Raw genomic sequence first — 140926 nt, forward strand, 5'->3', positions numbered from 1 at the left:
ACCACCCTCCAAAGCTTCCAGACCTATGGTGAAAGCTATAGTGAAAAGCACACATTGCCCATGCATGGTTTTTCCACATACATAGAGTGTACCTACTCAGAATATTGTGTCCAGAAAAGCATCCTTGGACTTAACAGTATCTTTGGTATATGGTTTGGTCTCTTGGTGGTGAATAGATGCCAAGACAGCACCATCAACCCCTGCTTAGTTGAATCTCATCCATATCAACATATAATAAAGAATTAATTCCCTGCTTAGTGTGTGTTTAATAGTATACTCCCAACCCAGAACATCCGTAGTTAGAGGCCTTTCTTGCAATCTCAGCACTGTGCTCTTAAGCATTTATTTTATTGGAAGAAGAGAGTAATTCTTGCCAAAGCTACAGCTGAATCACTAGTGAAGATAACATAAATCCTAAATTCAATCAGTTTTGTTTATCTTGCTATAGCTAAAAGAACTCAATATTTTACAGTGAGGAGAGGATGGTAGCCTAAAACAAAAGTAAAGAGAGAAATTATTTATTTAGAACACGTTAGGAACACTGTTCACAGTACATCATAACAGAGTGACTACATAATGTGGTGATCATAAAAGGGTGACTTAGAAAAGCAATGAAAAGACAAAGCGTAGTTGTGAAAACCTGTGGGTTTTTTCCTCCCATATGCAAAGCTGTAGAAATAGACACTGTCTCATACTATTTCTGCACAAGATGGATTTACTCAGTCTTACTTATTTTGTATAAACATACCAATACTTAGATTAACACTTCCATATAGTTTACAATGTTTAATTTAAGTACAGTATTATGTCTCATTGACTTGTTGATTTAAGGTGCAATTTATCAAAACCTACAGTAAATATTTTCTTATTTTCTTCATCAGTTCTCTTTGGCACGCTTCTGGTTTATTTAAATACAAAAGTGTAGGATTGAATTGGATATATAACACTGCAGGAACTTGAAGTTGTTTTTTTTTTTTTTTTGTTAGCATATGAGTGCAATTTTAGGTTTACCATGACCTTATTTACAAACAAATTTCAGTTTACATATAAAATGGCTAATGTGCAAGGCAAAAAAAATTGTTACAGCAACTTCTCCCTTGAGAGTGATTTCTGCACCATGGAAATCTTGTATAAAATGGTGATTTTTTATGAGGAAGTTCTTGGTGCTTCTTATCTTACAGCAAGCCACCTGAACGCATGACTTTCTGGGTCCAGAAATGCTTCTTAAGATACAGTTAACTGATATGTTGGCACTGTAGTAGTGTTGCAGCTACAAACTTGCATGTTCTACTGGCAAACTAAACGAAAGAGCAAAAAACGAACCAGTCTGTCTAAAACGCTTAGTGACAGTGGTTTCTTTCTAGAAAGAGGTATGCTTCCTGTATTCTTGATATTATATCTGGTTTTATTCCAAGGAGGAAAGGTTTAGAATTTGCACTATGCGTTGTTATATAGTCTATTTTCATCTTCATGACCTCTGCCTACTTTTGGGCTGATTAATATTTGGTTAGAGTCAGAGGTGAACAATGGTACTTATTTCTGTTTCTGATGGAAATGTACTAGAAGGCCATCAAAGTAAGTACCACTACAAAACCTCTTCAAATTCCAAAAGAGCAAACTCACAGCAATTTATTTCACATCTAAAGGCAAATCCCAGTGGCTGGCGTTCACATGAAAGGCATGGGAAAACCTAGCTACATGAACATTGGAAATTCTTCCATGCCCAATTATTTCACAATTAAAGAAAAATGAAACCCTGTTCACAGTAAAATACTTATTACAAGGCCTTTCTGGTCTGTTCCTTCCTCAATCACTCAAGTGGTATCCTCTCAGCTGCAGAAATGAGTATTTTGGCACGTGATCAAGTTACAGTAGGTGTCAAGTACAGTGCAATCTGTTTAGAAGGCAAGGATGTTAAAAGGGATTTCATACAGATGCTTTGTAATGTGGGTAAGAATGTGGAATGCTGTGCTACTCCTGAGTAAAACACGTTTGGCTGTCAAAGCTAAGATCCCCATTTATAAGCATGCTTATTCCAAAGAGGCATTTCACAGCCTCAGTAATAGTGTATATTCTTAAAAGAAAAAAAAGAAAGTATTTTACAACTGTCTTTTTCTTCAATCTATCCCCAAGGACTAAAAGTGGTGAATTCAAATTTTTGGGAGGTGATGAGAAGGGGGCAGAACTGGTAAGGAGAACCAGAGTCTGAGTAGTAAATCAAATGCATATGCGATGTAATTCATTTTTAATTATCCTTTAAGCTTTTTGAGATATTGCATATGGCCATGCCCTCTAGTGCTCCTGTTTCACCTGAAAACTACTGGCTTTAGAATTGAGATGTCTGCGTGAAGGATATGGTGTCAGACTTATCTACAGCAAAGCCTCCATTGACGTACGATTTCTTGGTCTCTGTTTCATCATTATCAAGAATTCTTGTTTCCAAGGCAAAAGGATTGACTATGCTGACTTCAGAGGAGACATCCATCTGCTCCAGCTCCTTTTTAGAGAGCTTCTCCACTATCCCTGTACCAAAGGCATCTCCCAAGACATTCACCATTGTTCTGAATCGATCCCTATGGAATAAAAATGTTGTCAGATAAATCATTCTGTAAGTTACTTAGAAAATCCTTATACTAAAATTAAGCTACTCCAGCAAATGTAGAGCTGTTTTTTTCCCAGTGTAGATTCTGGGTAATTCTGCAATTGAAAGAAAAAAAGCCTTGTAGAACAAGAAACTGAATTTTCCCCACATGCATTTCAAGAAACCTAGAGTCACCTTAATGACAAATTACTTTGTACAGAGTGTGTAAAACTGTAAGTCACATCAGTAGTCTGTTAGAGCAGTAATCACACTGCTGTGCACAGCCTTGCAAAAATGTTGTAGGGGTCGCTTCTCAGGCCCTTAAGGTCTGCCACACCACCGGTTCTCTTTGTGATGAGACTGCCTTTGTTGGGAGGAGAGACCGTGGGGTGCAGCAGAAGAGTCTGCACTGTGCCTTTTGTCCTTCTAACAGTCATTTCCTCAGCCAGAGGAGCACCTAGCCCAGTATCTTCAATATGCTGGCCCAAACCCTTAAAATGGGAAAGGCTATTTTCTGTTAGCTTCTGCTTGTTAAAGGGCTGAAGTACAAAGCTGTATTAAACAAGTCAAATGAATATGGTACTTCTGTACTGTTGATTTTTCTCCGAACAGAATTGTGACTTGCAGGCCTTAAAAATTTGCCACTACTCAGCAGAGGAGCAACAAAACCACGCAATATAGCGTAAAGTAGAAGGTACTTCTACTGGCGTACAAGTAAGGTAGGGACAGTGGAAGGTCATGCTTCCCTGTTCGTCTTTTCAGCTACCCAGCACCACAAGGGCTTTGTGGTAGAACAAGTTGCTCTGTCTGTGCAGAGATGATGAGGTGTATATATTCACAAATAGAAGGGACTGCAAAAACAATAGTGAAGTGAATTGATGTGTCTCATATACATATTTGTCTACTACAACTGCTAAACCCAGTGCTAAAAAATGTCCATGTGTTCACTATGTGGAAAGGAAACATATCGTAGGGACAGGAAGAGAGGGGTAAAGTAAAATTCTGCTAGGATCAGATTGGCAAACAAGGCAATCTACAACACTGGAAAATCGTCTTTCGTACTACTTCTATTATATTCTCAAAATTTTTCTATTCTTCATTAAAAACATGGCAGTACTCCTCAAGCCTATGTAATAAAATCTTGGTGAGTTCAGAATTAACTAGAGGACTGTTAATGAGCCACTACTATCAGGTTGCAAAATAATACATTTTAGGCAATAAGTACAAAAGGCGAAAGTGTTAATAATCTACGTGGCATCACGATGTGCATTCCATCTGCTGAGGTGCAAAATGCACTGGCAATGATCCCTAGTACATGAAATTAATCTTTAATTTGCTTCACAGAGCAAGACACCTTAATCTGAAAAATATCTCAATTAGAATCAGAAACAGCTTGAATTCTTTGTCTGTTTCATGGTGGAACAGGTAGCTTCCATGAATTCATATTGTGCCTAAGAATCACATAAATTGTGGACTTTCAAAGTGGAGACAAGGTCAGATCCATAAAACTATGATTACTACAAGAAATAGGAAATTACTATTCTCTTTCTCTCTCACTCCTATGAAAGAATTAGATGGCATTAAATAAAATGATTAGGATGCACACTAAAACAAACAAAATTAAGTATGTCTCTGTGCAACACACTGTTTGGTTGTGGAATTCTTCTCCAGAGGACTGGTGGAAATGCAGAAGTTTGTATGGGTCCCAAAAGCATTAAGGCATTCATAGAAGATGAAGAAATCTATTGAGAACTGTTAAAACAAAACCCACCTCTAGCTCAGGAACTCTGTAAGCTGCAATTTGCAGGAGGCTAGGAGAGTGCTTTGGGAAAAGAACCAATATACGTTTGTTCTGTTCTTACACCCTTCTTCAGATACCTGCTCTGAGCCAGTGGTTTGTACTGATCTTCACCATCCTTAACAAAACTAAATGTCCACTGGGAAAAGGGGAGAGCTGGAGAAAATTAAATGATTGCGGAGCACAGCAAACAAACCTATCAGACCCTGTTGCAGACAGTTGATGGGGAGAATGTACTTGTGGCTGGAGATGCTTTGTTTGGAGCAATTATACTTGTACAGAAATTGAATTGATTCTTGGATCCATTCAACAGCCGTAGTTTTCTGGAGACTGGCATTTCTCTCTACAGCTTGCAAAACTGAGTTATATAATCTAATAAATTATATATATATATATATATCTGTGAAATACACAGGTTGCTCTGCCAGAAGTCCTTCAAGAAAATGATTGAAAAGGGTGGGGGTGGAAGAGGAACGCATTTACCTGGAGTGTAAATACGAGCCCAAGAAGAAGACATGCAGAGATTATGAAATGATTAAGATCTCTGCATTGATAGCAATGACATATCATCCATGCTGAGTTACTGCAGGTGAAGAAGACCTTGGTCTGACCACTACAGCTTGCATGGTTTAGGAGGCAGAAAAGCTGTATTACAAACTAAAGTTATACTCCTTAACTTGTGAATCCTCTGTCCTAGTGAAAGATTTCTGCTTAAAATGTTTCTCTCCAGAAAGAGATGCTTAATGGGACTAAGGGGTTCTGATGTGCTCTGAGGTGAGCTGGGATCAGGCATAAGGAATACTTTCTGAGTTTGCATGTGCGTGCATGCAAAGCGGATGGGTCTTTAAAAAGCTCTCAGTGAAGAACAACCCTGTCAAAGTAATGCTGGCAGCACAGACCCACGTACAGCCCACCATGTGTGTGCATCTGGAGTCAAGGACCAGCTTTGGTTAGTTCATGTTGTGCCCCACTCCCTCTTCACCAGTATGGATTTTACGTGCTCTGTGGAAATCAACTGAGATGTTCTGCTTGTGGCTGCATTTGATTTTTATGAATGTTGTATGAATTTAGCATAATATGGTGCCAGCTGAGACACTCCAGAGGCACTCTTTGGTACTGTCAAATTTGTCTTTCCTGAGTATTATGCTAACGATTTATTAATGCTGTGGCCACTATTTTAAGGTTGCTAGAACCTCTGCACGGGAGGCTATTCGCTGCCATCCCATGCAGTAGGACTTCTCTCAGAATTAAGGACCCTACTGCATTCAATTCTATATTGAACGAGCCTGGCCACAAGAAGAATCTTAATCCAAGGGATTCTGTTGCTATCTTTGTCCGAGCCACGTGTTCCCACACAACCTATGTAAGCATTAAAAAAAATGGAGAAAGAATCAAATTTCGAGTGCCTTAAACTTACAGAAGCCAATCAACTGCGATGATCAGAGTAACATCTTCAGCGGGCAGGCCAACGGCGCTCAGTACAATCACCATGGTGACAAGTCCGGCTTGGGGAACACCTGCAGCCCCAATGCTGGCTGCTGTAGCTGTGACACTAAATCCCAAATAAAACCCAGAAAAGGCATTCAGAATACACGTTGCTCACAGAAACTCTACTTTCTGGCACAGATAGGCTTATTTCGCTGCAAGAAAGAAGCCCAAATGTTCCAGTTTTCCTCTTGAATAGTATCTACTCAAAGTCTGGTGACAAGTTCATGGGACAGGTCATGTATAGATACTGTTAGGGTTACACTTGCAGAATAACAGGCAATGCATGATGAACAAGCAAACTGAAAGGATTTGAGGAAGAGGCTGAGTTGGGTTTGCAAATGTTTGCAGTGGAAGAATAATCGCACTTTCCAGAACGATGCTGTATACCGCCTGCGTGTCCTGGCCCATCCCACCTCCTCATCAGGTTGCACAGGCAAGGCCTTGGACCAAGAAGTGAGAATGTTTCTGTTACTTCCTGTGCTCTGAATTATAGTTTCAACTTTCCCAAGGGGTACCCAAAGTTAATGTGCCGTTCAAAAAAACCCAAAACCCTCCAACAAAATGCATGTGATGTCTTTAGTCTTACCTAATGGTAACTATTTGGCCAATATCCAGTTCTAAGTCATTCAGTTGTGCAATAAATACAGCTGCTACTGCTTCGTAAAGAGCTGTGCCATCCATGTTGATGGTAGCTCCAACTGGAAGAACAAACCTGGTAATTCTTTTGTCGATGGAGTTTTTTTGTTCTGCACAGCGGAAGGTGACAGGCAAAGTTGCTGAACTGGGACATAGAGCACACAAAGTAAGTTCAGGCAACAGCATGCCATTTCCCTTATCTTTTCCTTAGAGCCTGATCTGCTCTAAGACTCACATGGAGATCTAAGGCAGGCAGGAAGGCTGCACCATGAGAGCTGGCTTTTAAAGCAAAGTAACTTCTGTTATCTATTCTAATTATGGGAAGAAATAACAAAGTCTTAGTTAGCCTCAAAATTACATGGTAAAATCATCATGATGTATGTAGTCACAGAAACAGTGCAACAGCTTAAACTCCAGCAAGTCTGTGACTAAAGAACTGAATGCAAAGAACTTGCTCCTCCTGGGAGGGGCGGACTCCCATTTGCTGTAAGGCCAGTGCAATGTATAGTGCTGCTTTGGGTACTACAGAAATAATGATGAAGGTAATATTGCAGCCTTCAGGGAACTTAGAATTGTCCAGGTGAAATCAGGGTATGTTAACAAAGTAGCAATAAAAATCAGAGCACAAACAACGCAATTACTACTAAGAACATTACAGAAAATAAATGTTTCTTTTGTTTACCTGGAAGAAATCATGAGGGCTGTCAGAAGTGCTTGAGCCATCCCCATGGCAAACCGAAAAGGATTTTTCCTCACTATTATTAAGTAGATCAGTGGCAGAATTACAGTGGAATGGATTGCAAGTCTGCAAAATAAAATGCACTACTTAAACAAATGGATACATCTCATTGCCTTGTTTTAATAACGTGGTGATAATAGGTATCTAGTTCTGTCCTTGGGTACCCTTATGAAACACTAAAGGTGACTTCAGTGACACCTATGTTCAAAATTTAGAGAGTGTACCATCTTAAAAAAATGCAAGCTAATAATCTTTTACACTTTCCTTCGGAAGGGAGATAGAGATTATTAATTGTTTCTTTTTCCAAAGTAGAACAAGGATTAACTAATATATTGGAAATAATTTTAAACCGATGAAGATGAGAAAACTAAGGTAATAAATAATATTTAAACTGATACACAGAGGGTGATTTGAAGTATGGTAAAACACTCCAGTCTCCTGCCAAATCCTTACTAGAGACAAATCAGAAAAACAAACTAAATTACTTTTCTAAGTTTATCTGCCTTTATTATAGAACACGTTTTGGAATTAAAGGTAAATATCGTTCCCAGTCAGGGACAGATGAAGTCCACAACCTTCTGCTGACTTCAAACATGATCCTATAAAAAAAAATCCATGCTTACTTTGTGGAAAACTGTGTAAGCTTAAATTAAATTGTAGTGAGGTATTTCAGACTGTACAAATGAGATTTACATAGTCTCACCACCTTTAATGTTGTAAGATGCGGAAATACTGTCTTTTGAAATTGCTGATTTTTAGAATTAAGTGTGTTGACATGCAGAAGACCAAATTGCTCTCTTGACTTTAGCTGCTCAGGTGTATTTGCCTGGGTATTTGGGTGGTTCTCAGGGACAAATTAATCCTTCAACTTGTGCATTAATTTTGAACATTGTGGATTAGTTCTGAAAGCATATGAGTGCAGAGCTTTGTGGGCATTATGATTACAGGTAAGCAGCCTGCTGTGAGTATATTTGAAATGAAATATGCCTGAAGGGTCTGGGAAATATCTCCTATGTTCCAAGGTTGCAAGCAATTATAGCAGCATCAGCTTCTTGTGAAAAGAAATTATCATAGCCTGGAAACATAAAGCCAAGAACTGTTGTCATGTATGACCTTGGGATTTTTATTCTGTCCTCACAAGATGTTCTTGCAAACATTACTGTGTTGTAATAATGCTTTATGATTTCAGAGCAGCTGATAAAGATAGTGATAAATCGTGGTACTATTTGTTCTGCCAAAAATAGGCAATTAAGAAAGCAGTAGCCACAGTACCGAAACCCACAACAGCACTAAAAATCACCCACAAAACCTATTTGTTTCCTTGGAAAAATTACCTTTTTAAAAGCAACAGCCATTAAAGTTTTCACTCTGTATGTGAACAGGTGATTTATTTAGTGGAATGTAAGTAGCAGCATACAACATGTACTGATAAAATTTTCTAAAGAACTCTAGAAAGACACCTAACAATTTATACAATGATGCTTGAGAACAAACTGAATTCTGCAGAACATATAGAAAAAAATATAAAGTGGTATGGGCATTGTTGGCTGTTTTAACAAAATGTTGATGAGAGTAAACATTTCCAGTATGCCTACGCTTAGAAGCATACTGACTTCCACATAATTACCTTGAAAAATTTAGATCTACACTTTTTTAGTGGCAGCATGAACATAGCATTATCCAAATAAAGTATTTGTGCACATCTGCTTTGCTACTACTGATTTTAATGAAACGAATTCGAAGTAATACTTACTTTCATGCATAAAATGCAACTGACAGCAAGTAGCAGAAATTATAACAAAAATCATAATCAGCAACTGAGAAAAGAAATTCTAATAGTGCTCAATTCTAAGATAAGAAGAATGTTGTCCCTCAGAATCCCAAACTGGCATTCCTTAGAACATCCAGAGATGCAGCTGCCTTGCCCCTTTCAGAAGAAACAAAGGTACAGGCAACAGAGAGTCTGCTCGCTGCAGCTTCCTTTTTTTTTTCCCACCTCAGCCTGTGAGTCCTCTGGCACTTGTACTGTGCCTCCTACTTTGATTTTCTTCCTCTGTGACTGCTAACTTGTCCTCATCCTGACTCTGACACCATGAAAAGTGAGAGGCTGAAGGTATTTTGGCCAATTGGAGCAGAGGCACTGGGGGAAGTCTGTTGCCTCATGGTGACCGGAACGAGACATAAAGACTGAGATGTGTTGTCAACAGCGGGTGAGAGCCGGTAGGGCTGAGAATGTGAAAGGTCATGAATAATCAAGCCGGGAAGAAGGTGAGACAAGATGAGCTGGAGAGGGAAGTTAAAGGAAAGGAAGAGGAGGATAGGACACACCATCCCTCATGCTCTTGCATGTTTTTCTTGACAGGGAATACAAGAAATATGTTTAAGATAACCTGTAATTCTCAGGATCAAGCTTAAAGGGAGCATGATAGACAGCTGCAGAAGACGCTGATGAACAGAACACACTGCAAACAGAAAAGGTCAAGCAAATAAGGATGAAAAACAAAAAAATCATGGGAACATCAGTGTTTAAAAAACCAAAACAAAGAAACAGTACAACTTCTATTTGCTGAGAGGTGGGGAAAAAGGGTAATCTTGCTGGCTGGAAAGGAACTGCAGAAAAAGCACCTCTTCCCTGCATCCTATAGTCTGTGTGTACATTGTCATCTTTGCTCCTGTGATCTGATGACGACATGCCCTCCCTGATGGTCAGTTTTGCAGAGAATGTGCTGCTGTCAGCCCTTCTCCACAACACCTTGAGCACCACCTGCTGTAGGCCATCCTGTAAGAGACATAAATGCTGCAGAGATCTACCTTAGCAGCCATCAGGGAAAGCTGTGGCATGTGTTCGGAGGAACAGAGATTTTTTGTCTCCAAGGATACAAACCCTTACTATGTACAATCTTTTTGATGGCACCTGAGAACCTGCTGAAAATTGTTGTGCCTCTCAAGTCCATGGTTACCAGCTAAATTGGAGACTACAAGTGGCGGTAGTTTACTTTGCAATCAAAGTACTCTGGAGAAGCACTCTGCCTTCACGCATATCTTAAGGAAGATACACCCTGTCACTGAACAAACAGTAACCATTAATAGGTAAACAATCATAAAACTTGCTATCAGATCTAAAACTGAAGTCAAAAGGCAGTAATAATTCATCCAACATATTCCTCCTCTGAGTTAATTGGAGTTAATAACATAGAAAACCTGCAGAAGTGATACAGTGTCATTCTATAAATGACTTTTACTTTACTTGTGCCCATGGTCTCATTTATAATTTATATAGAAAATAACAGCCTCTTGATTTACAGTCTCTTGGTAAAAATCAACTTTTGCATCCTCTGAAAACTTGATTTCTTTTCCAAGTCTAAATGGGAACTCACAAAAAATTGCATTATGCATTAGACAAACATAACTTGCACTCATCTCTGTAACATTTTGAAAAAGTCATGATTCAGTGCTATTTCTGGAGGTGCAGAAAGTCATTATATCTCAGATGATTTTTGAATACCTAGTCCAAACATAGTGGCTTATGCATAAAACAAAACAACTTTGAAATAAATATGATTATATAGCAGAGATTAATGCAAATAAAAAAGAGATCGTTCATCACTATTTATAGAGAAGTTTGCATTTAAGACTAATACATTACCCTTCTCTCTGCTTGGTTGTTAGAAAGCATGTGAACGACATTTGAAGAATAGCATGCATATGCATGAAGTGGGGGGAAGGAAGCTCTTGAACAACTTTGGATCTAGCCTCTAGACAAAACATGAATAAATCCTTAGTATACTGAAGGAATTATAGTAGTGGATGCTAAGGCAATGAACCAAGACAGCCTAGAAGTTATGCTTCACTGAATTGGAAATAGAAATTTAAATGCATTTAACTTACAGAGATTGTAATATCCATTTATCTATCAAAAGGGTTCTTTGTAGAATAGTCTTCAGAAATATATAATGATCTAGTATTATAACCTATATCACTTGGAGCAGTTAAGCTGCCCCTTCTAAGGCTCCACATCTGCAAGGCTTCACATCGTGCAGGTGTAACCTCCTCCACCCCAGACTGTTCTACACAGCCAGGGGTCTAGGAAAAGAATAAAAAAATGTTTTGATGCCTGGCTAAGCTATTCAGACAGCAACTGCTGCTTTTGCAGCTTCACCAGCTACCTTTGCCTTGAAGGAGTAACTAAAAAACTGTGCAATCCCCAGGGCTTCTCATGATGTCAGCTGCATGCTCTGCACTGAGGTGGGAAGGGATCAGTTTCTTCTTTGGCATCATTTATTGTGCACTGCACTTACTATGCATTTGTGTTGGGCAGTGGAGCTGTGCCTGTGCTGGCACCCCTTGGGCCCACGGGTCCCATTAAAGTTCCCAACTTAATCCAGATATTTGTGTATTTTCAATAGGCTGTCAACCCCCAATAAGCCATAATTCACAACCTCACTCTTTTCCAACTTCTTCTAGTACTGAACAGACACACTACTACTCTGAAAAAAACAGTGATACTATCTGTTTCGGCACCAAGCTGAGAAGATGAAACAATGAATACAAGAAGTGCCTTTGCTTTTTTTTTCAGAATGCGAGGCAGTGACTTTTTAAAACAAAACATGCATTCAGCAAAACATGCATTCAAAACATCCTCACATAATTTTCACTGACAAGAACTTTTGTCTCTGATCTAGAAGAGGCTGGGTGTTTTGGATAACTGAGTTGTAACCAACTGAGCTCTAAAAATTGCACACAATTTCATCTTTAAGAAATCACATACCCACTTAGTACTGTAGCCATATAGAGACCCAGTTTACGAAAGATTTCCCAGTCCTCAACTTCTACTATCTTCCCAGCAACTAAAAACACAATACCAACTGGCATATACCTAGAAAGCAAAAATAAAGCAATTAAAATGTATTCTCAGAAATATCGTGTGCTCACAACTGAATAATTTCTTGCACAGTACAACTTTTTACAACAGATAGAACTTTTTTCGTATTGTATTACACAACTGAAGATTTCATTTAATATTCTGTTATACAATCAACTTCATTCATTTGCAGCAAGACTACATTAAAGGTGATGAAAAAAAGATTAGAAAATCAGAATGAATGTAACCCTATGCATAGTCTAACAAGTACTGTATGACCTGCTGTCACAGAACACATAGAAGCTGGGAAGGGGTGTGGAATTTGCCCTACTGCAGCAACTGTTTATGCATAGCCATAAGCTTACTTAGAAGTGGAAGTTCGCAGGGTTGAGACCAGTACCTGTGCATTCTGCAATCATACACAGATGGGAAAGGTCCCCTGTGCATACACCAGCTGCCCTGCAGCAACGGGGCTATATGTGGGCCACCACACAGGGTAAGAGTGATTTCAGTGTGTTGGGGTAGTATAGTCATCGGTGTGTTGCTTGATGGAGGGGGCTCCAACCGCTAGTAAACTGAGAGAAGCCACGTCTTACAGACATGAATAGCTGCACAGGCTACTGCCTACAGAAAATCCAAGGCAAAAATCAGGACTTATGCTAGCACCAGCTCTACTGCATTCCTTTTGGTACCAGAGAGCAGGCTATCATAAAGACAAGTTCAAGTTCCTTCTGTTCCAATAGGACTGTTTCTTTAGTATATAGTAAGCAGACGACCTGTCTCCAATGTCCTCAAAAGGATCAAATTCTGCAGAAAGGAAACTTTTTACCAGCCTTTCTTATAAAGTTGTTTGCTGTAAAGTCCTATACAAAAGCAAACATGAAGTATGAGTCTGCTCCTACCTCTTCAATGGCAAAACACTCTTAAAGCAGTTGTTAGAAAACGCCAGTTTGTCCTTGGACTTACCACATAATTATCTGAACTATTCTCATCGTAGCTTCATTCAGTGCATTGAAAAAATCCACCAGCACTTGTCCTTTCTCTCCCATTTTCCCAATAACAATTCCAAAAACAAGACAAAAGACGATCAACCCCAGCACATTGATGCCGTTGGAATACATGCCCACGATTTTGTATTCTTGGGTTTTGTTCTATAGAGTAGATTCAAGAGAAAAAAGTTACTATCTGAAAACATAAAATTTACTTCGAAGAGTTCTAAAGTGAAAGCATACTTACTTCTTTCTTTGAAAAGACAGAGACCTCTTCCCCAGTCACTCTATTCACTTTCTGGCAGTGCCAAGTGGGTAAGTTCAGGAACTAAGGTAGAACTAAATTGTCTTTGAAAGCTTTGTATTTTAAAGCTGTGCAAGGACCTGACCAAACCCCACCAGGGTATAAAACACCCCTTATAGATTCTGACACAAAGTATGGCAAGTTCTAGGAATCTGCAGTCATGCCTTCAATATACTCAAGACTTACTCCCTGCTGTGAAGAACAAAACACAGCTGATGTAGAATCTTTGTGGTTATTTCTCAGCAACTTGAGGGTTTGTGTCTGCATTTAAGATAAATAGTCCATTGCATAAGAACTGAGACAATGGTGCCCAATTTTGCCCCAAGTTTAAAATCCATTGTTCATCTGAAATCAGTGAAATTGCATAATTTATAGCAGAATTAGATGCACATCACATATAAATCCTACTAAATAGGTAGATATTCGCACATTCCTCTGTGTTTGTGCAGTATGAACATATGAAGGAAAGGGTGCAATTCTTCACTACATTGTGCTTCAGGATTTAATTAATGTCTTTTCATATAGCTCCTGTTCCCATGCTCTCATTACTGTGAGATGAAATTTGGAAGGAGTATAATAAAATGTGTACTGATTTGGTACTGTTAATAATTCTGTTTTCATATTATTTTGAATTCATTTCTCCGTCTCCTCCAGTGTAATTCTGGGCTTTATAAACTCATAAGCTTTCCACACCTCTAATCAGAGGCTTGTTAAACTTCTCACTTTTGTGTCTTTGCATTCTTTTTTGTAGAGTAACAAACTATTAATTGATAAATGACTTCCATTGTTTTGTTTTCCATTAAGAAGATTTTATTATGATTTTCCATTACTTACTTTATGCAGTGCTTACAGTTATCTTATTGCTGCTCAAACATCTCCTGCTGATATACATCTAGCCTTTCCAAAGTGATTGCTTTCTTTAATTTCTCAGCAAACTGATGATTCATTAGCATATGCATTTAATGGAGTATATTAATGGATTATTTTCTCACATCACCTATTATCTTTGGACTGCTTAATTACCAGTGGAGTCCTCTGGTCTTCTTAAACCTGCTTGAAGATCCTCATAATCCCTTCTAGCATTTACTTACTAAGTTTTGTGCCCTTGCTAAAAATCTATCTATGTACCATTCCCTTCCTTTTCTCAATCACTAACCACATCAACTGAACTAAATTATTCTATGTTCTTTCTCCCCACTTCATATATTATGAAGCAATACAACAATAAAGGTCTCACCTCTGAAGCCTCTGCTGTCGTCGCAGCTGTAACAGGTTCTTGTGTAAATGTGGAGCTATTTTTATCCAAGCCAGTTGTAGCTTCAACTTTTTCACGTTTGGTTTTATACTGGAATTTTTTTTTTTAAAAAATAGGACAGCTTATTTAGAAACACAAGGAAACTGAAGAATGGACAAAGGCATAGCCTTTGCCCAGTAAAAATAAGGTAAAAATGAACCAATCAGTCTTGAAGGCAGAAAACATAGACAAACACCTTATTTCCCAATTCATGTAAACCATCATGGTTCTGTATTTCAGGTGCTGTAGATCAAACAAGTGATTCACAAGTAATATGCTATGAATTCCGCTTCCCAGGCTCTTGGGTACCCTGTGGATCTGCTGCAGTCTCGTGGGCGATGAGATACAGCTCCTGACAATGGCAAGGGGACCTTTTGCTGGGACAAGCAATCTGGAGAGAATTGCTGACAGCCACCCCAGGAGAGGTCTGTAGAGCAGATCCACCTGATACAATCAGACCCCTGGTAGTGTGGTTATCATAACTAATGACATTATATAAGGCAAATAATCATTCTTTTTGGCTGAGCTGTTCACCTTTCCCACCATTATCAGGCCCTGAAGGTCCTGTGCACCAAGCAGAGAAACCAAACAGATTTTTTTCTTCCTCTCCCTAACAGCCTCAAGATTGCTGGGTGCCGGGCTGACTACTCCGCTCCTTACCAGCTTTGAAGGTCCCAGGCACCCAGCCAACTTGGTGTTGTTGATGACCCTGACAAAGAACGGGGAAGCATAACAGACCCAGAGTGTCCAAAAAATAAAGCAGTTACAAGTGCTAAGGGGGAACTGGACCAGAACTGCCACTGGACAGTGAGACCGGCGGATAGGGATGCCTCAACTGTTGTCTGCTTCCTCCAGGGATTGAGTGACTTGTATTCCTTTATATGGTTTTTGAGTCTAGATTATGATTCTTTTGTTAAGATTTGACCCAACCTGCAGAGGGTCCAGGTGATTAGAAACTGTAAGCTAAGCAGTGCTATTATAAAATTGTACTACACTGATTCTGCTTATAAATTCTGTGCTATACTAATCACAATATCCTGTTAGAAAATAAAGCCTTAATTGTAACTACCTATTTAATGCTGTCATCATTCTGCCAAGGATCCCTAAAAGAACCTGTCTGTCCCCTTAGTGTCAGGTGATTGTAATTAACATAAGAGAAAAACTACATGAAGAAGTTTTATAAACTGGAAATATATTCAGTGCTGTGCACAGCAGGACGCTTAACATCATTTCCTGGGAAAGGTTAACTACCTCACTTACAAACCTCGGATAAACTGGTAGGCAGCTGCTGGGGAAGACAAAAAAGGGAAGCAGAGAGCATCACAAAAAATAGTTGATGTATTTACAGATTAAACTGAATCTGAAGTAAATCTGATATACAGACAACAGTTTCCTACCTCATCTTGCAAGTCTCTCTTTTTCTGAAAGATATCTCAAACAGACTCTACTGGCTGCCTTTTCCTTAAGATGGAAATGGGTCCGGCAATGGACATTAGATGTGAGATACCTTGAGGTGAGGGCTAAATTACACAGATTTCATCAGACACTGAGGGTTTTTAAGAATGAGGAAATAGATTTTCCTGACATGGTTCTTCTAACTGTCTGTCCCAGAAGGAAAAATCTTGTCTTATACACTGCTTGGTTTCTGCACCCAGCTCCTAAACTTTGTCTTTTTGCAAGGGATGATCAAGGACTTAATACCTGATAACAGGGTGTTTATCATAATCGAAATGAAACCAAGACGCCTTAAAAAAATTCTTTTTATGGGAGATTAAGATACTCTTGGACTTGTCAGAAATAAATATTACGTGACATAGTTTTTGGGGACATAAAAGAAGAATAATTTGTAGTTATCAATGAAAACTACAGTAGCAACAAGGAATGTTCAAACTTACCTGCTGAAAACAGGCCTGGACAAGGTTTTCTGGGAACATATTCCTGTTCAAAAAGTAGAGGCATTTTAACATTATAGTATACTAAGAACAAGTTGTTTATAAAAACAAAATGATAAAATATGCTGCTTGTGTTCCTTTATCCAGAAAGCAGTGTATTTAGCACCATCAGTCCAAAGAAATTAAGGGTTCACGACTCCCAGTGATCAGTTGACTGTTGAATTTTTGCGCTTATTTTTCACTATTTGACACGTCTGTTGGTAAGCTACTAAACCCAATGTTTTTTTCCACTGCTGCATCACCTCCATCATTTGCATAAGGAATACAGGATACACCATTTTTACAGGATTTGTCAAATATAGGCAGAAAAAAACACAAACCGTCTTACAAACACTGTGCTTGAAGAATCAGATATTTGGTGTACCCTACTGTAGTTTTCAATTCAGACATTAGTCATGGCTGATGGAAGATTCCTATGTGTTGTTCCAGGGTCAAGAACCATTTTCACACATGGAAAAATGGGAAATTAGATCAGAAGCAGTGCAGTCCAGTTGTGTGACTCCCTTCCAACCACCAGATTTCAAACAATTGCAGGAAAAAGCATTAACTAGGTATTTATTGAATACCCAAGCCAGTGGAGAAAAGGGCACTTATATATTGAAGTAGAAGTCTTTAACTCCCTTTAAGATCTTTCACAAACTCTTGCCTTTATTTTTTAAGTTTTTAAAGCAAAATTTCTTCAAAAAGAAGAGTAGTTTGTACAAGCCTAGGAATTTCCTTAATCTTCACCAGACTGTCTGGATTTGAATCTTAAATCTGATGAATACGAGTACGTAGGAAAAGTAATTATAATTCCTTTAAAAGATAATTTCAGATCTCAAACTTCTAATTTACATTCTTACATTTGTTTACAAGAAGTTGAGCTATAAACTGTAGCAAAAACCCAAACTACTCTGAATTACAATTCACACCACTTCTTACTACAGGAAGGCTTTTTTCTACATGGAACTATATTAGCCCTGTGATTACATGTGGAAATGTTCATGTGGAAATGTTCATGTGGAAGTTACTGGTAACAGACTGCATTAGGCTTTATAATGCAGCTGATTGCACAGTTCCCCTCATTGATTCCTGGGCAAGTGATCATGAGGAATGAGACGAGCCACCCAAGGAGCTGCCATTCTGGTCACACAGAGGCTGGGAAGAGCTGTGGACTGTTGCACACAGGGCTGTGGGGTTGAGGACTGTTAACTGTCTCACATACAAGCCTCAGAGAAATTGAGTTATTCTCGAAGAGGTCTACCTTGACCCATGCTGGGGCAGAGATGACAGCAGACATTTGTTATTAAATAGGACAGTGACTTTTGCAAGGCAGATGTACACATGTATGTACATATGCATGTGTATATTTTACAAAAGTAAATCTGGAGTTGCATCAGCAAATGCCAGTCACGTTTCCTGAAATGAAAAATGCTGAGAAAGCCAATTTTAGATATGTGGCAGTTGATTCTTACACGATAGATTAAGTATAAATTCTACAATAAGAAAATAGTGGGCAGGAATAGTGACACAGAACAGAGATTAATTGCAGCTAGAGAGAAAAAATAATCCACAGAAACATTTTTGGGAGAACTACTTAGCCACTATTGGAAATGCAGCCCTCTTTTGTGATTTTTTTCTAATTCCTTAAACATGTTAGCTCTGAAAACCTGCTCAAGTCTTCTGCAGACTTTTCTAGGGGTTTCCTTCTTCCAATCAGTTTAAGTATCTATCATTTTCCAGGATGCTGATGGGGAAGGACTCATTACAAGGTTGCCTTAGATACTGGTGATGGAGCAAACTTGTTGACCGTTCAAATCTAAGAAAGCATCCTGCCTCAAGGAGAGGAAGCACAACATTGCAATTTCAGGTGGTTGTCTATGCTGGATGACACAGAAGCTGACAATCAGTAATCTGCCAACCATTCAATCCTTTCTGGATATTTTCTTCTGTGAAGAAGGGATTTTTTGTTGTCATTGGTTTATTAACCAAAGTTTATGCTGTAAAGAGATATTTTTTTAACAAACCTCTTTGAATACACTCTAAAATGTCTAACCTGTTATTCTCTCCTTACTCATCCAAACAACATTATACAGCATTTTTACTGTATTACTCATTACAACTTTATTTGTATTTGTTTGGTCTTCTGCAACAAGGGTATGGAAACTAAAAAAGAAAGCCTCACCTGATGAGATCCAGCATGGCATCAACAGTACTGACTTCTGGGGTATTGCCCACTCTGTTGATCTCATTTGCTTTTTGAGTCACTCCGGGTTTGATGGTCACAACTAAGACAATCCCTGCAGAGGGAGAACCAGAAGAAAAGCTCACAGTGCAAGCAGAGGCATTGGTGCATCCTGCCTCGGTGTATCCCGTGTAGGTAAATTCTTAATCGGCTAAACTCACCAAATGCTTTCCCTGGGTGCTCATGCAGGGCTGTTCAGAAAAGGGAAATCCACAGGTGGTGTCCTTAAATGTGCGGGTTCCCCCAGCACAGGAGCTACTTGCAGCCTCGCTACTGGACTCGGGCACTGTAGCTTTGTTACCACATGTACGGTACTAAATCACTACTTCTCACCAAGAGGGTAAATTACTGCGGCTGGGCTTCAGCTCAAGTGTTCTGCAACTTTTGCATGGTGATATTTTGAATTTCTATCTACCTTTTCCCTTATACAGCTCTTCTTGTTACTAGCTTTCAGATATGAATACACGTGCATTGTCCTGTGACCCCAAAGAACAGGATGTTTTAGTAAAGCTAGTTAGCAATAAAGTTACATAAGAGAAGGGCTTCAGAAACAATTATGGGCAAGAAATACTATCTCTGAACTTGTGAATACTGAAATACATGACAAATTTTCCTAAATGGTGTAACGGCAATGATACATTATTCTCAATGGTACAACCTCTAGAAATTAATCTGGCTTTATAAGTCTGTATGTCCTCTCCTATAAAGACAGGCTGAGAGAGTTGGAGTTGTTCAGCCTGGAGCAGAGAAGGGTCCGGGGAGACCTTATAGCAGCCTTCCAGTACCTAAAGGGAGCCTACAGGAAGGATGTGGAGGGACTCTTTGTCAGGGAGTGCAGTGACAGGACGAGGGGTAACGGTTTTAAACTGAAAGGGGGTAGATTTAGATTAGATATTAGGAAGAAATTCTTTACTGTAAGGGTAGTGAGGCAGTGGTACAGGTTGCCCAGGGAAGCTGTGGATGCCCCATCCCTGGAAGTGTTCAAGGCCAGGCTGGATGGGGCTTTGAGCAGCCTGGTCTAGTGGTTGGTGTCCCTGCCCATGGCAGGGGGGTTGGAACTAGACTATCTTTAAGGTCTCTTCCAACCCGAACCATTCTGTGATTCTACGTGGTTCTTCTTCTATTGTTAAATACTGCTTTGCTTTACGAGTAGGCAACATCCGATGTACATTTTGTCCTTCAAATAAATACATGTTTCTTTTTAGTGGGTGATATCTAGGCACAGTATTCACTCAGGCTCAACAGAATACAAAGATAAGACACAAACTACATGACATCTGACAGAGGAGGGTTTAATTTTATTTCTTATTTAAGAAGGCAGGCTGAAGATGTTTGTTTATGCAAATATGGAAGGCTGTAGAGAATGAACTTCCTGAAAGAGGAGATGTGGACCTCAGAGAGGCAGGAGTAGAGCCTGGCAGTGACAGAGGGGACACAAACTTTTTAGGAAGGAAATGAGACAACAATGAAAGCAATATTTTTTGTCATTCTTTCAGGTGAGACACATTATACATTCTCGCATCTGAGAATGAGCGACAATCGATCATTTTGCTATTGAGGAAATTCACCTTGTAGTTAAGGCTGGCCTTTGGTGTTCATTCAGCTTTCCCACTGCTGGTCACTTTTACCTAAGCAGACAGCTCCTAGTCTTCCCTGAGCTGAAATGTATGGTGAAATTGCCTGTGGCTTCATATTGGATATGAGTACAGCCCAACTGTGAACAGTGGGACTAACTTCTCCCTGTGTCTGGCTACAAGTATGTCAAGATGTTTTGTATGACTCTTCCTTCCCATCCTGTCTTGGGAAATTAGTAATGTCACAGTGCTGTGTACTTGTAATTAGGTGATGCTGAAGATTTAAAAAGTTACAGTATCACAGAGTACCTAGTATTACAGCAATGACTGTAGTGCAGAAATAATATAAGACCGCTCGCAAACCAATCTTCCCAGAAACGCTGGAATCCAAGGCAGCAACACCTGTAAAAAGAACCACAAAAACAAAATGCTAAAAAACAGTCTTACAAGAAACTTGTTATTTTTGTAGAGACAATTATTTATTGTCTCTTATTTCTATGCAGCAAGTTTTTCCTTTTTCAAGATATTTCTGAATACCTAATTTACAGTTGCACTTCTAAAGAATATCTGTAGCAGACCAACATATTTGCTTTTGCTTCTTTGCACAAATCCATTTTCCCTGGATTTTTCTAGGAAAAAGAGGATTGAGCTCTTCTGATTCCCTGATGCCAGCAATGAATTAGACTTCTTTGGCTTATGAAGGTATGTTACAATTTATTTCCATATTCGTTTAAATAATAGCTTCACTTTCTTCATATCTGTAACATTTTGGCTTTAAAATGAAAAGCCATGGGAAAGGAGCTGCTCGGGGTTGTCTGTGCTCAAAAGCACAGACAGACAAGTAAGGCTCATTGGCGAAGGCTCATTGCCTTCATTAACAGGTTTATGTTGGTTTTTTTTTTTGACTAAAGCTTTTTTGAAGTCCGGGCTTTTCCCACTCCTCTGCCTGTATCTGTCACTGCCAAGAACTGAGGGCAGTTTTTGTTAATGGAGGTGGGGAAAGTGCTGAGGCAGGTGTTATACTGAGGTCAACTTAACTCCTGGCAACAATATTATATCAAACTGCTCATGAAGTATTTTTTAATTGTTTAAAAGATTTACTGTTATATCCGTACACATACAATTCAGTAACCAGGGTAAAATGAGCATGGTGACTGTAAAACTTGACTGTCTATAACCCTGCTAGTTAATAATTCACTGCTATCTCCTTATCGTACATTTCTGATCCATTTATATTTTTATGTTTATTCAGTCAGATTATCAAAGACTGGACAGATTCCCTTGTATAGGAAAGCAAAAATACCACGATGATATTTAACCTCAGAGAAGCATGATTTTGTAGAAAAAATGAAGTTCCAAAAACTAAGGAAGAAAAATCAAAAGATCTTTCTGAAACAAATGTAACTTATTGATCTTTGAGCTCAAAACAGATCTTAGCAAGCATACTTTAACCATGTGTTGATGTCTCTTTCCGAAGGTATATTAACAGCAGTAACAACTTGTGCCTAGAGCATTCATATAATGCCTTACTTGTTCTGTTAATTGTTATTCAAAATGCAAACAGTACTGGGAGGGGAGAATGAAGGTTATTTTATTTCATCATCTATTTCATTATTTTGGGGTCTTCCATGGGACAGCCTATCATCAGACTCACTACAGAAGAACTACACATACACGCAGAAATTATGATGTAAAGACTATGTCACTTGTACAGCAAATTGTGATAATAGAAGAACTATTCATATGGCAAGGAAATACAGACCAGTGCACAGAAAAAAGCAACACCACAGCTATTACAGGAGGCTGTCAGTACTAAGGATATTGTTCTAGGCACAAACAACAGAATGGACACAGAACCTAGGCCATAATTTTTATTTCTCACCTTGGGAACTGTGAAAAAACAGGTAGAAAGGAGGAATTCTGCATTGTTGTGGGCTCAGCTGTGGAAATTATGGCAGTAAGAATTCTAGAGAATGGATAGTAATAAATAATGGGTGCTGTGGACAATAGAAGAGCTGGTTTCAAAGGCTGTCAATGTTGAAACTTTCGCACCTGATGTATTAACTTGGAAGACTTTACATCATATTTTTAAAAGGGAGCAAACTGGTATTGCCGAAGGTCCATATCTTTTAATGAAAAGTTCATAAAAATCAGAAATCATGGAATTTTGTTCTCAAACCTGTTGTATCAACTGTCAATAGTGGTTAGATACACAGAGGAGATAAGATAATAATCTTTTCATGGGATGGAGTGTTTCAAAGCTTGGCTTAAGATTTTTTTGCCTGAGAGCCTTGCTGACTCAGCCAAGAGCCTAATAATCACGCAAGATTATTTCCCTGGTGTACTCGGTTACAAAGATTCTACAATTAGTATGACATGAAGTTCCCATGACAGCCATTCTGCTGGCTCCAAATGAAATCCCTTTGCAAACTGTTCTGTTCTCTGGAGTTACAAAGGTATAATTAAGAGCAAACTTTGCCCCTGCGTTTTTAAACTGTGTAATGATCTTGTTAGTGAGTGAGCTGTGCTAGAATCCAGCTTGGGCTTCCACTGCCATGTCGGTGCTGCTTTGCTAGTAGCTACCAGTACACAAAAATCAGTCAGGCAGACATGACTAAGTACAAGTATGCTCTGGGGATGACAGGTGTGGGGTTTTGTGTTTTTTTTTTTTTTTTGAAAACTGCTGTACTCTGAAACAAAACTGCATTCAGGATTATGCTTCCATTTAGAGAATGAAGTAGCGTTCACCACAAATGCCACAGACACAGGTTTGCACCAGGTGCTTTGTGCTGCTAAGCTGCCTGTTTTCATGTTAGCTAGTTAAAAATAGGAAAACACTATATACAAAACAGATTTCCCTCCAGATATATCCCAATGTCATTAGTGAGGAATTGATAATGTATTGTAATTGATAGCTACTGGCCACCTTTTCAAGGCAACTGAAAATTAAATTTCCTTTGGAATAACATCGTGGCTTTATAATTTCTTTGGACGTAACTGAAAGAGTTAATGGAAGATGTATTAAGCAAAGCATACAAATAAGGCTGATCTGAGTTCCTAAGAAAACTTATTTCCCAAACTAAGATGGCACACACGCTACTCGTAAGCCTGTAGTGTTGTAAATGAAGGTAAGATCACAAACCAAATGTAATTAAACTTGGGTATCTATTGTGAAACTTCTACAGCTATTGTATGTGCTCTTTCCCTCCCACAGCCTATCCCCAAGTTTTAAAATGTTTAAATGGGTTTGAGCAGATAAACTGTAAACGTAGTCTACTGTACAGAATTTAAACAGGCATCATGGATTCTCTTCCATCCCTGGGTATTTAAAAAGGGAAGTATTTCAGATTAGCTGCTTAAATTTTCCTACAAAAGATATTCTAATTCAGCTACAACCACTGAAGCACAGAGTACCATTCTGTGGCTGTGATGCACAAGACTTAAGGGAGATGATCACAAAAGACACCAACTGGTATTAATATCTGTTAATCTATCTATCTCTCTGCAGAACAGAGTTAAGGTTTTACCATTTGAAGCCAAATTTCATAATAAATTGCCTAGTATTCCGCAATTCAGCTTCCATGTTTTCAGTGTTACAGTCCCAAAGTCAAAGCTCTTTGTTCTGTTTTTCTCCTTTTGCACAATTTTCTCTAATTTGTAACACATACACTTGTAAAAGAATAAAAAAGGAAACAATCAGTGAAATAAACTACCTCACATCTTCTCTTTCTTGTCCCAGGACCTCAAAACCCTACCAAAGTTAAATGCTGTACTGTATATGAACCTTTTTTTTTTTTTGAGGAAAGGATGGAAGGATAAATATTAAGACTGATGTTAATTTTGTTTGACAGACTACTAGAAAGTATCAAAGCACAACAGGGATGAAGATACTACAGGACCCTCAACAGAAGAGGCACATACTTTTGGGTAAGATATGTAGACATCCCATTTTAAATACTGCGGAAAAAAGGAAAACTCTAATCCAGCTATTCCTCACATTGCAATAACTTTTTTATTCTGTATATGGTCTTTTTTTTTAACTTGAATCTTTTGGTTAGTATTTGCAGGAGCCTTATTTTTGCTATACGACTAGAGGATTCCCAGGACTTTCCTCTTTAAAAAATAACCAGACAGGAGGACAATATTGTGAAACTTGCAAAAAATCAGAAGTGGCAAAATGGAAAGATAACAACTGACCAGTTTAATCCTGTGTTGTGTTCAACTGCTGTTATTTACATGTGGAATATGTTGTGTTGCCAAAGTTAGAGAAAGACACATAGCTTCTACAATTCTTACTTTAGAACCTCTGTCTACCCGGTTAAGTGCATCAAACCAAGAGTCCTTTTAAGACTGGATGATAGCACCGTTAGTCATCTGCAACTTTTGAAGTTCCTGTTCAAATTTTTACCACAGATGGGAAGCATGAATCATTCCTTCAGTTTCTCACAGACTAAAAAAAAATGAAACTTTAGTATAACACAAGGTTGCAACTTCATTAAAGACCAATATTTACTTATCTCTTTTCTGTCTGATAAGAGTGATTTTTTTTTTTTCACCATTTTGGTGTCACAGGGAAACAGAGAATGTTCCTAAACAAAGTAAAATTGGTGTCACAGGGGAACAGAGAATGTTCCTAAACAAAGCTAAAATTTTGAACGTGCCAGAAAAGCTACGATCAAGTAATGAAAAATCACTGAAATATATGTTTCAATGGTACTGACACTGTTGAAGCTTGATGCGAATCCAGGAATTTGATTTTCTAAACTTTTTGTGATAAACACTTGTCTGTCTTTGACTTGCTGCTTAAAAAGGTTGTTTTGGAACATTCTGAACACAAACCAGTCCTCAGGTTTTCTGTCTTTGTCCTCTCTTCTGCCACTCAGGACAACCCCGCTCCCATTGAATACAGAGTCAACCTCTCTTCACTGCTTCCAGATTGGTCTACATCTTTCTTATTGTTTCCTAGTAAATACAGTAAGATTCTCAATGATTTCTGTACCCCCTTTAAGTTTTCAAAAACAGTTATTCAGATCTTTGGGAATACAAACAATGATGTATAATGTTTCAGGTAAAAGAAACCAAGTAGCTGATCAAGAAACACTCTGCAGCTATTGGAGTCCGGTAAAACATCCAGGCAAATTCATAGTCATCAACCAGCCTGATCTGACGCTCCCAAATGCCCCCTGAAATCTGAAATACTCACAGGTTTTTGTTGAGTAAAAATCCAGCTGAGATCTTTCAAATCCTGCACTAGTGGGCCAGTGAAACTGCTGTGGAACAGTGTAATTATATATCTCTGCATCAGATAAAGTACTGTAGATTTTGTAATATAACCTAGAGCAACATGGCTTCACATTCCCTATCTCTGAGGCACTTATTCAGAAAATAGGGAATTCCTATTCTCTTCCTCTCCTGACACAGGAGTAGTGGAAAGTGCTACCAACTAGCCACATTGCCATGTAGCAATTCCAAACTAGTTGTAAGGAAATATCTTCCATCGCCTGTGTAACCACATCACAGACTGTGCTGTCTTTTGAGTGTTGCTGAGGCCAAGAGCTAAGCAGGAGGCAGAGATATTGAACCTGTACAGAGGTCGTGGAAATATCCAAGATCACAGCAGTTAACACAATGTGCAAGATAAAGAGCGCAGTTTTTTCAGTTTATAGCAATATCAAGTTACTAGATTAGACAAACCTCTGCAATGTGAAATTATTCTGCCTCTGGAAATTATAAAGCTTTTTTGTTGTTCTCTGAAGCTGGCCATTAACACAGACTTCAGAGCTGATGGCAGCTCCTAAGGAGCAACCTACAAAGTCAGGCAAACAAAGCAAGTACTCGTTAATACTAATCTTTTCATTTCATTTAATGGAGTGCGGGAGAAGGATTCACAGTGCATTACTAAAACTTCCAAAGGTGTTGAAAGGTTATTATCCCATTAGCTCCTCCTCCTATTTTGGAATGACCTAAATTCCCCACATAAAATAGAAATTTCATGCTGGTATCAACATTTGGGAACTTCATCATAAAATCCATTATAGAACTACATTTTTATACAGCACGGAATGGACAACCAAGTCACTTATTAAAGTTGTTATCAACACAGAAAAATTACCAGCACTTGAGAGACCTACTGTCCGGGGTAGAACACTTGCTCTGTACCACAGGTACCAAAACAGGTCAAAAACTTAAACAGTGTGATCCATGAATAATAGATTTTTTCTTCCCTCTGAGAAGTGTACAGTTGGAATAAATATTTTAAACTGAAACAAGCAAATCAGTGCCTAACATGATCAAAAGTCAAGTAAAGAAAAAGCTCTCTGTACAAGATGATATAGCACTGTGTAGTGTGGTTTGTATCAGAGTTCACTTAGGAGGCCTGTACGAAGGCAGGTGTCCAATGGCTTTAGCACGAGGTATAACACTGTAATTCTAGAGTTGTTCACTGTGCTTCATTAATCTGCGGGTCCTGTGATATCTGGGATTGAAAAGGGTTGCATTAGGAACTGGAAACAATCACAGGGCTCCTCTGACTTCCAGTGATTATCATCCTACCGGTTCCCTATGGGGTTACAGCTACATCCTTGGAGTTGTCATATCATTCTACAGAGGTGTACCAACTGAGCACAAGGGTTTATGCTTCCAGGTGTTCTTTTTCAATACATATGAGAGACTACATCTACAATTTGGTGCTGTGATTGACATGGTGCAGCAACAACCATACCTAGACACCTTGGCATTTTTTTTTGCTGCTCTACAAATTTCAAAGTCATCATCAAGTGCATCTCCTGCAGTACTTCTTAGCTGTTTTCAAAGCTTCTGAAGATCAACAGAAGCTGGTGGGATCCATTTCTTCCACCATCTCAATTCATCTGCATGACAAATTGGTCATTAAGATTAATCAGCAAAAGGCTGGGCTGTTTACCTGCCTTTGCCAATGCTGCTACACTTGATGACCAAGATGTGAGTTTTCTCTGTACAAAGATCAATGCCACTTAGCCAGCTCCTAGCACTGGTGTCAGGCTCTTCTCCTTAAGTGTGACTCAGTGCCAGGGGGAAGAGTCTGGCTCAAGGGCCTTCCATGTCCACACAACTGCCAGCCACGTCATGGCTTTCTCCATTAGTTTTAGGAGCTAATCACATTTCTGAGAAGAAACAACTGAAGTATGCCACACCCCAACTGTACACAATTCTCTCAAGGTTCTGAAATTTAATTCACTATTAAAAAAAAAATAGCAATAAAAGTTCCTGAAGAGTAGAATGCTATGGCTTTTACACCTTCTTATCTATGACACGATGTTGATTCACGGACAAAATGCGGTTCTAAAACTGTTCCCAACCGCCATCAGCCTTATTGCGTTAAATGAGACATTTCTGCAGGTGCTACAGGAATCACTAAAGAATTCTCAGCTTCTGCCAAGCATACATGTTTTAATTCTTTCCTTCCATCTTGGCTCTTCTGGTGGCAATGTGCAGTCACGAAGTTATAGAAGTGATACGATGGACATACAGGATATTCTATCTGTGATAGAACAAGGGGTAATGTCTTTAAACTAAATTAGTGAAGATTTAGACTAGATATAAAGAAGAAATTTTTTACTATGAGGGTGGTGAAACACTGGAACAGGTTGCACAAAGAGGTGGTAGATGCCCCACCCCTGGAAATATTCAAGGTCAGGTGGGTCAGTGTTCTGAGGAACCTGATCTAGTTGTAGGTGTCTCTGCATATTGCGGGCTGGGGTTTGGACTAGATGACCTTTAAAGGTCACTTCCAACCCAAACTGTGCTATGATTCTATGATAGTCAGGTTCACATAAAAAATTTTTACAGAATGTTGCAACAGACATATGAAAATAGAAAAACATAGGAGAATATTAAAAAGCATATAGAGAATTTCAGTAAGCAATCCTTCTAAGGGGACCACAATGTTTTATACAAAAATAGCAGTGTTGCTGTATTGCTGGGGTGCCCTATGTTATGCGTTGTTGCAAAAATGTAAGATTTACTCTTTGAAAAATACTAGGGGTGAAAAAAAAATAATGAAGCAGTGCAGACACAGTGCCCTTGATAAATGGATAGCTGTCTGAAATGCATGAAGTTACTTGGCTTTAAAAGATGGAGCTGGGAGTGTTTCTAATTTAAGAAGTGAGCGATATCAAAATTTCAACTGCACCTGACTGTCATATGACCTCTCTGTTCTAATTTGTTTTTTTGAATGTCATTTACCTCTTACTGACCATTCTCATTTTATCCTCTGATCATCACAGAGCCATTGGTCAAGTCCCAGCAGCAATCTTTCTTAGAGGCAAGTCACCATTTCAAATTAAGTTGCCATACTTTTCTTCTACTTGCTATGGGAAACACTGCTAAAATTAAAACAGTATTTGGCCTATACCTTCAGAAGTGACACATGATTTTTGCTTGAGGAACTGAACACCAAATTCTAGCTAAAGTGTTTATTTATGTAGCAAGCTTATTGCTTATTTTCTTATTCCTCTATGTGTCTAAGAGAATCCAAATTTGCATTCTTGTTTCATGGGCAACTGCCAGCTCTAATCAGCTACTGCCAGGAAAGGAAGGAATCTCACACACATAAGATCAGATTTCATCCTACTTCCATGTAAATTTTGTCATTGTTTGACAGTTGGGTGATGGATACAAGTAGGAAAGTTTCTTTTTCACAACAGAATCACAGAATGGTAGGGGTTGAAAGGGACCTTTGGAGATGATCTAGTCCAACCCCCCGCCAAAGCAGGTTCACCTAGAGCAGGTTGCACAGCAATGCATACAAGTGGGTTTTGAATATCTCCAGAGAGGGAGACTCCACAGCCTCTCTGGGCAGGGAAAGGTATTCTCTGCTGTCCTATGAATTCGGGACAGTTCATAAACATGAAGAGATCTTTGGTTTGGAGAGATCTTTGTGCTCAAAATGCCTGGCATCGCCTATGCAGTCTCCCTTGTAACATCAGTCCACAGCAATTCTTCCTAAACAAGGACACAGGTTGGAGTCATGCTCCCTGAGACTCAGAAAGGGTATGAACAGACTAAATGTTAAATTCACCAACTAATCTGAACTTTTTTCACCCATCCAGTCTCTTGGTGATGTGGCTATATCCACTTTTGACACCTGCTTTTGCAAGGCAATCCCACCACTACCTCTTCATCTCTTGTGCAAAGAATGCTCTTCTCAGGGCTTCTGAAAAACAAGAAAGAGTACCAAAGCCATCTGTCCTCCGTCCTTTTGTCCTCAGCCCAGTATTTCATTTTGTCCTTGGCCAATGCTCACCTTTTGAAGGGAAAACCATGCTGTATTCACTTCAGACAGTAAGAGCTGCAGGGGGAATCATTGTAACAGGAGTGAATTCAGATCTTATACTTTATAGAAGACGTCTTTGACTCATCTGTGATTTTTCCCTCTTCCCATTCCAGACTCTGAGCCTTTTCTCTCCTATTCTGCCCTTTTAGTTGGAATGATCTTGTTGTACAGGTTTACCCTGACTTCGAGTAATCTCACTTTCTTCATATTCTCCCTGAAATCTAAGTTTACAAATAAGGTTCAACAAGCATTCCTGTTGTTTCATTCCAAGGAATCGTCTCCAATCAGTGAATCTTCTGCTCTTTTCTCTTTGCTCTGTGGAATTCTGTAGGGAATGCAATACTGCATCCCTTGCATATGCACAAGACTGTCAGGACCAAACAAGTAATTCACTACTGTCTACTGAAATACCACCCACATTCAGTCAGCACAATTCTATGTATGACTGCACCATTCAGCTGAGACACAGGACTCAGATGCTGCTATCTGTTATTACCTCTAGATCATTCTCAATCATCTTTCACTTGATAAGCATCTCATACAATTTTATTTTTTCCTCCTGTTTACTGTGTCATGGGGCTTTGAATTATCTTTTCTATCTAGTCTTCCACTAGCTAACTGAATGACATATATAGCTAATTTCATTAGAAGAACAGTTCTGAGTCAGATGTTGGCTGAGAAGATCAGATAATGAAGAAGCTATGACAAATGGAAGCTACAAAAACACTATGAATATGCAGTCTCTCAAATGAGATTTTTGGTGACCCACCACCTCTGTCTTAAGTTTTTGTGACCAGAATTCTTTCACTCCTATTCTGTCAGTCACCCTATAAGAGCAGTGATTTTTTCTTTCATTGTTACTGGAAAGGAAAAGAATTTCTATGATAGCTTGTAGCAATTACCTTTTCAGTAGACTTGATAGAAATTTAATTAATCCCTCTTCTTTGGAGCAAACAATTGTTATTCTACAAGTACTGTTGTGTAAATGCAACAGAAGAATGTCTTACAAATTAACTGAAAAAATTAGCAAATGGGGGAGAAGGCGGGAGACAGGAGATGCATGCAGGTAATGAATAAGCATCTCCTAGTGCTATTTAAATACCACAAAAAATTTAAATCAGAAAATTCCCAATTCCTTCTTACATGATCTAGTGAGATTACCACTGGATTAGCATGATAAATATTGGTCTTCTAACTTTGAAGAAGCATTGAAAAAAAGATTTTTTTTATTTTTTTTTTTTAAACAAACTAAAGCATGGAATGCTGTAATAGTTATAAAGTATATTCCAAATACTGAAAGAGCATGTCCTGGATTATTTAGGATGGGGTTGAAAAAGTAGCTGTTATGAACGTTTATAAATACCAGATAGAAATGTAAGAATAAATGGAAGATGAATAGCTTATGACAATGAAAGGGATGAAATCGTTATAAAATGGAAGGAAGTTCAGATAAGATGTAAAGAAAAATTTCTAATCCTGGATATCAATTTGCTAAGGGACTGTTGTGCTGCCCTATAGGTAGTTGGCGCAATCAGCATTGCAGCATTGTATTATGATCTTTCCCTAGACAGTTTATTGGACTACATGCATAGAAAGAAGTTATTTAGTACTGCCTTCCATTCCTCTTATTTGCAAACAGTATCACTTGTAGGAAAATTTTAAGTTTCCTCTAGAAAGCTCTTAGAGGTTATATAATCTCATGTTAATGGTTTTTCAGAAGAGACGATGTTCCTTTGGTGGAATATAATAACAGCTTATAAGGAGCGAAGATGACACATCGATCTGCCAAGATGGACAGGGTACCAAGATTCGTAACAGAAATCAGATTCAGTTCATGGATGTAGCAGAAACATAGTCACTGCACTGCTGCAGGTGGAATATGTATGGAGTGAATACAGAAAACATGGAGTACTGAAAGTACTTGATTTACCTCAAAATTGCTGGTGGTAAAACATATAGGTGACAAGTTTTTGCTTCCAGACTCTTAAAAAGAAAACATGACATTACATTTTTTAATTGATCATGGTATCCACACACAAGTAAATGGGATAAAAAAGTGAATGTAGTCTGTTTTTATAGTGGAATTGTTTGCGTCCTGAGCTCCAGAACAGAAGAACAGAAGACACTAACTCACTTCAGACCCATCCACAGCAGTACCACCAGCAGCCCGCAGTGATACGGCCGGGACAGGAGGCAGTGAGTGCCAATGCTGTAGAATGGCTGTTGTGTTGGGGCTTTTTGCCCTTGAGAGCTAACGGTAATCATGCTCCATGAACCAGAAGCGCACTTCAAAGTTTTATTACTATAATTTAAAACCTTAAATAATGTAGGGGCTGTCTCAGTTGCATAAGGTCAACTGATATTGATGGGAAAGGAGCAGTTAACTGTGATAGAAGTAATCCGAAGAGGATGGGCACAAAGCCTTGTCCATTAATAGCCCATGACTCTGCAGTCCTCCCTGCCTCAATGACTGCACATGGACAGCAGGGACAGGACCTCCAGCATCCCGCAATACAAGTGAAGGCAAAACTCATTAACAGTAGTGCAGTGTTTTCTGTCCTTCGCACAATGTACATGATACAAAGGGACAAGGTGAGTTTCCTGCCTGAGCCCAGGTAACCAGTTTACTGATACTATACAATGGACTTGTTTTCTCAGAGGTTCTTGTAACTTCAGAAACATAGAAAAGGAAGAGAAGAACACTCAGACATCCCAAGAGACAGTCTCTGAGTATGTTAAGCTAGATCAGGGATTCCCTAAGGCGTGGAAACTAGTGTGTCTGCTGGTGATGCACAGGGACTGTTAAGGATGCCTCAGTCACAGACCACCTCTCAATAGCTGCGCTTCTTGGGCTTGCAGAAATGGAAACTGCTGAGGCAGGTACCACCCCAGCAATGGTGATACCAAACGCAAATTGATTTGGAAGTCCTGCATTATAGGAAACAAAATAGATTTGTTCTCCCACTATTTCCTTGCCTCTGCTCTTTTACAGTACTTTAGATCTGTGGACATTTTATATGTAACAGAACTGGCAGGTCTATTCCTGAGCATGGGAATAGCCTCAGTGTGTTTCAACTTCAATTACTAATATAGTCAACAAAAAAAAAAAGGTTGTTCAAGTCTGAATTGTTCTGACTTTCAAAGATAAACATGAGAAGTAAGAACAATCTGATTAATAATCTACTCTGACTTCTTCTCTCCCATTTTGTACATTTTGGCTCCATTCACCAAACTCAGCGGCACTGTGATAAAGCAAACTAGTAACTTCCCAAACATAGATCCAAGGTAGGAAACTGACGTTTTAATTTTGAACAATGGAAAAGAACAAATAACCTATTCAAGATACCCACCCACGAGCTATGATTCAACACCCTTTTTCCACAGGGAACGCAATGGTCTCTGCAAATGGGAAAAGTCACATAGCCCAGGTCCTTCACCGGGACATTTTCCTCTCTCACACAGTTGTAATAGGTCATTGGCGACTAGAATAAGCCAGATTTGTTGTGCAATCATTATCTTTGTACTACAAGCAAGAAGTCCAAATAAAAGAGTGTGCAGTTGGTACTGGGAGGATGCTTCAGACAGAACTGCAGCAAAAATCAAAGCAGGCCCTGGAGTAAAGGAATAGTTTATTTCTACAGTCATGGAAACGTAGTGGTTGGAGCATCATCAGACCCACAGCAAGGCACATATTGTATTTATAGCTAAAATACAGCTGCCCTTAGAAAGGCAACTGGTACTGTCATTTTTCACTGTTCCTCAGGTATGCTGTGTGTAACCTACAAATACCTCATCAATTGCTTTAAGGAATTTTGGTGTTCCCCATAGCACAAATTGATCTGGCACAAATTCATAAGCCAGGAAACTCCCATGCATCTGTTCTAGCCTCTTTGGAGCTAGCCTGTGAAGACCAGAAGTGTCAGAAGCATAAGGAAAAGCGTTATTGATGTCTTGTCAGGGAGAAAAGACAAAAAAATGTGGGAGAGGTTATTGTAGAACTTAGATCATAGAATCACAGAATCATAGAATCATAGAATGGTTCGGGTTGGAAGGGACATTAAAGATCACCTAGTTCCACCCCCCTGCCATGGGCAGGGACACCTCCCACCAGACCAGGTTGCTCAAAGCCCCATCCAGCCTGGCCTTGAACACTTCCAGGGATGGGGCAGCCACAGCCTCCCTGGGCAACCTGTTCCACTACCTCACCACCCTCACAGTAAAGAATTGCTTCCTAATATTCAATCTAAATCTACCCCCTTTCAGTTTGAGGCCATTATCTTGTGTCTTACCATTACACTCTCTGATAAAGAGTCCCTCCCCATCTCTCCTGTAGGCCCCCTTTAGGTACTGGAAGGCCGCTATAAGGTCTCCCTGGACCCTTCTCTTCTCCAGGCTGAACAGATGTTGAACAGCTGATAAAATCATGAGATCTGACAAATGGACCTGCTGTGTTATATGTCACGTCTTTTAACTCAAAACATGATACAGAAAACAGAACAGACATGATCGCTACAGAGATAAGATTTCTGGCATTTATGGTTAACCCTGTAAACATCCTCAAAGAAAGGTCATTTATCAGACATGTGATGCCAGCTTTTAAGGGAAGTTTTTGACAGAAAACATTGTAGCCTTAAAGAAAGACCTCTACATCAAGGTCCTTGGCTTGTAGTTTGAAAATCAATAAGACAAGCAGGCTGAAACAACCCCATCTTAGAAGGAGTGATTAAAGAGAGATGGGAAACAGAGCCATGGCACTTCGATAGGATTTGGAGGGCTGGGAGTGTTGGGTAAGATCCAGATCTCCTGACCCTAGCTGCTAACATGGGAATCAGGTGCAAGAAAGAAGGCCAGACTGGGCACGTAAGTTTCCCTAGCTTGTACCCAAATACAGGGGAACAACTGTCCAGGAAACTGGACAGTTGTCTCCAGCCTAAGTCCTCTTGCAACACAAAACAGATTTGCAAACATTTAGTGCCCCTACATACCCTGTAAGTCTCAGTCCATGAAAACGAAGGCTAAAGGTGATTAAAGGGGACTAGTGTGCTCAGTATGCAGATGTGATTAAATATACTGCACAACTCCACAGAATTTTCATTCTCTGAATGAAATTAGACTTGTGAATTTCCAAGACTTTCAAAGACATTTTTAGGCTTTTAAGTACTCCCAGAATGATTATATTTAAGCCTCAAAACTGCCAGGAAGCATACAAGAGATTTCTTTCAATTCTTCCTCCCTACAGGGCATCTAAAAATAATGTATTTTTAGTATTTGGCTAATCATTTCTTCTTTTAGAGCATTACTTCAAAGAAGTGGATTTGGACTGTGGAGTATTACACTCAGTACAGGTGTAGTTCTGGATGTCATAGCAATTGTCTTGAGTAAAACTCTAGGTTTTTGATTTTCATTTTTCCCATGCCACTACAGGAGGAAAGAGAAAATACAAATAATTCCTTCACATGAATGATGCATTTGTGTACTATTAGCTAATTTGAGGGATAGAAATCTCATGGAGATCCAAAACAGCTAGATGTTTTAACTGAATTATCAGTGGTGGACTTATGGGTCAGAGTAAATTAAACTTACATCTGCCATCCATTAAAATAATTATGAGAAGAGAACAATTAAAATTCAGCTCTGAGGTAGACTAAGAATAATTTAAAAGAGCATGGCACTACTCAGACTCTTCTGTCCCCAAAGCAAGGTCTTATTAACCATCCTTTTCAAAGTTTTCCAAACAAAAAATTGCTTAGTGATTACGTTAGTTTTTTTACTAGGTTACAGTTCAGCCTCCAATTAGGACAGTAGAAAAATTCCCCAAATTGCAACTCATACGCTAAGTAAAATAAGTATGTAAACAATGATTTCCCTCTTTTGCGCTCTGAGGAATTGGGTTTGTAAAGGAAAACCACATTCTACAAAGCCCTCCATTTAACTAACAAGCGATAATTTTGCCTTTTCAATTTGAAAATAGACTAAGCGTGTTCTTACTCTAATTGAAGAAGTCAGTGAGAGTTTTTCCACTACGACACGATTTCCCCCAACAAGTTAAAATGATTCATAGTTTAAATTTTGCAGAGACTCCTGGAATCTCAAGGACTGATTCCTACCATTGCTGTCTCTGCTGTGGGCTTAATTTACATCATCATGCCCAAACGGACAAGGATCTGGTCACGGGACATGTATTTGTACATAGCTCACTGTCTCAAAAGCATATGTATAAGTTCATGTCTTTCAGGATGAGACATTACCTTTTAAGACATTCTAATCCTAAAAAAGAAAACTACAGATTGCACTTTCAATAACGTCTTGATGATTCTTGTGCAAAAATGTTCCAAGTCACCAAAATCCAGTATGTTGACATGACATACATTCAAAAAATAGCCTCCTGTAGGCATGAAAAATTCCAAGATGCCTTTGGACCCAGCACCACAGTCTGGTTACAGTTATGCACCAAATGAGCCATTGCTGTTGTCTCTGTGCACACTCTTAGCTTGCAGCAAAGGCACAATAACATGACTTAATGTTCAACTTTCCCTCATAGTGAGCTAAGTAGCATCCTCTTAGCTTGTGAACTAATAGGATAGTCATTCAGGTCCAGCTGATGTGTTGTCACAAGTTTTACTGCAGATTAAATTATTGGGGCCCTAAATGTCTGCCACTGAGCATGTGGAACATGTACACAGGTCTAACAGCTGTGATCATCAGATATAAACCCTATAGCGTCTGCATAATATCCCTCCTCCTGAGGAGGTGGGCATACTCAGAACACATCTGGTCCCACCAAAGACAGCCAGCATGCAAATTGTGGTGCTATCCTTGTATGTTCTGCATTTAGTCAATAATGATGAGGTTACTTTTGAGGAAAACACTTTTGTGTCTCATTCCAGGGAAGGTTCACAGCCAAATGTAGAGAGGTGTGCCCTTGCCACTAACAGTAAGGTGCTTGTCTTGTTTACAGGCATAGCTGAAGACACATCCTGGATCCTCCTTAATTTTTTCATTCCTCTCCTTGTTCTATTCTTTACAGTATTTTTTGAAAGCGTGAATTTTGCTTTGGTGCTAAAATTCAGAATCACAAAGAGGTCATATCGTCTATGTTGACAGCATCATGAAGAGCACTGCCAGCATGGGGAGGGAAGTGATCTTTCCCCTAAACACAACATCGGTGAGGCCACGCCTGGAGTACTGTGCCCAGTTCTGGGTTCCCCAGTACAAGAAAGAAATGCGCTTACTGGAGCAAGTCCAGCAAAGGGCCACAAAGACGATGAAGGGACTGAAGCATCTCCTATATGATGAGAGGCTGACAGAGCCAGGACTGTTCAGCCTATAAGGTCAGGGGGAACTTATTAATGTGTATAAATACCTGATGGGTGAGAATGAAGAAGACAGCCGGGCTCTTCTCAGTGGTGCCCTGACACAAGGGACAATAGGCAAAAACTAAAAAACATGACATTTCATCTGAACAGGAAAACACTGCTCTACTGCGAGGCTAGTCAAACACGTTGCCCTGAGAAGTTGTGGAGTCTCCAAGCTTGAAGATATTCAAAACCTGACTGGACATGGTCCAGGGCAACCTGCTCTAGCTGACCCTGCTTGAGCAGGGAGGGTTGGACTAGATGGTCTCAGGAGATCCCTTCCAGCCTCAACCATTCTGTCTGACTCTGCGTGAAAAAGGAAAAATAACTAGTGTGCTTTATGATTACACATAGGCTTACTTAGTCAATTCAAATGTACATTTCTGATGCTTGGAAGGTTACCATATTTCTTCTAGAAGAGGCAAAACATCTCATCAACATCCTGAAGAAGGATGCAGGTGAACAGTGAAACGCATTATGCATGGACATGCCCGGTCCATTTGCTTGTCACGCATTTCACCGTTACTTGCACACAGGCAGATAGTGCTTTTGCCTTTAAGAGCAGCAAAGCTTTACATATTCTATTGAAGTAGCGTCTGTTCTTTATCAGTCTTGTTTCCTTTTTCTTGTCTAGAAACCTAACACAGAAGTGGAGAAAAAATAAGGCCTTCTTTTCTGTGTAAATTGGATAAGATAAGCAAGGTCAGAATCAGAACACCTCATTCTCAACTCTGTATATGAATTTAACTTCTGAAATCTGCAATCTTTGAAATCCAAGCTTGTGCTAGTTTACGCATACTAGAATGCTAAACATTAAATAGCAGCATAATATTTTTAACAGCATGATTCTTGTTTCCCCTCGCAAGTGCTGGACTGGGACGCATTTAATAAATAATTCATTTCATGGTTGTCCTAATGATAACATTTATTTCTGAAGACACAGGCCCAATTTCACTCACAAATAAAAGCTTGTTCAAAAAAATAAATGTATTAGTCTTATCTTGGCAGCTTTTCCTGAATCTCCTGTCACAGACTCAAGTTCAACATGATAAAAGTAGAGTTCAGTTTTCCTTTGCTTTCTGTCTCATTTTCTCCTTGATATAAAAATGCTGCTGCCCTGTCTATTAATTAAAACACCAAACGCTTTTTATTCCTCTCTCTGTTCTTCTCTCCTTTGCATACTAACAACTGTTCCATCTCCCTTCAATCATTTGGACACAGCCCTTGACTGTTTTCTGCTGCCATTTCCCATTCTGCCTCTTGAAGCTTTCCTTTCTGGATGTCTCCATCTTGCAGCTCTTGACATTCTCCATTTCAATTCTAACATTGGGTTCCTGTCACCCTGCATTACAGATATGCCCCAAAGACCCTGGCAGATTTCCTTACTTAGGCTCTTCCTGTCCTAGGCCCACTTTGGGGTGCATTGCTGACATGAGTGGTATTTTTGGCCATGAACTTTGTTTGAGGAGCTTGGGAGTTTGTATTCAATATGGTATTCTTGAAAGCATTTTCATAGCATGATCGAAATCCGCCTTTCATTTTCTGATGCTCTTCTTTTCTGCAAATGTCTGATACGTTTCCATGACCATCCAACCAAACAACAAACAGCTGGACATTAATATATTCCCAAAATAGAGGCTTTATGGAGATGAAAGGGGACAGTATAGTGACAAATGTGTCCTGATTCATTGTAGGAAGGTAAAAATAGTAACAACCCCTGTTCACTCAATAAAGGCTTAAAGAATAAAGACAAATTTGTTTGATTTTCTTTACTTTTTTTTTTTTTTTCAGAAAGGGTATTTGACATCCAGTTCTGCCTCTTTGCTTTAGGCTTGCTCTGGGAAATCTTTCCATATCTTTCCTACTGGGTGAGCTGCTAGCAAATTCTAGCATGCCATGGTGGGGTTCCAGCCAATGACTTGCTTGCTTTTTCCAAAAGAGGGAAGCTTTGCTCTTCTTTTCAGAACCCCTTCCGGGTCACACAGTATCCCCAGTCTCTTGCACTTCCCCAAAACTCCTTTGAACCAAGCATACCAAACAGATTTTTTTAAAATTCTTTTCCCTGCCTAATTTAATAGTTTTCTGTCAGGTCAGTGAACTGAATGGACTCACAGAAGGATTCAGCAAAAGGCAGAGCAAGGTTCCTCATGGGAATTTGTTGAGACCAGGGAAGTGCAGGTGAGGAATCTCTTCTTTTTATGACAGGAGGCTATGAGATCAGCTCTCCCTTTCTTGTGAAATGGCAGCATGGACTACTTACAATAGTTAATTCTGTACCTGAGAATATGCAGTTGCAGCTTTGGGCTTGCAATTTGCAACTGTTTAACCCACTCCTGGAAACAGGGAGAAAGAGATACAAAAATCTATAAACATGTAAGTTTTTATCTAACAGTTCTTTATAACTTCATTACCAGATAATGGTGCTAACCCTTCCAAATCCATTCTCATTATATAGAAATAAATGTATGCAATCCATACTTTTCATTATAGAGTTCCATCAAATTCTTTTTAAAGGTTATTTCTCTTAGAAAGAAAGCTGTGCCACAATGATAATCTCATCATCTAACAGTAAGTTTCCAGTCATACCTGTGATCATACTTGATATGATTAATGGCAGAATGATGAGTTTGAGCATTCTCATCAGCAGTTCCCCGGGAAAGGAAAAGTAGAATTTATCCAGGTTAGATAGTTTGCCATATTCCCGTACCAGCATGCCGATTCCAATACCTAAAAGGCACACAAAAATTGTGACACAAATTAGCAGGAATTTATTGTAGAGACATGAGAAAAAAGGAAAAAAAATAGGAGAAGAACAGTAAAACAAAAAAGCAAGCAACAGACACATTTTTACAGCCATGGTAGAACTTCTAAAGCAAATTAGTGAAGAGATGTTTCCTTTTTTGTTCTATATAACGATGATAGGAACAATAATAACACATATAATTCTGAACTTGGAAAATGTCTTTAGTTATGTCAGAAAAGTCTTGATTATGCCCTGTGATCACTTTTCCTGCTTGCCTTCTTCCTTTTTCTCAGTTTCAACCACTGCATTGTCTATGCTAAATTGCTTTTTCTTCCTTTTCCATCCCCTTTCTTTGCATTTCCTTCTTGCCCACATAGCTAAGTTAGGTTATGATTTTTACTACGAGAGCAATCCTTTACTTAGAGCTCAATGGCATGTACTACTTAAGGTCCAGATTTCTGCAATACTGAGCAGAACGGAAGAATGAAGGTGGAAAAAACAGTACAATACCATGGCTTTAATTTTCTAAGGCAAATGTCTCCTTGCAACTGTGCATAGTACAGCACATGCTATATAGCATGATGTCTACATTTCCCCTTCCAGAAGCCACTGACATAGAAAGTGAAAGGTGCAGTCTGGGTCCCTGGGATTGCAACACATGAAAAGGCCACAGGACACTTCTCTTGTCTGAGCCCATACGAAACACAACTCCTTAGCACTACTCTCCCAGGCAGCACGTAGTCTTTTTACGAGCTCAGTAACAGACAGAAAATCCTTCAAAGAAAAGCCATCAATGCCGAGTAAGAGATGTGAGGTGTGAGGGTGAGAAGAACAAGAGAAGAAAAACAGAGCAGAAGAAAATCACTGAAAATACCCATCTTTCAGGTAGTCCCAGCATAAAAAGCTAGAGGGAATATATGCTTGCTCTGTATGGGATAACCCATTTCTCGTTGTGTTACCCAGGGAAAAGGGACCAGTAAGTTACTACAAGGGAATAGCACCTGCAACTAGCTGCACTGCATGTAGCTCTCGATCCATGACATCTGCCAAACCTGAAGCTTTCTACGGCTTAGGAGATGATGGCTGCATGTAATAAGGTGGCAGAACCACTCTGGCCTGTGTACATGCACACAGTGAGTGAACCGCAGAAATTAGGTAAAATATGTCTTGGGAGACCATAATGTTGTAGGTTCTGCATATCTGCAAAGCTAACTCTGTGACATTTGGATATCTGGTGAACACTCATTTATCACAATCTGCCCTACATCTACAGTATGTCTTTTTGCACATTGCTGTTGTTTCTGAAATGTTGTCTAAGGAAAAAGACAAATTATTTGCCTTGGAACAACTACAGGACTACTACATTTTTTTTTCAAGTATTGCACTGCAGTTCATGACACGGATTTGGAAATGAGTAAGAAAAGAAACACACACCCTGTTCAAACAAATTCTGTAATCTCTGGGCTCATCTATACAAGCACACATGGGGAGTGTCACAGATTGTCCTATTGTAAACTTGTAAAAATGTGCTGTGTTCTCAGCAACCACCTGAGCAACAAAATGTGGAGACTACTTACAATTTTTCAGGGAGTGATGGCTAAATCCTGAAGCCTTTTTTGTATAATTATGTGGGGTCCAAGCAATTCAGATCTTGAATTTGAAAACTCATAATGCCTGAGTAGCTAAATCTGTTCAGGACGTGAAGTATGAAGTGACTGTAGTTAGCTGCTTTACGTCACTACCATTGTGGGTTAGATGTTCTTCAGAATCTGATTACACCTTTGATAACAAGAACAGCGTGATACTATGCACCTTTACTTTCTTTACCTTCACTCACAAGTGAAAAAACCTCACGATTTACAAATAACTGAAGTGCATACATAGACACGCCTGGTCCTATTTCTCACTGAAAGAGAATATAAATGAGATAAAATTGGTATTTAACAGGTAGGACTCCCTAACATGGATGACAACGCTGATATGGGATGCACAGTGTTAACTGGCAGGGAGTCCTCACTCCACCAGTGTGCTTGACACTGCAGGAACAGCACATCACCTTCAACTCCCACTGACTTTATTATGGGAATGAATGTTAGGAATGAACAATAAAGACAAAGAGAAAATAAATCTAGCATATCTTTCTGGAGAACTAATAATCTGTTCTGTAAAATGATCTGTTCTGAATTACACCATGTCCCTCTGAAAAAAGTTGTGGTATTTTCATGTAATTCCAGCATGTAGAAACTCCCTTTCACCGGAACAGAGTTAGTGACTCTGGCTGATACTGATAGGCACTGGGGTAATTATAGGAATTTTGCTTTAACATGGCATCGCAAGAAGAAAAAACGTAGGTGCATTTCATGGTTCAAACCCGGTAATATTTAATAGTACTGCAGCAACGTGGATTGTGCCATTAAAAAAGTGATTAAGCTCTTCATAATTTCACATGATTTGCTGTTCACACAATAGACTAAAATACAGTTACTTCTATCATATTGGTAGGTCTTAACTGGATTACCTTTAAAGAAGATGATTCATGGGACTGAAAAGGCTGACAACCGAAGCTCACTGACTTGATTTGAAATACAATACAAAACATTCAATATAAACATGTAAAAGTGCAGCACAGGCAGGCAAGATTGTTGCAGTTTGTGATACAGTCTGTGTCCTTTTGTAATATCTTATAAAATCCATTTTTTTCCGCTCTCTTTAGAGTTTCTGTAATATTACCGTCTGTCTTAAGGAAATACAGTGCCAACTGCAGAACACTAAAATAGAGTGTGTAGAAGAAATTCTTACTTATTCTAATACTTATAAACATTATTTCAGCTTATTAATTCAGCTCTTTTGATTATTTTTGATATTTTCTAATGTTATGCATTTTACTGCTTTACATTCTACTTGACAATTAATATTCCTTCTAATAAACATACTTGATTGAAAAAACCAAGGTTCTTAGAAAGATTCTTAGTTGACTGAAAAAAGCCCCAAGATTCGTAGAAAACTGCAGGCAGCTGCTGAGGTAGGATTTAGAGTCTCTGAGGTATAATTGCATGGCAACTGATCTTAACTCTCTGCATGCTGGCGTTGCCCAGACTACCAGATTGCTTACAAGATATGTGAAGAAAAGTCCTCTCAGAAATATTCCAGAAGATTTTGGTCAGATCTTCGTCTACTGAAAAATATTTAATAGGAATGTATCGGAGGACGGCGTGCTCATTCCTCCACCATGGTGAGACCCTCTGTGTCCTCTCTCTGATTAACCTGTTGAGGGTGCAGCAGTTGTAAATTCCTTCACATAAAGGGCACACTGTCATCTGACCACAGTGTGAGGAAAGTTCGGGTGGACAGTGACTCTGTGATGGACCTTCAGGAATGAAGGCAAGGTGGGGCACTGGCCAGAGGGGTAAAAAACCAGCTTCTCCAGTGTGGGGTGCTCCCCTTACAGCAGGTGTAAAGGCCACTGCAACCGGCCAAGCCACGTACCTCCTGCTACTTTCTGTGCTGTGGCAGCCTGTAGCAGGGCTGATAACACAGAGCAGCCTGTAGCAGTCACTGATAACAGTGAGCAGCCTCTCTGCAATGCCACCCTGCACAAGACCCACCCCACCCTCAGTTAAACCAAGGGCGGCTATATCATTCCACCAGAAAAAGGGAAATAGTGGCCATTCTCCTGTGACTATGAGTGACCACAGCTCTGCTGAACACTGAACCAGTGTTGCCCCTGAGCGGCAATGTGCAGATGGCTAAGCAGTTTGATAATTTAGCAGTCTCTTCTACTGGACACCTGGTTTCCTCTCATTTATCTAAATACGCTGTAGACGAATTTCATGTGTACGTATCTTCCAAATATTTTCAGTATGCAGCTGTAACTTCTGAGAAAGCCAACATAAAAGAATACAGTTGAAGGAAAGAAAAAAAACTTTACAATCATGCTTCATCTGTATATGAGTGCACTAGCGAGAACTGCTGTACAGAACCTATCTTTAGGGACAGTCCATTAACATACAGAAAAAATACAGAGAGGTGTTGTGAAGATTTCATTCCTTGGTTAGTCCTTAACTCTGTTAAGGTACATTAAGTTGTATCAGAGATACAATGTGCCTCTTTCACAGCTTTTCAACAAACTTGGTGGCTTATTAGATTTGTGAAGTTAACTACGATACTTAAAACCTTAACACAATAAACACCGTATTATTAAGATTATGTCATAAATTGAGTAATTTGGGGAAAATGTCAGTTCTTTCCTAGCCTACATTTTCTTGTGAATTTGGATCTGTCCTGGTGAAAGCACCTGTTCTGTTGGGGTATACTATCTGAAAATCATCAAGCCTTCTCCCTCTCTGAAATGCTTATACACCAATGCACGCAGCATGGGGAATAAGCAGGAAGAGCTGGAGATGTGTGTGCGGTTGCAGGGCCACAATCTCATTGCAGTTACTGAGATGTGGTGGGACAGCTCGCATGACTGGAATGCTATGTCCTTTTCAGGAAAGACAGACCAGCAAGGTGTGGTGGTGGAGTTGCACTCTATGTGAGAGAGCAACTGGAATGCATTGAGCTCTCACTAGGGTCGGATGAAGAGAGGGTCAAGAGCTTATGGGTAAGGATTAAGGGGCAGGCAAATATGGGGGACACTGTTGTGGGTGTTTACTACAGGCCACCTGATCAGGATGGGGAAGCTGATGAGGCTTTCTACAGACAGCTGAAGGTAGCCTCGCAATCGCAGGCCTTGGTTCTCATGGGGGACTTCAGTCACCCCGATATCTGCTGGGAAGACCACACAGCCAGGCATGCACAGTCCAGGAGGCTCCTCCAGTGCATTGATGACAACTTTTTGACACAGGTGGTACAGGAGTCAACAAGGAGAGGAGCACTCCTGGACCTGGTACTGACAAATACAGAGGGACTGGTGGAGGACATTAAGGTTGGGGGCAACCTAGGTTGCAGTGATCATGAAATGATAGAGTTCAGGATCACAGGTACTATGCACAAAACAACAAGAAGTAAAATTACAACCTTGGATTTCAGGAGGGCTAACTTTGACCTCTTCAAGAAACTGCTTGGAGAGATCCCGTGGGCTAGGGCTCTGGAAGGCACAGGGGCTCAAGAAAGGTGGTTGGTATTCAAAGACCACCTCCTTCAAGGTCAGGATCAGTGCATCCCTAAGAGCAAGAAATCAGCCAAGGTATGCAGAAGACCTGCATGGTTGAGCAGGGAGCTTCTGAAAAAGCTCAAGTGGAAGAAGGAAGTTTACAGTAAGTGGAAGAAGGGACTGACCCCTTGGGAAGATTACAAGAATGCCGCCAGGGCGTGCAGGGATGAAACAAGGAAAGCAAAGGCCGCCTTGGAATTAAACCTGGCAAGGGATGTCAAGCTCAACAGGAAGGGCTTCTACAAGTATATTGGAAGCAAAAGGAAGACCAGAGAAGTTGTGCGCCCACTGTTGAATGAAACAGGAGCCATGGTGATGGAGGATGCGGAGAAGGCAGAGTTACTGAATGCCTTCTTTGCTTCGGTCTTTACTGCTCGGCCCAGTCCTCAGGAGTCCCAGGCCTTGGGGAAAGTAATGGGGAAAGAAGAAGACTTCCCCTGGGTTGAGGAGGATCGAGTGAGGGATCAATTAGATCAATTAGATCAATTAGATATTCACAAGTCCATGGGCCCTGATGGGATGCACCCAAGAGTGCTGAGGGAGCTGGCGGAAGTCATTGCTGGGCCGCTCTCCATCATCTTTGAAAGGTCCTGGAGAACAGGCGAGGTGCCTAAGGACTGGAGGAAAGCCAACATCACTCCAGTCTTCAAAAAAGGCAAGAAGGAGGAGCCGGGGAACTACAGGCCGGTCAGCCTCACCTCCATCCCTGGAAAGATGATGGAACAGCTCGTTCTGGGCGTTATCTCAAGGCATGTGGAGGAAAAGAAAGCTATCAGAAGTACTCAACATGGATTCATCAAGGGGAAATCATGTCTGACTAATCTGATAGCCTTCTATGATGGAATGACTGGATGGATAGATGAGGGGAGGGCAGTAGATGTGGTCTACCTTGACTTAAGCAAGGCGTTTGACACGGTCTCCCACAGCATCCTTATAGGGAAGCTTAGGAAGAGTGGGCTTGATGAATGGACAGTAAGATGGATAGAAAACTGGTTGAAAGACAGAGCTCAGAGGGTTGTGATTAGGGGCACAGAGTCTAGTTGGAGGTCAGTGACGAGTGGTGTTCCCCAGGGCTCAGTACTGGGTCCAGTCCTCTTCAGTATATTCATCAATGACCTGGATGAGGGGACAGAGTGCACCCTCAGCAATTTTGCCGATGACACAAAGCTGGGGGGGTGGCTGACATATCGGAAGGCTGTGCCGCCATACAGCGAGACCTGGACAGGTTGGAGATTTGGGCAAAGAGCAACCTTATGAAATTCAATAAGGGCAAGTGTAGGGTGCTGCACCTGGGGAGGAATAACCCCATGCACCAGTCCAGGTTGGGGCCTGACCTGCTGGAGGGCAGCTCTGTGGAAAGAGACCTGGGAGTCCTGGTGGTCAACAGGATGACCACGAGCCAGCAATGTGCCCTTGTGGCCAAGAAGGCCAATGGCATCCTGGGGTGCATCAAGAAGAGTGTGGCCAGCAGGTGGAGGGAGGTCATCCTCCCCCGCTACTCTGCCCTGGTGAGGCCGCACCTGGAGTACTGTGTCCAGTTCTGGGCTCCCCGGTTCAAGAGGGACAGGGAACTGCTGGAGAGGGTGCAGCAAAGGGCTACCAAGATGATTAGGGGACTGGAGCACCTCTCTTATGAGGAAAGGCTGAGGGATTTGGGTCTCTTCAGTCTGCAAAAAAGACGGCTGAGCAGGGACCTTATCAACACTTCTAAATACTTCAAGGGTGGGTGTCAGGAGGATGGGGCCAGGCTCTTTTCAGTGGTGCCCAGTGACAGGACAAGAGGTAATGGGCAGAAACTTGAGCATAGGAAGTTCCACCTAAACATGAGGAGGAACTTCTTTACCCCGAGGGTGGCAAAGCACAGGAACAGGACGCCCAGAGAGGTGGTGGAGTCTCCATCTCTGGAGACATTCAAAGCCCGCCTGGACGCGATCCTGTGCAACCTGCTCTAAGACAACCCTGCTCTGGCAGAGGGGTTAGACTAGATGATCTCCAGAGGTCCCTTCCAACCCTATGATTCTATGATTCAGGAAAAGTGAACTCAAACTGGAACACGCACAAAGAAGGACTGCAGAGTGATGAAAAGAATGAGGAGCCTACCTTCTGAAAGGAGAGTAAAGAGCTTGGTTTGTCCAACAGGGATGAGTCAGCTAGAAATACAGAAAATGGTTGAACAGCAGAGAAAGAGCAATGTTTTGACAAATGGATGCATATTGAACCTGAATACGTTTAGACTGGAAATTGTAAGGCTTTCAACAATCAGACTGATAAACGTTGCTTCCTAGGAGGATGTGCAGTACCACGAAGCCCATCCAGCTTTAAAGTGGAGCATGATGTGTTACAGAAGTGTATATAAAATGGTGTAACCTGAAGCAGCAGTAGACTAGATGTGATAACATAGGAGGTATCTTTCTATCTTATATTTCTGTGTTTTACAGTACGTTTTAAATGTAACGTGACAATGGTAACTCACCCCTCTTTTTTGCAGACCTTTCCCATGAGCCCTTTCAGCTGTTTCTTCTAAACCCACTACCATTCTCCTTCACCCCACCCATCTGTAACTTGGGTGCCTTCTTTAACTATGACCTCTTTCCTGTGCAATCATCCAGACATATACAGGTCTTGTTGCTTCCTCCGTGTCTCCAAATCCACTCAATTTTATAAAATAGTGCTTTCATTTGGACCCCTTCTGTCACGCATTTCAGATACTGTAATGTCCCCAGTTCTGGTGTTCCTACTTTCTAACATTTTGCTACCATGGCCTAACATATTACAACACCAATGGCATGACTTCAATGCCACCCAAAAAAATAGAGCTTCTCATCCTTTCTTGCAGAAGCCCACTGAACTGTTTTCTTTCCACAACATTTGCTTGCTATCTCGAAGCTTTATGAGCACCTTTGTACCTCCTGTATAGTCCAAGAGATATTAGCTCAATAGAGCACCCGAGGAAAAACACACTTTCATTTAAGACCCCTGAAACACACAAGAAAGTAAATGGCTGACAATGGTAGAAGAAAGGTGAAAGGCTAGTAACTGGGAGTATCTGCCAGATTCTGACCCTTGTTACAGCTTCTGTTTTAAAATGTGATGAGAGGAAAGGACAGTAAACAGGACATACTGTTCTAGATATCCCCTTGCTGGAAGGGCAGTGGAATGATTCTGACTGTAATAAATTGAGATAAGCAGTGGGAAAGGCAATTTAGTGGAGACTAAAGAGAGACAGATAGTGACATGCAGAAACATCATTATTATGAAACTAATGAAGACATCAAAGCATTGAGAAATCAGAGATATGACCTAGAAAATTAGTTCAAATCAGCAACGCCAGGTGTTTGTGGTTCTAAAAGCATGAAAGGACCAAGAAATGGCTCTTTTGCAATATATTGTGAAAATACTTAGATTACGTATCATCCATAGAAATTGTTATCACATGTCACATTTAACCTTCTGGCAAGCTAATCGGTTCTCATGGAATGTGCAATAAATGGAACAATGGTAAACAGAAAAATAAACCTGGAACACTTTGTCCAATATTGCTCTGATCTTCAGCATAATGTGATCTCCCAGTACGAGATAGTGTTGTGCCGCCATAAGTAAGAATGTCTTCCACATTAGATTTGCAAACAGTGCAAGTGTTGTTTGTGAGTAGTCTCAACCAGAACATTATCTATTTGCTGGGGTATATAAGAAGAAAGTGCCTTTATGCTTTGTTAAGATGTAAGCAGAAAACAAATAATATTTTTGCAATTACATTATAGTATTTTCACTTGAATAATATAGGGAAATTTGAAACAGTAAATATTTTGCTGGTACTAGTATTGCTGCTATTGTTTCAAATGGAAAGAAATATTTCATTGACTTTGGTAGCTTTGGAGCTTTGTAGAGTGTAAATTGACCTTAGGGTCACTCCTTACAAAGCTCTCTTCATATAAAAATTCAGGTCTAGTGATAGTTTCACTTCATTCACACAGTGAAGTGAGACCCAGGCTTTATGTCAAAACAAGACACAAAATACATGGACAATAGGAAAATACTTTACATGCCAGAAGAACAAATAAAAGTTAGGTTTTCTTTGCTTCAAAACAGCGCAAGAGCAAAAGAGGTACAATGCTTAACTTCAGCTTTCTTTGTTCTTTTGTTGGCTGAAGTTTAAGTCTCAGAGCATTTTTGATCCTCAGTAGTATGTGAAACTCTCAGATGAAACTGTTGGCCATTCTGCATTGTAGTTTGTCTTTAACATTAAACTCAGACATTCTTTCTGAATGGGTTCCACCCTGTATTGAGCTGTATGCAGTGTGACAGAGAATAGCAGACAAATCAGCACCACAATTGTCTAAAGAGGCATAAAAAGTCACAAGTATCATCTATGCTGCTCTAAATCACATCAGGAAGAAACCAGGGTCTTGGGTTAAATTTCCATGCTACCACAGTTGATTCAGGATGTCTGGTCTTCACTTGTTATAAATTCCAAATTAATAAAATGTTATGCTTCAGAACTCAAGAAAGGAATCAGATGTTTGCTTTACAACTATACTTGTCAGAAACAGACAGGGTAATAATTCCTTTACTTTAGTATGTTCCCTTTGATTTTTTTCCTGCTGTGAAGAAAAGAGGTCTGGTTTTGGTAGTGTCTTTCAAGAGGCAATTAATTTGCTTCACTGTTTGTAACCTTCACACTGTATTGTGCAAGCAAAGAGAAATGCTACAGAAGACAGTCAAAACTAAGCTAATAGGCCACTTTTTGGTAATGGTACAAGGAGGTGGAAATGAAAAACAGCGAAGCCTTACGCCATATGCAGAATGGGCTTTCTGTTTTAAATTACACTTGTCAGAGAGAGAAAGAACTTACTGGGAGAAACTGAAAGACTTTATAGGTTTATGGGGTTTAGAGGCTGCAGGCTACATTTGCAAAAGAAACCTCCCACCCGCAGGAGTATGGTGAACTCCCTGGATTCATGGTGGCCTTCCCTGTGGTGAGAAGCTGTCAATAGAGTGACACATTACTAATTGCTCTGTTGTTGTCTTTGTCCTGTGAGACATTCATTCTTGTAAGAATGCACCGGTGGGCTTCCAGTAATGCTAGCACGTGCTGATACTGCTCTGACATGGATGAATTTTAAAGGAACTAGTACTTTTAAAGGCAGCTGTCAAATCCCCATGTATCTGATTACAGAATTACCTGTGAACAAAAAATACTCTTATAGGGAGATATTACTGCTTAATACTATAATATACAGTATATGTAGTATACTTAATACTATAATATAAAATAATAATGTTCATTAAAATTAAAGAGAACAAATTTTTGGTGTATGGACTGCTGGGGTGATATCACAAAGCACAAAACAGAAGCTCCAGCGCCTGCTGCGCTCGTCAAATCCTGGCAAATAGCTATAGCTGCACCACTTAAAGTTTCTGCAATGCTGGTGTTACCGATAGGAACTATGTATATTCTAATCTCACTCTGAAATGCAGGGAGAAAAGGAAGCCTGATGCTAGCCTTGATCTTCCAAGGCAACGGCACGAGCAAGGTGTCTGACCCTGCAGAGACGGAATAAGCTTCCCTTCGCTTCAGAGATGCAAAACCAGGGTATGCAGGCAGGCTGGAGGTGTTCACCCACCCCCTCCCTCCTTCAGTCCCCTCATCGCCGTCTCCGCCGGCGCTCGGGCCGCCCCGTCCCCGGGCTGTGCCGCGGCCACCTCGGACAGCTCCCGCCGGGCAGCCCCGCTTCGCCCCAGCGCCGTGCGAGCGCCGGAGCCCGTGCGCAGCGGAACGGCGGCGGGGAGGAGGGCGCCAATGGCGGAGTACAAAGCTGTTCACTGCGTTTACGCACCTTGGATAAACATGAGCCAGCCGTGTGCCCAGGTGGCCAAGGAGGCCAACAGCATCCTGGCTTGTATCAGGAATAGCGTGGCCAGCAGGAGTAGGGAAGTGATCGTCCCCCTGTGCTCAGTTTTGGGCCCCTCACTACAAGAGAGACATCGAGGTGCTGGAGCGAGTACAGAGAATGGACACGAACCTGGTGAAGGGTCTAGAGCACAAGTCTTATGAGGAGCGCCTGAGGGAACTGGGGTTGATTAGCCTGGAGAAAAGGAGGCTGAAGGGAGACCTTATCACTTTCTACAACTACCTGAAAGGAGGTTGTAGAGAGGTGGGCGTCAGTCTCTTCTCCCAAGTAGCGAGTGACAGGACAAGATGAAATGGCCTCAAGTTGCACCAGAGGAGGTTTAGATCAGATATCAGGAAAAATTTCTTCACAGAACAGGTCGTCAAATGTTGGAACAGCCTGCCCAGGGAAGTGGTTGAGTCACCATCCCTGAAGGTACTTAAAAGACAGGCAGACATGGTGCTTAGGGACATGGTTTAGTGGTGGTTTTGGCAGTGTGAGGTTGATGGTTGGATGTGTTAGGCTGATGCCCCTTACAACCTAGACAAGTCTATGACGACGATTTATAGCTGTCTGAAGAAAGGCAATCTGCCATTCACAGTCTTTTGTGATTGGTGGCTGTTATCAATTTAAATATTGCATTTCTCATATCTTCCTCATGAATATCTGAACAATTTCAGTGTCCCACACATGCGCTGTTCTAAAAAAAATCCCCTTCAGAGTCGCAGGCAGGCTTACAGGTATCTGAAGTTCTGAATTTGTTCAGGAAGTGACAACCCATTAAGTGACAAAAAAACCATACTTGTAGCCTGTAAATTTATGCGAACCAAATCCCTCAGAATCATGCTCCTCAACCACAGAACTACTACAAAAAGATGCTGGTCTGATAGATGTGAAAAATGTAACCATTCAAAAAAATTGCAACCTATTCGCATATTCTTTCTGAGTACATAAAAAGATGTCTGCTTTAGTATACCGTGCTACTGCAACCCAATGCCCGAGACCGTATGTACCCAAATCACTTACACTTTTATTTCCACTGTAACAAAAAAGCTGTTCTGCTGAAGAATTACCCAGGACTACAAGCTATTGGTCTATGACCTGCAGACTAATGAATGAGTAAGTATTTACACATCATCAGCCTTTTACCTTCATGACTGGTTTGATTGCATTGCAGCCGTGACCCCTTGGAGACAAAGTGATGATAAAAAATAGATGCTCTTTGAGAATCCTGTGAAGTGTGACTTAAACTCTCCATTTGCAATTGTCCTTTGGAATCCTGTTTCAGGGTGAGTAAATTTCAGGGATATTTCTGGTTTATTTTTACTTGATTGTACAAACTGGAAGCAATATAACTTTTTTTATTAAAGCACTTAAAATGAGTTGACTTTTAAACTGCTTTTGTTGGTTCAGCAGTTCAGCTGCTTTGGGCTCAGTAAGGCCAGCGGAACAAAAAGGTGCAAGATATCCCTCCTTTCACAGTTACCTACGTGAGGCTGCCACTCTCCTGCCCGTCTGCCTCCCAGAGAAGGGCAGTGAGACAGGGGAGGCGCAGATGAGCCCCAACCTCAGCCCCCAGTCATTGCTCAGCACAGGTGACCTGCTGCAGGCTCTAGAGATGCACTAAGAACTAATGAACAATGAACTTGCTTCTCAGGCCCAGTGTTCTGGCAAATCTATCACTGAAATTATATAAAAGGCAAGCCTCAGAATTAGCCCTGAATCTGAAATTCAGCCTGTCTCAGACTCCAAATCTGAGTTCATAGATCTCCACACCACAGTCTGGTGGTCTTAAACAGAATGTCTAGTAAGGTAAGAAAAAAACTCACTTGAGCCTTGAGTTTTGTTCTCTTTGAATAATACATACAGGTGTTTTCACTAAAAAGATGTGACATTCTGAAGATATTTTGTGTACAGACTTGTGTACAGATTGGTTGGAGAAAACCCATAATGATTTGTTATTGTTTAGACAATTATTCTATCACCTGATGACCCCTGATGAAAGGGGAATTGGGGAAAGCAAGGAAACACAAGGGTTGAAATATAAATAGATTTAACAGGATAAGACTAAATAATTAACAATAATACTAAAGAACCAGTATTAATCCAGATACTAATATAGGATATACAAGAATTATACTCAGCCAACTCTACCAGCAGGAAGGTGCGCGCTCCCAGCAGTGGACAGTAAATGTGGGACACTGCAAGCACAACAGCTTCGGTAGGAAGGGAAGGGCTATGGGGTCTGGCGCTGGGGCAAGGAGTTTCTCTGGACCGCCGCCATCAAGGGAGAGAGAAACTACACAGCAAACTTTCTAATTTCTATCGAATGTGACGTTCATGGTACGAAATAATCCTGTTGGCCCGCCTGAGTCAAATGCCCAGGCCTTGCTCCTCCTCATCCCTGGACCTGATAAGGCCTGAAAACACTGAGACCCTGAATCCCACCATAGCCTAGCTGGCTATAAAATAAATATTTTCACAAATTCAGACACTAGAGTTTTCCACAAGTGGAGTTTTTCCCAGCATTAGAAGAGAAATTAGTCCTGTGTCGCTCAACCCAGCACAAGATTTTAAATAATTCCCCCCCTCCCCAGTTGTTATAAAAGAAAGTCCAAAGTTTTTGAAAATGTAAATGCCAGGCAAATGATCGAATGTTTCAAATATAACACAAAAAATAATTACTCTTGAAGGAAGAAGTGTTTGGAATTCCAAGGGGTTTCCGTCTGTTTCTGTCTCCTCTTGTCAGAGGTGGGCACAACAAGTAACGAGGAAAACTTTTCAGCTTGGTTAGGGCACTAGCAAAGATAAGCATGTCTCAGTAGGATGCTAAACATGGCTCTGATAATGATGAGCAAAAATCATGATTCCATATGATAGTGCTGGAATATCAGGCACTTGGCAGCACAGCTGGACAGCTTTCACAGTACATTTCTGCAGCTTCCTGCATTTGGTATTTCCACTCCTCACTCATGCATACCTCTCTGTAAAGTCTAAACATATTTTCTGCTTTCAAAATGATGTGATACTCTTCTGTTCATGAATGCTAAATTGTTCTTCCACACTAAGTAGATTAATAAACCTCAGAGCAATTTCCCAGTGTATATTAAAAAAGAATAAATATGTAAATTTAATTACGAAGGGTTTGTGGACTACAGGTATATTACAAACATTCCTCAAGCTGTAATAGAAAGATAACATACAATTCAACTGAGCCATCCTTACAAGAGTTTCACTGTTCTCCTTGTGTAACTTATTTCGCCTCCAAGAAATATTGAGAATGCAGCAGATACATAGCTACTTGCAAAATGTAATTTGGTCCATAACTCAAGGAATTTTTATGAAGACTCTCTTTGCCATATTATAGAGTTCCCCTGAGTTCTGGACTGTCAATTACTGTGTAGCAGGTAGGGAAGTCCAAAGACACAAGAGGTATTTGGGTGCCTGTCGCTCTCTCAACTGTGAATTCCCATTGGGTATTAGGGGGATCAGGATGAAATTGTCCCCACATGCAACAATGCCCCCATTGCCAGGCTCTGTGCCTCTCAGGGAAATCTCATTTCAGAATGATCAGTTTGTAGGATCATATCGCACACTTCAGTTCTACCCACATTCGTTGAAGATAATGAGAGGGGAACATTTCTTAACTACTTCTGTAATTGGGAAGTAAGTATGTCAATTCATAGAAGAATACCTGACAGTAGTACCTGGAAAAACAACTGTACACACACAAACACAGTCACATAGGCACACTCCTGCAGTTGTTACAGGCAGATTTTCAAACCAAGCCCTTAGCACTTGGTGCATAGAACTCACAAAAATCTTTCCACTTACTAAAGAGGTGAAAAAGAACTGAGACCTTTCAAATACTGAATGTGTGGAGGAAAACACACATGTATACATAAATGCATCTCCGATTACAGTTTATAAATAGTTGGGTGGAATTCCAAAAGAATAATTCTCTCCTGAACAAACATGCACAGAAATAGGTATGTTCCAGGCAAAATTCAAAATAGCAGAAAAGTCATCTAAAGGGAACCATCAAACAGCAAATACTGATAATGAAGTACTTAAAGCAGCACTTCTCTACAGGAGCAATAATGTGAAGGAAGCTCTGCTTGCTTAGCATCAAAATAATCACCAGGAGAAAATGAAAAGGGTGTGTGACTAGGGCCAAAATTACATCCTATGGAAAAGTCTCTTTGGCCAAGTCATTTGACAGCTTCTCTTGGCCCACTAATTCTTAATAAGATGGTGTTCCACTCATTTCTCCTTCAGAAAGTTGCTGACAAGCAGAGGAGAAATCCTCCTATCTTTACAATGAAACCCCCACTGAAAGCTGTGTGACGCTGCTGAGCGTTTCCCCAATTGCACTGGGACTTGGGCCATCAGAAGTCACTACCAGCGCTCCCCAGCCCAGCAGCCTCCATCCATCTCAGCGGGGCTCCAACCTGCGGGCTGACCGAAGGCTCCACGGTGGTGAGTCACGACCACCTGTGGTCCCCTCAAGGTGTGCAAAGGCGGCCCGGGGCATGGCCTGCTGTGGGTCTCAAGGCTGGGGCAACCTCCAGCACCCACGCACAAAGGGCTCACGGCCACCCGGCCTGCTCGCGGGTTTTTCATAGCATGGTTTCACGCCACTAATTACCAGACCTTTGTCACACAGGCTGGAGGGAGGGAGGGAGGCAGGTGGGGCGGGAGGCCCCGTGTCCCAGAGGACCCCGGCACCCCGCTGCCTACCCGATCCCCCAGGGGCGGGGAGGGGGCTGAATCGACCCACGCGAAACCCCTTTTTATCCCGGCCGCCGCAACACCGGGCCACCGTGGAGCCGTCCTCCGCAGCCACGGCTACGCGACGGCCGAGGGAGGGCAGCCGGCCCCCCGTCGCTCTCCGTTAGATCCGTTACGCTTCCATGGCACCCGGCGGCGGGCGGGATCGGGGCTGGCGCGTGGCGGGGGGAGGGAACCGCGGATCGCTCCGCGCCAAACGGTGCGGTTCCGCGGCCGCGGAGCGCCCCTCGCTGGCCTTATCCCGGCGCTCCGCCGCGGGCCCCGCTCTGGCGCCGCGCCGGCCCTGCGACGGGCAGGGCCGTAACGTGCCGGGCAAGGCCGGGCGGGGGGCGACGGCGCCGCGCTCCCCTCCCCGCCGCCCGCCTTCCCCCCGCCACTCACCCATCACCACGGCGGCCGCCGTGCTGAGCAGGAGCCAGTTCTTCCTCAGGAAGCCCGGGCAGCTGCATCCCTTCCTGCTCGCCTTCGGCATAGCGGGGGCGACAGAGGCTGGAGGGAGTGGGGGGCGACGGGCCTGGGTCTCTCCACGCGTGCGGAGCCGAGACGAGCGACACCGCCGGGCTGCCTGCGCTGCTGTGCGGTTACGGAGGGGAGGCGAAGACGTTACACCTCACCTGGCAACGAGGGAGCCCGCCCCTCCGCCCGCCCCGCTGCACGCCCTCCGCCCCCCTGCCCCGCCCCGGACCCGCTGCCTGCCTGCTCGCCCAGCTGGCCCGCCGGGCCTTGCTGGCCGCCGGGTACCCCTCCTTGCTGGCCCGGCCTGCCCCGCGGGGCCGCTGCCCGGAGCGCTTCGCCTCTCGGATCCCACCATCCCCCGGACGCAGAGCAGGGCGAGGGGAGGAAGGGGCCAAGGCGGGCCCTGCCAAAAGCTGAGGGCCGGCGGGCCGTGGCTGGTGGGGTGCCATGGCGAAACCCCGCTGACACGGCTTGCTTCCCTGCTGCTGTGCCCTTTATGCCGGGCCGCTGGGTTCGGTGCCAAAGATACGTGGAAGGCAGCCCCCCGCCATGGCTGACAACCCGCATGGCAGAGGGGAGGCTGTCCCACGGCAAGGCCTGTGCTGCAACACCCACGCCAGCGCTCCAGGCAGAGGAGTCAGTCATGGGTGTTGGTGGCTGCTGGATTACCCACCAGTGGTAGCGCTTTGGTGGATAATCTCTGGTTAAATATTAAGGGGAAACGTTCTGCCTTGTACTCCTGGTGGGAATATTGGGGGTAGCGAATACAGAAACAGGATTTCCCACTGAGGTTTTATCCTGCTAAGTTTAACTACCAAAACTGTGAAGAAGCATTTATTTCTCCATGTAACTTCCTGACAATGGTCTCCTTCCCCTTCCCCACCCCAAAACACGTGATTATATTGTATATAAAATTGGGACCCAATCCCAGTGGGATTATGGTAGGGTTTTCAATATCTGCTAATAAACTTCTTGATTATGATTTTCAGACTTGGACATCAATTGGTAAATGTAAGCAAGAAAAAAAAAAAAGACTGCTGTTGTCTTGCTAAATGACATGAAAGAGAATGCAGAAAGAAAGTTTAATTTATCTTATTTAATTGCACTTGACACCATCCATTCCAAAATGTAGGCTAGTGAATTTTGCATGATTTCTGCCTATGATGACAGGATAACTAAGGCCTAGGGTAGATAAGCAAAAACTGCAATTGAAACCTTGTCACATTGCCTCTTCACATGGATCTGGCTGTTCTGGGTGACAGCTTCGGGAAAGAGACAAATCTGTCCCTCTCTGAGACAGGGAAGAGCACTGAAATCCACCTGGATGGGAAGCAAGAGCCATCGTCTATGCCAAGTGTTAAGACCTGGAGCCAGCTGTGTAAATTTATATACAGAGTCCTAAAGCAGTGGCGTTATTTTTCAAATGTGTTGAGCAACTGCAGTATTTGTCTGCATCTGTCACCATCAGGAAAACTCAATTAAAAAAATAAAGGGAAGCCTAGTGGCAGAAAGGAAGCAGATGATTAAGTATCGTATTAGTTTAATTAAATCATAAAAGGTTCTAGACCACTTAAAAGGAAAGCTGGCATACTACCATGTGCCAACGCCACAGAAAAAGCAAAAGAAAAATAACTAATGCAAAGAAACAGTAAGAAACACCATGACTCTGTCCAACCTTTGGTACAGAAATGTGGCTAAGTGAGTGGCACTGAAGAAGTACAGGAAGAAAAAGGCACAGTGAGGTTTCAGGGTGGGCAGGATCAGGTTTACCCTGTGCAGAAGAGCTCTGGCCTTGGTTCTCACTGCCACAGAGTGTAATTTTTTATTTCCTCCCATATATACTGGGAATCTCAGATGTTGCTTTCAGTAAGTAAAAGGTCTGATTTGTCCCAGGAGGGAGCGAGGTGGTGCCTCTCTGGACAACAGCAGCAAGATCAGTTGCAAGACAGCCTCAGAGTTTAGGCCTTTAATTTTCTATCGATTTGCTTTCTCATGTATCCCTTCTTACAACTTGCTCTGCTTTTCTTATGAGCTGTTTTGGTGAGCTAGAGGAAATAACTGCCATACAACGGTTCCTGAAAACTAGCTAAAATTAAGTTAAGAGTTTACTTTTTCCTCCATGAAGTTTCCATGGGTTTTATGTTTCTCTTAATGCTTTAAGTATCCTTTTTTTCCCATTAAGGATTTCATGGTACCTTTTTGGAAGAGCTAGAATTGTCTAGAATTGTCTAGAATTGAGAGAGCTAGAATAGATTCTTAGCACAAAAAAATGCCCCCCTGCTGGTATAAAGCAATGTGATTGCAGCTGATATGTGCCTTCCTGGAGCTTGCATTATCTTAGAGGAGTTGTGTTAGAACTGTTAGAAATTATGTTAGAAAAACATAATGCAATTATGCTACGTAATTTGTGAAGGCTAGAGTCATATCTTATTTCCATGTTCTGCAACAGTAGAACAACATACACTGTATTGAGGACCTCCATGTACTTTTTGTTTTCTGATACAGTACAATGTTTATGTTCTTTTCTGCTAGTGTTTTGTCCCTAAAAATATTTAAGAAAAAAAGCACGCCAAAAGTCGGGGCTTTTTTCTTATTAATTTTCTTTTCTTTTTTTTACTTCATCAAATGTAATTCCATGGACACAACCTTGAAAAAAAGTAAATTGATAACTCATAGCATCCATAGAAACTTAAAGAAGCATTTTTAAAAAGATTTAGGCAGCTGAAATAAAGATGTTTTAAACATCCTGATGAGCAAGCTGTTTTTAATTTGATCTTCCTATTATAGAATGACAGACATTGGCTTTGATCCTGGATGTAGAGTCAAGGTGGCAGTTTCTGTATGGGGAGCTATAAAAGAAAAAACTGTAATAAAAGTGTCCCAATAAAATGGAAAAGAATTAAAGGTAGCCCAAGCCCATGGATCATTCTTGAAACGTTGAAGTTATTTTAAAAATGAACTCAGCTATGGAAAAACACCAAAAGAACTAATACTTTGGGAGACTAGCTGCCTGTACAGCTACCAAGCACAGCTGCTAAGCAAACAAAAATCTACATTCTATTTAAACCATTTTTAGCTATGTGTGATTTCTAGACATCCTGGAATAACTATGAAATTAATAGGATGCATGTGTGAAAAAATGTCAATACAATTCATCTGTACAGATGATAGGAATACATTCTTTAGCTATATTGCTCACTGTTACAAAGTTCTCAGAGTAGATCATGGTAAGATTGTATGCATGATGAAATGGTTTTATTTTTTGTATTTAAATGTTTTTTAATGTTAATGAAACATACGGAGGAATCAGTCTTGAAAATCTGAACATTTGCCTGGGAAAACATGACGTGCATTTACACGTATGATTTTTGTCTTGAAGCTAATGCAGGTTACTTTGTTGTAGGTCTAGGATCATGCATAAATACATAAATAACTATTATATTGACGAGTTATTACCACATGGTGACCTGATATGTATGTAGCCTTGTGTCTCGACATTCATTGCCAACGTGTAGAACTGTCTTAACAACATTTTAAGTGAATTGCTTAGGAACACAGCAAGTAATTTCACAGGCTAGGAATGTTTTCCACTCTTTGAGGCATTTGAGCGTTTCAGTGCTGGGAGAGGCAGAGAGGTCCTACAGGAGCGTACACAGCACAGTGCAGTACACAGTGCAGCAAGTGGAACCTTGCCTCTTCGTACTCCTTGAAAAGTATCTTCGGAGATTGTAGTTAAGAGAGGGAAAAGCAATTGAATTTTACATATTTAGTCCTTCAACTTTTTCTACCTAGGTCAGCCTATTAGTAGTAGTAGTAATATAAGCTTTGTTGATAGTTGATTTGATCTGTAGAAAAATAATGAAGTGCCTTTTCCATATACTTGACCAGAGGTAAGAAATCGCATCACAGGGAAATGCTGAAATTCTTGGGTATGGCATTTTTTAAATGCTTTGATAAAATAACAGTATTTAGCAAAGATTTCAAAAAACAGGTGCTAATAATCTACCCGGAATGCAGATAGAATAATTGAGTTTGCTTTTTTTATTCGAGGCCGGTCCACCAGATGGGAAGTTTGCAACATTTTATTTAGTACCATAAAGCCAAGGAGCACATACAAAATTTCAAAACACAGAGTAATCAATTCCTGTCTAATATATCTCAACTTAATGAGAAAATAATCCAATAAAAAGGATGGTATTTCTAAGTACTGTGAACATTTCCAGTTGTCATCCTTTGGCACTGGACCATATTGCTGCACTGGCTTCTTTTATCATTGAAGTAACTGAAATTCTTTTGGGTTTTTTTTTTGTCTTACTGTATTCTAGTAAGTTGAAGAGTAAAATCTTTACAGAGTTAACTAAGCATGAGCCATCAAGCACAATGCTTTTATCTCTGAATTCCAGATTTAGGCTATTAGCAAAGTTGCCTTGCTCTGGTTCCCCTCCTTAGCTTTCTAGCCAAATATGAAGGCTGAAATTAGAGACAGAAATGAAAAGTGTGATTCTGGATGCAGTTCACTGAAGAGCCAAATAAGGCTCAAGGAAATGCATAAAGCTGTGTCTTATGTGTGTAAGAATACTTTACCGTAAATAAGTGCATAAAATTGCAGGATTTTTCCATATAGTCTGGAACCTGAGCCTCCTGACATCTGACCTCAAAGTTTAACTGCCATGTACATGATGTAATATAGCTGGATAAGGACAAAAGAATATTCTGGTGCTGAGCCAACCTATAAAATAAATAAACAAGACCTCTTTGACAGATTCTCCAACTGTCCCCAGGGGCAGAGCTGATGGGGTGCTGGTTTTCATTTTTGGGGTGGATACTAGTTTCATGGCAGTAATGTCTTTGCACATGGAGATCCTGTTTAATCCAATGTGGGTTAGTTTTAAGCTACCAGATCCCATATTGGTGTATTTAACTAGTCCAACCCACTCTTTACATTTTAAAGGTGTATCTGTTTCTATTCCAGTAGCTGGGTCTGAATACACAGGGGGATCCTTGTTATCTGCTTACAACTTCCAGTAAGATTGCCAGCAGCTGCTTTATCTTCCGTTTGCACAGGTTTTTCTACTGTCCTACCAAAGACACTCTAAACCTTATCAAATTAGCCATTCTTCTCTGTGTTTTTCGCTGAGTTTTTTTCAGAATTGTTCAGTTATTGGTCAAAATACATTTCTTTAAGGTAAAATGATCTGGATTTGGCCTAAACTCAAGAAGGAGGGGAGGGTTTTCTTTTTTCTTTCTTTCTTTTTTTTTTTTTTAATTAAATCAAATCCTATGCCAGATCAGTGGGATTTTTTTAACTTTATTGGAGCCAATAGGATCACAGCTGGAAGGAAGCTGACAGCTGAAGATGGGATCTTTATTTGCTAGTTTCTAGCCCTCTAATGCTGAATATCTTTTTTTCTACCAAAACCCAGTTTTCTTCTATCTTAACTAAACATTATGTTTTATCAGCCATTTTTCACTGTGACATCAGAACGACTCACCCGTGTCCAACTAACATAAAAGAGTAATGATGAAAACATATTAGAATTCCTTTGTAATGGTGCACCTGTTATACTTTTTAAAACTTGGATCTGGAACACTATGTTCTAGATCACTTCTGTGTTCTTCTAAGTTGTGTTCCTGTTCCCAATAAGAATTCTGTGAAAATTGTCACAGATTGTGATGAAAGCTGTAAGAGTCCATGCCCATGTGATAATTAAAGGAACTCCTATCAGTGAGAAATGATTTGAATTTTTTTCTGTCTTAAGTAGTGTAAATATTTCATACAACGCTTGTACATTCTCCTGGCTGCAGAGCTTTCATGTAGGCAGGTACAGTGGAAAGGTGGCATAAAAATGTGTTTCATATATCAAGATTTAAATGGTAGCTACATACTATTTACAGAGGGTTGAAGGAAAGCCATGCTCTGAAAGTCGTCAAGGGCAGATAGGTTTTACAAAGTCCAGCGGTTCTTATTTGCCTAGAAAGTATGATGACATAGCTGTGAAGTGATCACAAGCCAGCAGCTGTGTAAATCCATGTGCGTATTGTGCACATGTGCATTTAAAAATGGTTCTTCCATTTTCTTAATTATTCAGATGATTAGGTGTCCATGAAAAGAGGTGAAACAACATGACTGCAAACAGGTTTCCTTCCTAGTTACACAACATGTCAAGGATCAGTATGAAAGCCACGTATTTCTCACAGCACCTTTCTTTAGCTTCATGTGAGAAGGAGTTCTGGTAGTAATAGGAAATTAATTCAGTTTGCATGATGACTAAAAATTTCTGAGTTTCTGCAAAGCATTTAGAAATGCCTGGCAGATAATATCAGCATGGCATGGATGGGGTTTTTGTGGAAGGGTGGAAGGATGATCTCTTCATGGACAAACTTGTATTCAGTAACTGATTTTGAAATGTTCATAAAAATTCATAAAGGCGTTGCCCTAAACTGATGGATGGGTCCAAATGTGATTAAGATAGGATCAGATAGAGAAGATAAATACATCTGCGGTCTGGAGTGGAGGCTGACATTTTGATTTCTGCAATAGCTTGCCACCTGCTGACTCAGAAATGTACACTGCTTAAGGCAAATGACTAACAGGAATTTGAACTGGACCTGATACATGTTTCCAAGATTTTGGGTCTGTGGATCAGACATTATTGTTTGCAGATGTGACTTGCTATTGGCTGTTGCAAAAGAAAAAAAAAGTATTTAATATTGCTCCTTGTCACAGCAATACCTACAAGGCACCTTCACCCCAGACCAAGAGTTAACTTCACAGTAGCACCAGTATCTGATCTCCAGGACCACATGAGAAGGCTGGATCCTTACTGTGCTGGCAATCAGTCTTATCACCTTGAGAAACTGAGAGGTAAAAAGTATGTTAAACAAATACCATTTTATGAGTAGAATAACAAATAGTTCCCCAAATGAAGATGATGATATTGCCTTGCCCTGTTGGAGTAAAATTGTTTTGTATCCATAGTGTGCAAAGTGCATATGCATGAATATATGGTGACAGTGAACAAAGGACAAAGTATAGGATAGTATTCTACTGCTGCTCCAGCAATTCTGCCAAATTACTCATTATGTGATATATCATACATGTAGCTACTCTAATACATATGTAATTATAAAATTATTGATTCTTACAGTCAGTTGCTTTTTACCATTCTTCACAAATGGCATAAATGGAATTGGAAGGCTCTGTTCACCCGTATGCCATTTGGAGACTTATTTTAATGAAGACATAATGAAGCAGAACACTTTCTTGATAGAAGATAGTGATAGCAAATGACAAAATTATTTTAAAGCTCAAGTCTCTTGGTAACACCTTGAAATGGATGAGTGGGTGAACACTAATTTGGAGAACATTGATCAAGTTCGAGGAAATAGGTTAACTTACATACTCAAAGATCTGGAGGGTGAAGTGGAGAAAGGCGTTCAGAATTATTGGCTATGTAGCTCTCAAAAATGAGTTACAAGTACATGATCTGACCTTTTGGCTTATTTCAAGAACTTGAAAATGCTTAGTGTTCTTGACATCTTTTCCAGCCAGAGCTAAACAGTCATTGCATCGCCAATTTGTCACCAGGAGCTTTATCAAAAGACTCGGAGTATTAGCGGGCTGTGTCTAAGCCTCAGCGTTTTTAGTTGCCTGAACACATTAGAATATTAACCTCCAGTTGTAAATTAAGATTCTAGCCCAAAAGAGTGTGAAGAAAAAGTTGAAAAATATAATGGTAACGCACTGTAAACGCTCTGAAGGCAAGCAGAACTCATCTTTTATAATTTTTAAAAATCTAATAGAGTCCTGTTCCACAACTGGGTCTTGGGGCACTTTCATAACAACAACAACAACCAGGGACACCTTATCTAGCTGCTTGAGAATCCTGGCACCAGGAAGATCAAAACACAGTGGGCAAACTATGCCTGTTTGTACCCTTCAAATACCAGTGAGAACAGGGCGCCCACGCCTGCTCTTGCTATCAAGGACTGTCTCACTGACAAGGACTCTTGATAACAAGGACTCCCTCTCACTCCGCAGTGCCCGCGTCCTACCTCTACCTGGGTGTTGCTTCGGAGATTCCCTGGTCTGTGGGGTATCAAGATTAAACTTGTTCTTTGCCTTTCATCTATGGTTTTGTGGTTGTTCCTGTGTCCTGCCTGCATTGGCTAACATAATAATTAAGTTTATCCATCGTAGGTTAAGCATATTTTCACAGTTCTAACAGAAATGTCCCGTAAGAACAAACAAATCTTTCTGAAAATAGCCTTTAGGGAGGCAAAACGCTTCTGAGAAGTAGCAGTGAAAACTCTTTGTCATCCAAAAGGACATAAAGTCCCTCCATGCATCAGGACTTAACTGCAGTACAGCAAATTTGCATGGTAAGGTTTTCAAGTGACTGAAATACAGAAGTATTGTAACAAGTGAGCGGCTTATTTTGTCCTGTGCTAGCAAAAGGACTGTGTGAAAGTGACCCCGCACTGCTGCTCAGTGTCAGCGCAGCTAGTTCAGTAGCCCGCAGAAGGCAGCCCCTTCCCATGGCAGCAGCAGAAAGTATTCAAGAAGCTCTTTGCAGATTTTCCTTTATGTGTATATAAATTCATATATATGTGTGTGTGTGCGTGTGTATGCTGCAGTGAGTGAACACTCATCTCTGCCCCGCTCCAGCCCAATTTGTGAGGAGACCTCTGTGGCAGCATGTCCCCCTACTTTTGTCCTCTTTTCACCTACTAAAGAACAGAGGAGGGCCTGGGCCCCAGTGTGTAGCAGAATATTATCTTTCAAGCTAATAGATTCAACTGTAGGCTTGCTTCAGAATTTTCACAGAGGTGTCTCCAGCTCTCCAGGTGACTACATAAAGATATGACCATGGCAGTAGTCTTTCATATTCTCATGGAAGAGCATCAGGAAGGAATAGAACATGTTCTTTGTCAAAGCAGGAGTCACATCACAGGAATCATGTTGTTTTATAATCCTCACACAGTCAGCTGATATTGGGGAACTCCTTTTCGTCTAATGTGTCTGTGGGGTATTCCAGTTCCATTAGTCTAAAGAAGTACTGATCAGCCTTAAATGCTGTTATTTTCAGATTGAGACCACCTATTTTCTTGAATATACAAGTAAAATCTTCATTGCAAATTAAAATTTAATGTCAGGACTAGAACCTGTTGTAGCACTGAATTGCCTGGTCTCAAATTTTGTGAAGATCAAGAGTAGGATCTTGGAATAGAGCTTATTATCAGCTCTGCTGTGACACCATCCCAAGTACAAGCCAATGAATTGTGTATGCACTTGTTTGGAAGAGGCTGTATGTTGAAAATAACCATCTAACAACTTCTTACTTTGTGGTGAATGAATACGTGGATAATTTGGGGCTGATAATCGTTTCTACTGGATGGTTATGTCGCCTTTACAGGAAGGTAAGGAGGAAATTCTGATACGGGGACATGTTTGTTTTGTAAAATGACTTTCAATGGTGGGTTGGTCACTTAGTTTTCAGATCCAGTGGCACTACAAGTGATCACAAGTTGCAAGAAACTGCAAAGAGTTCAACTTGGACAGAACAAGGCAGAAAATCTCAGAACATGGGATTTCTGAGTATATGTTCCTGAGAGAAAAAACATGAATATACTGGACTAAAAGAATCAGTTAAATTCTGAAGATCCATATGCTAATATTACTAGTGAAATAATCCTAACTGGGCAATTTGCAAGAACTCTTCTCTTAATGAAACGTCTACTGAATGCAGTAAACAGTCATATTTTTCTTTTTTTCTTTTTTCTTTTTTTTTTTTTTCCCCTAAGTTTTACTCGGCTTGAAAAATGAAATACTAAATATCCAGTAGAGGTAATTTTTTGGCAAGGAGGTTTGTAATTCATAGTTTAAAGTGTTTTTCCAGTTACTATTATATGTCACTTTAGCTGTAAGTGTCATGCTGGAAGTTTGTTATTGCATTTTTTCTGAATTTTGGAAGAGAAAAACATGAAACGGAGGGATTTGAGGCAAACCAATGCATCCCTGTGAATCAAACAACCAGAGGGGCAGCCTGGACTTGGTAGTGCACAGTCTGCGTGTATCATCCAAGACAGAGGAAGATTAGACCATGGCAGCTTGATCGATTGTATTTAACCCTTTTTCCCCCCATCTCTGCTACAAGACAGACTGTGTTATTCCTTCAATACATGTAGAAATGGAGATAAACATTTTGGGTGAGAGTAAGTCAACAGGGAAAGATAGGCAATGGGATCTTCTCTGGTGGGACATGATAAACTCTGTCTGGAGCCAGAGGAAAATTGCAAGTTCCTACAAATTCTTGCTGTAACTTACAGCAGTAAATAGGGAAGATAATCTACAGATGATGCCATTACAAATGAAGTGAAGTTGGAATTCATGGTCCTAATTTTCTCGGGGAAATCACATGTGGATCACGTGGGGGATCATCACGCATAGGCTTCAGAGTGCTAGACTTGATGTGAAGAGATCTCTTCTAGCCTCGCTCGTAGTAACCCTGCAGAAATTCCTCTATAAACTAATTAGAAAAACCACACCCTTCTTCAACTTTGCCAGGTCACCTCTTACATATAAAAAGGCCTTGACAAGTGACATTGAATTTACATGTAAAGCATGATTTTTCTTGTCTTTAAAGTTTAATATTTTCTGCTAGGGGAATGAGGAAATACTTTGGATGGCCCAGTATAGCAAATTTGAAATCTAAAAACATGCCAGGATCACTATTTTTCTTGCGAAGCTGTTGTGTGTAATTACATACAAATTTTTTGTTTGAAGATGCCTTCTGGGTAATAGCAATCGTGCTGGCATTTTGAAAAGCCCTTAGCTGTGTTGTCTGCCTACTACCTTATCAGTGAATGTTTTATGGGTTTTGCAGGTCTGCTGCAGACTGACAAGTCAGTTTCAGAGTTGTGGCCGTGTACAGCTGTCTGTGTGGTGCCCGTAAGTTGTCAGCCTTTCTGTTTCTCTAGTCTGTGGGTTCAGTTGTCCTTCTGCCGTTGCATATCTCAAGATATCAATGTCTTTTTCACATTTGCCACTCTCACGCATCTAATAGGTTGCAGTAAAGCAATGTGGGCCCTAACAAGGTGGCAGTAAAAGCTGATATGGAATTTGCTGAGGAAGAGAAAACTGAAGAAATATGAAGCTTAAACAAGAAGTTTAGAAGACAGAAATATTTTCCCTTGGCTCCCTCACTGCAGGCAAACTGGTATTACTTTTTCCTTTGTTGTTTTCTTGGTGAGAGGACAGACTAACTGAAAATATGCACCTTTAATAAAATAAATTACTTGGGATTGGTATAATTTATTATTACAAGATGTATGTATTAATATCCATTTTATTCAACTTTACGTTTTCTATTTTCTTAGATTTTATTTGTGGGCACTTAGGGACCATTCCTATCCATCTGATTTCCCATTTTATCACAGAACTAATCTCATTGTGGTCTATACTAGAATTGTACTAATTCTAGTACAATGCTAGTACTGGAATTGTACTAGAGAAACTTCTGTGTATGTATATTAGGCCCAATTTAAGCCTGCACAACAAAACACTACAATAACTACAAGAAGACTTCTGAAATAGTTGTTTTTTTCCTGTGCTAATTAATTTCTTATTATTTACATAGCACTGTTTTGTTTCTATAATTTATTTTGCTGAAATTATAGTATAATAAACATAATCATAATCATAATAACAACTAGTAAAATAATTCCAATGGCTTTATGCAAGAATAGGATTTGTATTATTGTTTTTCTAAGGACCTGTCATGTTAAAATAAGGTAGCTGCTTTGGATTGTGTATGTTACTCCATGTCATTTAATACATTCCTTATTGCTGAGTGGGACTCTAAAAATTCGGTTCCTTGGAATTTTAAGTAGGCGTAAAATAGGGACTCACCTGGAAATGTTCAAAATTGCTTAGGTTTTGTGTTCTCAGCAGTAAATCAATTGGCTCATTTTTTTGTTTTGCTATGCCTGCCTTTGACTTGCTAATCTTCAGCACTTTGAAAATTAGGTTTCAGTCTCTCCAACTGGATGCTCCACATCACTTCTTGCTTTGAAAATGCTAGTCTGATCATTATGTCTTGACTCCTTCCTGAGACCAGCGAGGATGATCTTTAATGCTGTATTTTCCCCGTTTTATCCCACCATGCTTATCCATTGTGCTTTCATTTGTTGCTTTTATTTGCATGTGTGGTAGGTTTTTAGCATTCTTTGCTTTGTGCACTTGGATCTGCAGGCTAAGCATGATGGATTTGTCTGTCTCATTCTCTCTTCGTGCTCAGTGAAAATGTCCTTGTACCATGAAGTACTTTTTTCACCTCGCTGCATCGCAACAGAGCTTACACAAGCAATCACAATACTAATGATGTTCTAAGAAATAATTGCAGAGGCATTCTACTTAAAAAAAAAGTAAGAAAGAGATATTTTCTTCTGAATGTGTTTGAGGCAAGGCAATCCTACTCTTAATTTTGCCATGGACTCTTTGAAGTCTTTGACTTCAGCAAGCTGGATTATGCTTTGCTGTGACTATTATTCTGATCTCTTTATGTGCCTGATCAAGAGATTTATGTTTCGAAGACCTAGAAAGCCTTCAGTGCCTAGAGTGTAAAATTCTTTGTTCAGTGAGCTTTAAGAAATATCTCTGCTGTTCCTTTGTATTATAAACCATGTCTAAATTTATTTAAGGTGATATCGGGCAGCTTGCATTTGGCAAGGTAGGAACCTTACAGGGAAAGTGAATTACGTAAGAGTTTATTTTCACACAACGATGCTTTCATGCCTCTTTTTATTCATTTTTGATCCACATTGTTTTGGAAACAGAGAGAATCTGATTGTGAATTGTCTGTTGGTTCAGTTACAAAGTACTTGAAAATGGCATCTAATTTTGGTGGAAGACCTAGTATCTTCTGTACATGTTCCAGACTTTAAAGAAGAGGACAAATGAGAGGGAATGCTGTTGTGACTAATGAGTCAGTCATGCTACTGTTGTCAGATATATGAACTGTCAACCTTCTTACAAGAGCTTCGCAATCAGACTGACATTAACTGCAAAGTCATTAGTGTATCTGTAATCTGTATATTTTTCAGTAATGCTCATTGCACAATTTTCTATATATCATCCATAAGAAAGATATATTAATATTTTTCATATACGGGAATGTTGCCACATTTCAGAAATAGCTCTCTGTAGAAATACACAGTGCACAATTAAGAAAAAATGATGCTCTTTGTCTCATCCAGGTTTTACTTCCTGCATTCCTCCACAAAGTGAGAAAATCTCAGGTTCAGTCCAAGCTGGTTATTTTCCAAGTAAGTGTAAGTTATCCTATGCTGCCTTAAACAACATTTTTCCTGAAACTCTATTCAGTGAGAGTGATTGATCCTGAAGGTGTGCTCAGAGTAAGGTGGAGGCTGTGAGCAGGTAGGCAGTCACCACTCTTCAAATTTTCATGGAATTCTAGGCAATTACCCTGAAAAGAAGGCTGATTTTTTTTGTGTGTGTGTGCAGGCAGCATAAGCACAGCCTTGCAAAAGCAATGAAAAGGATTTTTTTTTCTTTTGGTCAACCTACTCACCAGCTCCCTCCCGTGGCTTAGCCAAAATGCTGCATACCTATATTTTTATATTGGTATGTCTCTTTGTTGATATGCCAAAATGCTGCATACCTATATTTTTACATTGGTATGTCTCTTTGTTGATATCCAAGTAGACAAGAAAAAAGGTATTACGAGTTCCTGCGTACATTTTCACTAACTGGTTATATTTATTTGCAAAAATATCAAAGACTTGCTGTTTGTTGCTTAGAGAAATCCACAGATGTTCTCAAAATGTGTGAAAGAACTATAATAAAAGGTATGTTATGATTAACAGAGTTATCTTTATTCAATGTGTATTCTGTTTTCTCTTGGGCATTGAACACTGCGACGAGCGAGGGAAACAAGCAGTCGACTCAATATGAGTGATAAAGCAAGCTTCAGCTTTATTGCAGCTTCATCAGACTTTTATACTCTTATACTTAGATATGCCTATTTGTCTTACAACTAATTGGCTATGCGCTAAAGATTACATTATTCATACTCCTACATGCAGTTTCTTGGGTCCAGGTTTGTTCCTGTTCTCTCACAGTCTACTTTCTCGAAGTTGTTTATCTGACTTAAGGAAGGTCAGCACGGCCTTCAGCATCTTTCCTATCAGCGTGACTCGGAATTCTCCATGCAGGCAGGCATAACTTACTTCTGACAGTCCTGCATGGTGCCGTGCCTGTTCTCATATAGCCATTCCTCAACAGAACACAGCACCACATTGACAGATGTTAAAGCAACTAGATAATGTTATTTAGTAGAGATGGTGGGAAGGGAAAGAGAATGGAACAATCATTAAACAAGCTTTTGATAGTGTTTTCTTCATATTTTCTAGTAATACAAATGAACTGTATGTCATTTTCTGACTATATCAAATGCTTGTGGAGAAAAGGAACTGTTTGCTTGACAATGATATTAGCAGTGCTCTAAACTTCTTTGCTTGTGCTGGAAACAAGTAATAATTACTCTCTTTTTTTACTCATCCTCATAGCAAAGTGTAACTTCGTAAAGGAAAAGAATGAGGGATTTTAAAACAGAGACACATGGAGGGCACAGTAATTTGGTTCTTAAATAATAGCAAAACATGTTGCTAGGTAGATGCAACAGAAGGCACTGAAACATATGAAGTCTCAATTAACTGTGAGTATATTACAATTTAACCTTTTTATGAATGCTATGATCTAGTAAGGAATTCACTTGGCAGAGATGTGTCCATTTTTGTGCTATGGAAAAAAAAGCTGTAATTGTAGTCGGTGTTTAGCACGTAATTAAGATGCAGTTAGAAATCCATGAACCTGAATCCTCTTGTAGGGCACCATTAAACAGCTGGTTATTGTGGAGCATATTCCTCACAAATAAGCGGTGCAACAAGCTTCTTCAGGGATGAATTTGGGCTCTGAGTAGATAAGGCAAGGGAATGACAATTAATTGAAAGACCATTGTGTTGCAAAGCATATGGATTTCAAGGGTGGACCTGGGATAAAGGATCTGTTTTTATTGCTACTGAAGTGTTTGGGTGGGCTAATGAAGGAAGTGTGTGTATGTATGTACGCTTATCACTAACAAAAAAAATCATAGTTTCTACAGATTTGATTACTACAATAAACAATTTTACATATATGTATCTTCAAAGGTGGTAAATACTGTACTTCCAAAAATGTCAATTATAGCTATGTAATCAAACCTGACAAGACTTTTATTGGAGTTCCATAATCGATCTTCAAAAGCCAGTAGCTTCCAGGATTAGTTTCCACTGAACTTTGCATCCTTTCTTTTCTACATATATATTGTTATGTAGTTTTTAATTGCAATGCCAAGTGACGTTTTCTTACACAGGATCAGAGCACTGATTTCACAGAAGTAAAGAGACCCGAAAAGGCACAGGTAATAATGTGATGCTATCTCTGCACAGCATTTCCAGTCAAACATTCAGCTCTGCATTACAAGCACTGGCCTGCTCCAAACCAACAGCCCCCTTTTGCTTTTTCTGAATTTGCATTTATGATTCATAAAAAGCAGAAAAAAATATCATGGAAGCACCGGTAAGTGCTTAGAAAAGCTTAAATTTTAACACCTGTATTTATTTCCTGTTCTTTTTGTTGTCCGTCTTCTACTTGCTGTGAAAGAGAGCATTACCCGTCACTCAGGGTGGCAGAAGAAGCTGTTGAGACTGGCTGCAGTGGGGAAGGTTACTTTTCTTACTGGACTACCTGTCTAGTGGCCGTGCCTACAGCTTGGTTAGGCCCTCCAGCAGCAGACGTGTGAAGCTCTTGCCTCACCACTGCATGCCATCAGGACTGGGAAACAGACTGACAGTTGTTTTGTGATCTGCCCTGTCTTCTGATACCTTCTACCCACAACTAACTAAGTTTCTACCCAGTTTAAGGGGGATTTTAAAGTTCCTCATGGATGTGCTGCCAGCATTTTTTAACTTCAACAAAGCAATGTATTCTCTAGGCCTGTTCTCAGCAATAATAGAACAATTCCGACAAAATTTTGTCATTAAATTGAAGAGAAATTACCAGTCCTTGACAGACAGCTGGCCTATACAGTTTCAGCTTGAGTGATTACATTTCTATAAAACTAGAAAAGCTGAAGGTCAGGTCATCAGAATAGGCAAAGGCATGCTAATTTAGCAAGTGTACCAGTCCTCAGCATATAGTTTTGGCCACTATTATTTCTCTTAATGTCTTTACAGCATTTAAAAAATACATTTTATGGAACAAACTTGTGGCCAGAATAAACATATTAGCTTAGTTGTAAAGTGCTTTAAGTGCAAGGAGTAGCAGGTCAGAACTGTGCTGTTTGCAACAGCTGATGATTTGCAGAAAATAACAGCGGGCCAAAGCTGCTTAAAGAAAGCTGGAGACAGATGCGTTGGACTGTACTAAGACATTTTCTGAAGGTTAGAGGATGCACATCTGTTTTTTAACCTGGCACTGCAGTGGCCTCTGCTCAGTTCTCTACACGAATTACTCTTAATCTCCTAAGAAAACACTGTACGAGGGAGTGGTGTGCATGGCTGACTTTGGCTCAGGCTCCCATAAATTAATATTGCTTTTGCAACTATAGGGGCGTTTATTTAAGGTAAACCTTTCTTATATTTATAGACACCGATCAAGGTTCCATGGATGGGAAAGCAGGAGAAAAGGTCAGTACTTGGTAAACTTCAGTCTATTTGTTTCTAAGCTACAGGTAGGTGCGTAGTGTGGAAGCGAAGGGGAGTCTACAGCATCCTTTCTGCATCCTTCAGCTGCCTTTGTGTGGATACCATAAGGTCAAGGCAGAACTGTGGTTCTTTTACTTGTAGGAAAATAGTAGATACTGTCTCAAGGATGTTTGGCTGTTACCTGCCACCTATAATGGTGTAGAGTGGGTGGGCAGGCTTATTTTGCACAGGAACATTCAGAAGGAGGTATCACCTTGCAACATGCTGCTTTGTCTGAAGACTGTAATTTAATTTATGTGACAAGGGAGGTATTAGTGCCCTAGCTGGATTTCTTGATCCCCTTAACCCAGCTGAATGATAACTTCTGGAGTGGGAAGGGTTTTCAATCTTTAATTTGTAAATATAATCATTTCAGGAAGACGTTGAAGAGGAAACAGCAGGAGGGGAAAATAAATCAGCTTAGCTTTACTGTGGGGAAGCAGAGCTGGGTACATATCCTTTGTCTGCCACCTCCTGCACTGCATCTTGTGCTTTATGTTACCAAATCAGCTGAATGAGGACTATGGAGTGAGGCTCTGCATTTTAAATGCCTCTGTGCTTCAGTAGTAGGAAAAAAAGAAGCAAAGGCTATCCGTGCTCAATTCAGTAGTGACGAACATATTCTCCTGCCTGTTGCTGGCTCAGGTGTTCTGAGAACAAATTGAATGCATAGACTGAGAGCCAGTATGGAAACCAGAAATCTTGTAAAGGAAGTTTTCCACTTACAGCTCCTCTCATCCAAGGATACATTTATATTCATATTTACTGCTTCTTTAATGTATCAAGATGAAAGTATTTTTAGCTGACTTGCCAGGGAAAACAATTCAGAAATCCTATGCAGATTCTTCTGATGTCTACATTAAATAAAATTCCACCATGGTGAATATAACACCAGCAAGACGTCTTTAAAGACTAAATGGTGGTTATCTATGAAAGGTGGTTATCTGTATGGGAAGAAACTACTTTGCAAGTACTTAGCCCTTAATTTAAATGTAAATTGTTTCAGAAGGTATACATTCCAGATCAAAATAGTGAAAAATATTCTGGATAATATTAAACTTACCCTTCCCCAATGCAGAAGAGCATGCAAAAGTGTTTGCCTAAGAAGTGTAAACTCCTGACATGTGTGTGCTCACCAGCAGCAGCAAATATATCCGGTGCTTAGTTCATGTTGTAAACATCAGCATGCTCTCGTTTGCGGTGGGAGAGTAGACCTCTCCTATTATACCCAGTTTGAGGGGAGAAAAAATCTTTGCTGTTAACATAGCTGATCAAGTGATTCTGTGCTCAAGGTCTCCTAGTGCTGCTTGAACGTAGGGAAGAGGAAGCAAGGAGGAAATGTGTTTATTTTCTCCTTGTTGCAGGACCACATTGCTGGCTTTTTGTTTTGAATGCACGAAGGACTGACCAAGTATGCCATAACCAGCCTGTAAATTTCTCCAAAGATATAAAGGTCCCAGATCCAGAATTTTTAGATCTGGAAAAATATTGTCAGTTATCCGGCAGTTAACAGACAAGATAAATACTTGAATTATTCTTTTGATTGCAGGTAATTGTAAAGCATGGCATTGATTTTTACTTTCAGATTTAGCTCTGTCCCGTTGAAGTCTATTTGTGTTCCAGTTTGTAATATTGATGTCACAAGATTTTTTTAATAGGAATATGCTACTCATTCTTAAGAAAACCAGAAGTATCCCAGCTTCTAGCTCTGCTTTTCTTAACAATACATACAACTTATAACCATTTAGCTTCAGCACACTCAGACATGCAAATAAAATACAATGGCAGGTGTTATTTTGATAGTTCAATTCCATCAAAACAATTGATCCTTGAAAACATGGGGCTGTTTTAAAATTTTCAGCTTTTTAAGCCAAAGAACAACTTAGAACAGGCAGGAAAACTTTCAAGTCATTGTTTCTTTCCTGTACAGATTCTTCTGTTTATTGTGTCTGAAGTAATGTCTAACATGCCTCTGTAAGTGAAGAGACACATCTGTCTAGCAAAGCTGTTTTTTTTCAAAAGTGCCACTTAAAAAGCATAGGTATGTAATGTCTGTGGTCACAAGGACTTCCTAGAGATATCAAAGCAGTGCAAGGACAAGGCTTTATTCTGCCATATGATGTGGTGCTAATGCAAAGGGTGGAAGAGGGGAAAGAATGGAAGTAGGAACACATTTTCTCCCTTTGCTCCTCACACGTTGCTGTTCATTCTTTCTAACTACTGCTCAGCAGTAGATGCCATTTAGATGGTTAGCAGTTCATGTTGCTCAACAAAAAATGCAAGCTTTTCTTTCTTTATTCCTTATCAGTTCTCATAAAAGATACCAGGCAGACGGGTTTGGGAGCTGAAGCTCTCTACCTACAGCAAAGTCCAACACACACATCAAGCAACATAAGCAACCCTGTGCTGCCTGACCTATTGGGGAAAAGGGCAACTGAGTATTCATTACATTAACTTTCTGTTTTCTATGCCATAACTATTAATAGGATGGTTGTTTTTGAAGCTCAGCACCCACCATTCAGTACGAATACACTGGAGGCTACTTAGGAGATGACAACTGGACTAGTTTCTGACAAAAATCAGGGTAAAAGAGCTCATTTATTTAATTTATTTAGAAGAGCTTCTGTGGAGCTTATCACTGGAACATGTTTTGGTTCCTAGAGGATGAGGTTCATCTGATGCTGCATTCTTGTCTGTGGATGTGTTTGTGTGCGTCTGTGTGTCTGTCTGTTTCCTTCTCTTCTTGGAATTACTTTTGCACCTTGAGGATCCCGGCTACATGACAAGACAGTCTCAAGATACAAAATTCCAGTAAGAGTCATGATGCTGTATGCCTGCGTGAGACAGACATCATCAGAGCCCTGTGAGGAAACAATGTAAGACAGAGATGCCTAAGAAATGAGGCTTCATTAGTTACTCAGATCATTGAAATTCTTGCTTTTGGATATGTCAGTTGCATCCTCTTTTCTCCTTTGACTTACTCTATTAAAAGGAGTGTCCTTGGTACGTGGCATCACCTTAGTGGTTTACTTTGACCCTTGAAGAAATTCATTTGATGCTGGAGTGGGGTTCATTTTTTCCTCCAAGCAGTGTTTCCAATATTACAGTCTTGCCTTAAGCATCTTCCTTGTCTTTAGCGCTATTTATTTTTTTTTGTGAAGTAACAATTATTTTGGCTGAAATGATCAACTCAAACTGCTCAGACATTCAAATCCCTTGTTCACTATAAATGTGTGGAACCCTAATTTACGGTAATTTACATCTTTACAAATCATTTCAGTGAAGTAAACAGAGTTCTTTGGGTAGCTTGCAAAAGTATTGGTCTGCAGAGTTTTGCTTCATGCTATGTTGATTCTGCCCTACCTTGCAAAACATTTTGTTTTATAAATTCTGCTTTCATGTAAGGAACGTTAATTATAATTCATATGTTATTATCATTAAATAAGATTAAGTCATCAACATTTCTAAACTATATTGCAGACATGGAAAAAATGCACTTACAGTTAAGGTCACTTAGAAATCTTTCTTTCTAATAAGCTTATGGACAGGATTTTTCTTGTTGTGTGTGTATGAGTGGGAACGTCAGTGATTTTTCTAGTGTTGTAAATCAGATGTCATCACCTATATTTTAATTTTTTTTTCACAAAAGTTGAGTCTAGCCTCTGTGATCGGAAGGAGTGGCTGCTACTTAGAGGGATGCTAGCACCCATCACTGGCCCATTCAGCTGCCACTGCTAGAAGAAAAAGATGACAACCACTTTCTGCTAACGATACAGACTAGCATGGCAAAATTGGTGCCTGAATTTGTGCCTTAGAGCTAGGCTACACCTTGAGAGTGAGTCTTCTGATGGGGTTTGTATACATGTAGATCCTCGTACGTATCATGCCCTTGCTCATGGTCCAGAGCTACAACCAGACTTTTTTTGTTTTTGTCCTTTTTGTCCAGGCAGCACTGGCACACCTGGCTGGTCAGTGGCATTGACCCTCAAAGTCCCATTTCAGGAAGATGGTTGCACAACACCCTTCAGCAAAGGGGTGAAATGCAGGGCAGAGAGGCAGGAGATAATATTACATGTTTCATGCAAGCTACTTAGGTGGAAATTTTCTTAAGTACAGACTGGATAACAAAGCCCTTATGTATGCAGAATAGAACTCTTTTGATGCAACATCAGAAGAACTGTAAAGAGAAGGGAGGAAAACCTGTTTTATTCTTAATCGGAGAGATGGTGACAGCATAACATCGCAATGCAGTAACAGCAGAGGAATGGTTTGCTATTAAGTGAGAGTTTGCACTGAGTATGTGCAAACTGGGCTTCTATGGCCCTGGATGATGAAGTTACAAGGCAAGGTAATAAGACTGTATAACAAAATATAAATAATGTGCTGCGTAGGAGATGAATACTGTAAGCGAGAGTATATCAGGAAAGAAAGCAATGCCAGATACTGGGAATAAAGTTAGCAGCTATTTTCTACGTTAAGTATCCAGCAAGGTGAGTGAGCACTGGCTTTCAGATTTGCCGTCAGTAGTCCAAGCATTATTTTTTAAATTAGTTAATTTAAATTGTAATTAAACTAATTATTTAAATTAGTTTAAATTTTTTCTAACAGTGATTGCATACATGCTATGAATTAAAACCAGAGTATTAAGAACATGTAAACATTAGCTGTATATGATGACTGTCTTTTTCATAACAGATGGTCTGTAATAGAGCAAAGTGAAGATGTAAGGAAGTCACAAGCCATAATTGGACTCAATAACCCGTAAAGACTCACGCAAGCCATAAAGCAGTGAATAGATTTTTACTGAATATTTGGTGTAGGAACTGAAAGCATTTTTCACTGATCAGAGCAATTATGCTGCTCAATAGGGGCCTGCTGCCACAGTGACTAGTGTGCTCTGATGTGACTCCTGGTAACCAGCCAACTAATCTGCGCTCTCAGCCTCATATTCAAACAGGGTCTTTTTGTATCTGATTTGCACTAAGAGTGGAGGGTGTTATGTCTGCCTTTGGGGAAGGAAGAATGCCCCCAACACGCTGTCCTTTAACAAGTCAAGAGTTTACTTTCACAATACAGGGCTGGTAAAGATCTTTTCTGTGGTGACTTAGTGTGTCCATCCCTTCTGCTGCACAAGGAAGTCCTGCATGCAGCCGACAGTCTTGCTGGGGAGCCCCGCAAGGAAGAGGCATTGAGAAACAGCCTGTGTCACCCTCTCTGAGGGATCTGTCAGGGCAAAAGCGTTTTGAAGCTTCAGAAGTGAAGACTTCCCAGCACCCAGGAAGTCAAAGTGACCACCTCAATTTATTAATATGGGGCATACTCCCATATTAACCTTATTTCTGTACATATGCCTGACCATCACATTTACAGTGACTGAATTACATGCCAGTGACAGAAATAAGTGCTCTCTGACCCCAGACAAACCTGTCCTGGTTTGAGGTAAAACAGAACCAACTTTCTGTTCAGTGATTTTATTTCTTAGCTAGGCCTCTTCTAACTCTCTGAAATTAACAGCATGTTGTGTCAAAAACAATTTTTCAGAGTGATAAAACAGTTTGTGCCAAGGAATGGTATGCAGAAAGGCTTTTGCTTATACTTAGTGCTATAACAACCAAGGTCAGCTAATTTCGTTATTTGCCCCGTTGGAGGGTCAGAAGTGGAAAAGCATAGAGGGGTCCCACCTGTGGGGAGGAGCGGACAGGACAGGTGACCCAAAATTGACCAACAGGGGTATTCCATCCCATCTGCCCCATGCTCAGTATAAAAGCTGAAGGATCAAAGGGTCAGCTCTCTTCCTTCAGTGGCTGATATCCGAGGAGAACCTTGTCTGTTCATCTGTCTTTGATCCCGATCTGTGTGTTCCTGACTCTGTCTGTGGAATCCAGTTCCCACCCATCACTGAGTCCAGTCTGGGACTTCCCCAGTGCTTGCTGGTGATGTCATCCTGGAGCTTAATATGGTTTTGCATATACTGTATCTATTTCATTATTTCCCTTTTTATCTTATTATTAATAATTCATTAAAGTAGTTTAGTTTCTTCTAAACTTGTAACTCTCTTTATCTCTCCTCCTCCTCTCCGTGTACGAGAGGCTTGGGGGGGTAGCATCTGTTGTTGGCCATTGGCCAATTTGGCCAAAACAATGACAAAACCATCCATGCACAGTCTTGTAAAATGTCTGCACCTGAATACATCAGAGCTTCCACTACCCAAGTGTGCTCCAGTGCTGCATCAATCTAGCAAAGGCAAATTACTTCACCCCCTGAAATGTACTGGTGTTGAAATAGCCTGGGAGCTCAGATGAATATAGTGCATGTACCTAGGGTGACGGTAAGTTTTTCTGATCTTTACTCTGTACCTGTTTCACAATGTCCCATTTTTTCCCCAGACAGCTGTGCCAACAAAGAGTTTGACGCTGTGTACACCAATTAAAAAAGGGTAGAGTTTCTGGCTTTGGAAAACACAGCAAGAAAACACAAGAATTTTGTATGCAGGAAAAGGGTAAAATGATAAAGGGCAAAATATTTCTCTTTCTGATTGAACAAACCCAACCCAATCCAAAACCAACCAATCAACGAACCAACCAACCAACAAACAAACAAACAAACAAAAAACCACCCAACTAACTGGCTGGATGGCCAGGCCCAAAAATTTGTGGTGAATGGATTTAGTGTTCCCCAGGGCTCAGTATTTGGGCCAGTTCTGTTTAATATCTTTATCAATGATCTGGACGAGGGGATCGAGTGCACCCTCCGTAAGTTTGCAGATGACAGCAAGTTGGGTGGGAGTGTTGATCTGCTCGAGGGTAGGAAGGCTGTAAAGAGGGACCTCGACAGGCTGGATCGATGGGCCAAGGACAACAGTATGAGGTTCAACAAGGCCAAGTGCCAGGTCCTGCACTTGGGTCACAACAACCCCATGCAGCGCTACAGGCTTGGGGAAGAGTGGCTGGAAAGTTGCCCAGCAGAAAAGGACCTGGGGGTGCTGGTCGACAGACATCTGAATATGAGCCAGCAGTGTGCCCAGGTGGCCAAGAAGGCCAACAGCATCCTGGCTTGTATCAGGAACAGTGTGGCCAGCAGGGCTATGGAAGTGATCATCCCCCTGCACTCAGCACTGGGGAGGCCCCACCTCCAATAGTGTATCCAGTTTTGGGCTCCTCACTACAAGAAAGACATTGAGGTGCTGGAGTGAGTGCAGGGAAGGGCAATGAACCTGGTGAGGGGCCTCGAGCACAAGTCTTATGAGGAGTGGCTGAGGGAACTGGGGTTGTTTAGTCTGGAGAAAAGAAGGCTGAAGGGAGACCTTATCACTTTCTACAACTACCTGAAAGGAGGTTGTAGCGAGGTGGGGGTCAGTCTCTTCTCCCAAGTAGCAAGCAATAAGACAAAAGGAAACAGCCTCAAGTTGCACCAAGGGAGGTTTAGATAGGATGTTAGGAATAATGTCTTCACCGAAAGTGTTATCAAGCTTTGGAACAGGCTGCCCAGGGAAGTGGTTGAGTCACCATCTCTTGAGGTATTTAAAAGACTTGTAGATGTGGCACTTAGGGACATGGCTTAGTGGTGGACTTGTTAAGTTTGTGGATGGACTCAATGATCTTAAAGGTCTTTTCCAACCTAAATAATTCTATGATTTTATGATTCCATAATTTTTGCATTCTGTCTGTCTACCTTCTCCCTCTCCCACGTCAGTGAAATTGTCCCAATAGTTACAGTGAGCACTTCTGCCCATTCCACTGATTCATTGTGCCCTGCTGGAGGTGAGCAGGAAATAGTATCAGCAAACTGAAATTGCCCAAGGATCTCTTCTCACAAGAGATGCTGTGAGGAGGAATACAGCCCAGTAGGAAGCTGACAGGGAAGACTGCTTTTAATACCTTTTGGTCAGATACCTTTTCCTCTCATCAGTGTTTCACCAGTAATGTGGCAGCAGAACTGTACCATTGCAATCCTTACCTGGGCAGTCATGTGAGGCTCAGCAGATGGCCACACCACAATCACGTAGACAGTCTATCAGGTGCTATTCCTGCGTAAGCAGGGATCATGAAAGTTCAATGTTATGCATCAATAGGAATACAGACACAAATTAATGTGTAGTCAGCTATGGATGTTATTGCACTTTCACTAGTTGAACCAAATGATGTTGTCCTCAATTATTATCGCTTCTTCCCTTGGTCCATGAGCTTTGTGTGATGCTGCTGTTGAAATAAAACACTTCTTCCCATCAGAGTAAACAACATCTCCATTATGTGCACATGATTCATCCACCTGACATGTCTTTTTCACCAAGTAAACCCAAAAATGTCTTTTGTGTCACAATTCCTACGAAAATGCCAAAAGGCAGAGCTGCAGACAAGAAAGGCTGTGTTATACTGTGCAAAGTTCAGTAACTGATTTGCTGTCTTAGCTGGCTGTTGAAGTTATGGTAACATGCTCAACGAGAAGAGGATAAAGCTATACCTTCAGTCGTGGTAGGGCTGTAAAACCAATTCTGAGTGCAGTGTTAAGCATCCCAGTCTCTCTATTCTTGCCAGAGGATAGGTTCTCAGTCAGCATTTACTGCATAATCTCTCGGTTTTAGCTACATGTTTTGAGGAAACACCCAAGCTTCCGAACTAGTACCAGCAAGGCTGTGGCAGCTCACCAGTCATCCCTTTGTGATAGCTCATTTCTGAACCTGTTCCGAAGATTTTCAGCATAGGCATCTGTGGTTCAGGCATTGCTGATCCTGGCTTGGGGCAGGAGGGGGAGCTGTGTGACCTTCTGAGCTCCCCGTCAGCCTGGTGGCTTGTCACACCTCCAGTCTAGATGCACTGCGCGTGGAAGGCACAAGGATGTGAGGAATCCTTCCTAGCTCTTCTGGCAGCAGGACAACTCCTTCTTCTGCAGCAGACAACAATCAAGCAGTATTTTTATATGAAAGCAAACTCCACTTGTTGTATATAGCTTTGTCATCACATCCTGCTGTCACAAGATGCATTGGGAAGTAGCCTTCCATTATAGTTTGGCAGAGCAAAGAGTAAATTAGATGGTATTGCAATTCCCTTGAGATGGCTGCGAATGAAGAGGGTTCATATGAGGCCGACATTTGCAATACAGTGTTCGTTTTGGCTAATTGGCTCCTCCTGCACTGGTATGCAAACCAGATACAAAAATTTCTGAAGAGAACTGGAAAGACTTTCACATGCATGACTGTCAGTACTGGGAACAGAGAAGAGCATGTGGGCTGATTATTCTTCCAAACTTTTGTACTAAAGATGCGCATGGGTCTAGAGGCTTAGCAACTTTTTAACACTAGGATGTTTTGTGTGCTGTCCAGTGTGAGAGAAGGCAATTAAACAGCGAGTCCAAAAAATGCAGCCAAAATTAAAATTTATCTTCAAGGGGAGCAGCAAAGCCAATGGTATACTGTGATCTTAAACACTGAGTAACTGTTAATATATTATAGTCACAAGTCTTGGAATATCTACAATATCTAAATGGAAAAAATAAGAGAAAGGGGATGCTGTCAAGGTTTGCTTATTTGTTGAAGTTGTGGGTCATCACACACGGTGCATGGAAAAACGCATGATGTATTTGGCATGCTGTGCCACTTCCACACCCACATTCTTGGAGGAGCATGTTGGGTTTGAAAGGATGCTGCGGTATTTTTGTGCTTTCAATCACACTGTAGATGTGGTGCTTTTTGTTAGTGGACACCCACAGTGAAGGGAATCTGGCCATACAGGTAACTAAATCAGGGCATTTCCTTATTTATGAGTGCTTGAGATTTACTTCTCAAAACGCTTTTTATGCAGGGTTTTGTTTTCTGTATTGTGGCATTCTGTTCAGTGGCTGAACTGTACATAATGTCACATCGGTACTACAAAAAGACATGATGGAACCACCTTTAGAAAGGCAACAGAACAGAACAGCAAACGCTGCACGGTGTCACTACTAACACTGCTTTTATGTGTTCATATCAATACCGTTGAAGTTCCATCTTTGACACTGATTGTAGTACAAAACTGTCTGGAACACGAGAGTTTACTCTATTCTTGATCTTTGTGCTGATTAACACAAAAGAAAGGCAATAGCAAAGCCCTAAGTCATGCATTCCATACCCCAGAACTGTTTATCCACAATATTATTTCATGTTGCAACATATAACCTTCCAAATGGCTGCAATTTGTTTGGTTGGTTACAATTTACAATGGTTACAATACTGCCATATTTTCTCATGTATTATAAAAAAATTCCGTAAGGTTTAACTCTGCATGTGACCAGTGTATGATAGGAACGACAGAGTGGGTGAGAAGCCCATTTGGCTCAATGCAGTCACTTGTCACTGTGGGAGGCTACATACAAGCAGCTTGGCATCAACTAAGCACCTGCTTTCAAACTTTTTTCATCACTGCTTTTCAGAAATGGCTGTCAGCCTGAGTTTTAACTATATCTCCTGACTTTTGAACGCTCGACTCAATGACCTAGCATACTTGACTCTTTTTCTCTCTCTTTTTTTTTTTTTTTTTTTTTTGTAGCTCTCTGTGTAATGACATGCCAGTACAAAACAGGGTGCCTGAAGGCTGGGAAAAGCCAGTTCTTGCTTAGACAGAGTTGTTTCTTTGAAAAGGTTTGTTATACCATTGGTCTTTATTTAAGTAGAAATTCATAAAAGCTTGATGCACGTAAGAAAAATGTGCTTTCTTACATGCTTACAATAAAATGCTGTACTGTCACTTAATGGTGTACAACCTCAAAGACTTGTATGCTATCACCATTTCATTTCCTTGGGGAATCCCTCTATTATAGTCTTCACCCAATCTGAAATAAGTGGGGTGTAATTTCAGAAATGAAAGCAACAGGATGAAAGATCAGAGATGACCTAGGAACTCACTTGTGGACTGTAAGGTGTATATGAAATGTCAGTTCCTGGTGAGTCTGCCTGCATTGCAGAGCTTATTGTCTCCCAGCACCACACTCCTGCCTTTCCTGCCTAGATGAAGGAACGTAGAAGGAAAAGCTTTGGTATCAGTACACTGAGATGTAATGCAACCACTTGGGACCCCTGGAGTCTGTGAAGATTATTTATGCCTTGTCTAGGGCTCACTCCTATATTTTGTCCTTTAAGTTTGACTGCAAAGCCTTTTGCCTAGTCCCAGAGTCTGTGACAAAGCTGCAACTCAACCTTCACCAAACCTGTGTTGTCACACCTCTGAAGGCAATGTAGCCCCTCTTACTCACTGCAACTCACTGCAAAGTTTAGGGTGACCTTACGAACACCTTCTGTGGTGCACATAATAAATAAAAGGTTAAAAAGAAGTGAAGAGTGATCTTCATAAAAACCGAACCTTTTAAGCATTCTCCGCAGACAGCCAGTTTTGAAACCAGCATTACTGCATGCATAGTAAATTGCAGCGTCTGATTAGGTGCTGCCCAGATGGTAGTGCTGTTCCCTGCCTCAGTGCACAGCTAAAGCTGTAATGTGAAAACAGCCTCATCAGGAAGAACTGGCCACGGACAATGAAATGTTTGCTCCAGGGATAACCAAGACACTTTGCAAGCACGTGCTTGCACACTTAACAGCATGAAAAGATTGATCTACTCTTGGTACTGGATCATCAGGCCAGTGGTCTCAGGTCATGGTCCTAGAAGGGACTACCATGGAGTCCAGCTGCCATTTCGGTTCAGACAGATGGACACCGTACTGCATCGCTGAACAGGGAAGGTGACAATGTCATTCAATGTTTTTTTTCATTTGTTCATTTTCCTTTCATCTGCTTTTGACAATATGGGTCTCTCTTCCTGTTTCCCCTGTACTGAATAACCTGACAAACTCCTGAAAGTAGATCACAACAGGAGCACCTGAAACAAAGTGTTTGTAATATAAAAGAATAAATGGGATTTTTGGCCTTTCTGTATCATGTTTTATTGCTCAGAAATCTACTACTACATTTGGGAAGACAGGAAGCATTTCAGACTGAACTCCTTCAGTTTGCGGCAAAACCATGGGTGTGCTACACCTCTGCAAATGACTAGCCTTAAAGTGCTGTTGCCACGGACATCCACAGACAGTGTGATTAGAGGAGTGTCTTATTTCCTTTACTTAGCATGCAATTGATGAAGAAATATTGTGGGTTTTTTCAAGGATTATTGATAGAGGAGGCAGCTTTGGAAAAGAGTGGGCTATCCTATTAGAGAATTTGTCCTCAGGATGGCATTAGGAGCAGGCACTGGGGAAGTCCCAGACTGGACTCAGTGATGGATAGGAACTGGATTTCCAAGTCTATAGACATGAACCCATGGATCAGGATCAAAGGCAACTGGACAGACAGGGTCCTCCTCGGACATCGGACATTGCAGGAAGAGAGCTGACACTTTGATCCTTCCGCTTTTATACTGAGGGTGATGCAGATGGGATGGAATACCTCTGTTGGTCTGTGTTGGGTCACCTGTCTTGTCTGCTCCTCCCCACAGGTGCTACCCCTCCATGGTTTTCTGTTTCTGATGCTCCAACATGGCAAATAATGAAATTAGCTGACCTTGCATGTCACAGCAGTAAGTATAAGCAAGAGCCTCTCTGCATATCATGTCTTACATAAACTATAAACATAGGCCTTATAACTCAGAAAACAAACAGTTTTCTGCACAATATGCTGTAAATTTCAGAGAGTTACAAGAGGCATGGCTAAGATGTAAAATTACTGAACAGAAAGTTGGATCTGTTTTACCTCAAATCAAGAGAAGGGAGAAAATTAGAAGGGCCAAAGCCCAACTAGAACTTCATCTGCCTACTGCTGTAAAAAGCAATAGAAAATGGTTGTATATGTATCTTAGCAACAGAAGGAGAGCTAAGGAGAATCTCCATGCTTTACAGGATGTGGGTGCCACGTGAGCCCCAACTAGACCCAGTCCCCATATGCACGGTGTCCCCTGAAGGGAATCGGGGGGGAGCTCATGAGCTCTGGGGATCCTGACCCCCAACGCTGCCAGGCTCCGACGACTCCTGCCTGGGGTGAGACGCAGGGACGGCCCTCGTGCCAAAGGATTTCACCAAGGACCTTAGGCAAGGAAAGGCTACGGGAGCGTCGTCTCCTTTTGCTCGGTTAGGAAACATCTCCTTGGTGGAGAGAAAGCGGAAAGCCTGAGGAAGGCCTCAGCCTGCGAAAGGCAGAAGTTGGCACCTTTGAGGGGGCCTCTGAAACGACATTGCTCTGCACCAGACTAACGGCCGCATCCCTCTGCTCTGTTTCTCAGTTTTCTGCTTTAATTTTTATTGAGGGAAGAAGGTCTACACAGGTGTCTGGCCGACGGCCTTCCTTCCCATGATCTTCCCATGCACTTGCACTCGATAAATGCAGGTGTATCCTGGTTTTCCCCAGTTGCTCCGTATGCCAAGTTTCAGAAACGGAAAGCCTCTGGGAATCCCATTCTGCAAAGAAACCGTGGCAAAAAGCAGCGTTACTCCGGGGTGTAAAGAGTGAGAGCAGGCTCTGTGCGTCTTCCTCTGACCGCCCGGCCTCTGCCCCGGGCCCTTCTCCCCTCCCCTCCTCCCACGCAGGCGGCAAAGGACCCCTGTGCCCCTGCAGAGCAAACGCCCGGCCTCGGGGAGGTGGCGGGCAGCCGTGGAAACCTGCGGCTCGCTGGTGCCGGGGAAGCAGGGCCCAGGGAAAGTCCTGCTGCCAGGGCAAGGTGCTGGGCATCCGCCCTGCCACCGCCTGCCCGGCGGCTGCAGCTGGGGAGCTGCAGGGTCCAACACAGACATGGGGCTGATCTGCTCTTCCGTCTGCTTTTGCCTCCCTGACGGATGCCACTCTTCCCCCGCATCCCACCCATGTTTCTCTCGGCCACGGTCAGGCCCCTGTCCCAGCAGGGACCGTCTGCACCACTTCTGCAAGCGGCTTGCTGGCCAACCGGCGTTGCTGCCCTGGCCTCTTGCCCAGACGCACACACTGTACCTGCAGAGGGAAGGTCTCATTTGGCCCTTTCTGCAGGGTGTGGGGAGATGTCCCCAGCAGAGTTTCTTGCTCGCCTTCCTCATCCGGTCCCTTGGAGATAAAGCACAGGGGAGGAAGTCAGTCGTGACCCGAGCACCAGGAAACACTCATGCCAGACCCGCGCCCGTCATCTGCACCCCACTCCTGCGGCTCCAGTGCGGTCTGGCGCAGGATGCGGTGGGGCTGAGTGTCCTCCTTGTGTGTTGCTCAGGGGCCCGGAGGTGCTGGGCCAAAAGGTGCTGAGGGAGCCTTAGGAGGGGTGATACCACCCGGCACGTCCCTTGAAATGTCCCCTCAGGGAACGGCAGAATCTCGGCAGATGCGCAGAGAGCAGCAAGTCCCCGTTAGAGCTTTTGCCCGCGGCCAGGTCCCAACCCCCAGTGCCCGGCAGAGACTTACAGAGACAGTGAAATCTCGGGGGGCACTGCTGACAGTCCCCAGCGCAGAGGCCATCTTTGAGGTTTGATCTCTGGTGATGGCTGTCGCTTGTATTTGTGTGGGGGACCGGATCAGCTGCTTGCTCCGAGACCATTGGAAAGGCCAGTAGTATCCTGGCAAGGCATCCGGCTGAAAGCGGAGAGCAAGAGGATGGAACGTGAGGGCATGATGGGAACAGGAGGACATGACGGGGCCCGTGTGCTCCCGTGGAGCCAGGAGCACAGGCGGCACTGCCCCTGTGGGCTGTGCTTGTGCTCGAAACGAACGGCGTGTTGGGAAGCGGACAGGAGCTCTGCAGCCAGCAGCTCTGCAGCCTCCCACCCCCTCCACTGCCCCCGTGGGAGAGGGACAATCAGAGCTGTGGCAGGGAAATGGCGTCCCGAAGGAGAAGTATCTTCACCCAGCAGGGACCAGGGAGGGTGGGCAGGAAGCTCAGCTCAGCGCAGCCCCTTTCTGAGGGCAACTGCTGTTTTCTAGGGAGCCAAGCCCTGTGGGAGACCTCAGGTGCCTGGCACCGCCCCGGTGCCGGGGCCTTGGGCAACGCCATTGGCCTGAGGGGAGATGCCCCAGGACTTGCCCCACACCTTCAAAGAGGCAAGAGAAGCAGCAATGACGGTTTCTGCTCCTGTACCTGCACAAAGGTGTCCTGGGGGGCTGGAGCACACAGGAACCAAAACACCCTGCAGAGTCCTGCAGAGCTGCTGGACGATCTCTGCAGGTCCATGGCAGCCCCTGAAGGGAGAAGAGCGCAGGTGACTGCAAAAGGCCCAGGCTCAGAGCACCTGGTGGTTGCAGGCAACTACTAAGGCTGCCTGCCAGCCCCACAGCCAGCAGCGCACGCTTGGAGGTGCCCCAGGAGAAGGAGGGGATCCCCGTGCCCCACGCCCCTCCCGGCTGCACAAAGAGAAGGTCTGCGGGTGCTGGGAGACAGCAAGCCCCCTGGGGAAGAGCTGCAGACCCAAGCCGAGGCCGCGCTGCGTGGACAGCCCGTCCGCTCGCTTTTGTTCCCCAGCAAAGCTCAGCGGAGAGGGAGAGGGCAGAAATGCTGCCAGGGGCACCAGCGAGGGGTCCGACGGCAGGGCTGGGCCCAGCTCTGCCACAGTCACGCTCTTGGGCGCCGTGGTTTCGTTCAATCTCCCTACGCTTTGTCGAGCAGTGTCTGCAGCGCAGCCTCCTTTTGGGAGCACCGAGCAGGAGTTCAGTGCGATGAGAGCCCTGCCTGCCTGCGTCCATCCGTACCTGCCTCTTTCAGAGCCCAGTCAGACATCTGCGTGCTTGCAGACATTGCCTCTCCCATTAGCCGAACTTCCTGGAAAGACACATGGGAGCAGGGGAAATGACCACAGGTCCCTTGGCCAGGGCAAGGGGCTTTAGAGCGGAGAAGCTCGACCAGCAGCCCCTGGCAGGGGATGGCTGTGTGGGGTGAGCAGGAAAAGCCCACCAAGTGGCCCAGGAAGGGCCTTGCCCGTCCCAGCCCTCTTTCCCAAAGTGCAGCATCACCTCCTTGCTAGCATCGATCTCTGCAGCCAGGCGCCTGATCTCCTTCCTCAGGAGTTCCATTGCTGGGGATTGTTCCCTGCAGTCACCAGGAAAGCAGATCTCGTCAGAGCGCTGCCCAGCCCCTCCCAGAGCCTCCAAGCTCAGGGAGAGCAGAGAGAGGGGCGCTCGAGCCCCCTTTTCTTTCCCTGGTTTGTAAGCGCTTCCCTCCCCCTCCGGGTTGAGCCAAAGGCCCAGGCAGGAGCGAAAGGCATGAGCCCTGGGCACAGCGCAAGGGAAGGCAAATAGCACGGGCTCATCTGCCGCTAGCCCGCCAAAGGTGCTGCAGGTGAGGAGAGAGGAGAGGGCTCTTACCGTAGGGACCACAGGTTGGCTGATGCCTGCCCCAGCGGCACCTGAAAGAGAAAGGCTCTCCCTTTGAGTCCCCGAGCTGCCGGGGCTTTCCAGAGCCGGTGGCTCTAGGAAGGCACAGCAGAAGCTGCTGCTGGTTCTCTGGGTCACTGCCTGGAACCGGAGCGCTGGGCCATTTCCCCACCCACCGCCAGCAGGGCTCCTCCGTGGGCCTTTCCTGTCCCACAGCAGCAGTCACTGACCTGTGCCACATCCTCTGCCCCCTGCATCCACATGAGCTGCAGGATCCCGCAGCAGGAACCAACTGTAATTCACATGAGCAAGAGAGAGTTGTTTTAGGAGGGTTTCTGACAATGCTTGGAGTCCCGCGGTCTCCTCCCCCAGCACGGTGGCAAGAGGCTGGCTGGGGACATGGGGCAAGGGTGCAGAGAGAGGTTGCGGCTCCAAGAAGGGAGCCTCTCTCTCCTTGGGCCTCGGGGCTCTGCACAGCCCTGCTTCCCGGGCACGCTGGCCGCCCCACAGCTACGCCCCATTTCCCCTCCCCGCTCTGCGCGTAGGGAGCATCTTGGGAGCTCCCTGAGCTGCAGACGTGGGAGGCTGGAAAGGCCCCACTCGCTCCTCTGCCTCACGCTGAAGCCCGCGCTCCCTGCCTCCGTGCCTCCGCTGGCAGCAGAGGAATACTCACCAAGAGCAGCCAGGTTCAACAAGAAAAGGATCGTGAAGATCCTCTTCACGTTCAAGGTGACGATCTCTTGCCTGAAAAAGAGGGAGTTCTGGCTTAGCAGTGGCCAAGGGCAGAGCCCTGCACGAGGGGACTTTCTCTTCAAGCCAAGGAGCAGGAATTTTGGAGGAGCCAGGGTCTGCGGGTGGGGAGCATCGCCAGCCTCCCCCTGCTCGCCCTGACCCACTGTCACCCCTCGTCTCCGTGTCCCCACTGCGCACGTCTTGTACTCACAGGGTGGAGATGCCTGTGCCGAGGCATCTCTGGACGGCGTCCACAGCCGCTGGCAGACCGAAGACCAACCCTGGGCAAAGAAACCGCAGAAAAGCCTGAGGACCCTTCTTGAGGACACTGGTCCAACGCGTGCCAGATCCCTGCAGGGAGGTGGGCGCCGGTCCTCCCTCCCTGGGGGCAGGGGCAGGGCCGTGGTTCTGCCCTGGAGAAGGGGGCAGCTGGGCGCAGCCTGGGAGTGGGGTACAAGGGCCGGGCAGGATCCCCTCGCAGGCAGGGCACTGCTGGCGTGCCTGGGCAGGGGGGCTGGCACGAGTCCCGGCCTACCCCGTGGTTAGTGCAGTATCCCACAAAGACACGGGCACGGTAGCCATCTCCGTCATGGTCACCGGGAGGCGAGGTGGCCCCAGGCCTCCCTCGGGGCAGGATGAGGCTGGGCGTGCAGGCCCGTGGCTCCCGGCCGAGCCAGGCAGGCTTGGTGCAAACACGGGGCGAAAGGCAGCACTGAACTTACGCTTCTTTTCTGCAGCCCTGCGGCGTGCGGGCCTGGGCCGTCTGGTGCCCTGAGCCTGCCGAGACCTTGCCCGGCTGCCCCTGGCCCGTCTTCTTCTCCCCATCCTCGCGAGCAACGAAGCTCTCCCGCAAGCTTAGGTGGCCTCCTTCAGCCGCAGGAGTGTTGTGTGTGTGGGCAGATCCCTCCTGGAGATAGCCGGGAGGAGAACGCCTGCCACAGGCACACAGGCAGCAGCACACCGCGAGACCACATCTTATGGCCCACGGTGCATGACCTCACAAAGCCTGTCCCCGCACGGTCTGAGGTCGTGGCTGTGATGTCAGAGGAGGAACTGCAGGAGGGGTGGGGGGGTGGAGAGAGACCCCGCTGCCCGCTTGGCCGCTGTGCTTTGCATTTGTGAGCAGACAGCGTTGAAAACACAGCAATGTTTCAGGTGGTGCTGGGCAGTGCCTGCAGAGCGCCAAGGCTTCCTCTGGTCCTCTCTGTGTGTCCCCGAGCGAGTGGGCTGAGGCTGGGCGAGAGGCTGGGAGGGGACACAGCACGGAGAGCCAAGCCAAAGGGACCCAAGGGCTGCTCCACGCCATGGATTGTCAAGCTCCGCAATAAATCCTGGGCCTTTGGTCTTTCCAACGCAGCCATTTCTTGGGGACTGGCTGGGCATCGGTGTGCTGGGGTCAACCCACCGCAGCCTGGGTCGAGAAAGGAGGGTGTTTGCTGTGTGCTTTATAGGCTCTCGGTGGACCAGGCAGGTTCCTGGGACGGGGGGGCACAGGCTGCCCCGAGGGCAGTGGGGATCTCGTGTGGTGGCACGGGGACATGGTGTGTAGCGAGCATGGCCCCCTGCCTTCCCCCTGCCTGGGCAGGGCCTGCCATGCCAGACGGGTTGTCCCATGGAGCAAGGAGGGGACAGTGGCTCAGGGTGACACGGGCTGGGGCTGCACAGGGCTTTGGCCCACTCAGCCCCTCTGGCTCCACATTGTCATGGGGAGCTTCAGCCACCAAATTGGCCCCAGGGACATGCCAAGGGGCTGCTGCGCCCCTCCATCCTCAACGGGACACACGAGCACCCAGGACACCCCAATGTCCCCTTCTGGGACAAGCCAGCTTGCAGGGCCTTGCCGGGCCATGATGAGAGTGAGCACCTCTAAGGACAAAGACGGAGCCCTGCTGTGCACTGTCTCCACGCCGTGCGAGCGAAGAGCGGGGGGAGCCGCCAGTGTGGAGGCCCTGTCCAGAAGACGGGCCTTGGGAAGCCTCTGGGCTTCCGTCCCTGCCACGGCCCCTCCACCGGCCACAGTCCCTCCACCGAGGGAGACCAGGGCTGTGGCCAGACCATAAGCAATGCTGAAGACCAACCTTGCTCAACGACACTGGAGAAAAGCCTGCGGACTGTTCTCTAGGTGGCCGGCCCTTCAGGGCGTATGCCAGACCCCTGCGGGAGGTGGCACTGGTCCTGTGCACTCCCTCCACAAAGCATGGGCAGGGGGCTGGGTTATGCCCTGGAGAGGGGGGCAGCCCTGCCACAGAGGGCCTGGCAGGTTCCCCTCGCAGGCAGGGCGCTGACGGCGTGCCTGGGCAGGGAGAACAGATGAGGCTTTGGCCTCTTGGCCTCTGCCGTACCGGTGTACCCTCTGGTTACTCCAGGATCCCACAAAGACGTGGACATGGTACCCAGCTCCACATGGGCACGTAGGGCAGGTGGCCCCAGGGCTCCCTCGGGGCTTGATGACGCTGGTTCTGCGGGGCCGTGGGTCCCGGCTAAGCCAAGCAGGCTTGGTACAGTCATGAGGAACATCGCTTCCTTTTCTCAGGCTGAACTCAACAGCACTCGGGCAGAGCTCAGACTCTCCTGCGCTCAAGGCAGGTTTCTAAGCCTCGCGGCTTTTACTATGCCTACAGCTCCTGACAGCTTCCCCCTCCGGAACAACCAGCCCTGCATTAGGCTCTGTGTGTCCTATCCACCAGCTGATGTCTCCAGGAGAGACTGTCTGCTGTCTGCTGCTCTCCTTCAGAGGGCTGTTAATGCCCCTTGTGCTCTTGGAGGAGCCCTTCTCCTCTTCATCTTGGGGAGAAACGAAGCTCTCCTCCAAGCCTATGCCCACTTGCTCCACTGCAGGAATGCTGCCTGCCCAGGGGTGGACACTCAGGCAACAGCCACCAAAATGTGGCCAAGGGAACACCTGCCATGAGCCCAGAGCCACCAGGACAGCACGAGCTCCTTCCAGGTGGGAGACAGTGGCTCACAGTGCCGTGGGGCTGGGCTTGGTGGCCACTCGCCTTTTCTCCAGCACTGCAGCTGCAGCGTGCTGGCCCGTTCCAGCTGGTGCCCTGCTCCTCGGGAGAGGGGCTACCCCTCTGGGAGGAAACAGGCAGAGCCCTGTTTTGCACTGCCTCCATGCCACGAGAGCCGAGGCCCTGGCCAGGAGACAGCCTTTGGGCAGCCCACCGGGAGACATCCCCGCCGTGCTGAGACCGAAACAGCAGCAGGCGCAGCAGGGCAGCACAACTGCTTCTCACCTCGACTGCCCCCGGCCCCCATAGCACCAACCTGCCCCTGGGCAGGCGTCTCAGAGGCCTGGCGGTCTACGGGGAGAGGGGAGCAGCTGCCCTCCTCCACAGCCCCCACCTCTTCCCAGGGCCTCTGCAGCACAAGGGCCAGAGCCCTCTCTGAAACAGCCCCCACGGCTTCTCTCCCTCACCACAGACCCACCAGGACGCAGCAGCAGCAGCAGCAGCAGCAGCAGCAGCAGCAGCAGCACGGGGCCGGGGGTCCCAGCGAGGCGAGGGCTGGGCTCTCGCGTGGCTCTGCCAGAGGCGGCTCAGAACCCTGCACCGTGGTTGCAGCAGGGGCCCACAAACGGCTTGTGCTGGAGAGCAGCAGGAACTTGCGGGTTCCAGTCGGAGCAGTTTCCAAGGGCCGAGCCAGAGGAATCATACAATCATACAATCATAGAATCATAGGGTTGGAAGGGACCTCTGGAGATCATCAGGTCCCACCCGCCTGCCAGAGCAGGGTCGTCTTAGAGCAGGTTGCCCAGGATTGTGTCCAGGTGAGTTTTGAATGTCTCCAGAGATGGAGACTCCACCGCCTCCCTGGGCAGCCTGTTCCTGTGCTTTGCCACCCTCGGGGTAAAGAAGTTCCTCCTCATGTTTCGGTGGAACTTCCTATGGTCAAGTTTGTGCCCGTGACCTCTTGTCCTGCCGCTGGGCACCACTGAAAAGAGCCTGGCCCCATCCTCCTGACACCCACCCTTGAAGTATTTAGAAGTGTTGATAAGGTCCCTGCTCAGCCGTCTTTTTTGCAGACTGAAGAGACCCAAATCCCTCAGCCTTTCCTCATAAGAGAGGTGCTCCAGTCCCCTAATCCTCCTGGTAGCCCTTTGCTGCACCCTCTCCAGCAGTTCCCTGTCCCTCTTGAACCGGGGAGCCCAGAACTGGACACAGTACTCCAGGTGCGGCCTCACCAGGGCAGAGTAGCGGGGGAGGATGACCTCCCTCCACCTGCTGGCCACAGGAAGCAGGGCGGGAGGAGAGAGGGGAAGAAAATGGGTGGCGTGGAGCAGGCTGTGGGGAGAGGTGTGCCAAGAGATCAGGGCTGTCTCGCCGGAGAGATGTGTTAGTGTTTCTTTTCTTCCTATATGAGAAGCAGGAGTTCATAGGTTGCTCACAGGCAAGTCCATTAGATGCGGAGAAATTCCCCGAATCAAGAGGTTGGTTTGGGTTTGTGACAGACGCCCGTGGACAGTATGGCCAGACACTAGACGCGACCTGTCCTGGGACTGGAGCAATAACTGCAGGGGCTGTGATACTGCGGCAGGAGCCCTTGTGCTGGAGCTTCAGACCCCTCAAGGGTCCCAGCCATGGCTGCACCCCATGTGGGCCCCCACTAGACCCAGTCCCCAGATGCACGGTGTCCCCTGAAGGGAATGGGGGGGGAGCTCATGAGCTCTGGGGATCCTGACCCCCAACGCTGCCAGGCTCTGACGACTCCTGCCTGGGGTGAGACTCAGGGACGGCCCTCACGGAATCACGGAATCATGGAATCTTCAGAGTTGGAAGGGACCTCTAGAGATCATCTAGTCCAACTCCCCTGCTAGAGCAGGATTGCCTAAAGCACGTCCCTCAGGGCTGCATCCAGGCGGGTCTTGAAAATCTCCAGAGAAGGGGACTCCACAGCCTCCCTGGGCAGCCTGTTCCAGTGCTCTGTCACCCTCACCATAAAGAAGTTTTTCCGTGTATTTGAACGGAACTTCCTATGTTCTAGCTTGTGCCCATTGCCCCTTGTCCTGTCGCTGGGAACCATTGAAAAGAGCCTGGCTCCGTCCTCCTTAAACCCACCCTTTAGATACTTGGAAACATTAATCAGGTCCCCCCTCAACCTTCTCTTCTCCAGGCTAAAGAGTCCCAGCTCTTTCAGCCTTTCCTCATAAGGGAGGTGCTCCAGTCCCATAATCATCTTGGTTGCCCTACGCTGGACTCTCTCCAGTAGTGCCCTGTCCCTCTTGAACTGGGGAGCCCAAAACTGGACACAGTACTCCAGTTGTGGCCTCACCAGTGCAGAGTAGAGGGGGAGAATGACCTCCCTCGACCTACTGGCCACAGTCTTTCCTATGCAGCCCAGGATGCCATTGGCCTTCTTGGTGACAAGGGCACACTGCTGGCTCATGGATAATTTGCTGTCTACCAGGACCCCCAGGTCCTTCTCCTCAGAGCTGCTTCCCAGCATGTCCGCCCCTAACCTATACTGGTGTTTGGCATTCTTCCTTCCCAGGTGCAGGACCCTACACTTGTTTTTGTTGAACCTCATTAGGTTCTTCTCTGCCCAGCTCTCCAGCCTGTCCAGGTCACGCTGGATGGCAGCATGGCCCTCTGGAGTGTCGGCCACCCCTCCCAGCTTGGTATCATCAGCAAACTTGCTGAGGATACACTCTGTCCCCTCATCTAGGTCATTAATGAATATATTGAACAAAATTGGTCCAAGTATTGACCCCTGAGGGACACCACTCGTTACAGTCCTCCAACTGGACTCTGTGCCGCTGATCACAACCCTCTGAGTTCTGTCACTCAGCCAGCTCTCGATCCACCTCACTGTCACCTCATCTAGCCCATACTTCCTCAGCTTCCTAATGAGGATGTTATGGGAGACAGTGTCAAAAGCCTTGCTAAGGTCAAGGTAGATGACATCTACGGCTCTCCCCTCATCCAGCCAACCCGTTATAACATCATAGAAAGCTATCAGATTGGTCAGGCATGATTTGCCCTTGGTAAATCCATGCTGACCACTTCCAATAACTTCCTGTTCCTCTATGTGTTTGGAGACGACATCCAGAATGAGTCGCTCCATTACCTTCCCAGGGACAGAGGTGAGACTAACCGGCCTGTAGTTCCCTGGGTCCTCCTTCTTGCCTTTTTTGAAGATTGGAGTGATGTCAGCCTTCCTCCAGTCCTCAGGCACCTCTCCTGTTCCCCATGACCTTGTTCCTCGTGCCAAAGGATTTCATCAAGGACCTTAGGCAAGGAAAGGCTACGGGAGCGTCGTCTCCTTTTGCTCGGTTAGGAAACATCTCCTTGGTGGAGAGAAAGCGGAAAGCCTGAGGAAGGCCTCAGCCTGCGAAAGGCAGAAGTTGGCACCTTTGAGGGGGCCTCTGAAACGACATTGCTCTGCACCAGACTAACGGCCGCATCCCTCTGCTCTGTTTCTCAGTTTTCTGCTTTAATTTTTATTGAGGGAAGAAGGTCTACACAGGTGTCTGGCCGACGGCCTTCCTTCCCATGATCTTCCCATGCACTTGCACTCGATAAATGCAGGTGTATCCTGGTTTTCCCCAGTTGCTCCGTATGCCAAGTTTCAGAAACGGAAAGCCTCTGGGAATCCCATTCTGCAAAGAAACCGTGGCAAAAAGCAGCGTTACTCCGGGGTGTAAAGAGTGAGAGCAGGCTCTGTGCGTCTTCCTCTGACCGCCCGGCCTCTGCCCCGGGCCCTTCTCCCCTCCCCTCCTCCCACGCAGGCGGCAAAGGACCCCTGTGCCCCTGCAGAGCAAACGCCCGGCCTCGGGGAGGTGGCGGGCAGCCGTGGAAACCTGCGGCTCGCTGGTGCCGGGGAAGCAGGGCCCAGGGAAAGTCCTGCTGCCAGGGCAAGGTGCTGGGCATCCGCCCTGCCACCGCCTGCCCGGCGGCTGCAGCTGGGGAGCTGCAGGGTCCAACACAGACATGGGGCTGATCTGCTCTTCCGTCTGCTTTTGCCTCCCTGACGGATGCCACTCTTCCCCCGCATCCCACCCATGTTTCTCTCGGCCACGGTCAGGCCCCTGTCCCAGCAGGGACCGTCTGCACTTCTTCTGCAAGCGGCTTGCTGGCCAACCGGCGTTGCTGCCCTGGCCTCTTGCCCAGACGCACACACTGTACCTGCAGAGGGAAGGTCTCATTTGGCCCTTTCTGCAGGGTGTGGGGAGATGTCCCCAGCAGAGTTTCTTGCTCGCCTTCCTCATCCGGTCCCTTGGAGATAAAGCACAGGGGAGGAAGTCAGTCGTGACCCGAGCACCAGGAAACACTCATGCCAGACCCGCGCCCATCATCTGCACCCCACTCCTGCGGCTCCAGTGCGGTCTGGCGCAGGATGCGGTGGGGCTGAGTGTCCTCCTTGTGTGTTGCTCAGGGGCCCGGAGGTGCTGGGCCAAAAGGTGCTGAGGGAGCCTTAGGAGGGGTGATACCACCCGGCACGTCCCTTGAAATGTCCCCTCAGGGAACGGCAGAATCTCGGCAGATGCGCAGAGAGCAGCAAGTCCCCGTTAGAGCTTTTGCCCGCGGCCAGGTCCCAACCCCCAGTGCCCGGCAGAGACTTACAGAGACAGTGAAATCTCGGGGGGCACTGCTGACAGTCCCCAGCGCAGAGGCCATCTTTGAGGTTTGATCTCTGGTGATGGCTGTCGCTTGTATTTGTGTGGGGGACCGGATCAGCTGCTTGCTCCGAGACCATTGGAAAGGCCAGTAGTATCCTGGCAAGGCATCCGGCTGAAAGCGGAGAGCAAGAGGATGGAACGTGAGGGCATGATGGGAACAGGAGGACATGACGGGGCCCGTGTGCTCCCGTGGAGCCAGGAGCACAGGCGGCACTGCCCCTGTGGGCTGTGCTTGTGCTCGAAACGAACGGCGTGTTGGGAAGCGGACAGGAGCTCTGCAGCCAGCAGCTCTGCAGCCTCCCACCCCCTCCACTGCCCCCGTGGGAGAGGGACAATCAGAGCTGTGGCAGGGAAATGGCGTCCCGAAGGAGAAGTATCTTCACCCAGCAGGGACCAGGGAGGGTGGGCAGGAAGCTCAGCTCAGCGCAGCCCCTTTCTGAGGGCAACTGCTGTTTTCTAGGGAGCCAAGCCCTGTGGGAGACCTCAGGTGCCTGGCACCGCCCCGGTGCCGGGGCCTTGGGCAATGCCATTGGCCTGAGGGGAGATGCCCCAGGACTTGCCCCACACCTTCAAAGAGGCAAGAGAAGCAGCAATGACGGTTTCTGCTCCTGTACCTGCACAAAGGTGTCCTGGGGGGCTGGAGCACACAGGAACCAAAACACCCTGCAGAGTCCTGCAGAGCTGCTGGACGATCTCTGCAGGTCCATGGCAGCCCCTGAAGGGAGAAGAGCGCAGGTGACTGCAAAAGGCCCAGGCTCAGAGCACCTGGTGGTTGCAGGCAACTACTAAGGCTGCCTGCCAGCCCCACAGCCAGCAGCGCACGCTTGGAGGTGCCCCAGGAGAAGGAGGGGATCCCCGTGCCCCACGCCCCTCCCGGCTGCACAAAGAGAAGGTCTGCGGGTGCTGGGAGACAGCAAGCCCCCTGGGGAAGAGCTGCAGACCCAAGCCGAGGCCGCGCTGCGTGGACAGCCCGTCCGCTCGCTTTTGTTCCCCAGCAAAGCTCAGCGGAGAGGGAGAGGGCAGAAATGCTGCCAGGGGCACCAGCGAGGGGTCCGACGGCAGGGCTGGGCCCAGCTCTGCCACAGTCACGCTCTTGGGCGCCGTGGTTTCGTTCAATCTCCCTACGCTTTGTCGAGCAGTGTCTGCAGCGCAGCCTCCTTTTGGGAGCACCGAGCAGGAGTTCAGTGCGATGAGAGCCCTGCCTGCCTGCGTCCATCCGTACCTGCCTCTTTCAGAGCCCAGTCAGACATCTGCGTGCTTGCAGACATTGCCTCTCCCATTAGCCGAACTTCCTGGAAAGACACATGGGAGCAGGGGAAATGACCACAGGTCCCTTGGCCAGGGCAAGGGGCTTTAGAGCGGAGAAGCTCGACCAGCAGCCCCTGGCAGGGGATGGCTGTGTGGGGTGAGCAGGAAAAGCCCACCAAGTGGCCCAGGAAGGGCCTTGCCCGTCCCAGCCCTCTTTCCCAAAGTGCAGCATCACCTCCTTGCTAGCATCGATCTCTGCAGCCAGGCGCCTGATCTCCTTCCTCAGGAGTTCCATTGCTGGGGATTGTTCCCTGCAGTCACCAGGAAAGCAGATCTCGTCAGAGCGCTGCCCAGCCCCTCCCAGAGCCTCCAAGCTCAGGGAGAGCAGAGAGAGGGGCGCTCGAGCCCCCTTTTCTTTCCCTGGTTTGTAAGCGCTTCCCTCCCCCTCCGGGTTGAGCCAAAGGCCCAGGCAGGAGCGAAAGGCATGAGCCCTGGGCACAGCGCAAGGGAAGGCAAATAGCACGGGCTCATCTGCCGCTAGCCCGCCAAAGGTGCTGCAGGTGAGGAGAGAGGAGAGGGCTCTTACCGTAGGGACCACAGGTTGGCTGATGCCTGCCCCAGCGGCACCTGAAAGAGAAAGGCTCTCCCTTTGAGTCCCCGAGCTGCCGGGGCTTTCCAGAGCCGGTGGCTCTAGGAAGGCACAGCAGAAGCTGCTGCTGGTTCTCTGGGTCACTGCCTGGAACCGGAGCGCTGGGCCATTTCCCCACCCACCGCCAGCAGGGCTCCTCCGTGGGCCTTTCCTGTCCCACAGCAGCAGTCACTGACCTGTGCCACATCCTCTGCCCCCTGCATCCACATGAGCTGCAGGATCCCGCAGCAGGAACCAACTGTAATTCACATGAGCAAGAGAGAGTTGTTTTAGGAGGGTTTCTGACAATGCTTGGAGTCCCGCGGTCTCCTCCCCCAGCACGGTGGCAAGAGGCTGGCTGGGGACATGGGGCAAGGGTGCAGAGAGAGGTTGCGGCTCCAAGAAGGGAGCCTCTCTCTCCTTGGGCCTCGGGGCTCTGCACAGCCCTGCTTCCCGGGCACGCTGGCCGCCCCACAGCTACGCCCCATTTCCCCTCCCCGCTCTGCGCGTAGGGAGCATCTTGGGAGCTCCCTGAGCTGCAGACGTGGGAGGCTGGAAAGGCCCCCCTCGCTCCTCTGCCTCACGCTGAAGCCCGCGCTCCCTGCCTCCGTGCCTCCGCTGGCAGCAGAGGAATACTCACCAAGAGCAGCCAGGTTCAACAAGAAAAGGATCGTGAAGATCCTCTTCACGTTCAAGGTGACGATCTCTTGCCTGAAAAAGAGGGAGTTCTGGCTTAGCAGTGGCCAAGGGCAGAGCCCTGCACGAGGGGACTTTCTCTTCCAAGCCAAGGAGCAGGAATTTTGGAGGAGCCAGGGTCTGCTGGTGGGGAGCATCGCCAGCCTCCCCCTGCTCGCCCTGACCCACTGTCACCCCTCGTCTCCGTGTCCCCACTGCGCACGTCTTGTACTCACAGGGTGGAGATGCCTGTGCCGAGGCATCTCTGGACGGCGTCCACAGCCGCTGGCAGACCGAAGACCAACCCTGGGCAAAGAAACCGCAGAAAAGCCTGAGGACCCTTCTTGAGGACACTGGTCCAAGGCGTGCCAGATCCCTGCAGGGAGGTGGGCGCCGGTCCTCCCTCCCTGGGGGCAGGGGCAGGGCCGTGGTTCTGCCCTGGAGAAGGGGGCAGCTGGGCGCAGCCTGGGAGTGGGGTACAAGGGCCGGGCAGGATCCCCTCGCAGGCAGGGCACTGCTGGCGTGCCTGGGCAGGGGGGCTGGCACGAGTCCCGGCCTACCCCGTGGTTAGTGCAGTATCCCACAAAGACACGGGCACGGTAGCCATCTCCGTCATGGTCACCGGGAGGCGAGGTGGCCCCAGGCCTCCCTCGGGGCAGGATGAGGCTGGGCGTGCAGGCCCGTGGCTCCCGGCCGAGCCAGGCAGGCTTGGTGCAAACACGGGGCGAAAGGCAGCACTGAACTTACGCTTCTTTTCTGCAGCCCTGCGGCGTGCGGGCCTGGGCCGTCTGGTGCCCTGAGCCTGCCGAGACCTTGCCCGGCTGCCCCTGGCCCGTCTTCTTCTCCCCATCCTCGCGAGCAACGAAGCTCTCCCGCAAGCTTAGGTGGCCTCCTTCAGCCGCAGGAGCGTTGTGTGTGTGCGGGCAGATCCCTCCTGGAGATAGCCGGGAGGAGAACGCCTGCCACAGGCACACAGGCAGCAGCACACCGCGAGACCACATCTTATGGCCCACGGTGCATGACCTCACAAAGCCTGTCCCCGCACGGTCTGAGGTCGTGGCTGTGATGTCAGAGGAGGAACTGCAGGAGGGGTGGGGGGGTGGAGAGAGACCCCGCTGCCCGCTTGGCCGCTGTGCTTTGCATTTGTGAGCAGACAGTGTTGAAAACACAGCAATGTTTCAGGTGGTGCTGGGCAGTGCCTGCAGAGCGCCAAGGCTTCCTCTGGTCCTCTCTGTGTGTCCCCGAGCGAGTGGGCTGAGGCTGGGCGAGAGGCTGGGAGGGGACACAGCACGGAGAGCCAAGCCAAAGGGACCCAAGGGCTGCTCCACGCCATGGATTGTCAAGCTCCGCAATAAATCCTGGGCCTTTGGTCTTTCCAACGCAGCCATTTCTTGGGGACTGGCTGGGCATCGGTGTGCTGGGGTCAACCCACCGCAGCCTGGGTCGAGAAAGGAGGGTGTTTGCTGTGTGCTTTATAGGCTCTCGGTGGACCAGGCAGGTTCCTGGGACGGGGGGGCACAGGCTGCCCCGAGGGCAGTGGGGATCTCGTGTGGTGGCACGGGGACATGGTGTGTAGCGAGCATGGCCCCCTGCCTTCCCCCTGCCTGGGCAGGGCCTGCCATGCCAGACGGGGGTGTCCCATGGAGCAAGGAGGGTTCGGTGCCTCAGGGTGACACGGGCTGGGGCTGCACGGGGCTTTGGCCCACTCAGCCCCTCTGGCTCCACATTGTCATGGGGAGCTTCAGCCACCAAATTGGCCCCAGGGACATGCCAAGGGGCTGCTGCGCCCCTCCATCCTCAACGGGACACACGAGCACCCAGGACACCCCAATGTCCCCTTCTGGGACAAGCCAGCTTGCAGGGCCTTGCCGGGCCATGATGAGAGTGAGCACCTCTAAGGACAAAGACGGAGCCCTGCTGTGCACTGTCTCCACGCCGTGCGAGCGAAGAGCGGGGGGAGCCGCCAGTGTGGAGGCCCTGTCCAGAAGACGGGCCTTGGGAAGCCTCTGGGCTTCCGTCCCTGCCACGGCCCCTCCACCGGCCACAGTCCCTCCACCGAGGGAGACCAGGGCTGTGGCCAGACCATAAGCAATGCTGAAGACCAACCTTGCTCAACGACACTGGAGAAAAGCCTGCGGACTGTTCTCTAGGTGGCCGGCCCTTCAGGGCGTATGCCAGACCCCTGCGGGAGGTGGCACTGGTCCTGTGCACTCCCTCCACAAAGCATGGGCAGGGGGCTGGGTTATGCCCTGGAGAGGGGGGCAGCCCTGCCACAGAGGGCCTGGCAGGTTCCCCTCGCAGGCAGGGCGCTGACGGCGTGCCTGGGCAGGGAGAACAGATGAGGCTTTGGCCTCTTGGCCTCTGCCGTACCGGTGTACCCTCTGGTTACTCCAGGATCCCACAAAGACGTGGACATGGTACCCAGCTCCACATGGGCACGTAGGGCAGGTGGCCCCAGGGCTCCCTCGGGGCTTGATGACGCTGGTTCTGCGGGGCCGTGGGTCCCGGCTAAGCCAAGCAGGCTTGGTACAGTCATGAGGAACATCGCTTCCTTTTCTCAGGCTGAACTCAACAGCACTCGGGCAGAGCTCAGACTCTCCTGCGCTCAAGGCAGGTTTCTAAGCCTCGCGGCTTTTACTATGCCTACAGCTCCTGACAGCTTCCCCCTCCGGAACAACCAGCCCTGCATTAGGCTCTGTGTGTCCTATCCACCAGCTGATGTCTCCAGGAGAGACTGTCTGCTGTCTGCTGCTCTCCTTCAGAGGGCTGTTAATGCCCCTTGTGCTCTTGGAGGAGCCCTTCTCCTCTTCATCTTGGGGAGAAACGAAGCTCTCCTCCAAGCCTATGCCCACTTGCTCCACTGCAGGAATGCTGCCTGCCCAGGGGTGGACACTCAGGCAACAGCCACCAAAATGTGGCCAAGGGAACACCTGCCATGAGCCCAGAGCCACCAGGACAGCACGAGCTCCTTCCAGGTGGGAGACAGTGGCTCACAGTGCCGTGGGGCTGGGCTTGGTGGCCACTCGCCTTTTCTCCAGCACTGCAGCTGCAGCGTGCTGGCCCGTTCCAGCTGGTGCCCTGCTCCTCGGGAGAGGGGCTACCCCTCTGGGAGGAAACAGGCAGAGCCCTGTTTTGCACTGCCTCCATGCCACGAGAGCCGAGGCCCTGGCCAGGAGACAGCCTTTGGGCAGCCCACCGGGAGACATCCCCGCCGTACTGAGACCGAAACAGCAGCAGGCGCAGCAGGGCAGCACAACTGCTTCTCACCTCGACTGCCCCCGGCCCCCATAGCACCAACCTGCCCCTGGGCAGGCGTCTCAGAGGCCTGGCGGTCTACGGGGAGAGGGGAGCAGCTGCCCTCCTCCACAGCCCCCACCTCTTCCCAGGGCCTCTGCAGCACAAGGGCCAGAGCCCTCTCTGAAACAGCCCCCACGGCTTCTCTCCCTCACCACAGACCCACCAGGACGCAGCAGCAGCAGCAGCAGCAGCAGCAGCAGCAGCAGCAGCACGGGGCCGGGGGTCCCAGCGAGGCGAGGGCTGGGCTCTCGCGTGGCTCTGCCAGAGGCGGCTCAGAACCCTGCACCGTGGTTGCAGCAGGGGCCCACAAACGGCTTGTGCTGGAGAGCAGCAGGAACTTGCGGGTTCCAGTCGGAGCAGTTTCCAAGGGCCGAGCCAGAGGAATCATACAATCATACAATCATAGAATCATAGGGTTGGAAGGGACCTCTGGAGATCATCAGGTCCCACCCGCCTGCCAGAGCAGGGTCGTCTTAGAGCAGGTTGCCCAGGATTGTGTCCAGGTGAGTTTTGAATGTCTCCAGAGATGGAGACTCCACCGCCTCCCTGGGCAGCCTGTTCCTGTGCTTTGCCACCCTCGGGGTAAAGAAGTTCCTCCTCACGTTTCGGTGGAACTTCCTATGGTCAAGTTTGTGCCCGTGACCTCTTGTCCTGCCGCTGGGCACCACTGAAAAGAGCCTGGCCCCATCCTCCTGACACCCACCCTTGAAGTATTTAGAAGTGTTGATAAGGTCCCTGCTCAGCCGTCTTTTTTGCAGACTGAAGAGACCCAAATCCCTCAGCCTTTCCTCATAAGAGAGGTGCTCCAGTCCCCTAATCCTCCTGGTAGCCCTTTGCTGCACCCTCTCCAGCAGTTCCCTGTCCCTCTTGAACCGGGGAGCCCAGAACTGGACACAGTACTCCAGGTGCGGCCTCACCAGGGCAGAGTAGCGGGGGAGGATGACCTCCCTCCACCTGCTGGCCACAGGAAGCAGGGCGGGAGGAGAGAGGGGAAGAAAATGGGTGGCGTGGAGCAGGCTGTGGGGAGAGGTGTGCCAAGAGATCAGGGCTGTCTCGCCGGAGAGATGTGTTAGTGTTTCTTTTCTTCCTATATGAGAAGCAGGAGTTCATAGGTTGCTCACAGGCAAGTCCATTAGATGCGGAGAAATTCCCCGAATCAAGAGGTTGGTTTGGGTTTGTGACAGACGCCCGTGGACAGTATGGCCAGACACTAGACGCGACCTGTCCTGGGACTGGAGCAATAACTGCAGGGGCTGTGATACTGCGGCAGGAGCCCTTGTGCTGGAGCTTCAGACCCCTCAAGGGTCCCAGCCATGGCTGCACCCCATGTGGGCCCCCACTAGACCCAGTCCCCAGATGCACGGTGTCCCCTGAAGGGAATGGGGGGGGAGCTCATGAGCTCTGGGGATCCTGACCCCCAACGCTGCCAGGCTCTGACGACTCCTGCCTGGGGTGAGACTCAGGGACGGCCCTCACGGAATCACGGAATCATGGAATCTTCAGAGTTGGAAGGGACCTCTAGAGATCATCTAGTCCAACTCCCCTGCTAGAGCAGGATTGCCTAAAGCACATCCCTCAGGGCTGCATCCAGGCGGGTCTTGAAAATCTCCAGAGAAGGGGACTCCACAGCCTCCCTGGGCAGCCTGTTCCAGTGCTCTGTCACCCTCACCATAAAGAAGTTTTTCCGTGTATTTGAACGGAACTTCCTATGTTCTAGCTTGTGCCCATTGCCCCTTGTCCTGTCGCTGGGAACCATTGAAAAGAGCCTGGCTCCGTCCTCCTTAAACCCACCCTTTAGATACTTGGAAACATTAATCAGGTCCCCCCTCAACCTTCTCTTCTCCAGGCTAAAGAGTCCCAGCTCTTTCAGCCTTTCCTCATAAGGGAGGTGCTCCAGTCCCATAATCATCTTGGTTGCCCTACGCTGGACTCTCTCCAGTAGTGCCCTGTCCCTCTTGAACTGGGGAGCCCAAAACTGGACACAGTACTCCAGTTGTGGCCTCACCAGTGCAGAGTAGAGGGGGAGAATGACCTCCCTCGACCTACTGGCCACAGTCTTTCCTATGCAGCCCAGGATGCCATTGGCCTTCTTGGTGACAAGGGCACACTGCTGGCTCATGGATAATTTGCTGTCTACCAGGACCCCCAGGTCCTTCTCCTCAGAGCTGCTTCCCAGCATGTCCGCCCCTAACCTATACTGGTGTTTGGCATTCTTCCTTCCCAGGTGCAGGACCCTACACTTGTTTTTGTTGAACCTCATTAGGTTCTTCTCTGCCCAGCTCTCCAGCCTGTCCAGGTCACGCTGGATGGCAGCATGGCCCTCTGGAGTGTCGGCCACCCCTCCCAGCTTGGTATCATCAGCAAACTTGCTGAGGATACACTCTGTCCCCTCATCTAGGTCATTAATGAATATATTGAACAAAATTGGTCCAAGTATTGACCCCTGAGGGACACCACTCGTTACAGTCCTCCAACTGGACTCTGTGCCGCTGATCACAACCCTCTGAGTTCTGTCACTCAGCCAGCTCTCGATCCACCTCACTGTCACCTCATCTAGCCCATACTTCCTCAGCTTCCTAATGAGGATGTTATGGGAGACAGTGTCAAAAGCCTTGCTAAGGTCAAGGTAGATGACATCTACGGCTCTCCCCTCATCCAGCCAACCCGTTATAACATCATAGAAAGCTATCAGATTGGTCAGGCATGATTTGCCCTTGGTAAATCCATGCTGACCACTTCCAATAACTTCCTGTTCCTCTATGTGTTTGGAGACGACATCCAGAATGAGTCGCTCCATTACCTTCCCAGGGACAGAGGTGAGACTAACCGGCCTGTAGTTCCCTGGGTCCTCCTTCTTGCCTTTTTTGAAGATTGGAGTGATGTCAGCCTTCCTCCAGTCCTCAGGCACCTCTCCTGTTCCCCATGACCTTGTTCCTCGTGCCAAAGGATTTCATCAAGGACCTTAGGCAAGGAAAGGCTACGGGAGCGTCGTCTCCTTTTGCTCGGTTAGGAAACATCTCCTTGGTGGAGAGAAAGCGGAAAGCCTGAGGAAGGCCTCAGCCTGCGAAAGGCAGAAGTTGGCACCTTTGAGGGGGCCTCTGAAACGACATTGCTCTGCACCAGACTAACGGCCGCATCCCTCTGCTCTGTTTCTCAGTTTTCTGCTTTAATTTTTATTGAGGGAAGAAGGTCTACACAGGTGTCTGGCCGACGGCCTTCCTTCCCATGATCTTCCCATGCACTTGCACTCGATAAATGCAGGTGTATCCTGGTTTTCCCCAGTTGCTCCGTATGCCAAGTTTCAGAAACGGAAAGCCTCTGGGAATCCCATTCTGCAAAGAAACCGTGGCAAAAAGCAGCGTTACTCCGGGGTGTAAAGAGTGAGAGCAGGCTCTGTGCGTCTTCCTCTGACCGCCCGGCCTCTGCCCCGGGCCCTTCTCCCCTCCCCTCCTCCCACGCAGGCGGCAAAGGACCCCTGTGCCCCTGCAGAGCAAACGCCCGGCCTCGGGGAGGTGGCGGGCAGCCGTGGAAACCTGCGGCTCGCTGGTGCCGGGGAAGCAGGGCCCAGGGAAAGTCCTGCTGCCAGGGCAAGGTGCTGGGCATCCGCCCTGCCACCGCCTGCCCGGCGGCTGCAGCTGGGGAGCTGCAGGGTCCAACACAGACATGGGGCTGATCTGCTCTTCCGTCTGCTTTTGCCTCCCTGACGGATGCCACTCTTCCCCCGCATCCCACCCATGTTTCTCTCAGCCACGGTCAGGCCCCTGTCCCAGCAGGGACCGTCTGCACTTCTTCTGCAAGCGGCTTGCTGGCCAACCGGCGTTGCTGCCCTGGCCTCTTGCCCAGACGCACACACTGTACCTGCAGAGGGAAGGTCTCATTTGGCCCTTTCTGCAGGGTGTGGGGAGATGTCCCCAGCAGAGTTTCTTGCTCGCCTTCCTCATCCGGTCCCTTGGAGATAAAGCACAGGGGAGGAAGTCAGTCGTGACCCGAGCACCAGGAAACACTCATGCCAGACCCGCGCCCGTCATCTGCACCCCACTCCTGCGGCTCCAGTGCGGTCTGGCGCAGGATGCGGTGGGGCTGAGTGTCCTCCTTGTGTGTTGCTCAGGGGCCCGGAGGTGCTGGGCCAAAAGGTGCTGAGGGAGCCTTAGGAGGGGTGATACCACCCGGCACGTCCCTTGAAATGTCCCCTCAGGGAACGGCAGAATCTCGGCAGATGCGCAGAGAGCAGCAAGTCCCCGTTAGAGCTTTTGCCCGCGGCCAGGTCCCAACCCCCAGTGCCCGGCAGAGACTTACAGAGACAGTGAAATCTCGGGGGGCACTGCTGACAGTCCCCAGCGCAGAGGCCATCTTTGAGGTTTGATCTCTGGTGATGGCTGTCGCTTGTATTTGTGTGGGGGACCGGATCAGCTGCTTGCTCCGAGACCATTGGAAAGGCCAGTAGTATCCTGGCAAGGCATCCGGCTGAAAGCGGAGAGCAAGAGGATGGAACGTGAGGGCATGATGGGAACAGGAGGACATGACGGGGCCCGTGTGCTCCCGTGGAGCCAGGAGCACAGGCGGCACTGCCCCTGTGGGCTGTGCTTGTGCTCGAAACGAACGGCGTGTTGGGAAGCGGACAGGAGCTCTGCAGCCAGCAGCTCTGCAGCCTCCCACCCCCTCCACTGCCCCCGTGGGAGAGGGACAGTCAGAGCTGTGGCAGGGAAATGGCGTCCCGAAGGAGAAGTATCTTCACCCAGCAGGGACCAGGGAGGGTGGGCAGGAAGCTCAGCTCAGCGCAGCCCCTTTCTGAGGGCAACTGCTGTTTTCTAGGGAGCCAAGCCCTGTGGGAGACCTCAGGTGCCTGGCACCGCCCCGGTGCCGGGGCCTTGGGCAACGCCATTGGCCTGAGGGGAGATGCCCCAGGACTTGCCCCACACCTTCAAAGAGGCAAGAGAAGCAGCAATGATGGTTTCTGCTCCTGTACCTGCACAAAGGTGTCCTGGGGCGCTGGAGCACACAGGAACCAAAACACCCTGCAGAGTCCTGCAGAGCTGCTGGACGATCTCTGCAGGTCCATGGCAGCCCCTGAAGGGAGAAGAGCGCAGGTGACTGCAAAAGGCCCAGGCTCAGAGCACCTGGTGGTTGCAGGCAACTACTAAGGCTGCCTGCCAGCCCCACAGCCAGCAGCGCACGCTTGGAGGTGCCCCAGGAGAAGGAGGGGATCCCCGTGCCCCACGCCCCTCCCGGCTGCACAAAGAGAAGGTCTGCGGGTGCTGGGAGACAGCAAGCCCCCTGGGGAAGAGCTGCAGACCCAAGCCGAGGCCGCGCTGCGTGGACAGCCCGTCCGCTCGCTTTTGTTCCCCAGCAAAGCTCAGCGGAGAGGGAGAGGGCAGAAATGCTGCCAGGGGCACCAGCGAGGGGTCCGACGGCAGGGCTGGGCCCAGCTCTGCCACAGTCACGCTCTTGGGCGCCGTGGTTTCATTCAATCTCCCTACGCTTTGTCGAGCAGTGTCTGCAGCGCAGCCTCCTTTTGGGAGCACCGAGCAGGAGTTCAGTGCGATGAGAGCCCTGCCTGCCTGCGTCCATCCGTACCTGCCTCTTTCAGAGCCCAGTCAGACATCCGCGTGCTTGCAGACATTGCCTCTCCCATTAGCCGAACTTCCTGGAAAGACACATGGGAGCAGGGGAAATGACCACAGGTCCCTTGGCCAGGGCAAGGGGCTTTAGAGCGGAGAAGCTCGACCAGCAGCCCCTGGCAGGGGATGGCTGTGTGGGGTGAGCAGGAAAAGCCCACCAAGTGGCCCAGGAAGGGCCTTGCCCGTCCCAGCCCTCTTTCCCAAAGTGCAGCATCACCTCCTTGCTAGCATCGATCTCTGCAGCCAGGCGCCTGATCTCCTTCCTCAGGAGTTCCATTGCTGGGGATTGTTCCCTGCAGTCACCAGGAAAGCAGATCTCGTCAGAGCGCTGCCCAGCCCCTCCCAGAGCCTCCAAGCTCAGGGAGAGCAGAGAGAGGGGCGCTCGAGCCCCCTTTTCTTTCCCTGGTTTGTAAGCGCTTCCCTCCCCCTCCGGGTTGAGCCAAAGGCCCAGGCAGGAGCGAAAGGCATGAGCCCTGGGCACAGCGCAAGGGAAGGCAAATAGCACGGGCTCATCTGCCGCTAGCCCGCCAAAGGTGCTGCAGGTGAGGAGAGAGGAGAGGGCTCTTACCGTAGGGACCACAGGTTGGCTGATGCCTGCCCCAGCGGCACCTGAAAGAGAAAGGCTCTCCCTTTGAGTCCCCGAGCTGCCGGGGCTTTCCAGAGCCGGTGGCTCTAGGAAGGCACAGCAGAAGCTGCTGCTGGTTCTCTGGGTCACTGCCTGGAACCGGAGCGCTGGGCCATTTCCCCACCCACCGCCAGCAGGGCTCCTCCGTGGGCCTTTCCTGTCCCACAGCAGCAGTCACTGACCTGTGCCACATCCTCTGCCCCCTGCATCCACATGAGCTGCAGGATCCCGCAGCAGGAACCAACTGTAATTCACATGAGCAAGAGAGAGTTGTTTTAGGAGGGTTTCTGACAATGCTTGGAGTCCCGCGGTCTCCTCCCCCAGCACGGTGGCAAGAGGCTGGCTGGGGACATGGGGCAAGGGTGCAGAGAGAGGTTGCGGCTCCAAGAAGGGAGCCTCTCTCTCCTTGGGCCTCGGGGCTCTGCACAGCCCTGCTTCCCGGGCACGCTGGCCGCCCCACAGCTACGCCCCATTTCCCCTCCCCGCTCTGCGCGTAGGGAGCATCTTGGGAGCTCCCTGAGCTGCAGACGTGGGAGGCTGGAAAGGCCCCACTCGCTCCTCTGCCTCACGCTGAAGCCCGCGCTCCCTGCCTCCGTGCCTCCGCTGGCAGCAGAGGAATACTCACCAAGAGCAGCCAGGTTCAACAAGAAAAGGATCGTGAAGATCCTCTTCACGTTCAAGGTGACGATCTCTTGCCTGAAAAAGAGGGAGTTCTGGCTTAGCAGTGGCCAAGGGCAGAGCCCTGCACGAGGGGACTTTCTCTTCCAAGCCAAGGAGCAGGAATTTTGGAGGAGCCAGGGTCTGCTGGTGGGGAGCATCGCCAGCCTCCCCCTGCTCGCCCTGACCCACTGTCACCCCTCGTCTCCGTGTCCCCACTGCGCACGTCTTGTACTCACAGGGTGGAGATGCCTGTGCCGAGGCATCTCTGGACGGTGTCCACAGCCGCTGGCAGACCGAAGACCAACCCTGGGCAAAGAAACCGCAGAAAAGCCTGAGGACCCTTCTTGAGGACACTGGTCCAACGCGTGCCAGATCCCTGCAGGGAGGTGGGCGCCGGTCCTCCCTCCCTGGGGGCAGGGGCAGGGCCGTGGTTCTGCCCTGGAGAAGGGGGCAGCTGGGCGCAGCCTGGGAGTGGGGTACAAGGGCCGGGCAGGATCCCCTCGCAGGCAGGGCACTGCTGGCGTGCCTGGGCAGGGGGGCTGGCACGAGTCCCGGCCTACCCCGTGGTTAGTGCAGTATCCCACAAAGACACGGGCACGGTAGCCATCTCCGTCATGGTCACCGGGAGGCGAGGTGGCCCCAGGCCTCCCTCGGGGCAGGATGAGGCTGGGCGTGCAGGCCCGTGGCTCCCGGCCGAGCCAGGCAGGCTTGGTGCAAACACGGGGTGAAAGGCAGCACTGAACTTACGCTTCTTTTCTGCAGCCCTGCGGCGTGCGGGCCTGGGCCGTCTGGTGCCCTGAGCCTGCCGAGACCTTGCCCGGCTGCCCCTGGCCCGTCTTCTTCTCCCCATCCTCGCGAGCAACGAAGCTCTCCCGCAAGCTTAGGTGGCCTCCTTCAGCCGCAGGAGCGTTGTGTGTGTGCGGGCAGATCCCTCCTGGAGATAGCCGGGAGGAGAACGCCTGCCACAGGCACACAGGCAGCAGCACACCGCGAGACCACATCTTATGGCCCACGGTGCATGACCTCACAAAGCCTGTCCCCGCACGGTCTGAGGTCGTGGCTGTGATGTCAGAGGAGGAACTGCAGGAGGGGTGGGGGGGTGGAGAGAGACCCCGCTGCCCGCTTGGCCGCTGTGCTTTGCATTTGTGAGCAGACAGTGTTGAAAACACAGCAATGTTTCAGGTGGTGCTGGGCAGTGCCTGCAGAGCGCCAAGGCTTCCTCTGGTCCTCTCTGTGTGTCCCCGAGCGAGTGGGCTGAGGCTGGGCGAGAGGCTGGGAGGGGACACAGCACGGAGAGCCAAGCCAAAGGGACCCAAGGGCTGCTCCACGCCATGGATTGTCAAGCTCCGCAATAAATCCTGGGCCTTTGGTCTTTCCAACGCAGCCATTTCTTGGGGACTGGCTGGGCATCGGTGTGCTGGGGTCAACCCACCGCAGCCTGGGTCGAGAAAGGAGGGTGTTTGCTGTGTGCTTTATAGGCTCTCGGTGGACCAGGCAGGTTCCTGGGACGGGGGGGCACAGGCTGCCCCGAGGGCAGTGGGGATCTCGTGTGGTGGCACGGGGACATGGTGTGTAGCGAGCATGGCCCCCTGCCTTCCCCCTGCCTGGGCAGGGCCTGCCATGCCAGACGGGGGTGTCCCATGGAGCAAGGAGGGTTCGGTGCCTCAGGGTGACACGGGCTGGGGCTGCACGGGGCTTTGGCCCACTCAGCCCCTCTGGCTCCACATCATCATGGGGAGCTTCAGCCACCAAATTGGCCCCAGGGACATGCCAAGGGGCTGCTGCGCCCCTCCGTCCTCAACGGGACACACGAGCACCCAGGACACCCCAATGTCCCCTTCTGGGACAAGCCAGCTTGCAGGGCCTTGCCGGGCCATGATGAGAGTGAGCACCTCTAAGGACAAAGACGGAGCCCTGCTGTGCACTGTCTCCACGCCGTGCGAGCGAAGAGCGGGGGGAGCCGCCAGTGTGGAGGCCCTGTCCAGAAGACGGGCCTTGGGAAGCCTCTGGGCTTCCGTCCCTGCCACGGCCCCTCCACCGGCCACAGTCCCTCCACCGAGGGAGACCAGGGCTGTGGCCAGACCATAAGCAATGCTGAAGACCAACCTTGCTCAACGACACTGGAGAAAAGCCTGCGGACTGTTCTCTAGGTGGCCGGCCCTTCAGGGCGTATGCCAGACCCCTGCGGGAGGTGGCACTGGTCCTGTGCACTCCCTCCACAAAGCATGGGCAGGGGGCTGGGTTATGCCCTGGAGAGGGGGGCAGCCCTGCCACAGAGGGCCTGGCAGGTTCCCCTCGCAGGCAGGGCGCTGACGGCGTGCCTGGGCAGGGAGAACAGATGAGGCTTTGGCCTCTTGGCCTCTGCCGTACCGGTGTACCCTCTGGTTACTCCAGGATCCCACAAAGACGTGGACATGGTACCCAGCTCCACATGGGCACGTAGGGCAGGTGGCCCCAGGGCTCCCTCGGGGCTTGATGACGCTGGTTCTGCGGGGCCGTGGGTCCCGGCTAAGCCAAGCAGGCTTGGTACAGTCATGAGGAACATCGCTTCCTTTTCTCAGGCTGAACTCAACAGCACTCGGGCAGAGCTCAGACTCTCCTGCGCTCAAGGCAGGTTTCTAAGCCTCGCGGCTTTTACTATGCCTACAGCTCCTGACAGCTTCCCCCTCCGGAACAACCAGCCCTGCATTAGGCTCTGTGTGTCCTATCCACCAGCTGATGTCTCCAGGAGAGACTGTCTGCTGTCTGCTGCTCTCCTTCAGAGGGCTGTTAATGCCCCTTGTGCTCTTGGAGGAGCCCTTCTCCTCTTCATCTTGGGGAGAAACGAAGCTCTCCTCCAAGCCTATGCCCACTTGCTCCACTGCAGGAATGCTGCCTGCCCAGGGGTGGACACTCAGGCAACAGCCACCAAAATGTGGCCAAGGGAACACCTGCCATGAGCCCAGAGCCACCAGGACAGCACGAGCTCCTTCCAGGTGGGAGACAGTGGCTCACAGTGCCGTGGGGCTGGGCTTGGTGGCCACTCGCCTTTTCTCCAGCACTGCAGCTGCAGCGTGCTGGCCCTTTCCAGCTGGTGCCCTGCTCCTCGGGAGAGGGGCTACCCCTCTGGGAGGAAACAGGCAGAGCCCTGTTTTGCACTGCCTCCATGCCACGAGAGCCGAGGCCCTGGCCAGGAGACAGCCTTTGGGCAGCCCACCGGGAGACATCCCCGCCGTGCTGAGACAGAAACAGCAGCAGGCGCAGCAGGGCAGCACAACTGCTTCTCACCTCGACTGCCCCCGGCCCCCATAGCACCAACCTGCCCCTGGGCAGGCGTCTCAGAGGCCTGGCGGTCTACGGGGAGAGGGGAGCAGCTGCCCTCCTCCACAGCCCCCACCTCTTCCCAGGGCCTCTGCAGCACAAGGGCCAGAGCCCTCTCTGAAACAGCCCCCACGGCTTCTCTCCCTCACCACAGACCCACCAGGACGCAGCAGCAGCAGCAGCAGCAGCAGCAGCAGCACGGGGCCGGGGGTCCCAGCGAGGCGAGGGCTGGGCTCTCGCGTGGCTCTGCCAGAGGCGGCTCAGAACCCTGCACCGTGGTTGCAGCAGGGGCCCACAAACGGCTTGTGCTGGAGAGCAGCAGGAACTTGCGGGTTCCAGTCGGAGCAGTTTCCAAGGGCCGAGCCAGAGGAATCATACAATCATACAATCATAGAATCATAGGGTTGGAAGGGACCTCTGGAGATCATCAGGTCCCACCCGCCTGCCAGAGCAGGGTCGTCTTAGAGCAGGTTGCCCAGGATCGTGTCCAGGTGAGTTTTGAATGTCTCCAGAGATGGAGACTCCACCGCCTCCCTGGGCAGCCTGTTCCTGTGCTTTGCCACCCTCGGGGTAAAGAAGTTCCTCCTCACGTTTCGGTGGAACTTCCTATGGTCAAGTTTGTGCCCGTGACCTCTTGTCCTGCCGCTGGGCACCACTGAAAAGAGCCTGGCCCCATCCTCCTGACACCCACCCTTGAAGTATTTAGAAGTGTTGATAAGGTCCCTGCTCAGCCGTCTTTTTTGCAGACTGAAGAGACCCAAATCCCTCAGCCTTTCCTCATAAGAGAGGTGCTCCAGTCCCCTAATCCTCCTGGTAGCCCTTTGCTGCACCCTCTCCAGCAGTTCCCTGTCCCTCTTGAACCGGGGAGCCCAGAACTGGACACAGTACTCCAGGTGCGGCCTCACCAGGGCAGAGTAGCGGGGGAGGATGACCTCCCTCCACCTGCTGGCCACAGGAAGCAGGGCGGGAGGAGAGAGGGGAAGAAAATGGGTGGCGTGGAGCAGGCTGTGGGGAGAGGTGTGCCAAGAGATCAGGGCTGTCTCGCCAGAGAGATGTGTTAGTGTTTCTTTTCTTCCTATATGAGAAGCAGGAGTTCATAGGTTGCTCACAGGCAAGTCCATTAGATGCGGAGAAATTCCCCGAATCAAGAGGTTGGTTTGGGTTTGTGACAGACGCCCATGGACAGTATGGCCAGACACTAGACGCGACCTGTCCTGGGACTGGAGCAATAACTGCAGGGGCTGTGATACTGCGGCAGGAGCCCTTGTGCTGGAGCTTCAGACCCCTCAAGGGTCCCAGCCATGGCTGCACCCCATGTGGGCCCCCACTAGACCCAGTCCCCAGATGCACGGTGTCCCCTGAAGGGAATGGGGGGGGAGCTCATGAGCTCTGGGGATCCTGACCCCCAACGCTGCCAGGCTCTGACGACTCCTGCCTGGGGTGAGACTCAGGGACGGCCCTCACGGAATCACGGAATCACGGAATCTTCAGAGTTGGAAGGGACCTCTAGAGATCATCTAGTCCAACTCCCCTGCTAGAGCAGGATTGCCTAAAGCACGTCCCTCAGGGCTGCATCCAGGCGGGTCTTGAAAATCTCCAGAGAAGGGGACTCCACAGCCTCCCTGGGCAGCCTGTTCCAGTGCTCTGTCACCCTCACCATAAAGAAGTTTTTCCGTGTATTTGAACGGAACTTCCTATGTTCTAGCTTGTGCCCATTGCCCCTTGTCCTGTCGCTGGGAACCATTGAAAAGAGCCTGGCTCCGTCCTCCTTAAACCCACCCTTTAGATACTTGGAAACATTAATCAGGTCCCCCCTCAACCTTCTCTTCTCCAGGCTAAAGAGTCCCAGCTCTTTCAGCCTTTCCTCATAAGGGAGGTGCTCCAGTCCCATAATCATCTTGGTTGCCCTACGCTGGACTCTCTCCAGTAGTGCCCTGTCCCTCTTGAACTGGGGAGCCCAAAACTGGACACAGTACTCCAGTTGTGGCCTCACCAGTGCAGAGTAGAGGGGGAGAATGACCTCCCTCGACCTACTGGCCACAGTCTTTCCTATGCAGCCCAGGATGCCATTGGCCTTCTTGGTGACAAGGGCACACTGCTGGCTCATGGATAATTTGCTGTCTACCAGGACCCCCAGGTCCTTCTCCTCAGAGCTGCTTCCCAGCATGTCCGCCCCTAACCTATACTGGTGTTTGGCATTCTTCCTTCCCAGGTGCAGGACCCTACACTTGTTTTTGTTGAACCTCATTAGGTTCTTCTCTGCCCAGCTCTCCAGCCTGTCCAGGTCACGCTGGATGGCAGCATGGCCCTCTGGAGTGTCGGCCACCCCTCCCAGCTTGGTATCATCAGCAAACTTGCTGAGGATACACTCTGTCCCCTCATCTAGGTCGTTAATGAATATATTGAACAAAATTGGTCCAAGTATTGACCCCTGAGGGACACCACTCGTTACAGTCCTCCAACTGGACTCTGTGCCGCCGATCACAACCCTCTGAGTTCTGTCACTCAGCCAGCTCTCGATCCACCTCACTGTCACCTCATCTAGCCCATACTTCCTCAGCTTCCTAATGAGGATGTTATGGGAGACAGTGTCAAAAGCCTTGCTAAGGTCAAGGTAGATGACATCTACGGCTCTCCCCTCATCCAGCCAACCCGTTATAACATCATAGAAAGCTATCAGATTGGTCAGGCATGATTTGCCCTTGGTAAATCCATGCTGACCACTTCCAATAACTTCCTGTTCCTCTATGTGTTTGGAGACGACATCCAGAATGAGTCGCTCCATTACCTTCCCAGGGACAGAGGTGAGACTAACCGGCCTGTAGTTCCCTGGGTCCTCCTTCTTGCCTTTTTTGAAGATTGGAGTGATGTCAGCCTTCCTCCAGTCCTCAGGCACCTCTCCTGTTCCCCATGACCTTGTTCCTCGTGCCAAAGGATTTCATCAAGGACCTTAGGCAAGGAAAGGCTACGGGAGCGTCGTCTCCTTTTGCTCGGTTAGGAAACATCTCCTTGGTGGAGAGAAAGCGGAAAGCCTGAGGAAGGCCTCAGCCTGCGAAAGGCAGAAGTTGGCACCTTTGAGGGGGCCTCTGAAACGACATTGCTCTGCACCAGACTAACGGCCGCATCCCTCTGCTCTGTTTCTCAGTTTTCTGCTTTAATTTTTATTGAGGGAAGAAGGTCTACACAGGTGTCTGGCCGACGGCCTTCCTTCCCATGATCTTCCCATGCACTTGCACTCGATAAATGCAGGTGTATCCTGGTTTTCCCCAGTTGCTCCGTATGCCAAGTTTCAGAAACGGAAAGCCTCTGGGAATCCCATTCTGCAAAGAAACCGTGGCAAAAAGCAGCGTTACTCCGGGGTGTAAAGAGTGAGAGCAGGCTCTGTGCGTCTTCCTCTGACCGCCCGGCCTCTGCCCCGGGCCCTTCTCCCCTCCCCTCCTCCCACGCAGGCGGCAAAGGACCCCTGTGCCCCTGCAGAGCAAACGCCCGGCCTCGGGGAGGTGGCGGGCAGCCGTGGAAACCTGCGGCTCGCTGGTGCCGGGGAAGCAGGGCCCAGGGAAAGTCCTGCTGCCAGGGCAAGGTGCTGGGCATCCGCCCTGCCACCGCCTGCCCGGCGGCTGCAGCTGGGGAGCTGCAGGGTCCAACACAGACATGGGGCTGATCTGCTCTTCCGTCTGCTTTTGCCTCCCTGACGGATGCCACTCTTCCCCCGCATCCCACCCATGTTTCTCTCGGCCACGGTCAGGCCCCTGTCCCAGCAGGGACCGTCTGCACTTCTTCTGCAAGCGGCTTGCTGGCCAACCGGCGTTGCTGCCCTGGCCTCTTGCCCAGACGCACACACTGTACCTGCAGAGGGAAGGTCTCATTTGGCCCTTTCTGCAGGGTGTGGGGAGATGTCCCCAGCAGAGTTTCTTGCTCGCCTTCCTCATCCGGTCCCTTGGAGATAAAGCACAGGGGAGGAAGTCAGTCGTGACCCGAGCACCAGGAAACACTCATGCCAGACCCGCGCCCGTCATCTGCACCCCACTCCTGCGGCTCCAGTGCGGTCTGGCGCAGGATGCGGTGGGGCTGAGTGTCCTCCTTGTGTGTTGCTCAGGGGCCCGGAGGTGCTGGGCCAAAAGGTGCTGAGGGAGCCTTAGGAGGGGTGATACCACCCGGCACGTCCCTTGAAATGTCCCCTCAGGGAACGGCAGAATCTCGGCAGATGCGCAGAGAGCAGCAAGTCCCCGTTAGAGCTTTTGCCCGCGGCCAGGTCCCAACCCCCAGTGCCCGGCAGAGACTTACAGAGACAGTGAAATCTCGGGGGGCACTGCTGACAGTCCCCAGCGCAGAGGCCATCTTTGAGGTTTGATCTCTGGTGATGGCTGTCGCTTGTATTTGTGTGGGGGACCGGATCAGCTGCTTGCTCCGAGACCATTGGAAAGGCCAGTAGTATCCTGGCAAGGCATCTGGCTGAAAGCGGAGAGCAAGAGGATGGAACGTGAGGGCATGATGGGAACAGGAGGACATGACGGGGCCCGTGTGCTCCCGTGGAGCCAGGAGCACAGGCGGCACTGCCCCTGTGGGCTGTGCTTGTGCTCGAAACGAACGGCGTGTTGGGAAGCGGACAGGAGCTCTGCAGCCAGCAGCTCTGCAGCCTCCCACCCCCTCCACTGCCCCCGTGGGAGAGGGACAATCAGAGCTGTGGCAGGGAAATGGCGTCCCGAAGGAGAAGTATCTTCACCCAGCAGGGACCAGGGAGGGTGGGCAGGAAGCTCAGCTCAGCGCAGCCCCTTTCTGAGGGCAACTGCTGTTTTCTAGGGAGCCAAGCCCTGTGGGAGACCTCAGGTGCCTGGCACCGCCCCGGTGCCGGGGCCTTGGGCAATGCCATTGGCCTGAGGGGAGATGCCCCAGGACTTGCCCCACACCTTCAAAGAGGCAAGAGAAGCAGCAATGACGGTTTCTGCTCCTGTACCTGCACAAAGGTGTCCTGGGGGGCTGGAGCACACAGGAACCAAAACACCCTGCAGAGTCCTGCAGAGCTGCTGGACGATCTCTGCAGGTCCATGGCAGCCCCTGAAGGGAGAAGAGCGCAGGTGACTGCAAAAGGCCCAGGCTCAGAGCACCTGGTGGTTGCAGGCAACTACTAAGGCTGCCTGCCAGCCCCACAGCCAGCAGCGCACGCTTGGAGGTGCCCCAGGAGAAGGAGGGGATCCCCGTGCCCCACGCCCCTCCCGGCTGCACAAAGAGAAGGTCTGCGGGTGCTGGGAGACAGCAAGCCCCCTGGGGAAGAGCTGCAGACCCAAGCCGAGGCCGCGCTGCGTGGACAGCCCGTCCGCTCGCTTTTGTTCCCCAGCAAAGCTCAGCGGAGAGGGAGAGGGCAGAAATGCTGCCAGGGGCACCAGCGAGGGGTCCGACGGCAGGGCTGGGCCCAGCTCTGCCACAGTCACGCTCTTGGGCGCCGTGGTTTCGTTCAATCTCCCTACGCTTTGTCGAGCAGTGTCTGCAGCGCAGCCTCCTTTTGGGAGCACCGAGCAGGAGTTCAGTGCGATGAGAGCCCTGCCTGCCTGCGTCCATCCGTACCTGCCTCTTTCAGAGCCCAGTCAGACATCTGCGTGCTTGCAGACATTGCCTCTCCCATTAGCCGAACTTCCTGGAAAGACACATGGGAGCAGGGGAAATGACCACAGGTCCCTTGGCCAGGGCAAGGGGCTTTAGAGCGGAGAAGCTCGACCAGCAGCCCCTGGCAGGGGATGGCTGTGTGGGGTGAGCAGGAAAAGCCCACCAAGTGGCCCAGGAAGGGCCTTGCCCGTCCCAGCCCTCTTTCCCAAAGTGCAGCATCACCTCCTTGCTAGCATCGATCTCTGCAGCCAGGCGCCTGATCTCCTTCCTCAGGAGTTCCATTGCTGGGGATTGTTCCCTGCAGTCACCAGGAAAGCAGATCTCGTCAGAGCGCTGCCCAGCCCCTCCCAGAGCCTCCAAGCTCAGGGAGAGCAGAGAGAGGGGCGCTCGAGCCCCCTTTTCTTTCCCTGGTTTGTAAGCGCTTCCCTCCCCCTCCGGGTTGAGCCAAAGGCCCAGGCAGGAGCGAAAGGCATGAGCCCTGGGCACAGCGCAAGGGAAGGCAAATAGCACGGGCTCATCTGCCGCTAGCCCGCCAAAGGTGCTGCAGGTGAGGAGAGAGGAGAGGGCTCTTACCGTAGGGACCACAGGTTGGCTGATGCCTGCCCCAGCGGCACCTGAAAGAGAAAGGCTCTCCCTTTGAGTCCCCGAGCTGCCGGGGCTTTCCAGAGCCGGTGGCTCTAGGAAGGCACAGCAGAAGCTGCTGCTGGTTCTCTGGGTCACTGCCTGGAACCGGAGCGCTGGGCCATTTCCCCACCCACCGCCAGCAGGGCTCCTCCGTGGGCCTTTCCTGTCCCACAGCAGCAGTCACTGACCTGTGCCACATCCTCTGCCCCCTGCATCCACATGAGCTGCAGGATCCCGCAGCAGGAACCAACTGTAATTCACATGAGCAAGAGAGAGTTGTTTTAGGAGGGTTTCTGACAATGCTTGGAGTCCCGCGGTCTCCTCCCCCAGCACGGTGGCAAGAGGCTGGCTGGGGACATGGGGCAAGGGTGCAGAGAGAGGTTGCGGCTCCAAGAAGGGAGCCTCTCTCTCCTTGGGCCTCGGGGCTCTGCACAGCCCTGCTTCCCGGGCACGCTGGCCGCCCCACAGCTACGCCCCATTTCCCCTCCCCGCTCTGCGCGTAGGGAGCATCTTGGGAGCTCCCTGAGCTGCAGACGTGGGAGGCTGGAAAGGCCCCACTCGCTCCTCTGCCTCACGCTGAAGCCCGCGCTCCCTGCCTCCGTGCCTCCGCTGGCAGCAGAGGAATACTCACCAAGAGCAGCCAGGTTCAACAAGAAAAGGATCGTGAAGATCCTCTTCACGTTCAAGGTGACGATCTCTTGCCTGAAAAAGAGGGAGTTCTGGCTTAGCAGTGGCCAAGGGCAGAGCCCTGCACGAGGGGACTTTCTCTTCCAAGCCAAGGAGCAGGAATTTTGGAGGAGCCAGGGTCTGCGGGTGGGGAGCACCGCCAGCCTCCCCCTGCTCGCCCTGACCCACTGTCACCCCTCGTCTCCGTGTCCCCACTGCGCACGTCTTGTACTCACAGGGTGGAGATGCCTGTGCCGAGGCATCTCTGGACGGTGTCCACAGCCGCTGGCAGACCGAAGACCAACCCTGGGCAAAGAAACCGCAGAAAAGCCTGAGGACCCTTCTTGAGGACACTGGTCCAAGGCGTGCCAGATCCCTGCAGGGAGGTGGGCGCCGGTCCTCCCTCCCTGGGGGCAGGGGCAGGGCCGTGGTTCTGCCCTGGAGAAGGGGGCAGCTGGGCGCAGCCTGGGAGTGGGGTACAAGGGCCGGGCAGGATCCCCTCGCAGGCAGGGCACTGCTGGCGTGCCTGGGCAGGGGGGCTGGCACGAGTCCCGGCCTACCCCGTGGTTAGTGCAGTATCCCACAAAGACACGGGCACGGTAGCCATCTCCATCATGGTCACCGGGAGGCGAGGTGGCCCCAGGCCTCCCTCGGGGCAGGATGAGGCTGGGCGTGCAGGCCCGTGGCTCCCGGCCGAGCCAGGCAGGCTTGGTGCAAACACGGGGCGAAAGGCAGCACTGAACTTACGCTTCTTTTCTGCAGCCCTGCGGCGTGCGGGCCTGGGCCGTCTGGTGCCCTGAGCCTGCCGAGACCTTGCCCGGCTGCCCCTGGCCCGTCTTCTTCTCCCCATCCTCGCGAGCAACGAAGCTCTCCCGCAAGCTTAGGTGGCCTCCTTCAGCCGCAGGAGCGTTGTGTGTGTGCGGGCAGATCCCTCCTGGAGATAGCTGGGAGGAGAACGCCTGCCACAGGCACACAGGCAGCAGCACACCGCGAGACCACATCTTATGGCCCACGGTGCATGACCTCACAAAGCCTGTCCCCGCACGGTCTGAGGTCGTGGCTGTGATGTCAGAGGAGGAACTGCAGGAGGGGTGGGGGGGTGGAGAGAGACCCCGCTGCCCGCTTGGCCGCTGTGCTTTGCATTTGTGAGCAGACAGTGTTGAAAACACAGCAATGTTTCAGGTGGTGCTGGGCAGTGCCTGCAGAGCGCCAAGGCTTCCTCTGGTCCTCTCTGTGTGTCCCCGAGCGAGTGGGCTGAGGCTGGGCGAGAGGCTGGGAGGGGACACAGCACGGAGAGCCAAGCCAAAGGGACCCAAGGGCTGCTCCACGCCATGGATTGTCAAGCTCCGCAATAAATCCTGGGCCTTTGATCTTTCCAACGCAGCCATTTCTTGGGGACTGGCTGGGCATCGGTGTGCTGGGGTCAACCCACCGCAGCCTGGGTCGAGAAAGGAGGGTGTTTGCTGTGTGCTTTATAGGCTCTCAGTGGACCAGGCAGGTTCCTGGGACGGGGGGGCACAGGCTGCCCCGAGGGCAGTGGGGATCTCGTGTGGTGGCACGGGGACATGGTGTGTAGCGAGCATGGCCCCCTGCCTTCCCCCTGCCTGGGCAGGGCCTGCCATGCCAGACGGGTTGTCCCATGGAGCAAGGAGGGGACAGTGGCTCAGGGTGACATGGGCTGGGGCTGCACGGGGCTTTGGCCCACTCAGCCCCTCTGGCTCCACATTGTCATGGGGAGCTTCAGCCACCAAATTGGCCCCAGGGACATGCCAAGGGGCTGCTGCGCCCCTCCATCCTCAACGGGACACACGAGCACCCAGGACACCCCAATGTCCCCTTCTGGGACAAGCCAGCTTGCAGGGCCTTGCCGGGCCATGATGAGAGTGAGCACCTCTAAGGACAAAGACGGAGCCCTGCTGTGCACTGTCTCCACGCCGTGCGAGCGAAGAGCGGGGGGAGCCGCCAGTGTGGAGGCCCTGTCCAGAAGACGGGCCTTGGGAAGCCTCTGGGCTTCCGTCCCTGCCACGGCCCCTCCACCGGCCACAGTCCCTCCACCGAGGGAGACCAGGGCTGTGGCCAGACCATAAGCAATGCTGAAGACCAACCTTGCTCAACGACACTGGAGAAAAGCCTGCGGACTGTTCTCTAGGTGGCCGGCCCTTCAGGGCGTATGCCAGACCCCTGCGGGAGGTGGCACTGGTCCTGTGCACTCCCTCCACAAAGCATGGGCAGGGGGCTGGGTTATGCCCTGGAGAGGGGGGCAGCCCTGCCACAGAGGGCCTGGCAGGTTCCCCTCGCAGGCAGGGCGCTGACGGCGTGCCTGGGCAGGGAGAACAGATGAGGCTTTGGCCTCTTGGCCTCTGCCGTACCGGTGTACCCTCTGGTTACTCCAGGATCCCACAAAGACGTGGACATGGTACCCAGCTCCACATGGGCACGTAGGGCAGGTGGCCCCAGGGCTCCCTCGGGGCTTGATGACGCTGGTTCTGCGGGGCCGTGGGTCCCGGCTAAGCCAAGCAGGCTTGGTACAGTCATGAGGAACATCGCTTCCTTTTCTCAGGCTGAACTCAACAGCACTCGGGCAGAGCTCAGACTCTCCTGCGCTCAAGGCAGGTTTCTAAGCCTCGCGGCTTTTACTATGCCTACAGCTCCTGACAGCTTCCCCCTCCGGAACAACCAGCCCTGCATTAGGCTCTGTGTGTCCTATCCACCAGCTGATGTCTCCAGGAGAGACTGTCTGCTGTCTGCTGCTCTCCTTCAGAGGGCTGTTAATGCCCCTTGTGCTCTTGGAGGAGCCCTTCTCCTCTTCATCTTGGGGAGAAACGAAGCTCTCCTCCAAGCCTATGCCCACTTGCTCCACTGCAGGAATGCTGCCTGCCCAGGGGTGGACACTCAGGCAACAGCCACCAAAATGTGGCCAAGGGAACACCTGCCATGAGCCCAGAGCCACCAGGACAGCACGAGCTCCTTCCAGGTGGGAGACAGTGGCTCACAGTGCCGTGGGGCTGGGCTTGGTGGCCACTCGCCTTTTCTCCAGCACTGCAGCTGCAGCGTGCTGGCCCGTTCCAGCTGGTGCCCTGCTCCTCGGGAGAGGGGCTACCCCTCTGGGAGGAAACAGGCAGAGCCCTGTTTTGCACTGCCTCCATGCCACGAGAGCCGAGGCCCTGGCCAGGAGACAGCCTTTGGGCAGCCCACCGGGAGACATCCCCGCCGTGCTGAGACAGAAACAGCAGCAGGCGCAGCAGGGCAGCACAACTGCTTCTCACCTCGACTGCCCCCGGCCCCCATAGCACCAACCTGCCCCTGGGCAGGCGTCTCAGAGGCCTGGCGGTCTACGGGGAGAGGGGAGCAGCTGCCCTCCTCCACAGCCCCCACCTCTTCCCAGGGCCTCTGCAGCACAAGGGCCAGAGCCCTCTCTGAAACAGCCCCCACGGCTTCTCTCCCTCACCACAGACCCACCAGGACGCAGCAGCAGCAGCAGCAGCAGCAGCAGCAGCAGCAGCAGCACGGGGCCGGGGGTCCCAGCGAGGCGAGGGCTGGGCTCTCGCGTGGCTCTGCCAGAGGCGGCTCAGAACCCTGCACCGTGGTTGCAGCAGGGGCCCACAAACGGCTTGTGCTGGAGAGCAGCAGGAACTTGCGGGTTCCAGTCGGAGCAGTTTCCAAGGGCCGAGCCAGAGGAATCATACAATCATACAATCATAGAATCATAGGGTTGGAAGGGACCTCTGGAGATCATCAGGTCCCACCCGCCTGCCAGAGCAGGGTCGTCTTAGAGCAGGTTGCCCAGGATCGTGTCCAGGTGAGTTTTGAATGTCTCCAGAGATGGAGACTCCACCGCCTCCCTGGGCAGCCTGTTCCTGTGCTTTGCCACCCTCGGGGTAAAGAAGTTCCTCCTCACGTTTCGGTGGAACTTCCTATGGTCAAGTTTGTGCCCGTGACCTCTTGTCCTGCCGCTGGGCACCACTGAAAAGAGCCTGGCCCCATCCTCCTGACACCCACCCTTGAAGTATTTAGAAGTGTTGATAAGGTCCCTGCTCAGCCGTCTTTTTTGCAGACTGAAGAGACCCAAATCCCTCAGCCTTTCCTCATAAGAGAGGTGCTCCAGTCCCCTAATCCTCCTGGTAGCCCTTTGCTGCACCCTCTCCAGCAGTTCCCTGTCCCTCTTGAACCGGGGAGCCCAGAACTGGACACAGTACTCCAGGTGCGGCCTCACCAGGGCAGAGTAGCGGGGGAGGATGACCTCCCTCCACCTGCTGGCCACAGGAAGCAGGGCGGGAGGAGAGAGGGGAAGAAAATGGGTGGCGTGGAGCAGGCTGTGGGGAGAGGTGTGCCAAGAGATCAGGGCTGTCTCGCCGGAGAGATGTGTTAGTGTTTCTTTTCTTCCTATATGAGAAGCAGGAGTTCATAGGTTGCTCACAGGCAAGTCCATTAGATGCGGAGAAATTCCCCGAATCAAGAGGTTGGTTTGGGTTTGTGACAGACGCCCGTGGACAGTATGGCCAGACACTAGACGCGACCTGTCCTGGGACTGGAGCAATAACTGCAGGGGCTGTGATACTGCGGCAGGAGCCCTTGTGCTGGAGCTTCAGACCCCTCAAGGGTCCCAGCCATGGCTGCACCCCATGTGGGCCCCCACTAGACCCAGTCCCCAGATGCACGGTGTCCCCTGAAGGGAATGGGGGGGGAGCTCATGAGCTCTGGGGATCCTGACCCCCAACGCTGCCAGGCTCTGACGACTCCTGCCTGGGGTGAGACTCAGGGACGGCCCTCACGGAATCACGGAATCATGGAATCTTCAGAGTTGGAAGGGACCTCTAGAGATCATCTAGTCCAACTCCCCTGCTAGAGCAGGATTGCCTAAAGCACGTCCCTCAGGGCTGCATCCAGGCGGGTCTTGAAAATCTCCAGAGAAGGGGACTCCACAGCCTCCCTGGGCAGCCTGTTCCAGTGCTCTGTCACCCTCACCATAAAGAAGTTTTTCCGTGTATTTGAACGGAACTTCCTATGTTCTAGCTTGTGCCCATTGCCCCTTGTCCTGTCGCTGGGAACCATTGAAAAGAGCCTGGCTCCGTCCTCCTTAAACCCACCCTTTAGATACTTGGAAACATTAATCAGGTCCCCCCTCAACCTTCTCTTCTCCAGGCTAAAGAGTCCCAGCTCTTTCAGCCTTTCCTCATAAGGGAGGTGCTCCAGTCCCATAATCATCTTGGTTGCCCTACGCTGGACTCTCTCCAGTAGTGCCCTGTCCCTCTTGAACTGGGGAGCCCAAAACTGGACACAGTACTCCAGTTGTGGCCTCACCAGTGCAGAGTAGAGGGGGAGAATGACCTCCCTCGACCTACTGGCCACAGTCTTTCCTATGCAGCCCAGGATGCCATTGGCCTTCTTGGTGACAAGGGCACACTGCTGGCTCATGGATAATTTGCTGTCTACCAGGACCCCCAGGTCCTTCTCCTCAGAGCTGCTTCCCAGCATGTCCGCCCCTAACCTATACTGGTGTTTGGCATTCTTCCTTCCCAGGTGCAGGACCCTACACTTGTTTTTGTTGAACCTCATTAGGTTCTTCTCTGCCCAGCTCTCCAGCCTGTCCAGGTCACGCTGGATGGCAGCATGGCCCTCTGGAGTGTCGGCCACCCCTCCCAGCTTGGTATCATCAGCAAACTTGCTGAGGATACACTCTGTCCCCTCATCTAGGTCATTAATGAATATATTGAACAAAATTGGTCCAAGTATTGACCCCTGAGGGACACCACTCGTTACAGTCCTCCAACTGGACTCTGTGCCGCTGATCACAACCCTCTGAGTTCTGTCACTCAGCCAGCTCTCGATCCACCTCACTGTCACCTCATCTAGCCCATACTTCCTCAGCTTCCTAATGAGGATGTTATGGGAGACAGTGTCAAAAGCCTTGCTAAGGTCAAGGTAGATGACATCTACGGCTCTCCCCTCATCCAGCCAACCCGTTATAACATCATAGAAAGCTATCAGATTGGTCAGGCATGATTTGCCCTTGGTAAATCCATGCTGACCACTTCCAATAACTTCCTGTTCCTCTATGTGTTTGGAGACGACATCCAGAATGAGTCGCTCCATTACCTTCCCAGGGACAGAGGTGAGACTAACCGGCCTGTAGTTCCCTGGGTCCTCCTTCTTGCCTTTTTTGAAGAATGGAGTGATGTCAGCCTTCCTCCAGTCCTCAGGCACCTCTCCTGTTCCCCATGACCTTGTTCCTCGTGCCAAAGGATTTCATCAAGGACCTTAGGCAAGGAAAGGCTACGGGAGCGTCGTCTCCTTTTGCTCGGTTAGGAAACATCTCCTTGGTGGAGAGAAAGCGGAAAGCCTGAGGAAGGCCTCAGCCTGCGAAAGGCAGAAGTTGGCACCTTTGAGGGGGCCTCTGAAACGACATTGCTCTGCACCAGACTAACGGCCGCATCCCTCTGCTCTGTTTCTCAGTTTTCTGCTTTAATTTTTATTGAGGGAAGAAGGTCTACACAGGTGTCTGGCCGACGGCCTTCCTTCCCACGATCTTCCCATGCACTTGCACTCGATAAATGCAGGTGTATCCTGGTTTTCCCCAGTTGCTCCGTATGCCAAGTTTCAGAAACGGAAAGCCTCTGGGAATCCCATTCTGCAAAGAAACCGTGGCAAAAAGCAGCGTTACTCCGGGGTGTAAAGAGTGAGAGCAGGCTCTGTGCGTCTTCCTCTGACCGCCCGGCCTCTGCCCCGGGCCCTTCTCCCCTCCCCTCCTCCCACGCAGGCGGCAAAGGACCCCTGTGCCCCTGCAGAGCAAACGCCCGGCCTCGGGGAGGTGGCGGGCAGCCGTGGAAACCTGCGGCTCGCTGGTGCCGGGGAAGCAGGGCCCAGGGAAAGTCCTGCTGCCAGGGCAAGGTGCTGGGCATCCGCCCTGCCACCGCCTGCCCGGCGGCTGCAGCTGGGGAGCTGCAGGGTCCAACACAGACATGGGGCTGATCTGCTCTTCCGTCTGCTTTTGCCTCCCTGACGGATGCCACTCTTCCCCCGCATCCCACCCATGTTTCTCTCAGCCACGGTCAGGCCCCTGTCCCAGCAGGGACCGTCTGCACTTCTTCTGCAAGCGGCTTGCTGGCCAACCGGCGTTGCTGCCCTGGCCTCTTGCCCAGACGCACACACTGTACCTGCAGAGGGAAGGTCTCATTTGGCCCTTTCTGCAGGGTGTGGGGAGATGTCCCCAGCAGAGTTTCTTGCTCGCCTTCCTCATCCGGTCCCTTGGAGATAAAGCACAGGGGAGGAAGTCAGTCGTGACCCGAGCACCAGGAAACACTCATGCCAGACCCGCGCCCGTCATCTGCACCCCACTCCTGCGGCTCCAGTGCGGTCTGGCGCAGGATGCAGTGGGGCTGAGTGTCCTCCTTGTGTGTTGCTCAGGGGCCCGGAGGTGCTGGGCCAAAAGGTGCTGAGGGAGCCTTAGGAGGGGTGATACCACCCGGCACGTCCCTTGAAATGTCCCCTCAGGGAACGGCAGAATCTCGGCAGATGCGCAGAGAGCAGCAAGTCCCCGTTAGAGCTTTTGCCCGCGGCCAGGTCCCAACCCCCAGTGCCCGGCAGAGACTTACAGAGACAGTGAAATCTCGGGGGGCACTGCTGACAGTCCCCAGCGCAGAGGCCATCTTTGAGGTTTGATCTCTGGTGATGGCTGTCGCTTGTATTTGTGTGGGGGACCGGATCAGCTGCTTGCTCCGAGACCATTGGAAAGGCCAGTAGTATCCTGGCAAGGCATCCGGCTGAAAGCGGAGAGCAAGAGGATGGAACGTGAGGGCATGATGGGAACAGGAGGACATGACGGGGCCCGTGTGCTCCCGTGGAGCCAGGAGCACAGGCGGCACTGCCCCTGTGGGCTGTGCTTGTGCTCGAAACGAACGGCGTGTTGGGAAGCGGACAGGAGCTCTGCAGCCAGCAGCTCTGCAGCCTCCCACCCCCTCCACTGCCCCCGTGGGAGAGGGACAATCAGAGCTGTGGCAGGGAAATGGCGTCCCGAAGGAGAAGTATCTTCACCCAGCAGGGACCAGGGAGGGTGGGCAGGAAGCTCAGCTCAGCACAGCCCCTTTCTGAGGGCAACTGCTGTTTTCTAGGGAGCCAAGCCCTGTGGGAGACCTCAGGTGCCTGGCACCGCCCCGGTGCCGGGGCCTTGGGCAACGCCATTGGCCTGAGGGGAGATGCCCCAGGACTTGCCCCACACCTTCAAAGAGGCAAGAGAAGCAGCAATGACGGTTTCTGCTCCTGTACCTGCACAAAGGTGTCCTGGGGGGCTGGAGCACACAGGAACCAAAACACCCTGCAGAGTCCTGCAGAGCTGCTGGACGATCTCTGCAGGTCCATGGCAGCCCCTGAAGGGAGAAGAGCGCAGGTGACTGCAAAAGGCCCAGGCTCAGAGCACCTGGTGGTTGCAGGCAACTACTAAGGCTGCCTGCCAGCCCCACAGCCAGCAGCGCACGCTTGGAGGTGCCCCAGGAGAAGGAGGGGATCCCCGTGCCCCACGCCCCTCCCGGCTGCACAAAGAGAAGGTCTGCGGGTGCTGGGAGACAGCAAGCCCCCTGGGGAAGAGCTGCAGACCCAAGCCGAGGCCGCGCTGCGTGGACAGCCCGTCCGCTCGCTTTTGTTCCCCAGCAAAGCTCAGCGGAGAGGGAGAGGGCAGAAATGCTGCCAGGGGCACCAGCGAGGGGTCCGACGGCAGGGCTGGGCCCAGCTCTGCCACAGTCACGCTCTTGGGCGCCGTGGTTTCGTTCAATCTCCCTACGCTTTGTCGAGCAGAGTCTGCAGCGCAGCCTCCTTTTGGGAGCACCGAGCAGGAGTTCAGTGCGATGAGAGCCCTGCCTGCCTGCGTCCATCCGTACCTGCCTCTTTCAGAGCCCAGTCAGACATCTGCGTGCTTGCAGACATTGCCTCTCCCATTAGCCGAACTTCCTGGAAAGACACATGGGAGCAGGGGAAATGACCACAGGTCCCTTGGCCAGGGCAAGGGGCTTTAGAGCGGAGAAGCTCGACCAGCAGCCCCTGGCAGGGGATGGCTGTGTGGGGTGAGCAGGAAAAGCCCACCAAGTGGCCCAGGAAGGGCCTTGCCCGTCCCAGCCCTCTTTCCCAAAGTGCAGCATCACCTCCTTGCTAGCATCGATCTCTGCAGCCAGGCGCCTGATCTCCTTCCTCAGGAGTTCCATTGCTGGGGATTGTTCCCTGCAGTCACCAGGAAAGCAGATCTCGTCAGAGCGCTGCCCAGCCCCTCCCAGAGCCTCCAAGCTCAGGGAGAGCAGAGAGAGGGGCGCTCGAGCCCCCTTTTCTTTCCCTGGTTTGTAAGCGCTTCCCTCCCCCTCCGGGTTGAGCCAAAGGCCCAGGCAGGAGCGAAAGGCATGAGCCCTGGGCACAGCGCAAGGGAAGGCAAATAGCACGGGCTCATCTGCCGCTAGCCCGCCAAAGGTGCTGCAGGTGAGGAGAGAGGAGAGGGCTCTTACCGTAGGGACCACAGGTTGGCTGATGCCTGCCCCAGCGGCACCTGAAAGAGAAAGGCTCTCCCTTTGAGTCCCCGAGCTGCCGGGGCTTTCCAGAGCCGGTGGCTCTAGGAAGGCACAGCAGAAGCTGCTGCTGGTTCTCTGGGTCACTGCCTGGAACCGGAGCGCTGGGCCATTTCCCCACCCACCGCCAGCAGGGCTCCTCCGTGGGCCTTTCCTGTCCCACAGCAGCAGTCACTGACCTGTGCCACATCCTCTGCCCCCTGCATCCACATGAGCTGCAGGATCCCGCAGCAGGAACCAACTGTAATTCACATGAGCAAGAGAGAGTTGTTTTAGGAGGGTTTCTGACAATGCTTGGAGTCCCGCGGTCTCCTCCCCCAGCACGGTGGCAAGAGGCTGGCTGGGGACATGGGGCAAGGGTGCAGAGAGAGGTTGCGGCTCCAAGAAGGGAGCCTCTCTCTCCTTGGGCCTCGGGGCTCTGCACAGCCCTGCTTCCCGGGCACGCTGGCCGCCCCACAGCTACGCCCCATTTCCCCTCCCCGCTCTGCGCGTAGGGAGCATCTTGGGAGCTCCCTGAGCTGCAGACGTGGGAGGCTGGAAAGGCCCCACTCGCTCCTCTGCCTCACGCTGAAGCCCGCGCTCCCTGCCTCCGTGCCTCCGCTGGCAGCAGAGGAATACTCACCAAGAGCAGCCAGGTTCAACAAGAAAAGGATCGTGAAGATCCTCTTCACGTTCAAGGTGACGATCTCTTGCCTGAAAAAGAGGGAGTTCTGGCTTAGCAGTGGCCAAGGGCAGAGCCCTGCACGAGGGGACTTTCTCTTCAAGCCAAGGAGCAGGAATTTTGGAGGAGCCAGGGTCTGCGGGTGGGGAGCACCGCCAGCCTCCCCCTGCTCGCCCTGACCCACTGTCACCCCTCGTCTCCGTGTCCCCACTGCGCACGTCTTGTACTCACAGGGTGGAGATGCCTGTGCCGAGGCATCTCTGGACGGCGTCCACAGCCGCTGGCAGACCGAAGACCAACCCTGGGCAAAGAAACCGCAGAAAAGCCTGAGGACCCTTCTTGAGGACACTGGTCCAACGCGTGCCAGATCCCTGCAGGGAGGTGGGCGCCGGTCCTCCCTCCCTGGGGGCAGGGGCAGGGCCGTGGTTCTGCCCTGGAGAAGGGGGCAGCTGGGCGCAGCCTGGGAGTGGGGTACAAGGGCCGGGCAGGATCCCCTCGCAGGCAGGGCACTGCTGGCGTGCCTGGGCAGGGGGGCTGGCACGAGTCCCGGCCTACCCCGTGGTTAGTGCAGTATCCCACAAAGACACGGGCACGGTAGCCATCTCCGTCATGGTCAGCGGGAGGCGAGGTGGCCCCAGGCCTCCCTCGGGGCAGGATGAGGCTGGGTGTGCAGGCCCGTGGCTCCCGGCCGAGCCAGGCAGGCTTGGTGCAAACACGGGGCGAAAGGCAGCACTGAACTTACGCTTCTTTTCTGCAGCCCTGCGGCGTGCGGGCCTGGGCCGTCTGGTGCCCTGAGCCTGCCGAGACCTTGCCCGGCTGCCCCTGGCCCGTCTTCTTCTCCCCATCCTCGCGAGCAACGAAGCTCTCCCGCAAGCTTAGGTGGCCTCCTTCAGCCGCAGGAGTGTTGTGTGTGTGCGGGCAGATCCCTCCTGGAGATAGCCGGGAGGAGAACGCCTGCCACAGGCACACAGGCAGCAGCACACCGCGAGACCACATCTTATGGCCCACGGTGCATGACCTCACAAAGCCTGTCCCCGCACGGTCTGAGGTCGTGGCTGTGATGTCAGAGGAGGAACTGCAGGAGGGGTGGGGGGGTGGAGAGAGACCCCGCTGCCCGCTTGGCCGCTGTGCTTTGCATTTGTGAGCAGACAGTGTTGAAAACACAGCAATGTTTCAGGTGGTGCTGGGCAGTGCCTGCAGAGCGCCAAGGCTTCCTCTGGTCCTCTCTGTGTGTCCCCGAGCGAGTGGGCTGAGGCTGGGCGAGAGGCTGGGAGGGGACACAGCACGGAGAGCCAAGCCAAAGGGACCCAAGGGCTGCTCCACGCCATGGATTGTCAAGCTCCGCAATAAATCCTGGGCCTTTGGTCTTTCCAACGCAGCCATTTCTTGGGGACTGGCTGGGCATCGGTGTGCTGGGGTCAACCCACCACAGCCTGGGTCGAGAAAGGAGGGTGTTTGCTGTGTGCTTTATAGGCTCTCGGTGGACCAGGCAGGTTCCTGGGACGGGGGGGCACAGGCTGCCCCGAGGGCAGTGGGGATCTCGTGTGGTGGCACGGGGACATGGTGTGTAGCGAGCATGGCCCCCTGCCTTCCCCCTGCCTGGGCAGGGCCTGCCATGCCAGACGGGTTGTCCCATGGAGCAAGGAGGGTTTGGTGGCTCAGGGTGACATGGGCTGGGGCTGCACGGGGCTTTGGCCCACTCAGCCCCTCTGGCTCCACATCGTCATGGGGAGCTTCAGCCACCAAATTGGCCCCAGGGACATGCCAAGGGGCTGCTGCGCCCCTCCGTCCTCAACGGGACACACGAGCACCCAGGACACCCCAATGTCCCCTTCTGGGACAAGCCAGCTTGCAGGGCCTTGCCGGGCCATGATGAGAGTGAGCACCTCTAAGGACAAAGACGGAGCCCTGCTGTGCACTGTCTCCACGCCGTGCGAGCGAAGAGCGGGGGGAGCCGCCAGTGTGGAGGCCCTGTCCAGAAGACGGGCCTTGGGAAGCCTCTGGGCTTCCGTCCCTGCCACGGCCCCTCCACCGGCCACAGTCCCTCCACCGAGGGAGACCAGGGCTGTGGCCAGACCATAAGCAATGCTGAAGACCAACCTTGCTCAACGACACTGGAGAAAAGCCTGCGGACTGTTCTCTAGGTGGCCGGCCCTTCAGGGCATAGGCCAGACCCCTGCGGGAGGTGGCACTGGTCCTGTGCACTCCCTCCACAAAGCATGGGCAGGGGGCTGGGTTATGCCCTGGAGAGGGGGGCAGCCCTGCCACAGAGGGCCTGGCAGGTTCCCCTCGCAGGCAGGGCGCTGACGGCGTGCCTGGGCAGGGAGAACAGATGAGGCTTTGGCCTCTTGGCCTCTGCCATACCGGTGTACCCTCTGGTTACTCCAGGATCCCACAAAGACGTGGACATGGTACCCAGCTCCACATGGGCACGTAGGGCAGGTGGCCCCAGGGCTCCCTCGGGGCTTGATGACGCTGGTTCTGCGGGGCCGTGGGTCCCGGCTAAGCCAAGCAGGCTTGGTACAGTCATGAGGAACATCGCTTCCTTTTCTCAGGCTGAACTCAACAGCACTCGGGCAGAGCTCAGACTCTCCTGCGCTCAAGGCAGGTTTCTAAGCCTCGCGGCTTTTACTATGCCTACAGCTCCTGACAGCTTCCCCCTCCGGAACAACCAGCCCTGCATTAGGCTCTGTGTGTCCTATCCACCAGCTGATGTCTCCAGGAGAGACTGTCTGCTGTCTGCTGCTCTCCTTCAGAGGGCTGTTAATGCCCCTTGTGCTCTTGGAGGAGCCCTTCTCCTCTTCATCTTGGGGAGAAACGAAGCTCTCCTCCAAGCCTATGCCCACTTGCTCCACTGCAGGAATGCTGCCTGCCCAGGGGTGGACACTCAGGCAACAGCCACCAAAATGTGGCCAAGGGAACACCTGCCATGAGCCCAGAGCCACCAGGACAGCACGAGCTCCTTCCAGGTGGGAGACAGTGGCTCACAGTGCCGTGGGGCTGGGCTTCGTGGCCACTCGACTTTTCTCCAGCACTGCAGCTGCAGCGTGCTGGCCCGTTCCAGCTGGTGCCCTGCTCCTCGGGAGAGGGGCTACCCCTCTGGGAGGAAACAGGCAGAGCCCTGTTTTGCACTGCCTCCATGCCACGAGAGCCGAGGCCCTGGCCAGGAGACAGCCTTTGGGCAGCCCACCGGGAGACATCCCCGCCGTGCTGAGACCGAAACAGCAGCAGGCGCAGCAGGGCAGCACAACTGCTTCTCACCTCGACTGCCCCCGGCCCCCATAGCACCAACCTGCCCCTGGGCAGGCGTCTCAGAGGCCTGGCGGTCTACGGGGAGAGGGGAGCAGCTGCCCTCCTCCACAGCCCCCACCTCTTCCCAGGGCCTCTGCAGCACAAGGGCCAGAGCCCTCTCTGAAACAGCCCCCACGGCTTCTCTCCCTCACCACAGACCCACCAGGACGCAGCAGCAGCAGCAGCAGCAGCAGCAGCAGCAGCAGCAGCACGGGGCCGGGGGTCCCAGCGAGGCGAGGGCTGGGCTCTCGCGTGGCTCTGCCAGAGGCGGCTCAGAACCCTGCACCGTGGTTGCAGCAGGGGCCCACAAACGGCTTGTGCTGGAGAGCAGCAGGAACTTGCGGGTTCCAGTCGGAGCAGTTTCCAAGGGCCGAGCCAGAGGAATCATACAATCATACAATCATAGAATCATAGGGTTGGAAGGGACCTCTGGAGATCATCAGGTCCCACCCGCCTGCCAGAGCAGGGTCGTCTTAGAGCAGGTTGCCCAGGATCGTGTCCAGGTGAGTTTTGAATGTCTCCAGAGATGGAGACTCCACCGCCTCCCTGGGCAGCCTGTTCCTGTGCTTTGGCACCCTCGGGGTAAAGAAGTTCCTCCTCACGTTTCGGTGGAACTTCCTATGGTCAAGTTTGTGCCCGTGACCTCTTGTCCTGCCGCTGGGCACCACTGAAAAGAGCCTGGCCCCATCCTCCTGACACCCACCCTTGAAGTATTTAGAAGTGTTGATAAGGTCCCTGCTCAGCCGTCTTTTTTGCAGACTGAAGAGACCCAAATCCCTCAGCCTTTCCTCATAAGAGAGGTGCTCCAGTCCCCTAATCCTCCTGGTAGCCCTTTGCTGCACCCTCTCCAGCAGTTCCCTGTCCCTCTTGAACCGGGGAGCCCAGCACTGGACACAGTACTCCAGGTGCGGCCTCACCAGGGCAGAGTAGCGGGGGAGGATGACCTCCCTCCACCTGCTGGCCACAGGAAGCAGGGCGGGAGGAGAGAGGGGAAGAAAATGGGTGGCGTGGAGCAGGCTGTGGGGAGAGGTGTGCCAAGAGATCAGGGCTGTCTCGCCGGAGAGATGTGTTAGTGTTTCTTTTCTTCCTATATGAGAAGCAGGAGTTCATAGGTTGCTCACAGGCAAGTCCATTAGATGCGGAGAAATTCCCCGAATCAAGAGGTTGGTTTGGGTTTGTGACAGACGCCCGTGGACAGTATGGCCAGACACTAGACGCGACCTGTCCTGGGACTGGAGCAATAACTGCAGGGGCTGTGATACTGCGGCAGGAGCCCTTGTGCTGGAGCTTCAGACCCCTCAAGGGTCCCAGCCATGGCTGCACCCCATGTGGGCCCCCACTAGACCCAGTCCCCAGATGCACGGTGTCCCCTGAAGGGAATGGGGGGGGAGCTCATGAGCTCTGGGGATCCTGACCCCCAACGCTGCCAGGCTCTGACGACTCCTGCCTGGGGTGAGACTCAGGGACGGCCCTCACGGAATCACGGAATCACGGAATCTTCAGAGTTGGAAGGGACCTCTAGAGATCATCTAGTCCAACTCCCCTGCTAGAGCAGGATTGCCTAAAGCACGTCCCTCAGGGCTGCATCCAGGCGGGTCTTGAAAATCTCCAGAGAAGGGGACTCCACAGCCTCCCTGGGCAGCCTGTTCCAGTGCTCTGTCACCCTCACCATAAAGAAGTTTTTCCGTGTATTTGAACGGAACTTCCTATGTTCTAGCTTGTGCCCATTGCCCCTTGTCCTGTCGCTGGGAACCATTGAAAAGAGCCTGGCTCCGTCCTCCTTAAACCCACCCTTTAGATACTTGGAAACATTAATCAGGTCCCCCCTCAACCTTCTCTTCTCCAGGCTAAAGAGTCCCAGCTCTTTCAGCCTTTCCTCATAAGGGAGGTGCTCCAGTCCCATAATCATCTTGGTTGCCCTACGCTGGACTCTCTCCAGTAGTGCCCTGTCCCTCTTGAACTGGGGAGCCCAAAACTGGACACAGTACTCCAGTTGTGGCCTCACCAGTGCAGAGTAGAGGGGGAGAATGACCTCCCTCGACCTACTGGCCACAGTCTTTCCTATGCAGCCCAGGATGCCATTGGCCTTCTTGGTGACAAGGGCACACTGCTGGCTCATGGCTACCAGGACCCCCAGGTCCTTCTCCTCAGAGCTGCTTCCCAGCATGTCCGCCCCTAACCTATACTGGTGTTTGGCATTCTTCCTTCCCAGGTGCAGGACCCTACACTTGTTTTTGTTGAACCTCATTAGGTTCTTCTCTGCCCAGCTCTCCAGCCTGTCCAGGTCACGCTGGATGGCAGCATGGCCCTCTGGAGTGTCGGCCACCCCTCCCAGCTTGGTATCATCAGCAAACTTGCTGAGGATACACTCTGTCCCCTCATCTAGGTCGTTAATGAATATATTGAACAAAATTGGTCCAAGTATTGACCCCTGAGGGACACCACTCGTTACAGTCCTCCAACTGGACTCTGTGCCGCTGATCACAACCCTCTGAGTTCTGTCACTCCGCCAGCTCTCGATCCACCTCACTGTCACCTCATCTAGCCCATACTTCCTCAGCTTCCTAATGAGGATGTTATGGGAGACAGTGTCAAAAGCCTTGCTAAGGTCAAGGTAGATGACATCTACGGCTCTCCCCTCATCCAGCCAACCCGTTATAACATGTCGTGGTTTAGCCTCAGATGGCAACAAAGAACCACGTGCCGCTCGCACGTGCCTTCCTAATAGAGGAAGGATCGTAAGAAAAGGCAAGACTCTTGGATTGGGACAAAGGCAGTTTAACAAAACAGCAAAGGGAACAGGCAAACAACAACAACAACACGGGTAGGGGAATATACAAACGCGATTACGGAACCGCCGCTCCCCGCCGCTCGCGGACCGGCCGGCCCCGGGACGCCCCAGCCCGCTTTTAAGCAGCAACTTCCTGTCCCCTCCCCCGGCAGCTCAGGGTGGGCGTGGCTCACATGGCATGGAATACCAGGGAAAATTAACCCTATCCCCACCGGAACCAGGACATTATCCACCCCTTATTCCATACCATCTATGCCATGCCCAGCAGGTTCCAATGAATTGCCACCACTTTCCCCTGTTATATATATATATATATATATATACACACATATAATGCCCTTAGTTTATGGGTCATCCCTCCAAAGTGTCCGTTGAGTTCTTTTAATCCACGGCTTTGGGCTCCATCTGTTAGAACAGTCTCTCAGGGCAGGTGAGATGCTGGGTGGTGCTGGTCTGTTGCATGCTGTATTTTTCGGAGCTTGTGACTGGTGCACCTGGTGTGGCTCATGCACGCGGTCCGTGGGCTGAAGATGTAGATCTTGAGGAAACTGCTGGGCGCCAGCTGTTGAGATCAGTTCTTATCCCATCATCCCTGTGCCTTACTTGTAGTACAACTGATAGTAATTATAGCAATGAGGACATACAATGACAATGTTACTTAGCAATTAACAGCACACAATCTGATTCATTGGCTATTCTCGCCCAAAATCAGATCCCCATAAGGTACACATCGGACTTCCCCATCCTGCCGCATCACCCACCAAGTGCACCCAGGTCCCTGGGCAAAAGCAATCCCACGGATGGGTTTGCCTTTGCCTGAGGCAGGACTAACCCAGACTGTCTTCCCTAGCATATTCTTCATGTGCACTACGGGGACTTTATCCCCTTCTACAGTACGTGGAAGTTTCGATTGGGCAGGGCCAGCCCGATTGTTAGATCCCCTGGTGTTAACTAGCCAGGTAGCTTTTGCTAAATGTGTATCCCAGTGTTTGAAAGTCCCACCACCCATTGCTCTCAGTGTAGTTTTTAACAGTCCATTGTATCGTTCTATCTTCCCAGAGGCTGGTGCGTGATAGGGGATGTGATACACCCACTCGATACCATGCTCTTTGGCCCAGGTGTCTATGAGGCTGTTTCGGAAATGAGTCCCGTTGTCCGACTCAATTCTCTCTGGGGTACCATGTCGCCACAGGACTTGCTTTTCAAGGCCCAGTATAGTGTTCCGGGCAGTGGCATGGGGCACAGGGTATGTTTCCAGCCATCCAGTGGTTGCTTCCACCATTGTGAGCACATAGCGCTTGCCTTGACGGGTTTGTGGCAGTGTGATATAATCAATCTGCCAGGCCTCCCCATATTTGTATTTCAGCCATCGCCCTCCATACCAAAGAGGCTTCAAACGCTTGGCTTGTTTGATCGCAGCGCATGTCTCACATTCATGGATGACCTGTGCAATAGCATCCATGGTCAAGTCCACCCCTCGGTCACGAGCCCATCTATATGTCGCATCTCTCCCTTGATGGCCTGAGGAGTCATGGGCCCACCGAGCTATGAATAGTTCACCCTTACGTTGCCAGTCCAGATCCACCTGAGCCACTTCAATCCTAGCGGCCCGATCCACCTGCTGGTTGTTCTGATGTTCCTCCGTGGCCCGATTCTTCGGTACGTGGGCGTCTACATGGCGTACTTTCACAACCAGATTCTCTATCCGGGCAGCAATATCTTGCCATAGGTCAGCAGCCCAGATGGGTTTGCCTCTGCGCTGCCAGTTGCCCTGCTTCCACTGCTGTAACCACCCCCACAGAGCATTTGCCACCATCCATGAGTCAGTGTAGAGATAAAGTACTGGCCATTTTTCTCGCTCAGCAATGTCCAAAGCCAGCTGAATAGCCTTCACCTCTGCAAACTGGCTCGATTCACCCTGTCCCTCACTGGCTTCTGCAACCCGTCGTGTAGGACTCCACACAGCAGCCTTCCACTTTCGATGCTTTCCCACAATCCGGCAGGACCCATCAGTGAACAGGGCATATTTCTTCTCATTTTCTGGCAGTTTATTATATGGTGGGGCCTCTTCTGCACGCGTCACCTCCTCCTCTGGTGACATTCCGAAATCCTTGCCTTCTGGCCAGTCCATGATCACTTCCAGAATTCCTGGGCGACTGGGGTTTCCCATTCGAGTTCGCTGCGTGATCAGTGCAATCCACTTACTCCATGTAGCATCGGTTGCATGATGTGTGGTGGGGACCCTTTCTTTGAACATCCAACCCAGCACCGGCAGTCGAGGTGCTAAGAGGAGCTGTGCTTCTGTACCAACTACTTCCGAAGCAGCTCGAACCCCTTCATATGCTGCCAATATCTCTTTTTCTGTTGGAGTGTAGCGGGCTTCGGATCCTCTATATCCACGACTCCAAAACCCTAGGGGTCGACCTCGAGTCTCCCCTGGTGCTTTCTGCCAGAGGCTCCAGGTAGGGCCGTTCTCCCCGGCTGCGGTATAGAGCACATTTTTAACATCTTGTCCTGCCCGGACTGGCCCCAGGGCCACTGCATGGACTATTTCCTGTTTGATTTGTTCAAAAGCTTGTCGTTGCTCAGGACCCCATTTAAAATCATTCTTCTTCCGGGTTACTTGATACAGAGGGCTTACAATTTGACTGTAATCTGGGATATGCATTCTCCAAAAACCCACAATACCTAAGAAAGCCTGTGTTTCCTTTTTACTAGTTGGTGGAGACATAGCTGCTATTTTGTTGATCACATCCATTGGAATCTGACGGCGTCCATCTTGCCATTTTATTCCTAAAAACTGGATCTCCTGCGCAGGTCCCTTGACCTTACTTCGCTTTATAGCAAAACCAGCGTTCAGAAGGATTTGGACTATTTTACTCCCTTTCTCAAAAACTTCTTCTGCTGTGTTTCCCCATACAATGATGTCATCAATGTACTGCAGATGTTCTGGAGCTTCACCCTGTTCCAGTGCAGTCTGGATCAGTCCATGGCAAATGGTGGGACTGTGTTTCCACCCCTGGGGCAGTCGATTCCAGGTGTATTGGACGCCCCTCCAAGTGAAAGCAAACTGTGGCCTGCACTCTGCTGCCAAAGGGATTGAGAAGAATGCATTCGCTATATCAATCGTGGCATACCATTTGGCTGCCTTGGACTCCAGTTCGTACTGCAGTTCTAGCATGTCCGGCACGGCAGCACTCAGCGGTGGCGTGACTTCATTCAGACCACGATAGTCTACAGTTAGCCTCCACTCTCCATTAGATTTTCGCACCGGCCATATGGGACTGTTAAAGGGGGAGCGAGTCTTGCTGATCACTCCTTGAACCTCTAGTTGACGAATCAGCTCATGGATGGGAATCAGAGAGTCTCGGTTAGTGCGATACTGTCGCCGATGCACCGTTGTGGTAGCAATCGGCACCTGTTGTTCTTTGACCCTCAATAACCCCACAACAGAAGAATCCTCCGAGAGACCAGGCAAGGCAGACAACTGTTTAACTTCCTCTGTCTCCAAAGCAGCTATGCCAAAGGCCCAGCGGTACCCTTTTGGGTCCTTAAAATACCCTCTCCTGAGGTAATCTATACCAAGGATGCATGGAGCCTCTGGGCCAGTCACAATGGGATGCTTTTGCCACTCATTCCCAGTTAGGCTCACTTCTGCCTCCAGTACAGTCAACTCTTGGGATCCCCCTGTCACCCCAGAAATACAAATGGGTTCTGCCCCTCTATAGCTTGATGGTATTAAAGTACACTGCGCACCCGTGTCCACTAGAGCCTTATACTCCTGTGGGTCTGATGTGCCAGGCCATCGAATCCACACCGTCCAATAAACCCGGTTGTCCCTTTCCTCCACCTGGCCGGAGGCAGGGCCCCCCTAATACTCGTCATAGTATCCATTACTCACTTCTTGCATAAATGACTTGGAAGTTCCTTCAAGAGGATCAGAAGCAAGATCAGGCCTTCTGCTTTGTCTGGGGAACGGCCCACTGGAAACTGGGGCGGCACTTTTCCTGGAGGGATCCCCTTTTGTGGTTGTCCTTCCTTGCAACTCCTGTACCCGTGTCCGCAGGATCGAAGTAGGTCGTCCATCCCACTTCCTCATGTCCTCTCCGTGGTCCTGCAGGT

At 48.3% G+C, this 140926-nt stretch overlaps 6 protein-coding genes across 6 annotated transcripts; all 6 read right to left on the reverse strand.

The window, feature by feature from the left end:
- Positions 1–502: 502 nt before the first annotated feature.
- SLC1A1 (solute carrier family 1 member 1) lies at positions 503–56308 on the reverse strand. Its single transcript, XM_063320156.1, has 12 exons — positions 56070–56308; positions 39695–39835; positions 20750–20842; positions 18807–18921; positions 16586–16628; positions 14634–14741; positions 13070–13254; positions 12011–12118; positions 7186–7308; positions 6454–6648; positions 5797–5931; positions 503–2573 (listed from the first exon to the last, which is right to left on the reverse strand). The coding sequence occupies exons 1-12, from the start codon at positions 56158–56160 to the stop codon at positions 2327–2329; spliced, it is 1584 nt and encodes a 527-aa protein (XP_063176226.1). The 5' UTR covers positions 56161–56308; the 3' UTR covers positions 503–2326.
- Positions 56309–86220: 29912 nt separating this feature from the next.
- LOC134509067 (sperm-associated antigen 4 protein-like) lies at positions 86221–89340 on the reverse strand. The gene is made up of 6 exons (XM_063321537.1): positions 88865–89340; positions 88604–88673; positions 87996–88096; positions 87326–87493; positions 86888–86977; positions 86221–86361 (listed from the first exon to the last, which is right to left on the reverse strand). Exons 1-6 carry the CDS (start codon positions 88922–88924, stop codon positions 86221–86223), a joined length of 630 nt encoding a protein of 209 aa, XP_063177607.1. The 5' UTR covers positions 88925–89340.
- Positions 89341–96416: 7076 nt separating this feature from the next.
- Positions 96417–99536, reverse strand: LOC134509068 (sperm-associated antigen 4 protein-like). Its single transcript, XM_063321538.1, has 6 exons — positions 99061–99536; positions 98800–98869; positions 98192–98292; positions 97522–97689; positions 97084–97173; positions 96417–96557 (listed from the first exon to the last, which is right to left on the reverse strand). The coding sequence occupies exons 1-6, from the start codon at positions 99118–99120 to the stop codon at positions 96417–96419; spliced, it is 630 nt and encodes a 209-aa protein (XP_063177608.1). The 5' UTR covers positions 99121–99536.
- Positions 99537–106616: 7080 nt separating this feature from the next.
- LOC134509069 (SUN domain-containing protein 1-like) lies at positions 106617–111178 on the reverse strand. Its single transcript, XM_063321539.1, has 7 exons — positions 110889–111178; positions 110238–110364; positions 109000–109069; positions 108392–108492; positions 107722–107889; positions 107284–107373; positions 106617–106757 (listed from the first exon to the last, which is right to left on the reverse strand). Exons 1-7 carry the CDS (start codon positions 111176–111178, stop codon positions 106617–106619), a joined length of 987 nt encoding a protein of 328 aa, XP_063177609.1.
- Positions 111179–116807: 5629 nt separating this feature from the next.
- LOC134509070 (uncharacterized) lies at positions 116808–123807 on the reverse strand. The gene is made up of 10 exons (XM_063321540.1): positions 123786–123807; positions 123176–123393; positions 121267–121478; positions 120485–120555; positions 120042–120103; positions 119191–119260; positions 118583–118683; positions 117913–118080; positions 117475–117564; positions 116808–116948 (listed from the first exon to the last, which is right to left on the reverse strand). The coding sequence occupies exons 1-10, from the start codon at positions 123805–123807 to the stop codon at positions 116808–116810; spliced, it is 1155 nt and encodes a 384-aa protein (XP_063177610.1).
- A 3199-nt stretch (positions 123808–127006) lies between these two features.
- LOC134509071 (sperm-associated antigen 4 protein-like) lies at positions 127007–130126 on the reverse strand. The gene is made up of 6 exons (XM_063321541.1): positions 129651–130126; positions 129390–129459; positions 128782–128882; positions 128112–128279; positions 127674–127763; positions 127007–127147 (listed from the first exon to the last, which is right to left on the reverse strand). The coding sequence occupies exons 1-6, from the start codon at positions 129708–129710 to the stop codon at positions 127007–127009; spliced, it is 630 nt and encodes a 209-aa protein (XP_063177611.1). The 5' UTR covers positions 129711–130126.
- Between the last annotated feature and the right edge of the window lie 10800 nt (positions 130127–140926).

The sequence above is a fragment of the Chroicocephalus ridibundus genome, chromosome Z (genome assembly GCF_963924245.1).
Source record: "Chroicocephalus ridibundus chromosome Z, bChrRid1.1, whole genome shotgun sequence".
Taxonomy (NCBI): Eukaryota; Metazoa; Chordata; class Aves; order Charadriiformes; family Laridae; genus Chroicocephalus; species Chroicocephalus ridibundus.

Coding starts and splice junctions, on each gene's coding strand:
- SLC1A1 (XM_063320156.1), bottom strand. CDS start 56,160: ATGCCGAAGGCGAGCAGGAAGGGATGCAGCTGCCCGGGCTTCCTGAGG. Junction 13,255..14,633: donor CGACAGCAGAGGCTTCAGAG/GTGAGACCTTTA, acceptor TCTACTCTATAG/AACAAAACCCAAGAATACAA. Junction 7,309..12,010: donor ATGGCTACAGTACTAAGTGG/GTATGTGATTTC, acceptor TTTATTTTGCAG/ACTTGCAATCCATTCCACTG.
- LOC134509067 (XM_063321537.1), bottom strand. CDS start 88,924: ATGGAACTCCTGAGGAAGGAGATCAGGCGCCTGGCTGCAGAGATCGAT. Junction 88,674..88,864: donor AGATCGATGCTAGCAAGGAG/GTGATGCTGCAC, acceptor GTGTCTTTCCAG/GAAGTTCGGCTAATGGGAGA. Junction 88,097..88,603: donor CTGGGCTCTGAAAGAGGCAG/GTACGGATGGAC, acceptor TTCTCCCTTCAG/GGGCTGCCATGGACCTGCAG.
- LOC134509068 (XM_063321538.1), bottom strand. CDS start 99,120: ATGGAACTCCTGAGGAAGGAGATCAGGCGCCTGGCTGCAGAGATCGAT. Junction 98,293..98,799: donor CTGGGCTCTGAAAGAGGCAG/GTACGGATGGAC, acceptor TTCTCCCTTCAG/GGGCTGCCATGGACCTGCAG. Junction 97,174..97,521: donor CCCGAGATTTCACTGTCTCT/GTAAGTCTCTGC, acceptor TTTATCTCCAAG/GGACCGGATGAGGAAGGCGA.
- LOC134509069 (XM_063321539.1), bottom strand. CDS start 111,178: ATGGGGAGAAGAAGACGGGCCAGGGGCAGCCGGGCAAGGTCTCGGCAG. Junction 110,365..110,888: donor GATACTGCACTAACCACGGG/GTAGGCCGGGAC, acceptor CCTCTTTTTCAG/GCAAGAGATCGTCACCTTGA. Junction 109,070..110,237: donor CAGGGAGCGCGGGCTTCAGC/GTGAGGCAGAGG, acceptor GTGTCTTTCCAG/GAAGTTCGGCTAATGGGAGA.
- LOC134509070 (XM_063321540.1), bottom strand. CDS start 123,807: ATGGGGGCCGGGGGCAGTCGAG. Junction 120,104..120,484: donor GTTGAACCTGGCTGCTCTTG/GTGAGTATTCCT, acceptor TGTGAATTACAG/TTGGTTCCTGCTGCGGGATC. Junction 117,565..117,912: donor CCCGAGATTTCACTGTCTCT/GTAAGTCTCTGC, acceptor TTTATCTCCAAG/GGACCGGATGAGGAAGGCGA.
- LOC134509071 (XM_063321541.1), bottom strand. CDS start 129,710: ATGGAACTCCTGAGGAAGGAGATCAGGCGCCTGGCTGCAGAGATCGAT. Junction 128,280..128,781: donor CCCAGGACACCTTTGTGCAG/GTACAGGAGCAG, acceptor CTCCGCTTTCAG/CCGGATGCCTTGCCAGGATA. Junction 127,764..128,111: donor CCCGAGATTTCACTGTCTCT/GTAAGTCTCTGC, acceptor TTTATCTCCAAG/GGACCGGATGAGGAAGGCGA.